We start from the raw sequence: 103,816 nt of genomic DNA, 5'->3' as shown, positions 1-103,816 counted from the left end.
AATGTGTGATCTCTCTGTCTGCTGGGTGGCTGTGTGTACACATGCATCAATGTGCAAAGAACACCAGACACACATCTCAGCATCAGCTGCAGCGAGGGTGACTCGACGTTCGGCTAAATTCAGGACAGTTAACACCGATTCTGGTGAAATATTATTATTATGTCCTAGACTGAAGACATGAATTATGGCTGCTATCGTTTTTTGTAGCGACGTTGTTGAATTAAAACATTTATGGAGAGAAATTGCCGACATGGAGCCTGGTGCGTTGTGTTTATTCAGTTGGTTGCAATCTGCAACTTCACCACTAGATGCCACTAAATCCTACACACTGCTCCTTTAAGCCAGAGATATAACTGCTTTTAACTAAGTGTTCGCATAATAGCTGCCTCACGTACCCTGCGTCCGTTTGAAAGCTTTTGTTGTGCATGTTGTCAGAATTTATCGCTACACATCCGCAAGATGCAATACGCACATAACTGGAAGGGGCAGTGTTGGTCCACTAAGGTGACGTGACAGGTTAGGGCTCGAATTAGAAGACTTATATACCGCTGACGCCTTTTGCGCCGTGATCTCAGAATAAGCAATATATCAACCTCGAGTGTTAATGGTTTTTCTACACAGTCTGAGTTCTCAGGTAAATTAACCTGCATTTTCAGAGCCATTTACACTGCATGCCATCATTCATACAAGGAGCCATCTGCCCATCCAGTTCTACCGATGGTACAGACTTCAGGAGTAATTTCAGAGTCTTGCCCAAGGACATGCAGACATGCAGACTTGTGGATCCAGGAATCGAAACATGAATCTTCCGATTCGACAACCCGGTGTACCCGCTGAGCCACAGTGCCCTCTCGGGGAACGCTCCAGTAAAACTCGAACATATGCCAAGTATGTGAACAATGACGCCCACGACGCAGCCGGTTGTCGACACAAATACGTGTTTAAAAAGAAGAAGAAAGACAAGAAAGCAAGAAAGCCTCACGACAGTCTTCAGGAAAGAATACTGTTTGTATTGTAACTGTTCGTTGACACTTGATTCAATGTACTGGAGGCCACGCCCACAATTAACTCATTCATTATTTTCATTATCGATTAATCTACAGTTTTAGCGTGTACCCAACACAACTCATCAGATCCAACGGTGACTTCTTCAAAAGTGTTGTTGTATTCAAACAAAAGCTCAAATCCTTAAGATAATGGAGGTCAATGGTGGTAAAGATCATGTTAAAATAGATTGCATGTCCCTACAAGTAAATATAAAGCTGCAACAAACATTTGAATTCATTATCGATTAATTTACAAACTGTTTTTCCAATTAATTGATTAAAGCTGGAGTGGACCAGCTCAACACAGCCTACATGATAACACGCCAAAAGACTGCATGTCCCTTCAGGTAAATATAGGGCAGCAACACATTATTGATTAATCATAAAGTCGATGAAATGTCAAAAAAATTGTGATACAATAAATCACAACTTCCCAGAGTTCAAGGGGAAATCTTCAAACGTCTTGTTTTGTTCAAACAGATAAAACGTGACAATAAAAAACAGCAATTCATATCATTTGAGAAGCTGAAACCAGAGAATTTGGAGCATTAGTTTTACTCCTCGTGTTGGTAAATGCCTAAAAGGATTAATGAGTATCAAAACAGTTGATATTTTTTATGTGAATAAAATAATGTTTTAATGGATTTATCATTTCAGATATTAGAAACCCGGAGGCATAATCTCTGCAGTCCAATTTAAGGCTCCAAATTGCTTTTTGATGCCATTTCCCCCAAAATAAAGAGAGTTTCCCATCAACACAAAACAATTAAAATGAAGAATGAAGGTTTAAAGCATCCACAGTGTATCATCCTCCACAAGACTGGAGAGCTGATGTCAGTATCATTGTTTACAGTCTGGGAGTCATAAAAACCACAAACTGCAGCACAAAGACATGAAGTGTGAACCAGCTCTGCAGACACAAAGCATGCATTACAATCAATGCAACGTGTAGCACACATGAAGCCATGGTATAGTGCAGGAGTGTGTGCACGTGAGCATGTTTGCAGATTAATAATGTGATCAATAAATGTACAAATCTCAAATATAGTGGCGTAGAGATGTGTAAACTGGGACACAATAGCTTGACAGCAGCTCCATTGTTCTGCTCAGCCTGTTTGCTCACATGGGGTCTGAGTTTGGTATTATAAAGAATTTAATAAATGATTTATAATTTAAAAAAACAGCAGTTTAGATGAATTAATTAACAAAGCCGGATTGTAAACACAACGTTAGTGCACAGCAATGCTCTGCAGCACAAATACATGCAACGTGACAACACAGAATCTGAGCTGTCAATGAATGAAACAGCACGTTTAAAGACACAAACGAGCGTTGAATTAGCAGTTAATTGCTTTAAACCGGTCGGGAAATGATCACGTCTGATCTTACCTTTAAAAATATGCTGCATGCAACCTGTCAATCCGTCCAGACACCTGACTGCTTTTAGGAAAAGAGGCAACAGAGTCCTTGAATTATTTCTTCTTCTTCACGGTGGAGCAGGGACCTCCGCCGCTGTCTGTCACAGTCTCTCCGCTGCTGGTTCACCCTCGAGCCTCTCCGTCTCTCTATTGTCTCCGCTCTCCTGCAGGCAGGTCCCGCCCACCGCCGCTAACGTCCAATCAGAGCGCAGAGCGACGGTGCGCTCCTCTGCGACGATGCTGCATTCAAGTAATGTAGGAATTTAATGTTTCATCTACATCCGACGAATACTGTGATGGTGTGTTTAACAGACTGGTAAGGTTTGTTTTAGGATTGAGATTGGAGCTGGAAACGGTGTGTAAAGGGTTTGTTAAGACAAGACAAGATAAAGACAAGATAAAGACAAGATAAGATAAGATAAAAATAATATAAAATTAAAAAAAGACTGTGTTTTTTTAACGTTTTTTATTTAGATGTCTGAAATAAGGTCTGTGGTTATCACACGCTGAACAGATTTTAATGTTCTGTTAATATAAAATAATATAATCCTTTATTAGTCCCACAGGAGGGAAATTTGCCAGATTACAGCAGCAAAGTGGAAAGTACAACATGAGACATCAGTAGAAAAAACAAACAAAAACAAACAAAACAAGTACAATAAATAATCAAACAGTATAAGAAATAAGTAAACTGTAAAAAAAAAAAAAAAAATCTAAAAATACCATATAATCAGATTGAGTGGGTTGAGTCAGTGAATACCCCCCTCTGGTGAATTTAGAAGCTTTTAAGTGTCTTAAAAAATGAGACGACTAAACGTCCTCACTTGAACACTCGTCCTTCTTTAGCTCAGTGGTGGAGACATGAAGTCATGTGACCGTGGTGGAGCTCCTTTACGTCTAACGTTAGCTTTTTACTTCTGCTGATTGTATTCATGGCTCTAAAATCATTAAAGTGGTGCTTATTTGTGAAGATTATCAAAATGTGAAAGTATCGTGAATGTTTGTTTGCCACAGAGAATATGTTCTGCAATAATCCAAAATCAAATTAAAGAATCCCGTTGGCTTTTTGTGGAGGGAAACCATGTGACGCTAACTTCCTGTTGACCTAAATAAAGATACATCATCCCTGCAGCTCTCTATTAGGTGTGATTCAGGACTCATCCTTTGTCTGCTGTGGTACCCAGTGCAAACTAGGCCAATATATAATTTTGACTTATAATCATTAAAAGCAATTAGATAAAGATGGATCAAATATAGCAAGAAACATATGTCAGGATTTAGGTTTCTATGAGAACATGTATTAGGAGGTATTATACAAAATATATGTTAAATGCAGTGATTTCTGTTCGCTGCAAATATTTCCTTTAAAATTTAGCTCAGAATTCCCACGTCCTTGAATGCAGCATGAAGACAGGCAGAAGGCAAAGCACAGCATGTTCTGGATGAAAAGTGAAGCTGTGGACACACTCACATTTGAATCAATAGTTTCCTGTGAGCGTCTGTTTGCAGCTGCAGCAGCCGGAGTGAATGAAAAGGTGAGAGTGAGATCAAACAGTGTGGTCATCTCCTGTGGTGAATAAAAAGTGGTGAAAGCTAATTCAAAGCGACTGAGTGGTGCTGTTTGGTGTATCGATTTGGGTCTGTGATGGGAAGCCTCATGATCATGAGGATTAGTTGACGGCTTCAGGCTCTGTTTGGACCGATGAGGAGGGTAAATGAGGACTTTGTTGTGATTATTGTTTAGTTTTATCCATTAAAAGCAACGGTAAATCTGAGGAACATCAATGTGATTAAAGAAATACATTTATCTTTATTTCTTTCTTACATTTGCATCATTTATGTTAAGAATTATTAAATAATTTGACCCCCGTGTGCCGATGTTCAAATCAAATATAATAATTGCTTATATGTAAGGGCAGATGAGCCAATAAAAAGGTCAGAAATACTAATTTACTGACTTACTGCTTTACATAAAAATGTCATAATCATGACACTACGTATTGTTGCTGTATCTGGATTTTAGCTTTGTTTTGTGTACAAAGAAAGTTCACACTTAAGATGCATTAAAAAATGCAGATTGACAGATTTTACCACAATGTAATGCAACAACACATTTTTAAATCACATGAGGTCTCCTGAGGCGGCTGTGGAGTGGGTCGTCCTTTAACCAGAAGGTTGGCAGTTCGATTCCCGAGCTCTTCACATCAGCTCTCTGCTCCTAGATGCTTAGGATGGGTTACAGGCAGAGCTCAAATGTCATGTATGTACCTGTATGTATACGACCTTTATAACTCCTGTGTGATTAGTGTTTTAGTGTGTAATACATGAACTCAACATCATCTTTCAGGATAGTACTGCTTTATTTATTTCAACATATCAAACTAAATAACAGCAAAACATCTTTTAGGTGTCTGTGTTCCCATTTCAGTTTTTCTTTGAACAATATCCTAAATGTTCCTTAAAGGAGCAGTGTGTAGATTGTAGTGGCACCTAGTGGTGAAGTTGCAGATTGCCGCTCAGTCCTCCTTTTCATTATACACCAATGAAACAACGTATCCAGGCTTTTTCGCGCATTTCCCGCTCCTTACATGCATACTGTCTTTTCAAAATAAAGTTCTTTCTTCACAGTAAACAACTCAGTTAGGTTTAGGCAACAAAACTATAGTTAGGTTAAGGAAAAGATCTTGGTTTGGGTTGAGATAACTACGGAAGTGCTGTTCCTGAGGTACGCAAGTTACGTGAGGAATAAATCAACGTTGACTTCTCGTAAAGTCTCCTGTTTGACTCATCCAGCTCTCCTCCCACCTGCCCTGTCCGACCTTTTTGCAGTCTTTATACTTCCTGGTTTATGATCACGTGGATTATATGATTTACTTTTGTGAGATATCTACGAATTACAGCGCCCTAATTTTCTTCGGTACAGCTACGAACGCTGTATGAGAACTGCCTTAAAATATAGTTACGTTTCTGGGTAAAGCAAGTTGAAAAGATACAAAAGTAACAAAAAAACAAGTCATCCTCTAAATTCAAACTATAAAGAGTTAATATCCCTTTAAAATACATATATATGAACAAAAGCTGAGGCGTGTTTTGGTTAAAGGTCAAAGGAAATGTTAAATACTTAATAACGAGTCCAGAATACCAGAATAAAGAACAGCAACATCGATCTGCTGTGATTTGGTTATTCAGCGAGAGTCCTCGCCTCACGGTGGCAGAAACATGATGTCAGAGGCTCGTTTTAATTCATGGCGTCCTGAGTCATCGGCTGCGTCATCGCAGCTGATTGTTATTCTGCAGGCGAAGGAATTAAATCTCAGGGGAGACGAAGAGAAACAAGCAGCAGTGAGGAGGGAACACATATTGATTTCTCTTCTTTTGTTTCTATAAAATCAATCCAGAGTTTTCACCGTCTAAATCTTTCTGAGAAGCATCTCTGAGCACCTTAAATTACAGCTCACATTTAAAATTCTAAAAGCAGACAAAGTGGCGTCTTCTCGCTGCCGGGGGTGAGAGCTTCTTTAAAAATGGACTATCTGACAGCACCTTAAATCAGACTGGAGGAGCCAAATCCCAGAAGAAGACGAAGAGCTGACTCTGTGTGTTTCCTCACTTTGTAACTATGTGTGTGAATGAGGACAGTGAGAGAGGATGCAGTCACAAAAAAGTAACATCTCGTTACATTTGTTGAATAAAAAACAAAATAAGTGTTAAAACCCAAATTCCCTTTTTGTATGTGTCCGGGACCAGCAGCTTCCTGGAGTCTCTCGCTGATGGGAGCAATGGCTCAACATGAAAATTGTCTGCAAATTCTTCTTTTAGTTTTTTTTTGCATGATTATGTTTTAATGTCAAAACATTTACTTTTTTTCTTGTTTTTATAGTTCCGATAAGTATAATTTAAAAAATCCCATATTTACCAGCTGCAACATCAAAAGTGAAGAACACATTAATGCATCAATAATTATATCCAATTATTTAACATATATGATTCTGAAATGGGCCATTCCACATAATTCATACTTTTACTTTTGATAAAAGTACATTTTATTAGGTTATATTTTATTTAATCAGTAACAGTTTGTAAGCTGGACTTTTACTTTATATTATATGTCATATTATATTCTTAAACTGTGTTATTTTTGCTTAAAGTTGTTGAGGGGGTTGTGAGGAACTTTTAACTGGTTCTGAAGCAGTCTCAGTTTAGTCCTGATCCTCTATCAGACCTCCATCAGTAAACGAGACCATCAGAGAGAAGATGGTCTATTTCTATAGAGTTATTCTTAATGCTCGTCATCGGGGCCACCGCGTTGGATTCTGGTGAAATCAGATGAAATCATGCAGGTTCACCAGAAACTCCTTCAGCTCAGACTCCAGCAGAGACCGGTCCACCGTGGACAGACCCAGATCCTCCAGCACAGACCGGTCCACCGTGGACAGACACAGATCCTCCAGCAGAGACCGGTCCACCGTGGACAGACACAGATCCTCCAGCAGAGACCGGTCCACCGTGGACAGACCCAGATCCTCCAGCAGAGACCGGTCCACGTGGACAGACCCAGATCCTCCAGCAGAGACTGGAGGATCTGGGCCAGATCGGTCCACCGTGGACAGACATAGATCCGGCTTCACTGCAGTCTTGGACCTGCAGTCGGAGCTCCGGAGGGAGGAGGAGAGCTCAGCTCCCGGCAGCAGCAGCGTCTCCTCCTCCTCCTCCTCCTCCTCCTCCAGGAGCAGAGCTTCTCCTCTCTGGGAGCCAACACCGATACCACGCTGCTGGAGACCCACGACATTTTGCTGGACCCGCTGGAGGCACGGGAGAACCAGAACCAGGACTGAGAGGGGCACACTGTCAGACCCTGCTGCAGACACACTGTTGTGGTAAACATTAACAGTGTGTCCTCCTCAGCTTGATGGTTGGTGATCAGAGTCTGTCCTCCTCTCAGTCTTTGAACTGGAGGCCAGAGAAGACAGATTTCCTATAGGAGGTCTGAGGGCTGTTCATGCTGCACATTATCTCAGCGGCGTGTTTGACTGAATTGTTTGATCAATTCTCCTCAGGAGTAGAAGTATAATGAGATCTCAGGGTTGAGAGAGAACACTGGGAGGAAGTTACCGTAGACCTAGACACACACACACACACACACACACACACACACACACACACACACACACACAAACATTAATCATCATCAGGTGAAACAAACCTGAAAGCACTCGATTATGTTTTTCATTTAAAAGTGCAGCATTAAAGTGCCTCACTTTTGTCCTCACTTGCACTTTGTTTTCCACCAGACAAAAAAACCCAACTGAACAGCTGGGAGTCCTTCAATCAAGGTTATGGCGGCAATCTCCCAGAATGCCACGCAGCGCCATGAAACCCGTCCCCTGGACTGACATCCAGTGTTTTTAATCACGCCAGCAGTCAGACGCAGGGAAGCCAGTTACTGCGCCGTCTGTTAGAGCTTCTCCTCAGATAACCAGACTCAATTTCCCAGCCCGATGGCAATCTCTGTGAGGCCATAACGGAGGGAAAAGATCAGGTGAAAGATTACTGGTGTCACTTTGAATGTTTGCGTTTGCATAGCGAGAGCAACGACTCGGCGGCCTCGAGCTGCAGCAGTGATCCGTCCTGAAAATGAAAGCGGCTGTCTCCAAAATAAATCTCAAAACGTTGTTCATTAAAAACGTCTGATATTGTCCTGCTGGTCTGCCTTATAGGGACCAGTTCTTTAGGTACTACCGTGATCATTTTAGTGTCATGTTAGCAGCATGACTCTGAATGTCAATATCTGTTTATTGTTCTGTCTCAGGCAGCAACCTCCGGTTCTGAAGAGTGAAGCCGATGCTGAAGTGTCTTAAAACTTTAAAAAAAGTGTCTCTAGTGTCCACCAGGGGGCGACTCCTCTGGTTGTATAGAAGTCTATGAGAAAATGACTCTACTTCTCTCTTGATTTATTACCTCAGTAAACATTGTAAACATGAGTTTATGGTCTCAATCTCTAGTTTCAAGTCTTCTTCAATATAGCATGATGTTCATTTCGTAAATTATGGTCCATTTAGCGTCAAACAGACCATAAAGCAAGGTATGCTTTAGGGCGGGGCTACACAGTGATTGACAGGTCACTGCCGCTGTTTGTGGCCACAGTTTATCTCAATTAACCAACTCCTTAAAAATCCCATAACGGTAGTGGATGGTGACAAGCATTGATTTGCATTTTCTTTTGCAGATTTTCTCAAAGTTCTGTGAAGAATGTGTGATACATTTTGATGTAAACTTGTCTCTTACATCTGTCAAAGCATTAACTCCTATATTCTCTAAAAACAACCATGTCTGCTGCAGCATGTTAGTAATGTCAGTAAATCTAGAGGGATTATTCAACAAAGCTGATGAGAACTGTCCAAACTGGTCTTTCCTCAGTCTCTCAGCATTCTGGGTCAAATAATCCGCTCTACAAAATCCTCCTGTCGTTAGTTGGTCCCCCCCCCCCCTGCTGCTGCTGCACATGTACAGAGGACAGAAACAAAATCAGGTGAAGGATGTTTGTCTGCCACGGTGAACATCTGTTATATATTTTTTTTTTTTTGACAACAGAGAAAAAGCTTCCACCCCCACACGAGGCCACAGAACTCCGGCAAACGAGAGCTCCACGTGTAGCAGATACAACACCGCGTGGGCACGTGCACACGAGCAAAATCAATTGCACCCTGACATCGCTCTCACTCGCTCGGTTCAGATATTTTCTCCCTGAGCACATCCTTGACAACAGTGCTGCAGAGAGAATGTTTATCTTCCATCCACCAAGCCTCAAACCATCTTAATTAATTGAAGCGAGTGGTTTATAATAATCATTAAATTCTCAAAGTACAATAGCATAAATATTTTGCTCATGTTACAGTTTCAAGATGAGAATGGTTAAAATGATTAAAGTCGTCTCTTGGCTGCGGTTTAAATCACATAACAACAGCTGGTTATCCAGTGTCCTCTGGCTGTAAACTGTAAACTAGAGCAGCTTGTAGCGATAAAGGGAAGTGATCGATTGAAGTAAATCTGCATCACATGACTTGTATCCAAGCTTGTGAGAGAATATACAAGTTTTTAAACCAAATGGTTACCAAACATTTTGAATCCACCTTTAAGGTGATTTTTAGCCATCAGTCGGTCCACATCTTTGGTCCAGACTGAAATATCTCCACAACTATTGGATGGATTGCCATGAACTTTTGTTCAGTTATTCATGTTTTCCTGAGGATGAATGCTACCAACTTTAGTAATGGTCTGACTTTTCCTCTAGCGCCACCATGAGGTGGAGCAGACGCAACTCTGGAGACAGATGGCTGGCTGGTTAGCTAGCTTGTCCTTCTCCAGAGCAATGGGGAGTGAGGCTGAGGGGCAGTTGGACTGTATCATGGCGGAACTAGCAGGCTAGCTAACTAGCCAGCTATCCACTAGCTAGCTTGCTCATTCCACAATACTTAAATGCTACACTGGTTTCAGAAAATAAGCCGAACAGAGTTGTCAGTCATCTATTGATCTGTGACAAGAATGTGTGGATGACGCATTAAGTTGTTAAAATGTACTTGTTTATTCTCTACGACTTGCTGAAAGTCGGTTTAGCTTATACGGAAATTAGCCTGCTACAACGGTCGCAATGGCAACGGTACACATGAAAATGGCTACCTTGATTTGAATAGGAATGTCCCTTCTACTAAATATGAATGCTGATAAATATTGAACTAAAATTAAGCATGCTAATTTCTTTCCTTCAGTTCAATAGTAAAAAAAAAAAAAAGAATGTACTCTCTTGGTTACTTGAAGTATTGAATACCTTTACTGGCTAATGAGGGTGTTTTGTGTCAAGATGTCTCCTGAACTTATTGGAATCATTTGACGGCTTTTCCTGCAGATGAGGCGTTCAGGTGTGCACTGCTAGACTGATACAATTAGTTTAACACCGTACGCTGATGGTTCTTATATGGTCGTCTAAGGCTGAGATTTGACAGCTTTTCTGTGACTAATGATGATTACTTTTGGGGTTTTGGTACATTTGACATTGTAATATGAACATGTAGTTAATGTCAACATCACCTTGTGTTTTGAGATGAAGCATATGGAGTAAAAACTGCACATGAGCTTAAAAAATACCACTGTAATAGCATCAGTTGTTTGGTTTGAGACTGTGATGCACATGTCTGATATACTGTGTTCCTCATGTCACAGATGAGTATAATTCACACTTGTCCAACATGCCATCTTCATGTTGCAGAGTATGTAATTAATCAAATGTGTGTGCTTGTGTGCTTTAAATCAGAATCTGTGATGTTTGGTAACGCATGCAGGATATTCAGGATGTTCACAGCAGCGATGTCAGCTCCCTCTGATCCGACAGCTCACCGCTGTGAATATTAACTGTGTCTCATATCAGCAGACTGCAGATGCACAGACCTCCACACTGAGCTAGAAGAAGACAACACACTATCACCATGCTAACAAACATTTCCCAATTCCACGTCAGCGGTCGTGAAGCTTGTATTTTGAATGTCAAACACCAACTGGAAATGTATGATGCATAATACCAAATCCTCACAAACTGCACGTGGGAGTTCTCTGCACAACTCAACACATCTATGGCCTTAACACACCGGGGGCGGGACAAATAAAGGGCATGGAAATGCTAAAAACTCGCCTGCAAATATGATATGTCTAGGGCCTATATTGTGAAAGGAAAGAAGGGAAGCAGTGGATCTAGTCTGCGCCGAGACTTAAAGCTGCATTCTCTCTACTGACCAACAGGGGGCGACTCCTCTGTTTGTATAGAAGTCTATGAGAAAATGACCCAACTTCTCCACCTACTACGCCATCATCAAATCAAAATATCTCACAATTCTTTGGTTTATGAACAAATATCTGCAATGACATTACCATCAGCTAATTTAATGATAATTAGCAAATGTTAGCATGCTAACATGGTAAACTATCTCGCACATCACACATCCACAGAAGTTGCTCGTTAAGAAGATTGTTTTAGGATTTTTAACGACATTAATTAAAACTCCTGCATAATAAATAATTTCTCTGTTGCCTATCTGCAGAATGAGTGACAGTGATATAACTATTCTCTAGATAATGAAATAGCAAAGGACGTGGATACGACTACTGCTTAACTACATTTTGGCAAAAATATTTTTGTTACTGTTTTGATTTTATCAGATTAGTTTGTTTGTCAGACCGTCAAGTAACAACTGCAATGAAATCACTTTTTCACGACATGAGTGTCTCAGTTATGATGGAAATTAATAAGCTTTTTCCCTAAATAAAGGCAAATAAATTAGTTATGACCTTCCAAATAGATTATATTCAAGTAAATTACTTCAATTAAATGTACTTCTCAAGGTGATTACTGTATTAATCATTATTTATGGAATAACTAGGAGATTGAGGAGATATATATTTATATATATATGACACAAACACAAAGTGTCTATTTTCCTCTGCTGAGAAGACACTTCACATGCTCATCACGTATAACAAACTCATCTCTGATCTCCAAGGACAGCCTCAAAGTTTCAGGTATAAAGCTGCTGCACACAAACACAGAAGCTGAGTTCAGGTGCAGATGATGGTCGCTGGTTTCTATTCAAACACAATGTGACTAGTCAAGAGGAGCTTCTCTGTGCTGCAGCCGGTGAGTCAGGATGAGTTAAAGGCCACTCGCATTATTTAACGGCTCTAAAACTAATCTGTACAGAGACGTGAGTCAGATCTTTACAAACGTTAGCGCTGACAAACACAGACGTCATGGATTCTGAAATAATTCTGTTAGTAATAGGACACTGTGTTCTGCTAAAACTCACTAAAGACATGTAGGTGAAAATAAGATTGTTCACCATTAAAACTCCCAAAACATGCAGGTTCACTGAGTTAGAGAGCATATAACTTATTGATGCTTTCATTTTTCTTTTCCATTTTACAATAAAGTACACACAGATGTTTAGTAGTTTCGAAAGATCAAGTGAGGAAAGATCAGAATCCACCTGATAATTGATGATTCTAATAAGTATGTACTTCCTGAACTCTGTATCAAGAATTATAAAAGATAATAATTGCTTGAATTAATCATTATTATGAATCATTGTGTAATCATTAGATTTATGTGAATCATACTGAGTACTTTCTTTATGAGTCGTTAACTACTTGTAACCAATACTATTTTTACTGGTAATTCACATTTCCTCAACAAGATTTAAGTCAATCTACAACCATGCTAGCAGCTCTCTACTTAGGCAAAGTGGTGGTTTGAGCTAAACGCTAAATGCTTATTAGCTTGCTAACGCTGTAGCATATTAGCATGCTAAGATTTGCTTGATTGTGAAGATTGTAAATGAGACAAATGGACAGATGGAATGAATGCAAAAAAATCTAAATAATTTGAGGACCTAAATTCTGAAATTACTTTTAGACAGAAAACATTTTCCTAATTTCTTTTTTATATTATAACCACCTCAGAAGTATAACGCTGAGTCATTGTAAGCCAGTTAGCCAGACATGCTAACATTTGCAGCTTACTTTAGGGCAGACAAACACACTTAAATGTGTTCTTTACACTCTTATACTCTTGTTGTACTTTGTTTAGACAAGTGACAATAACACTTATAATAACGCTTTATAAAACACTTCTGATTATTACTTCATTACTAGCGAGCTAGCTAACTGTTAATTCCCACGGGATAAAACATCTTCCCCTGCACATTCAGCCTGTTTGCACAAATTACACATTTTGGACAAAACAAGTCTACAAAGTGCAGTTTGCTGGAATCAAACTAGAGGATATTTGAGGCCGACAACATGCACAGTTGCTATTGCCACAGTTGCTATTGCCACAGTTGATAAATGCCAAGGATTTGACATTTCCCTCCAGTGAAGTAAAAAAAAAGAAAAAGTCAATGTATTTATTTTATCTACTTGATCACCACTCTGCAGGATGCCTCGGTAAACAAACAACTAATCCATCAGAGTAAGTGAATTTAGTTATATTGGATTTATAAGGGAAGAAAAACACTGTCATTAGTCTCACTGTCAGGAATAATTCAGCCTTGTGTCTTTGTCCTGCTGCTCTACAGCTGCAGGCAGTCATTTATGCAGAAACATAATGAAATACACCGGATGCTCCCCGAGCACCTGAACAGCACGGGGAGCAGATTTGCTTCAATTTATATTTACAGACCAAAGATATTCTGACAGGTGGCTTTATTTTCTGACTTGTTTTATCGTAGATTATTCTAGACACCCGACAGAGAATTAATTGATTTGGTATGCATCATCTGGATAAATGTGATTAAATGTGTCCCTTTTCTCTTTTTAACATAAACTATTTTAACCAAAATACTTAAATCACTTGAGCCACGTGACTAACGACACTAATGACTCACATGGCTAACGACACTAACAACACACGTGACTAGCGATTGACAAACGAGTCTCGCGACTAGCGACTCACTTGAGTCACAAGGCTAACGACACAAACAACTCACATGGTTAGTGGAGTAAAAAGTACAATACAGCCCTCTGATTTATAGTGGAGTAGAAGTATAAAGTAGCAGACAATTGAAGTAATATGGATATTGATTATATACATTATTTAAATTGTTAATAATTATTAAAATGATTGAAATTATCATTATTATTGTCATTATTGTTATTATTATTGTTTAGTGGTCAGAATAAATACTAATATTTGGGGAAGTTAAGATAAATATGGGGTGATTATTGGTTTACTGTTTGTGAATCAAAGCCTACATCCTGAAATCTCACTTCTTTGATTTGTAATTTTACATCTGGAGCAATAATACATTTTAGCAATATCTTTTATCTCCAGTGTCTTATTGAGATATGAACTCATCACATCCTCATCACATCCTCTTTGGTTCTTGTTGTCCTCCAGCAGAGGGCGCTGAAACCAAACTTTATGTTCACCACTTCAGCGCTGATCTGAGAAGAGTCTGACTTTTTCATTTTACTAAAGCTTGTTGGAGGAAATATTATTTATTTATATAAGTAAAAGCACAATTACCCCTGTGTAAAAATACTCTGTTACAAGTAAAAGTCCTGCATTGAAAATATGTGAGTATAATCAATAAAATGTACTTAGTATTAAAAGTATAAAATGTCCCCTGTGACTGTTATACTATTATATTTATCTTATCATTGGATTATTATTACTTCGTGCACTAATGTCAAAGGAGGATTTTAGTGTTGTAGGTGAGCCGGAGCTCCTTTGAACTATAAACTAATGATTTTATGGATAAATCTTCTGATTGTTTTATTCTTTAATCAATTGATTGGTTTATAAAAATGAAAAAAATGTTTGGTAGTTTGATTTATAACAAAATAATAATAATTTAGTTTATTAATAAATTAATAAACTCTTTTTTGTTCTTTAAGTTTTGTCAGAATATAAATACTTAAAAAAAAACTTGCCATTGTTTAAGATTTTGAGTACTTTTGCAACTTTAAGTACATTTCACTAATACTACTTTAACTTGAGTATAGTCACAGTGTGGTTTTGCTGCTTAAGTAAATACTAAATACTTCCTCCATCAGTCCTCATTGGAGCTTTGGTAAGTTTGTTTAAAACCTAAAATACATCAAGTCCTGCCTGAACTTCACGGTGCATGAGTCCCTGACCCCCCCCCCCCCCTCTGTTCTCCACATACCAGCAGCACACCTGTGGTTCTGCTTTTGGTTGCTAGAACCTGAAATGCTCTTTGAAGTGATCTGCCTGTTGTAGCAGCATAAATATGCATGAGAGGAATCTTATAAGAGCAAAGATGAAAGACACATTTTTTCTTTCTCAAAGGAAGCGTGTTGTGTTTTCTGTCAGAAACATGAAAAAAGATTAGTTTTTTATATATTTAAAGTTGACTGAGTTCATTCAGCTGTTTCAGAAGTTTCTATACTCGGTGTGATTTCAGCGTGTTACACCGACTGGAACATTTCAGGGCAAGTAATGTTATCAGTGTACAAACTGTACCACCATCTCAGTATTATTGCAAAACAGATACTTCCTTTTCTACGATGTGGGAAGTAGCAAAGTACATTTGGATACTTTATTTTAAATGTTCATGTTTGGCGGACTATTAATACAAATACTTTGAATACACCACATTTCTCTGGGGAAATATTCATTCACCCATGTAGATACTGCAGATAAACTCAAACAGTTTTAGTCTTGACAGATTTAAAACTTAGAAGTACACACGTATTGTACTTAAGTACAGTTTTGTGGTAATGTGCCTTACTGGACTCTATAGGAGTTACTTTGTACTTTTTCTCGACTACATCTACTTTGACAGCTACAGTTACTTTGCAGATTAGATTGTACATAAAAATAGGAACATTTTACTGTTTTGTTATAGATTATTCCACCTAACAAATATAAAGTATATATAAAACCAAAGAAATGTGCTTTCTGTTGAAAAGAGCAGGTGCTGACAGTTAAAATGTCTTTGTCAAATGTTAATATTTTTTTATGGGAGTTGCGGTTTAATTAGACACAATAAAAGCAGTTGAAGTCTCAGTTGAAATACAGGATAAGCAGCTAAAATGTCAGTTATCTAAGTCAAGAAACAATAAAAGCAGTTGAACTTTTAAATTAGAAGAGTATTTTCCATTGCGGTGGCATATATTACTTTCACAGAATGATGACTACATCTTTCACTGCTGTCGGTAAATCAAACTGTCTCAGACTCAGAGGAATCCTTACCTCTATACCTTCATCTCCAGATGGGATTTCCTGTCTGTGTCTGAGGGCGGGGCTTGATCTCAGGAACCCCCCCCCCCTCCCCCCCCCTGTCTCCCAGCACTGGTACTGGGACACAGACTGGGAATGTGACTGGTAGGAAGTGAGGGACAGCAGTGAGAACACTCCATCTTGACATGTTCAACTGGTCACCATGGCTTTGTTTCCTGCCTTCATTGTTCAAGATGAGCAGGAAGGATGAGCAATCGCTAAACTATCACGGCTATTCTTCCAGTGTGTTGTCGCTCTGTTCCTGTGATGTGGTGTCTGTTGGTGTCTGTTGGCGTTTAGCAGGATTGATCCCTAAAATACTGTAAAACAGTCTGCAGATCCTAAAGTTGTTTGTGGTTCATAGGTCAACAAATACATCCAATCTGCTTATTAACTAGAACGTCTGAAAAGTAATTAAAGCTGTCAGACAAATGTAGTAAAAAGAACAATATTTACATCTGAGATGTTGTGGAGGAGAAGTATAAAGTAGCATGAAAAGAAAAGACTCAAGTAAAGTACAAGTACCTGCATGTGAGCTAAGTAACGTTTAACTGGTTGAAAAAGGCGTTTGAGACGATGAAGAAGGGAACTGGTGGAGAAGAAGAGAAATGTTGCAGCTACAAAACCGTTTGGATGCATAAATAATAGCAGCAGTATGAACCTTGAATTAAAAGCCTGCAGCGTGAACATTAAGCTGAGCTCTTAAAAAAAGGATTCATGTCAGAAAGCTGCAGGGGAGCCGCACACTCAGCACTTTAATCACACCGTTAAGTGACGGTGTGCAGCATGTTTATACTTTTATTCCGATATAAAGCAGTGTTTGTAATCGGGGCCTCGGGGGGCCACAGAGGCTGAACTGTGCTGAGCTGGAGTCAGTGGAAAGTGCTTGGCTAGTGGAAACCACAGAGCAGCTATAAACAGCGGCTGGTGGCCGACCACTAAAGCGTGCCGAGGCCGACACACCCAGCAGCTTCCCCCTCCGCTCCGCCCGGCTGTTAGATTCCTGCTGCAGACGTCGTTCACTCCAAAAAACACCAACAAACACACACTTCATACGAGGGTTTGAAGGTTCAAACACAGAGACGGAGCAACCAGAAAGGTTTTCAAAGTCAAAATAATATTTATTCCATAGTTTTCAAAAATACTGCGCCATATAAATATTACAAAATACGATGAATAATACTGAGTCAATATACTTGAACTTAAAAACAAACAATTGGGATGAAAACACGGACAGACGTCCGATGAGCGTTGCAGCGGTTTGTTCTTCAGTGTTAAACATATTGAAACATGTCTGCTGATGATTCTCAAACAAACTGATCTCAAATCAGTAACTCTGAGATGTTTTGATTTTGTAAGGCTTTAAAGGAAAAGTTCACTGTTATTGACTTTGTTGCTGAACGTTAGCTGAGAGGATTGATACCACAGTCTAATGTCTGCACGTTTAATATGAAGCTATAGCCAGAGATGGGTTAGCTTAGCTTAGCATGAACATTGGAAACAAGGGGAGACAGACGAGAAAAACCGGGCTAGCTGTTTCCCGCTGTCTTTATGCTAAGCTAAGCTAATAGACAGACGTGAGAGTGTGGCGCCAATCTTCTCACCTAACTGTAAACAAGAAAGTGAATAAACATAATACCCAAAATGTTGAACTATTCCTTTATTGAAGAATCACTACTGCACATATTGTTGTGTGTGTAGATGTGAATGTCGCTCCACTAAAAGATCCCAAAACATACAAACAACTGACTGAAGCAGACAAAGTAACATTTTCTTTCTGTGCATTTTAAAATGTAAAATACTATTTATCTCCAAAACGACGTAGAAATAGTTGCTAATGAACTCATCTCACAGTTACAGAACAACGTTATCAGTATTTGTGTTTGTGTCGCCTGATGAATTTAAGTCCAATATTCTGTCTTTTCGCTCTGTTTTTGGTCTCCACCACCTCCTGAGTGAAATCTCTGTCACTTTCTCTGCTAAATGCTCCGCTATGTTCACCAGCGCGTCTCTAACTGGTATGTAGTGTAGTTTAACGACGCCATGCGAGTGTTGAGAGTGAATCAAAACAGTAACGTTGTAAGCTATTAAAGCTATAAGGTATAAAAATAAATAAAGTTGAGTTGAGGAGATAATTCTCTGTCGGTTCATCGCTGTGACTCTGATCCACTATGATACAAATAAAGTTTACAGCTGATATCAAGAGGAACATTTCATCCTCCAGTTTGTTTAAATGCTGAAACAATTGCAGAGAAAGATTCTTGTTACCCATTACCTGAGCTGTTGTTCCTATGATCTTCAGTGGAACGACGTGTGTTGAAAATGACCAACTGCTAAAATGCAAAGAAAGAAAAATGATATTGTCTGACTTGTTTTTCTATAAAATAAGAAAATAAAATCTCCCAGTAACTTGAGATAATTCTGCCTGATCCCAGTGTGGTCTTTCTTTGGTTTTGGGGATTTTTTGAAAAAGACAGAATATTAGCAAATATATTTGTCTGAATGCTTGATGCCCAGTGACAGATCAAAGGAATACGAGTTTATAAAACAGCCGTATTGTAAAAATGATTAATTGCAGTTGTTGCCAGACATGAATCTCGTCGGACTGAATAATGTGAACTCACGACATTCAAATAGATGTTTAACAACTACAAATTGCCACAAGCAGCCGCTCTCCTCTCTGCCAAACCCTCACTGGTTTACGAGTGTGGAGTCGAGCCCCGACGCAGAGTTTGTTTATAGGCCAGAAAGACGCTGAGGCAGCAAAACGAGCTTTTAAAAACTTGACCCTGCCCTCAAGTCTCGAGTCAGTCCGGCTGCTTTGGGTCGATTGTCTCAACGCACACAAACCAGCTCTATTTCACAACACAGTGTGAAATGAGAAGCAGGAAGTGTGTTCACACACTGACTTTGGATGCAGGAGGAAGGATGAAACAAACGTCCTGCAAGTATTCCCCAATTGCACATGATCGTCCACACACAGCTCGTCCTTCAGCATTTAGTCATAGCCGAGCTCGTGCTGCTCGTCTTTGAGTCGATTTTGGCCACCAGCAGTCTGAGAGAGTCTCCTGACGATCGGATCAGTTCTCTACCGCTGGAATTGAAACACAACGAGCTGTAAACACACACACACACACAGGGAGAAGAGGTCAGACTAATATCTGTGATGTGTACTTTAATACTTACATGTTATACTCCATTCCGACCACGCTGACGCCGTTAACGGCCAGGATGCGATCGCCCGTTCTCAGTTTGTGACACTGAGCGGCAGGAGAGTCGGGAACCACGGACTTCACAAAAATGCCGCTCATTCTCAGCTGAGTTTTCTACAAAAACATAAAACAGGAAAAGTCAAAGATTATTGACGGTTATGGACGTATTTAGAGACAAAGAGCAGCCAGAAATGTGCTGAAATATTCCTTTTTAGTCGGTCGGTCCTCCACTTAGGTCCAGACTGAAATACCAAACACAACTATCGGAGGGATTGACATGAGAGACAGATATTTATGGATCCTAATAACTTGACTTTTCATTTACTTCCATCATCAGGTCAAATTTTAAAGTTGTCCAATACTTTAGCTTTTGACCAAATATCTGCAGAAGTAATGAAATTCCAGAGCTGATCTTCCAAATACTGGCGAGGTAATGATTACTACAGACTCACGGAGTAATATGGAACCATTCAAAGTCATTTATTAAATGATGATTTAAATAAATATTTGAAAAAAAAGTTAAATTGACTTTCTTTAGTTTGTTTTGAGAGGCTAAGTGCCAACAAATATGAATTTTGTTCGATAAAAACATGTGAATTTTTGGAAATTCTGCCTGTTTCATACTGAATGAATAAGTCATGCACAACATCTGTTCTCAGACATCATGCATCAGTTTTTAATGACCAATGAGCTGTCAACAATATATCCCTGCACCATATCAGCTCCATGAGTCAGTCAGAACATTTTGAGAGAAATCCCTTCAGTTTACACTCTGATCGGATTAGTCTTCATCAGATCTGAGCAGTTGTTCTGTGTCCAGATTAAAGTGTGTAAAAAAGATAAAAACACACGTGGCTGCTGATCTGAAACAGTAACTGTAAACACTTGTTATTAAATCAATGTCACGAGAGAAGAAGAAGTATATGTATGCTGGATAAAGAATAATTCTTACCTTCCCGTCCACAAGAGCCAGGCCGAGGCCGCGAGGTCCTCTGTGAAGCTCCACCGGGAACACTTCCTCTCTGTCTTCTTCTTCTTCTTCTACACTCTCCGTCTTCCTGTCAGCACATCCACTGGCTGAACAAACAAACAGAGAACAAAGTGGTGGTATAAACACTCAGACTGGTCCTGAACTGAACTGCACTGACACAGTTGACTCGCTGCTTTGCAAAACCTCGTTAGCGACTATCAAAACTAGCTGTTACAGATATAAATATTAAGAAGTACAACCAGAGGAGTCGCCCCCTGCTGGTCAGTAGAGAGAATGAACGTTTTAAGACACTTCCGCTTTGGCTTCACTCTGCAGAACCGGAGGTTGCCGCCTGGTCACAACAGCAACGCACCAACAGGAGCAATCCCCCCCCCCCCCCCCCCCAAAAAACATGTTCCCACCCCTGCAGCTCCTGCTCGAAGCCCCCCCCCCCCCCCCCCCCCAAAAAAAACTCCCTCCGCCTTTTCCCAACATGCAGCCTGTCTGCCCCCCACGCAGGACCTGCCCCGAACAATGCCGCCACCGATTAAGATTCCACGCACCAACCCAACTGTAAATTCCCATGACGGATCGGCCACTGCTCTTTTCTCTCCTGACATCACCACCTCTCTGTAATTCTTGGGGCCAGATTAAAGGATTACCAAACTTTCAAAATAACATTAGCCGTTTGCCAAAACCACAGAGGTAGATACACTGGAGGCCAAGATATGGTGGGATGATACACATCAGTGTGAAAAACAACTTCACGCCATAGAAACATGGTTTTCATTACAGAGTAATCTAAATAAACTGATTCATTTGTTTTTTACACAATAGCAGAAAACTTTGACAAAACAACCTTATAAATGTCAAAATAACGCATTTGAGATATTCCCTTACTTCTCCTGAGAATTGATCAACTATATTATTTATAATATTAAGTAAAAATATTTATTTTACTCCAGAAAATCAATGACTAGTGGGACATCTTGGATATCAGCTTTAAAATAAGCTCTTATTTGCATTTTTAAAAAAAAAACTATTTCTAATATTTCTGACTGACTAACAAGTACCAACTAATTATTTTTATCTATTAACGTGCTGATTATTTTCCTGATTAATGGATTAATCGTTTAGTCTATAAAACAAATGAAAGGACATTGTAAGAAGCTGTGACTGTTATATGTTTGACATTTAGATAGTTTTACTTCTACATGATAGTATAAACTGTGCAGATTGAGAAGTATTTCACTACTGAATATACTGCTAATTAGATGTACATACAGAGATGGTGCCAGATGGTTTGTTTTAATGTAATCCTCAAACCCTTTAAGTAAATTACTTTTTAAAAGACACTAACAGAGAAAACACAACACAAGAAGTAACCAATGAGAGTAAAGACGTCTGATTAGGATCAACAGAATCCCTCAGCTTTAAACAGCGGGGGGTCTGTGAGGGAGCGCATTAACACAGGCTGAAGCTCTTAAATACAAACACAATCACATGTGACGAGAAGTGTTTCTGAAGGTCTGGTTCAGATCTGAAGAGAACTTTTGGACAAATCAGCCACGTTAGACCGAGTCTGCTTCCTGAATGCACAACCATTGAGATTATATAATCAAGAAATCAGCCTGTTTATGTTTGTTTTAACTCATTGGGTCAAAGTTTTGATTAAGAAACAGAAGAAATTTAAGTTTTACTTATTTTTCTGGAGTGATAAAGCAGATGTTTGTCCTATGAATTTACTGTTTCACTTATTCTGGCTAAATAAAACAAATCACAAGGAAGCTGTTAAAACGATTGCTTTTCTGTCTACATTTGATGTGCTTATGTAACGACGTCCTGCTGGATTATTGTTAATAACTTGTTTATCTGAATTAAACAAACACTATGACGTGTTTTGCCACTCGGGTTCCCTCAATCAAAACAATAACGATAATCTGAACAACATTTCATGGCAATCCATCCAATAATCGTAGAGATGATGCAGAGGTTTGTACTGACCGACGTGGTCATCGGATAATCAATAATAAGCTCTCTGGATAAAACATAAATCTATCACAGATAACCACAACGATGACGCTGCACAAAGAGGAGATGACGAATAAATGAAACGCACCATTACCTTGATTAAAATGATGGATTTCTAGTGTTTATAAATTGTGGGAAAACATTTGTGATAATTTAAGTACACAACTCAAAGAAATATAACAACGGTCTAGTCGTTTTAATGCAGATAATACCTTTAAATTCATCGCGTGAGAATCAGTGCTGACTGTCAGAGTTAAACTGATATTGATTCTTTTAGGTGTCTAAAATACGACCACAGCAGTACATCGCTTTTCTCTGGTGCTGGTCCTCTTGTCTGTTTCTCCAAACTCCATACAATGAGTATAGAGGAGCACCTAATACCACCACTCTAACTATCCCTTTAAGTAAAAGATCTGAGTACTTCTTCCCCACTGTTTCCACTGAGACATGTGAAATGCCTCAGTATCATTTGAGTTCATACTTCCTGACACAATAAGTGAAGTAGTGGACTCTCACTCTGACTCCTCTCCCTCCTACAGATGACCTCATGACGGAGGCGTCCAGGAACAATAGGGGTGGGAGAGGAAACTCTCTTTCCTTTGCAGGGCGAGCCCTCCCTGCTCAGCCTTCCACTTGATGTTCCTGACCTCCAGAGTCAGTCAAAAGATGAAGGGAGGACTTTTATGTCGGGGGTTACCTTTATGTGGACCTGGAACAAATACGCAGCGGGTCCTCGAGGTCAAGTCACTAAATACTTTCCTTAATAGATTCAGTCAGAGGAGGTGATCGAGGTTTTAAGAGGTGACCTCACTCCAGACTTAAAGGACGAGGTTTGAAGTGAAGCGGGGGCGCTCTCAGTGACAGAGCTGTGTGTCATCTGAATGAAAACCTGCTGTGTGACCGTGAAGCCATGAATGGGCCTTTGAGACGCGTGTGGTTTAATCTTTGTTTCTTTGTACGCACACTCTTAACTTCTAATTATCATCTTCTGTTGTCAGGTTTCAGGTAATGTTTTCCAGCTTTTTGTTGCTTTAAATGAACACTTTAAATGGAGTAACATGTTACTTTTAACCATTAAAATGTCTAAAAACGACTAGATCTATGTTATATATCGTGTTGAGTTGTGTACTTACGTTTTCCCATCAACATACATCATTTTGATCAACGTTTGCGTTTCATTTGGTCGCCTGTCAATGGCGTCACATCCTATTTGTGCAGCCAGAAGCTGTCATGAATTACATTTTTGTCCAGTTTAAAGCCACATTTTTACAATAAACTTTTTTTATATTTTGGTTGTTTTAAACCATATCTTTTAATCGGATGAAGGATTTTAGTTATCATTAGCGGCAGCTCCACTTGCAGCCCCTCCAGGACGTCCTGTGTCCGCTGAACAGACTCAGAAAAACACTCATATTTCACATGAAGCTGCTGTATTCTGTGTTTTTACCGGTTTTAATGACCAGGTCCGTTGGTGTTTGAGAGGAGGAGACCTCTTCGTTAAAAACCTCCTGAACGATGAACACTGAACGATTCCTAACAGGAGAAGCTGACTCCAGTGAAGTTTTTACATTTAGGAGTTAATACATGCTAATTGAAGTACTAATCTATTATTTCTACTTACTCTGTTTATTATTGTTTTTATATTGTTTACTCTTTGGATAATAATGTGATTTATTTATTACATTTGACTAAATATTGGTATATTAGATTTTGTCGCCCTCAGAGGATCATCAGACAGTGTTATCCAGCTCTGCTCTGATTGGTCCAATCTGACATCACAACCACCTGCGTGATGAATGTGTTTGCATATTGTTGGTTCTGTTCTGTGGTGTCGGTTGAAATGTTGCTCTGTTAAATTACATTTACTGGGAGCTTTCGGTAAAGTGTGCAGATCTTCTGTTTGTCTTTAGTTACCTTTCTTTTGCTGACGGGCGCCCTCCTGCAGATCGGCCTCCAGCTCATCCAGCTCCATACCCTGCGGGGTGTTGGGTGGCGTCAGCAGGCAGGACGGGTCCAGTGCCAGGCTCTTGTGGTAGCCCATGTCGGCATGTCCCGGGAGGGTGTTCTGCAGCTCCAGGCTCTTCAGCTTCTGGGTCAGGACCGCCTCACAGCTGCTCAGGTCACCATGAGATCCTCTGGCCTGAGGCGGCTCTGCAGGGGAGGTACGGTCCAGGTCTGCATTGGGGCAGGTAACCGGGTCGGGGACCACCTGATGGGCCGGATTCTGGAAGGCTCTGGTCGTGGACTGGCTGTCTGCGGTCGTCCCGTTGAGAGTCTGATGAACATAAAGTCAATCAATAACAGATGCAGAAACACCAAGGTGCCTCACTTCCTGCTCCGGGGTCAGAGAGCTTGTTACCTGTTCCTCCACATCGGGCTCGGCTTGGGTTTCACTGCGGGGGAGTCGGCGTATGAACTCCTGCAGATGAGTGAGCTGTTGGAACAGAGCGGGCTCCACGACGGGTTTACCCAGCTCCAGGTGAAAGGTGCTGTCGGGCAGGATGAGCGGCGGGTGACTGTCGAAGCTCTCCAGGATGTCGGCTGCAGGATAAAAGAAAAGTCATCCATCACAAACGACCCGAGGCTTTCTAATGAAATGCAGCCCTCCAACCTCCAAGTAAAGCTCCTGTATTTGGGTTAACACGGAATTAAAAGGCATAAATGAAGTACAGGACTGATGCAACTGTTGCAGGATCAGTCGTTGGTGTGTTCCACGCAGCAGGGTGCAGTCTGAGTGAAGTACGAGGTGAAACCAGGCGAGAGCGAGGCGGCGGCCGTCCAGCTGGGAAACGTGGATTTGAGAGGAAACTGTGCACTGAAGCTGATTGGTAGAGACAGACAGTCAGGACGGGATTACTCACGCAGACTGAGACGAAGGCTGCTGCTTATAAATGTATGTGAGTGTGTGTGTGTGTCACTGTAAAGGTGAACTTTTTATTAAAATTACAACATTCATTCTTTCTTCTCAGACCTAACAAATGCCCAGATTTTTTAAAAAGGAGTAAGTTGTGAATTAAAGTAAAAAGTTATTTTTTCTATTTTATTATATAAATCTTTATTTCAAAATGAACCCTTTTCAAATCTCTGCTTTTATTTTGTAATGGCTTATTTCCCGATTTTATTTCATGTCACATTTTATGAAATATAAAAGAGACATTGATAAAGATGCCAAAACAAACAAACTATATTAGAAATACTCAAACTAATTACTATTCCTTTATATATTTGCACAGTTTATCCATAGTAGTATTTATTGAATAATCTCTCTTTGAACACATCTCTTATAACAATGTTTCTAACAGAGAACATAAAAGAAGGAACGCTCATTCGACTGCACCAGAAAACTTAGAGTGTCACTAGTATACAGTAATATGTTGACATAAAGTGGGAGCACATGAGATTATAACTGATGTATCAGCAACAGTGTGCTTCCCTCTGAGAAGAGTTCAGCTGCGTTATTACACCAGCTGATCTCTCTGTTGTTTACGATGAAGTCTTGTGTAGTGAAGCATGTCTACTGTCAAGTTTGAACATGCAAGCTGCACACTAGCTTCCTGCTGAAAGAGGAGTCTGGTTACTTCAGTTTACAGTAAACATTCTTCATTGTTTATCTCCACCAGGTGATTATGTATTCGTCTGTGTGCATTGACTCAAGCTGCGATTAACAATTATATTTATTATTGATTTATCTGACAATCATTTTGCACTTAATTAATTAACTGCTGACGCCATGAAATGTAAAAAATACATTTAAAAAAATCAGAATTCCAGTGGACAGGAGAACAGGGTAACGTCTTTAAATTCCTTGTTTTGTCCGACCAAAAGTTAAAAACATAAAGGTATAAAATTCACAATATGTGACAAAGAAAAGCTGAAACTCCTCTCATCTGAGAAGCTACAACCAGTGAATATTTGCTGCTTATGTATTTTTGTCGATGGAGTGATTGATCTGAATCAACGGTCTACTCACCCGTCCTGACAGCGTCCTCTGCATCGTCCGGTGACGGGGTCCAGCCGGTGGGACTGGATTTACCAGAGCTGTACTCTCTCAGGATGTGGTGAAGCTGAGCACCGTTCAGGGCAGAGAACTCAGTCCTGAGAGAAGCCCAGGACGCCTGGACGGACATGAAACAAAGAAAAACATTGAGAGATTTATTTAAAAGGGACTTTTTTTTCTGCGAGAGAAGTACAATTTGAATACTTTCTTCAGATATCTTGAGGTTTGGGACTTTGTGAAAACATACATGCTGGACTACAACACTGCAAGTCCAGATGAACTCGATGCATTTTTGAATAGTCAGGCAGATACAGAGAAGTTGATATCCTACGTTTACAATGTTCTGTAAGACATTAACAATCCTTCATCCCAGGTTTACCAGCATGCATGGGAGGATTATCTGGGTCAATTAATCTCAAATGATATACGGTACGAAAGCTAACAATATCTTCTTACTTGCTCTATAGATGCCAGACATTTCCTGATACAGTTTGAAGTGCTGCACAGGTTAGACTATTCAAAATCTTAAAGTTTTCCCTCTTTGCAACAGAAGTGAGTTCCAGGAAGCCACTTAAACCATAGTTTTGTACTCTGCCCCGAATTAGACAGCCTTTGAAACCAAAATATTCAGCATCTTGTCCAATATAATTAAAATCCCACTGGAGCCAGATTCAAAACCGATTATAAGTTAAACACAAACTCAATTACAAGTCAAATGAGTTTTAAAGGGACTCTGGTGCTCGGAAACGCTACCACCTTTGACCACAGGGACCGCCAGAATCAACACAAAATTAAAGTTCGTCGTAGTAGCTTTAAAGAACGAGCCGCAAAAGCTCTTTGTAGTCATCGTGAGAACGACAGCGAGGGACAAACAAGTATTTTCCCATAACGCTTGTTTCCATATCAGGAGGCAAAGTCAATCGCTGCTCTCTCATTTGCATGCAGAGTATTTTAAACCAATTACACGATCTAGTAAAATGTTTTTGTCCTTGTGGTAACAAAGCCTCTTGGGAAAATGTTTCTCGCTTTATGAATAGAGAAGCACAAATCAATGCAGCTCCAGACCTGTGTTTATTCTGCACTCCTTTAGAAGGTGAGTGTGCTATAATCAACATGTCTTTCTTGTAAACTTTTCTTTATCTCTCCGCTCAGCGTCTCAGGTTCTCTTATCATGAAATATGACACATTCAAGAAAGATAATATTTGATCTTCAGATGACAACAGAAAGTAGCTGGAGGATCAGGAAACAGGTGAGTCATGTTTATGTGATTATTACAGACATGACGTAGTTCATTCAGTCTCAATTGGTGGAAGTAAGACTTTGCTTAGACAATAGAAACAGTAAGTAAAGTGTTGTTGTGTCCCTGCCCTTCTCCTAACACACAGACGTCACACTGAGCTCAACAGAAGCTCAAGTTTAAATGCTGCTTATAAACAGCAGTGGATGCAAAAATGTCTCTGTTTGTTATGTCTGAGATTAAATGTTCGGCTGCTATTTTCTCCTCTAAATATAACTCCTCAAGATGTTGTGTTCTCCATAACTGCTGGCAAAACTAGCCCCGCCACATCCCTCTGGTGTAATTTACAACTGTGCCAGCAGTGAGCCGCCGCTTCAGCTTCTTACAAAAAAACAGAACTCCAGATGGAAAACTCTGTCGAGGGTGTGTGCTCTGCTGCAGCAGCCACAAAGTGACCTCATGCCAGGGCACAGGAGACATAAAAGCACCAGCAGCCTCCTAGCAACCTTCAACCCCACCAACAGACGAGACGCAGCCTTCAACAGCTGGGTCATGGGGGGGGGAGGAAACAGGTGTGTAAAGCTAGGCCTCATACTTAACCCAGTTCCTCCAAATATTCTAGATATAGCAGAATAAAGGTAGATCTGAACAGACACAGAGCATATTAGACAAGGAGCAATATGAAAACTTGATATCACGATTATCCCGTCAGAAGTAATTGCGATTCACAATATTCTGATAATCATCTACATTTTTTGAAAACTCTTAAACACTTAACCATTCTGTAAATCCTGGGAATTGGGATCTACTTTTCGATACGAGGATGTTTGAAGATGTTGTGACCTCCGGCTGCACAAGAAATAAATCCTTACCAACGTACTCCTCCACCCACATGACATTCAGACATTAAACTGTCTTTCTGTCCATTTGGTTTACAGTTTACAATCATCCCTCACTAAGTTATGTCCCACATGAACCCAAGAAGAAGTAATGCTCTCAATGCACCTTTCTTTTGAAGAATTACAGGCAAGCTTTGATCTGAAAACTAACTTTTAAGATTATGTGTACATAAACACAATACACTTGGTATTTATACATATAAAGTAACACATGACCGCTTCACCACAGAAGAAACCTCATCATCTTTCCGGGTGCATCCAACCTGTGAATCAGACAAAGGTTTGTACTTTTGTATGACGTGTGTTCGTCATCAGTAAACCAAATTGTACGTGTCAGTTTCTCCGGTTTGATAAAAAGCTAAGTGAGAGCTCAGCTTCCTTCTGGGGTTCAAAGTGTAAACAAGATTTGAATGTGTAACTAAGAGAACGGTGAGCTGAAGGAGGGATTAAATGTTGAGTTGGCACACTGCCGCTGCGCAGCAAAGACTGAACACGAGTGAGAGCAGGTTTAAAGTTGTTGATCCAGTGATGTTTGAGTGACACAGTATGTTATTCCTGAGCACACACTGACACTTCAAAGGCTCTAATGTATTTCTGCATCTTTGACCATTAAAATGCCATTTGTGGCCTCGGCCACATGTTTCCACTTGTCTTGCGTCAGAATAAATAGGATTTAAGCTGATAATATGTTACATACATACTCAGACTAACAGGATATAGTCAGGTTCACATGATTGTAAGTGAGATAAGTGACGACTCTGGAGGCCGTTTTGTCATATCTGATCAATGACAGCTTAAGTGCATTAGCAATACTACAACTATGAACCAATAACATGCTTCCACAGACTTTATGGGATTATTAGTCACAGTTATCACAATGTTTGGCAATGATAAGAAGTAGTAGAAAGGAGTAGGAGTTAGATTTCTGCAGTGGGAGGGAAACATTTAGCAACTAATACATAAACGTACATAGCTAATATGGTCCTGAAACCTTTAAGACAATGAAAGCCTTCATGGTGATGCAAACGTGACTCGAGTCCCGTGGCAACACTCGCCCACAGAGAGACAAACAGGAAAAGCAGAAGCGGATGTCCTCTGACCTGCAGGAGGGTTTCTTTGGGTGTGGCCAGCAGATTGACAGCAGCAGAGAGCTTCTGGAGGTACTCGTTGGCCAGATCGCCCAGACTGATGCTCTGGATCCAGTCCATCAGCAGGTCCAGGTTGGCCCGGATCTGAACACCTCGGGACCACTGGTAGAACCCAGCGACAGAGCCTGAGGAGCAAATCAGTCAAAATGAGATATTATGAATAAGATATTGATGTGCAACCTAACGAATGCTCGACTGACGTAGTTTTTATATTCAGTAGCAGAAGCCTGTTGCCTGTAGCCTGTAGTAAGAGAAGTTCTAACGTCACCACGAGGACCACCAGAGTCCGTAGGATTCATCCTTTTAGAAAACATTACATGTCAATCCATCCACAGGTTGTTGAGCTATTTCACTCTGAAGCAAAGCGGTGGCTGAAGCAAGAGTTAAAACAGGTTTCTTAGTGCGGTAAAGTGAGCCGAGGTCTCACCTCTCTCCATGAGGGCGTTGAACAGCGATGCGTTGATGAAGAACAGCAGGTAGGCACAGAGCTGTAACGAGATGTCCGGATGGACCTGGAAGGCTGTGAGAAGCTTCAGCGCCTCCTTCAGAACTTCCAGGATGCCGCCGAGTTCGTCAGGCACTCGCAGCTGACCGCTCTCTGAGAACGGGTTCCCGTCCAGCAGACCGGGCAGAGCCGAGTACATACTCTGTGGACAGAGAGATGGTGACGGTTTACTTCTCTGATATTAACACTGCACACTGCACAAAGTACTGGATCACCACTGCTAGTGCATCATGGGAGACCAGTCATAAGGCGATTAAACATGTAGACACAACTTTCTGTCTTCTTCACGGGATTCATGATTATATAAAGAAGTTCAGTGCAATAAAGTTAATCGTGTTCTTTTCTTTTTTTGTCTTTTCTTGTTCAGTACAGAACATTATGAGTCAAAGAGAGGAAGGCATTCACGCAGCGTTCAGGAAACTTTGCAGATGAGCTTGTGTTTCATAACACAAAAGGCCAGAACTCATTGTCAGTTCTCACACAGATACGACTCTTATCTCTACTCCTTCTTCTGACACAGTTCTGCCATTGTGTTGCATGGTATGACATCACCTGTTAGGTACACACACACACACACACACACTCACTCACTCACACACTCACCATGACTAAGATAATGACCTCAGACGGACTGAAAGAGGCCATGAAGACTACAATAACCCTGCATGCCTGAGGTTCCAGGTCATAGTTTACGATGCTGAGCAAAGTTTTACAGACAGTTAATATTGTCTAAAACATATCTGGATGCTGAAACATTTTCTATACATCTGTATAGATAAAATATATAGATTCTCCCCCCATTTTCTTTTCTTTTTCTTCTACTCAGCACTCAACTTGTGTTGTAAATTACAGCTGAATTAATGCCCTCTTGGCCAAGTTTTATTCACATTATCTTTTTTTTTAAAGACTTAGCCAGCAGAAAAAGAAGAAGAAGTTCTGAAATGGTGTCTGTAAATTATGAACGTTGAGTCATATTTCACAGGAAGTCAACAGAAAAACTGTTTTCTCCACCCTTCTTTTCCTGTTGGGTGTTTCTCTGATGACAGTTCGTCTTCCTCTGCAGGAAACAGAACCTCCCTTTCTCTCCACCGTGAAAATGATTTCTCTACTGAGAAAGTGCAATGCATGTTACTGCTAAAAACAAAGCTGGTACTACTTGATTAACAAGCCTCCAAAGTGACAAATAAACGTGGTGGAAAAGTGAAGAAACTCCTCAGCTACATTTCCTTAAGCTTGAAGAGCAGAAGCTGTACAGTAGAATGACTGATAATTCAAAACAAAAGCACAGACTGTTCCTGCTTCCTTCCCTCCCTTCCTCCAACAGTCTCCGTGCAGAGTGGTTGTGTTTCTACAGACTCTGCTGCTGGGATGTTAACTGGATTCTGCATAAACCAGACAGCCTTTAATAAACATGGGAAAGCCACATAAATATAGTCTGGGAGTGTCACGTCGGGCTGTAAAACAGGAGAGTTGACTGCTGACTGTCACAAAGCAAATTCAGGCACACACTAAGATGCATGTCAACACTTTGAAAAGTATTTTTTTTGGGTGTGTGTCCAGATTTAAGTTTTTAAGGCATGGAGTGGTATAAATCATCCAAGTCCCCTGTGGTGTGCCCCAAGGCTCCATCTTAGGCCCCACTTTATTGTTCCCTTATATGTTTGTTTCTTTTTGTTGTTGAGAAAATTCAACATTGCTTATCATTGTTAAGATGACAATGGAGCTGTACGTCACATTATCTTTCTTTTAGTTGTTCGGAGGATGCAAAACACTGGATCGCCAACGATTTGCTTCAACTAAAGAGAGTAAGGATAGCGGTTGTTGTTATCGTTTCTCAAAATGTCTCATCTTCAAATCTCTGTACAAATGACTTAAGTCTAAGTGTCATTTTAAAATTTGACGAACAAATGATTTCTGTCTTTAGCATTAGCTTTTTCCACTTCAAGAAAAAAAAAAAGTATCTTTATTTTGAAAACCTGGAGACCATCTTACATGCTTTTATTACTTCATGTCTTATCTAGTTGGCCTGTAGCTGACTCAAAATGCAGCAGTGAAACTCCTCACTGGCACCAAGAAGAGCGACATCTCTGCCCTCTGTTTTGATCAAAATATAGAATTGATCTTCAGACACTTTGTCAAACGACATAATGTGATCTCTTCAGTCCATCTTGTGTTCAGTTACTCCTAAAGATTCCAAGATCCCGTTCAAAATCTGAAGTTGATTAAGCTTTCTCCACTGCTGCTCCCAGAATGTGGAACAGTTTACCTTCAATGTCAGATCTATTCAATCTATTGCTCCCTTTAAGTCCTGGCTAAAGCTCCACCTTCATGAAACAGTTTGTAACAATAAAGTAGTTTTAATATCGTCTGTTACAATTATCTAACCTTTTTATTTTTGTTTTTGTTACTTAAATTTCTCTCTAAAGCATTTTTGAATGTGCTACAAGACTACAAAAGGCCTTCAGACGTTCATACAGTGGTTCCCACCAAATCAGCCAGTCTGGGTTTTTATTTCAACAAGCCAGTGAAATCAGTGTAACCTTGGGAACAGGATTGTCTTTTTGTTTATATTCCAGTCAGTGGAAAAGAAACCCTGCTCACTATCTCACAGGCCTTTCCTGACTCAAGAGTGCCAGACAGAGTTGGTGTTTCCATTCTGTTATTGTGTTTTCTATCTGGGATATTCTCAATGAAAACAGAATATCGTGTTTACACAGTCCAACTTCCTGATTCACATGTGACCGACGCTCACATGGTAACAGGTCACAAGGATGTGAAACATGCTGAGGTAGATATTTCAGTGAGTGTTAAATAATGTAGGATATTACAACCTTTGTTAGATAGTAGACAGACTGCTGGAAGGTGAACATGATGACTTCTTCCAGGACTGTCATGGCTTCCTCACAAGCTGTACGAGTGGAGGACATCTCAGAGTCCAACAGACCTGACAACACACACACAAACACATATTTACACACACTCTAAAGGCTGTGTCGATGATGTTAAAAGTTAAAGGCCACGCTTGTGTTGTTGTGCACCTTTGTCCTCCTGGTCCTGCCTCCAGGGCAGCAGCTGAGGGACTTCATGCTGGACGAAGTGCAGCAGTTCAATGGAGTTGGCCATCCACAGGACCAGAGGCTGCAGACCTGGGATCAGCTCCTCCATGCTGAGTAGCTGAAGACGCTCGGGCTGCCCATCACTGGAACATACAGAGAAAAACACACAGAGATTAGTGCTGAACCAAGTCTTCAGAAGTAATAGCTTATAAACGTGATGCCCAATAAAAAGGCAGAAAATAACTGTGTCTCTGAATGGTGCTGTGCATTCGGCTGTGTGTGTGTGTGTGTGTGTGTGTGTGTGTGCTGGTAGTTCACTTAGCCGTTAGCCAAACACACCGTCCACAACAATAAAAGTAACTTTTTCCTGATCATATGATTTTGTTTCACCCTGTTCTGTTCCGTCTATAAAAACAATGCCATTAACCGCCTCCCAGTGCTATTTAACGACATAACTGCACCAACGTGCGCTCGAGCAACACTTTAACAATGACGCACCATAAATTCAGCTGGCCAACGATTGATTGGCCGTTTTATTGCTTTTGTCGTTCGTAGTGTGAACATAGCATAATGAGTGAGGAGTCAGCAGTCAATCAATGGAAGTAGGTGTTCTGAGGAAGTGTGAGTCACTGCAATCACGAGAAGTCCTTCAGCATGAAGCCATAAATGAGCTCTCAAAATATTTTGTAGTTTGGTGCAGCAGTATGCAAGATTAGCTGTGGACAGACACAGAGGTGCACACACACTCACAGACACTCACACGACTGGTCTCATTATCTATTTAGAATGGAATGAAGCTTCCAACTATTGGCATCAGTATAACCGTCCCTCCGTTTTACTTCCAACATGTTGTTTGTTGTGAAAACAGAATTCCGTAAGTCTAACTTCAGAGTGAGTCCCTAATATTTGTTGTTTAAGTGACATAATCTAAACCTGCGATTTTAAAATAATGACACAGTGAAGATAGTAAGAAGAACATTTTATTGTTTCATTCAAAACAACAAACTAATATTTGTTGTTTAAGTGACATAATCTAAACCTGCGATTTTAAAATAATGACACAGTGAAGATAGTAAGAAGAACATTTTATTGTTTCATTCAAAACATCCACTAAAGTGGACTCTTGTTTATCCTTCAGACTAGTTTGAACTTCCTCATATATTTCTGCAAATCAGCAAAAAAAGAAATACTGCAAAACTGTCAAACAGAGTTGCAGCAACTTTCCAATCCACTGATGAAGTCATTGTTAATGTTACAGCTCAGTCAAAAGGAATCTCCTGTTCGCTGAAATGATTAATCAGAGTTGATGAATCAATAAGTTAATCAACAACAATTTTTTTATGATCAATTATTGTTGAGCTCATATATCCGGATTGTAAATGTGAGGATTTGCTGCGTTTCTCAGTTCCATATGCTTGTAAACTGACCACTTCTACACTGTTTTATGGACAAAACTGAGCTTCGATTTACATTTTCATCAATAACAATAATTAATAGTTTATATTATTAGTAGTTGCAGCTGTTAAACATCTTACACTTGTATCTTTCTAAAGGTACGTTCACATTATCCTTCTGTCTCCCATTCGCGTCTATTGAGTTTAACTTTGATTACTTTGCTCCTGGGACAAAGAGTCTTAATGATAAAGCAAGAAGTCGCTGTGCTCATGAGAAAACCTCTTTCTTAGAGAAGAGACTGTGGGAAAATCCCTCTTTGCACAACCTGCATTTAAAAGAAAACCCTCATTGTTTTCTGGAGGAGCAAACAGTTGTAAAATCAGACTTTAACTCCTCTTTTATTCAGACGGTAAGACTCGAGGTGTCGTATATCATCGCGGGCAGCAGCTGCAGCTCATTGTCGTGTATTTCTGGAGACACTTTGTTTACTCACGTTTCTGGCTGAAGCGCTGCAAGTTCCTTTGTCTTCTCCTAAGAAGAACACATACAGAAAATATCCATCGTGCATTAACACAACCCCGATGGCACATTTGATTATATTACATTCTTCTTCACACTCAGGTTATTATGATGCTGAATACACACTTAGGTATCTTTTTCCACCACCGTCCCCAATTACAATTTAAATTGTCCCTAGTTAAAGAATATATTATTTTGATAATGACTCCATAGTAACTGGTACACTGCTTTCAGATGTCACTTTTGCGGTTCATCTTCTCTCTGAGTGTGTTCAACATGGACAACTTAGACTGATGTTATGGTTTAATTGTATTTTTTTAGGCTATCTCTAACTTGAGTCTTGCAATCATCCCAAAACTAATGCATTTCCGTCCCCAGGAAGGCGGGACCCCCTTCAGTTAGAGTCCTGCACACTTTTGAGAAAAATGATCTGAAGTTTCATCCTTACCCACATAACGAGCTGGATCTGTACGGCTATCCGGAGCAGCAGCTGTCTGAAGTGCGTCAGCTCGAACGTGGCGGCCGAGTGCTGGATGCAGAGGCTCAGCAGGAATGCCGGCGTCAGCTTTGGTTCTTCCCCGCTGGGGTCCAACATATCCAAAACCTCCTGCAGGACTCGCTCCTCCTGCTCCAGCTCATAGCTCACCAAAGCCTCCGTGCCTTCCAGGTCCCTCCAACGAGGCGGTGAAGGCTTCCTCCGGAGCCTTTTCATGGCGATGGAGGAGCCACATGATAAACAAGAGGAGGATGTCTTTGCATCAGAGTTCGGGCAGAGCGTGTTCATCCACAGAGGAGTCTGCAGGGACCCTGATGTGCTGGTAGGATCCTTAAACATGAACAAGTAGTGTTTCCCCAAGCTAACCAGGTCACCCGGGTTCAGTTCCACTTCCTCTTTCAGGAGGAAACCATTTCTGGTCACAGGGGCCCCATGGAGAGGCTTCAGCATCGTCAAAGTCTTTCTGTGCTCCCCTGTGGAGGTCAGGGTGTTCGAGTCCAGGCGTCTGACACAGCAGTGCTGAGGCAACACGTCGGGAGCAAAGAGGAGGATGTCCACCTTTAACCTCTCCTCATCTTCTCCATTACAGTGCTCCCTGCAGCAGCCAAAGATGGTGGTGGTTCCACTCATCAGGTAGATGACAAAATCCTGCAAAAATAAGTGTTTTGTTCAATTCAGGGCTGCAAATCAACTTGATTTTTGATATCATTTGATCTTCCATTTGATTTGCAAATTAATCCATTTATTAAATGTAAGAAATTAGTGAAGAAGACGGTCACAATGTCCTATTTTCTCTTTTAATGTCTTGTTTTGTCAAATCACCCAAATATATTCAGTTTACAGTCAAATCCTCACAACTAGGAAGCTGGAACTACTGCAGGTAATGTTTGGTGCTTGTGCTTGAAAAATGCTTTAAAGCAATAGTTCAGATGTTTTGAAGTGTGGTTGTATGAGGTACTGATCCATAGTCAGTGTATTACCTACTGTAGATGGCGGTCAAGTGTATGCTGTATATACAATATTTTCATCCGACAGCCATTTCTGCCGGTGAAGCCGTTATCTTTACTCTCTTTACAGTCATCTGACCTCGCAGCACACAGGAGTTGCTGGTCTACTGCTGCCTCAAGCAGTTACTTTGTTTGTGGTTTGGTGTGGATTTACCAAAGTCACGTAATAAACGAACCTGTCCAGGCAATAGAACAAACAATAGACCAACAACTCATGTGTTCTGAGAGGTAAAATTACTGTTTTTGTCAAAGGAGTCTTGTGGCTTTGCAGAGAGCATAAATAACAGCTTCAGTTCCACGTCGGAAACGTCTGTCTGACTACGAATAAGTACCTTAGACAACCACACCTCAAAAAATCCTTTGGTCTATAAAGAATAATTGCCTTCTTAGTCCAACCAACAGTCCAAAAGCCGGAGCTATTTATTCTACTCTAATAAAAGACACATTTTCACATTGGAGAAGCTAAAACCATCTAAGTTTCTTGAGAAACGACTTAAACGATGAATCGATTATGAAAACAGAAGCTGGTTTATTTATCTGTTTACACATCAGCTCTAGTTTGATCCCATACTCTTGATGTGAGACCTGTTTCCCAGTGACGGTCAACGTGCAGGACGAGATCTGATTTGCTTGTGTAACATTTTGGAAATGAACCAGCAGTGTGCGTGTGAACAGCAGAGTGATCGGCCTGCACCAGCAGCGGAAAAGAAGGGATTAAGAGCGAGGCGTCGGTGATGTCCGTGACCTCGGGGGTCACCAGTAAGCCTGTTAGTGATGATACGGTATCATCGGTGCTGGTAACAGTCAACGTGGAGGTAGAGCTGCTACGTCATGTGTTACCTCCTACACTAAATCTGACAACAGATATTTAATCCAGATTACACACTTGATTAGGTACACCTGCACAACCTCATGACATCCAATACAATTGTCGGTGTTTATGACGCCTATAATGTTCATAATTATATGTTTTAGCATTGAAGCCATAGTAACGTGCAGAATAATCCCTGCCTCCTTCATGTCTGTTAAAGGGAGGCCAACATTTTGTTTAGAAACACCTCTCCAGCACAACACTATTAACTACAACCTCAATAATGAAAAGATATAATTGAATCTGACAAGAAAAACTGATTATAAACTTTGTAAAGGTAGAAATGATGGCATATCTGTTGTATGGATTGCAATAAATTATACATATAAAGTGGACATTCGGTCAATGTGTATAATGCCTTTTTTATTGCTGTGACTGTTACACTCCAAGAAATAGATCTTGTTCCTTTGCTTTGGGTTCAGCTCTTGTTGCAGAGTTACATTAGTCCTGCTGCGGTGCTACCAGAACCAGCATCCTGCACAGTCAGCATATCTCCACCAGTGGGGATGAACTACACTGTGAGAAAGAACTTCATGTTCCTGGGAATGAAACAACCAACCACAGCCTGGTTTATTGTGAAAAAAGAGCTAAACTAAGTGATTCATACTGACATGAACAGGGACGTGCACTGGAGGCAGAGTTTAAGATCCTGGTCATGAATACTGGTGTGTAGATGTACTGTAAGAAAAGCTTCTGTGTAGTTTATCCTGCTCTACAGAGTGTCTTCAGAGTTATCTCCTGGTTTTAAACGTCCTGACCAGGTTTCCTTCAGACTGTCTGGTGAACACTTTCTTCTTCATTGGGACACGATGACTCGTCACTTCTGAGCCTACAACACACCTCATGAGCCAAAACCACAGTGTTTCCATCCTCTCTGGCCTCCACACAACTCTCTGACTCTGAGGTTCTTAGCGTAAGAAGTTTAATCCGACACTCTCATGTACAAGTTTACACCCTGTTGTCTCTTTAAGCTTGTGGTTGGCCTCCGCCTGCCAACACAAGCACCTTGTGAGGCCTTCAGGGACCTTATTACAACAGTTAAATCTAAAGAAAGATCATGACATCATGGTATCTTTATTATTACATTAATTTAAAGAGCTGTCTTCGGTTGACAGTGACGGTACTTTTTCAACTCATATCCCTCAAAACCTTTCTCCGGTATATTTGACCTTCTGCAGAAGGATTTGTTAAATACTTAAACCTACAGTGATGCTTTTTAGGGACTGGAGGATATTTGTAAATATTGTCTGTTTCCACTTTAATGTGGACGTACTCTAAGAAAATGAGACAGTTGGTGCAAAAGAGGCCCAAACAAAGATACCTTTAGTAAATACACAAAAGAGAAAGCAAATAATCTTTGGCTAGCAAGCAAAAGGGTTTATGGGAAATGAAGTCTTAATTCTGAGAAACATCACTGGTATAACACGTGCCGCTCGTCATAATGACCAAAGTCTTATCTGTATCAATTTTGATAATTGTTGATTAATTTAAGTCATTTCTTTAGGCAAACATGCCAAAAAATGATACAGTTTCAGCTTCTCAAAGGTGAGTATTTGTTTTTATCTTCTATTGTAATAAAGCTAATATTTTTGAGACTGTTGGTCAAACAAAACAAGGAATCTGAAGACGTCACCTTGGGTTTCCTAAAGTTGTGACATTTTTCACTGTTTTCTGACAATCAATCAAAAAAAATGATAATCACAGAAGATTTTAATAAATGTAATCATTATTTGCAGCCCTACTTACTTGTTCTACCCAAGTTTACCAGTTAATTTGACCATTACACACCAGTGTTTAAACGTTGCATTACCACATTAGCTGATAAATGATTGTCTCTCACCTGTCGGTGGCTGTAGCCCTGCAGCAGGAGGAAGTACGGGAAGTCGAATGGTGGGTGAATGGAGTACTGGGTGGTGTTGTCGTCGCTGCTCTCCGTCTCCTCCTTCTCCATGCCGAGACGCAGCACCTCCTTGTCGGCCTCGGCCTCTGGATCCTCTCTGAGCGCGCTCTGTTGGGCCCGGCTGGCCTCCTTCCCCATCGTGGACAGATCCATCTCGCTCAGACTCCTCCAGATCCCGAGTCCGTCCACGTCCTCGCCACTGCCGTCCACGAACAGCGAGGTCACTCTGGAGCGGCTCTTCTGCAGCTTACGAGCCTGAGCGTTGATGCCTGGATCGACAAGAGGACAGCGTGTTGAACGTAAACTGTACATGTTCGATCTACAATGTGAAAAACACACTGTTGTATGTTCATCATGAAACAGTGTGCAAGAGCTGATGTCTGGAAAGCACAGGAAAGACCACTTATAGTCAGAGATTTAGACATAATGTACAATAGATCCCCTTTTTTTTACCATTATTGTCAATAGGTCACATCTCATCCTTCACATGTAACATGACACAAAATCAAAGATTAAACAACATAAAACATGTAGAAGAGATTCAACTTAAAACTTAAACTTTCCAGATATAAAAGCAAAGGGTCGCAAAAAATGTACTTTTAGTAAAGAGCAAATTTTTCTCATGATAAAAATTGTGATAATTGATCGAGGAATAACTTAAAGGTCTGAAAAGTAATTAATCATAATTACTCACTTGTATTTTCTGTTAAGATCGAGCATGTTGTTTGGAAGATACAAAATAATAGAATAGCTTTCCTAAACCAACTTGATTTTTTACATCATTAAAAACGATGCACAAATATTCCTTCTTTGCTTTTGCATCTAGTTTGGAGATTTATCTTCTCAGATCTCACTGGAGTAAGATGAAAAATTAAGATTAAATACAAGAGAAGCATTTATCGATCCCAGAGGGCAAATTGAGTCGTTGCTGCACAAGGACAGAAATAAATACAGATAAATAAACTCATAAATGAATAATAACAGAGGTACTGTATATGGACCGTGTACCTTTACTTATAGCTACTATCAGTCATAAAATCATGTTTTCAAGTAAAACCTATTTCGCTTAACACTGAACAATGTCGAAAAATCACGCTGCTCAATCAAACAGACTCCAACTCAACGTTTCACTGCCCTGGCACCAACTCAAATGAAACACCAGCAGAGAGGAAAGAGAGGAAATGTGCGGGGAAAGTGAGATGTGACCACCGACTCTATCTGACTCCAGCAGCCGTTCCGTCGGCCTGACGTAACACAAACACTATTCAGCTCGTTTGGAGCCATTAAGCGCCGAGGAATGTCCAGCGAGCTCCGGCTCCACAGCCGGCAGCTCTGTCGCTCTTATCAGCTGTGGAAGTGGGTGTTTCTCCACATTGTCCAGCAGCAGGGTGACAGACACTCGTAATGTAGAGGAGCGGGTCAGTAAGAGAACGAGGGTTTGACTGATATTCACCAAGTTCTTTTTATTACATAGACTATAAGTTTCAAGTCAATGTTTGATCTTGAGTTTTGTTGTTCTGATGTTTTTAAACCCGTTCAAACATCATTAAGACCGTTATAGGAAACTAAAAATCATTAATCAAAACCCAGACTCATTTATTTAAAGGATCAATTCAACATTTTGGGGAATTTCTTTGTTTTATTTCCAAGATTTATATGATTAATAGCACTCCTGGTAAATATGAAGTCTGCAGCTGCTTAGCTTAGCTTAGCATAAAGATTGGAAACAGGAGGAAACAGCTAGCCTGGCTCTGTCCAAAAGGTGGGAAATTCCACCTGCCAGCACCTCTAAAGCTCAATAATTAACACGTTGCATCAGCGTTATGTTCCAGACTATTTCCTGGCGAGGTACAGTCACCTCCACTGGTTGGAAAATAAATAGTCCTGCACATGTAACTCCTCCAAAACTTCTGTTTGTGGACGAATGAAACACACAAGATCACGTGTTGATTAAAGAGCTTTAGAGGTGCTGGTAGATGGAGTTTGTTACATTTTGGACAAAACCAGGCTAGCTGTTTCCATTCCTTATGCTAAGCTAGGCTAACTAGCTGCTGGCTAGCTTCATATTTACTACACAGATATGAGAGTGGTATCAATCTTCTCATCACACACTCAGCAAGAAAGCAAATAAACATATTTACCAGATTGTTAAACTATTCCCTTAAACTCAACATCTAAACCCAGACTAATAAAATCAATTTAAGTTGTTAAATTGAGCCATACTGTACCACATATTTTTAAAAAGCAGGGTACAGTAGGTGTTTATGCACTGTATAATGTCTTCTTCTTCTTCTTCTACATTTATTCAAGTTACCTTTAATTCAAAACATTTTAAATGTCAGCAAACTCTGCATCAACTGTGCTTAAACTAACATCCGTTTGAATAAATAGCTCAAACAAATAATCAGTTAAATGCAGAGTTAACACACAAAAAGTGTGATTTAACAAAGCAAAAATAGTGCCAAGAATATTACTGATTACAAAGCCAGACTATTGGTCTAACACAGAGAGAAGTCAACAGGGAGCAGGAAGTGAGAGCTCTGATAGGAAGAACAACACAGAAGTGAGCGGCCACTTTCTGGAGGGAAGAGCTGAGCGGAGCCTCGATGTTTCACGGGGCCCTGAAGGGGCCTTGCAATAAAACAAAGATAAGAGTGGGGCCGACCTCCTCTATCCTTTACCACAGCTTTTGTTTCCTCCTGACCTCTCTCACATGCCGGCCCATCTCCGCCGTTCTAGCTGCTGATAAGCCGGACAATGAAGGCTGTTAGCCGGCAATAAGAGACAAGGATAAAGGCTCCCCATGCCACCAACACAGAGACTGAGTGAATGGTTACCCAGGCGTGAGGACGTCAGGGTCACTGAGTTGTACTGAAAATGGTTAGATGTGTGCTGTTTAACTCCTCTGAACCCCAAAACCCACCGACCGGATTGAAAAGCATGTTTTCTTTAAACAATTGCTAAAACTTTCATCACAGCCAGAAGCTTTAAAAACCGCCATTATCGTCAGATTTTCGTCTTTTCGACGGTCCTTGAACACATCACGTGTGACGAATGCTTCTTAATTTATGATATTTCATCTAAAATATGTTTCATTTAAAATATCGCCCAAAATAAACCTATTGCTTTAACCAGATACTGTGAAAAAACATTCAATTCTGAGCTCCTCAGAGCAACTATGAAGCCATGATTGACTCGTCTGAGACCAACAGTCACGTGACAAAAACTCTGTGAAACTTCGACTGAACTGCTTCTGAACACAGAGCAGAGAGGAGAGGCTGTAAGTAGAGGTTGTAAAAATGTAAATAGTTCAATACATAGAGCACATGGAGCCTCTATTTTTTCCAACATTGGTAACACTTGTGGATACTTGGAGAAATGTTGGATATATATAATTCCAGAAATTATGAAAGAAATTCAACTTTTTTTAATTTCTTCTAGCCATGATTTAGCTGTTTCCATAGCTATGCAGGATTTATATATTGCAGTTGAAATCAAGGCCACAGAGAGTAAAATGTGACCGGAGCAACAAACTGCTTTGGGGTTGAGATTGTTAAGCGTAGGCCCGACCTCTGCTCTCTGAAAAAGACGTCGGCTAAAGCTACCACGGTGTTGGTCGACGTGCATACCTGCTGTGACGGTGTCTCTGTCCTTTAAACTCTGCTCTTCAACGCTCGCTCTCAGCTGGATTTCGAAGCGCCTGGAGAAGCCTTCCTTGGGTTTCCAAAGTGACTGCAGCATGAGGGGCTTCTCGTTGTCTCCCACCACCCGGAAACACTCCCTCTTCCACTGGTTGTCTGCGCCCGTCTGGCCGATCACATCGCAGAGTACGTAGTTGTTGGCGTCTTCTTTTTCCAGGCAGTACCTGAACAACGGAGGTGGACAGAAGAACCACGGGGGGGGGGTTAATGATTGATATAGCAACCTGAAGATCACAATTTACTTTTTTAGCCTTCATAGCGGCGCTGCTTTAGGGATGGAGATGACGCTCCACCACTTTGGTCTAGACTGAAATATCTCAAAAAACATTAAACTGATTGGTATAACATTTGGTACAAACATTCATGTGCTCCTCAGGATGAATTGCCCTAAATTTGAGGATTCTCTGACTTTCTCCTCTAGCATTCCCATCAGCCTCAACTGTACCTTGTGCTAATTAGTAAATGTTTGCACGCTAATGTGCTGATGCATGGTAAATTATCTCTGCTTAACGTTAGCATTTAGCTCAAAGTACGGCTTCACAGAGAGAATGTCTGTAGACTCTTAGTTTTGTTTTTGATTAAACTGATTAATCATTTAGATCATTACATTTTAGGAAATAGTATAAATGGTTTTAACGATTCCCATATTAATATTGCTCAAATTCTCTCTAAAATCCAGTTCAGATTACATTTGAGGTAAGAAAGAGGTCGTGCAGTAGCAGAAGCCTCATTTTATTTCTAAAACACTGGTTTGAAAAGTTGTTTACATGGTTCAGGGGATTTGAGAGGTGGTGAGTCGTATCTCATGTTTCACAGCTGGTGTTTCTCTGATTGATTCGGTACATCACTTGTTCAATTGATCCTCAGTGGAGTTTTTCCAGACTTAAATCAAATGTTCAAGTCATCTCAAAACGTCTCACCTCTCCAAGGCCTCCTTCACCAGCTCCTTTGCACTGGACTGTGTGGTGGCCAGAACGCTCTTGTAGTTGGTCCCCTGACAGATGTCGCAGCCAAAGATCTTCAGGATGCCGGGCACAGACATTTGACTGGACAGCTCCGACGGGTCGTCTGCAGCCTGCAGGTCACCGGCCGTGGTTCCGCTGCCCGGCGCCTGGCCGCGGCGCCCACTGTTGGGGCTGTGGTTGAAAACAGTTGAAAGCCTGTTGTTGTGGCGGCGTATTTTGCTCTTGGCCGGCTGCCGGACGCCAACGCTCTCCGTGGAGCGGACGGTGATGTCCGAGTTATTGGACCTGAGAAGATGACACACACTGTTAGGTGACCAGCCTCAAATATACACAATATTTATATCCAGACAGATCTTTTATACAGATGTTGAATACACTTATTGTAAGTCGCTTTGGATGAAAGCGTCTGCTAAATGACTGTAATGTAATATAATGTAATATCTTTTATAGTGTGTGACTGTACAGAGTGACTTATCACAAACACAGACAGTTACAGAAATGAGTTACTTTTTTCCGGTACTTTTACATTTATATCTAACAATCTTTCCACGTAACACTGTAATATATCTCACGTGGGTTTTATACTACTTGAGATATTAATTTGGGCACTAAATATGTATGTCAAAGGTGAACAATTGTCTTGGCGAGTAAAATGGGTTTATATATCAAACATGTGATTTAAGGCAAAAGGGAAGAAGTTAATGAACTTTATAAAAGCTGGCAGGACTGTAATGAAATAGTGATAAAAAAACAGTAATTCAGACTTCCTGCACAGATCCATTGCTGGGGTTCTTTAGGTATTTGTTCATGTTTATAGTGTTAACGTTAACCTGAATTCAGACTTACTGCACAGATCCATTGCTGGGTTTCCTCCCCAGCTTGGCCAGACTCTTCTTCGGAGAGCGGATCAGTAAACCCACTGGGAAGTTTAGGGCTTGTTTATTTACGTGGCTGCTTCTCTCCTCCGAAATCATTATGGTTTTATATTCACGTAAACACGACAGAACTACTGATAGAGTCAAAATGACCAGAATATAAATAAAGCATTCTTCTAATAGTCCACCTCCAAAAAAAAAGACCCTCAAAAATCACAAACAGGTGTGTAAATACTCCAACAGTGTGTCTGTATCCATTAAACTGAAGTTATGACAGTTATTTATTCCCACACACGTTCGAAGAAATCAAAAGAGCGTCAGTTGGTCCAAACTTCCGAAAAAACAAAACGGTTTTCTTGAGGATAAAATCCAAACTGAGATGATCATTCAGCAGCAGAAGAAGAAGCAGAGACGTTTCCACTCACTGTTCGTTCGCTTCAGCTGGAAAACGAGCCGACAAACAGCCCGGGTCCATAATAGTAATAACCGTGAGGTCCGTTAACTGTCCGCCGGTGAGTCTGGACCGGACTGAATGAAGCGAGGAGCCACTGGAGACACGAGCTACTGCGTGTAACGTCACCGCGGCGTCACGAGCACTGGGAGGCGGGACTAATCGCACACACACATGCACACACATGCACACAAACGCACACATGGGGGACCCACGAGTGACCGACGTCTTTGTGGAGTCCTACTCTGTTTCCTCATTAAAATATTAAACTGGATGAAATATGAACATAGTATGAAGTACATAAATAGGTGGACTAAGTACTACTAAGTAACTAAGCACATTTACCCAAGTACAATTATACTTTGATTTATTTTTTTTAATACTAAAGATGCTTTATTGTCATTGCATGTTACACACAATGAAATTTGGTTTGGCAGCAATTCACTCCACATAGCAGAATACAAATAGATTAAAAAAATTGATTTAATATATAAACTGAATAATAATAATTATATACAGTATATACATGGCGTATAACATTATAAAACATAAAATACCATACATGCTTAAGTAACATACTGTAAACAGTTTTATTATCAAGTAGATTTGCACACAAGGAATTTGTCTTGGGTTATTGTTGCATAACAGTAAATACTTTGCAAAAGTCAAGAGACATAATTTAAAATAGAAAAAATCTCAATAGATACTATGAAAAAATACAAGAAATACATTGTTTTTCTGTTGGGCAGTTTAATCTGTAAAAGTGTATCACATTTTGCAAGGTTATCATATGTTTTATGTATAGTCTGAATATGTAAAGTAACTAAATAAAGCTGTCAAATAAATGTAAAATTAAGCTTTAAAGTTATTTCTGTTTAATTCAAGATCTCGATTAAACCGAGTCTAAAAAAAACATAAAACATTGGCAAAAGTATGAGAAAATGTTGCATGAGGGATATTATTTATTTCTTTGTAGTTTATTTCTTTAGTATTGTTAATTTATTATCAGCCTTTTATCAAAAATTAAGTAAGTTGCAGGCACAGTGGCTCATACGATGCAAAATGAAGGGAAAACTGTAACAAATGATATTGCTTGTATATTATTGTACTACATTGTGGTTTATATGTTGATACACAATACCGTTTGATATTATATATTGTCTAAGTATAAACAACCTTATAAAACTGTGTACAATCCTGTACTAGACAATTAACCCAACGCTTCAGTCCTCCAGCTGAGGCTCATTTGCTCATTAAGAGCTCCATCTAGTGGCAGTAAAGTTGAACTGTCCCACAGCTTTTTTTGTAATTCTCTAACACACTTCTTTGAAAACACTACACACTGTTTCTTACATTAGACACAGATACAAGTATGAAATATCTTGCAATCATCAGGAAAAGTGAAAAGTACAATATTTCCCGTTCAAAATGTGATGGAATAATACAAATTAATATTTAAGTAAAGTACAAGTACCAACAAAATGTACTTAAGTACTTGAATAAATGTGCATTCCACCTCTGGGGTAGCTGTGCAGGTTGACTGGAAAGCAAAGGAGTAATCTGTCCCGGATACTGCATGGCTGATGAGGGAAAGTGGAAACAGGTGAGCAGGTGAATGAGAGAGATTCAGGTTACTGGGAACGGTGGGAAAGTCTGAAGGTAACTGGTGGTACGAACATATCACCCCAGGTGTATCCTCTGTACATTGGCTTCCAGTACGTTTTAGAATAGATTTCAATGTTCTTTTATTTACGTGAAAGTTACTAAATGGTCTGACTCTTTGAAATATCTCAGCTCTTTTATCCCCGTACACAGCTCAAGCTTTGAGAGGCTTCTCTCTATTCCTGTCTCTCGGCTGAAGACTAGGACAGACCTTTGAGATCATTTGTGTGTTGCCCTTTTAGCACATTTTTATGAATACATTTAATTATTATTATGTATATACTGACACTTGTGATTGACCCTGCATAAGTTACTGACATTCAGGTGTGTCGTATGAGTTGTGTGTTTCCCTACATGTCCTTGAATGTACCAGAGAAACCCGGTAAGCAGCCACATCTGAGTGCTCCCACGAAGTTAAAGCTCCTAAAACTACCTGCGTCTCTCTGGTTCTCTCTTCGTCACTTGGACTCATCCCAGCTGACATCTGCACATTTTTGTCTTTGTTTGACTTTTGTTTTGCTTTCACTTTCCAACACTTTCCTCTCCCTTATGCTCACATCTACATCACTGATACAGACACATGCGACAACTGTTTCTAGTTGTTTGCTTTAATGCAATAAATATGTTCAATTTACTGTCAACCATGTGTGCATGTCAGTATATGTCATGGCCTAAGAGCCGGGTTATGACAAATTACATGTCAACACATTAGTAATTCAACATTTTACTGATGTTATTAGTTTTTAATCCAAATTGTAATGCCCAACCATTTGGCCACCAAGGTGCTCCATATTTGAGAATTTCCTGACACCACTTTAGCACAAATGTCCTTTATGATATGCCACCACTAACACCTGCAGTACTTAACAAATATATTCTTTTTCACACTGCCACACACACTCAGCCAGTGAAGTTTTGTGGTATTGAGTAACAGGCTGAGAGGCGGATGTGACTGAGCTCCACCTGCAGCTGCTGTGCACAGCAAAGAGACGGCAAAGATTCAGGTCAGACTTGCATCTTTACACTTTTCTGCAAACGACATCTTTCTGCAGTCAGACTGAGTGCACTATCAATCCAGTCAGTCAGTTACTCTATTTAACTGCGCTGAACGTCTATCAGACATGTTAGAAGCTGTTTTCCAGGATGCTACCGGAATGAATGGATCTTACTTATTGAAGAAAAATAGAGAAAAACATAAATCAGGAAGGGAGGGACATGCATGCAATGACAAGACACTGCATGGTGTCATTTTGATTACCAAGTTTAACAGCAGCACAAAAACCGACCATATATTATTCATCACGGTGTGTTTATGGGATAAAAAGAATAGGCCAAAGATATTGGACATACTTCAACACAGTTTAGATATATTATTAGGTCTGGCAGCACCATATTCCTATTCATTGATTAAGTTATTTAAATTAATGCAGAGAAGAAATTCAAATTAAGTAGCTTTGACAATAATATATAACCCAAATGAGCTTGTTTACGATATTAACAAAGGACATTTTGTCATTAAACATTTTCTTTCTCTGGACAGGTTGATAATAGCAGAATAAAGCAATATTAATTGATATTAAATAACATTTCCAGGAAGCAATCCAGCACTCGAGGTAATCAGATTCTCCGTCAAGATAATGTTCATTGATTGGTGCTAAAATGTCAACGCTGACATGTTTTATGATAACACTGCTGCAATCTAACTGTGTTAGTTACAATACAGAAGTTTGTTTTACACGTGCAATAAATGCACAACATTAAACTGTTTACTTTCCAGTGTGATGAAGGGCTCCTTTACAGAAACGGTAACTAATGCAATTGAACTTTACCGATTCAGTATGTTGCATACGATGTTTAACAGTTCAACTTTTTTTGTGTGTTCTTGTGTATACGTTCGACTAAACCACAGTTGCAGAAGTACTGAGTAGTATTTGTGACCGTCCACTGATATAAAGCGTTCACTGATGAGAAAGGTTAGTGTTGAAAATATGAGGAAAGGAAGAGGAAGCTCAAGTTAACCAGAAAGAGACAGTGAACTTTTAGGTTTTTCTGCTAAATAAAAGGAGAATGGAGGAGTCAACTACAAAAACAGAATTTAACATTATTAGGTTTTCGGCACATTTCACCCTTCGTGTTGATAAATAAAATGCTTTGTGCACCACAAACAAAATTGCATTCACCTCAATTGCATAAATAAAAGATGCATAACTATATTGTAGCCTACATGCAGACACAAAGAGAGAAAACAAGTTTAAATTGAAACATGTTTTAAATCTTAATGATTCATCCTAGACTTGTTTAAGACAATTAAAAATACACTGCTTGTAATAATAATTTGTGTTTGATTCGTTTTTTACCATCAAAAAGTTTGATAACCTTTATTATTTGTTTTTAAATTATCTTAGGCTATATTCTGCCCTCATTTAAAATCCACAATATATGAATATGCAAGTGTAGTTGATTTTAAAAAGTCCAGTGCTCACTCATTACCACATTATGTCTGTTTTATTTAATCAACAATCAGCAAATTGAGGTTTTTACATTTCTGTTTACTACAAATTGAACAAACGTCATTTAGTGGTGCTTTCATGACGTAGGACAGAGCCAGGCTAGTTCTCCCCCGTTTCCAGTCATTATGCTAAGCTAAGCTAAATCGTATCATCCGCTCACTGTATTGTCATATTTAAACAAAATAACTTTTATAGGAGTTGAAATGCAGTATTCTTACCTGTAGTGTAGTAGCCTACATTGTTGAATTGGTACTTTTACTAAAATATTTGAATAGTTGTGTGACATGTGAGCTGTTGGAGTATGTTTTAAAATGGGATTCATGCTCTTTCTGCATTGTGTTGCATTCACATTTGATCAGCTTTGACCAGCTGTGTGCTGTTGTAACTGTTATAACTACCTGTCGTAGCCTGGTGGTGTACACTGGTTTCATCTGTATACTTCTACTTTACTACATCTTGCAGGATTTGTTTTTAACTGTTACTCCTTTACATTTCGCCTATTTGTCAGCATTAGTTAATTAGTTAGTCACAAGTGGAGTTTTATTTTGAAAATGATGGCGGAAGTGACTGTAACGCGCTCCGTGGCTGGTACTTCTTCTATCGGAGGCGCTTTCTTGTCACGCAGAGCGAGCAGAGACACACGGAGCTCACAAATCATCCGTCTTTACTGGACTCCATCCAGCCAACAGAGCAAAGAACACACCCGTCACCCAAAGCAGGACTTGTATTTGTTTATGGAAACATATATTTTTTGAGCCTTCAAATATGCTGCTGTGTTCACACTGCGGAAGGAGACGAGGCCAGCCTTAGAATAAACTCATCTAGTTGAACTCCGGAGGAGGAAAGGTAAGATGCGCGATATTGATTAACTATCAGACAACTTTAAATTGAAATGATGAACCATACTTCCTTGTAAAAAAGTATTGGCTTTAGAGAGAGCTCAGTTATGTTCCTCTTTCTCTCTCTCTCTCTCTCTCTTTCTCACTTCTCTATCGCTTACAACGTTAACTATGTCAACATTTAGACAGTATTATGTTACAATATATGTCCTTTTTTTTCTTTACTGAATGAAACACTTGCAGAAATCTCTGCTGTATCTGCAACAGTCAACGCTGTAATAAACATAGAATCTGGCTTAAATTAAAATCTATTATATGGGCACCCACAGCGGGCTGAATTCTTCTTCTAACATATTTATGTGTTACATGTTTATTTATGATCAAAGGCCTTTGTTCATGTTCTGGATCCTACTGTTTGATTTGGAGTGTTTGCTCTTCAGCTGCATGTTTTCACTCCCCTCTCTTTGGGGAAGTGGTTTTGGTGTAACATGGAGGGGTAGAGGAGATCATCATAACTGATAGTCAATCACAATCTCATTAGTTCAGAATAATACGTTTCATTTTTGGTGTATTTTCTCCGTTCGGTCTTTAATATGTCAGAAAATAGTTTGAAAAGTGGCTGTTAAACTTTGCCACAGACATGTCTTTCGACCTTACAAAAAGTTAATTCTTTCACATTAGTTTGACATTTCATAGACTAAATGATAATATAACATCATCAGCACATTAACAGATAATTAAAAGAATCATTGCAGCTCTACAAAAATCAGTGTTAATCGTTTTTCAGATATATTCAGATTTGACGTTAAAATCCCACAATGATCTTACAGAACATGATGCAATAACATTTATATAACGTTAAAACTAGCCACCGTGGCCAACTATTACACTAAAATACAGTAAAATACAGCTTACACATTGAATAATAATCACATGATATAATATGTAACAGCGTAACATCCACAGGTTTAATTTTCTTCTTTTAATATATTGCAGTATTGTTAATGTTACTTAAAGACTGGATTCTGAGAACGAGAGTGTCGTTGTTCTAGAAAAAGCTGCTTCTCTGATCACAGGCCGAGAAAGAAACCCTCTGAAGTCGAGATAGTGAGACCTAAAATGCAAAATGCAACATTGCAGGCAATACTTTTTGCAACTGAAACTATTAAATGCAGGCTCCATGGTGTGGTGATATGAACCACAAAGTATCTTCAAAATCAACTTCCTCTCATCCTCAGTCTACACACATTAATCAGCAACAATTTATAATCAATTCATTGTTATTTTTAAACAGAAATGCTAAAAAGTCACTGGTTTCAGCTTCACACGTGAATATTTGCTGGTTTTCTTTGTCGTCTATGATCGTGTACTGAATATGTTTTGAGTTTTTGAGTTGACTTTTGGATCAAATGTGACGGTAGAAGACGATTTTCTGCAAAAACAATTAATTGAGAAAATAAATTGCTGGTTAATTGATAATGAAAGTAACCCCAAATTAAAGTTGCAGCCCTAAACAAAAATTCTTCTTATCAATTAATTGTTTAAATCTTTGTTGTTTTTAAGTAGAACTGTCATAAATGCACTGGTTCGACATTTTGGACAGTTGGTCAGACAAAATAAGACATTTCATACATTGTATATATTGGCGCATCCATCATTAATGAAGATTATAGTTATCTGCAGTCCCTGTCTGCAGTCTATTGTCAGTATGATGCATGTTGTATTTGGCTGTAAAGTAAATCAATTATAATTCAAATAAAAGTCTTTAAAGTAGATTACAAATGCAGGAAAACCAGTTGTCATGTGCTTTGGTGGTTGTATTCTCCTGGCACAAATGTCAATACGGGCCACTAGGAGTTCCAACTTAAACAAAGAACATTTTGCTTATTGACAATCTCTGCAGATTCTGCAGCCACATGTAGAATCTGTAGGACAAGACTTTGCTTATTGGAAGCTTTCTAGTTTCCATTTGTACTCCGAGTTGTACTGACCAATCACGTTAGAGCCGGCTTTGGTTTAATGCAGGTAAACGGTCCGTGTGGAGAGCAAAAGAGGCGGAATCAAACGGTGGAATTGCAATTTCCAGATCCGTCATGTGATGCTATGGGGCCCAAAAACACTTGTTCCCAACGGATTATGTTGGGAAAGAACTCGAGGTAAATCAACTTCCCAGTACGAACACTTGAATAGCCCTTATTTAAATCAATAGGTCCTCAAAGTAAAATGCACTATTAGTTGAATGCAAAGTTATTTTCTGATACCTGGAGAACCCTAGAAATATTGCCTGTTGCTCCCAGAGGCTTTTTGACATCAGACCGATAGACGCTGGGTTCTAATATTTCATTTGAATCTACTGAGCATGGACTCATACATTGTAATCTGTCCCACTGTTTTCTTTCAAATCTTTCAAAGCCGCAAAATATTTCTGGAGGCTGTAATCACGCCCACTGTAATAACTGGAAACGCACATTTCTATATTTATGGTATTTAAGATCCGTCCCTTAATAAACATAAAGAAGGGGTCAAAGGGATTACTGAGCCAAAACAAACTTTGACCCATAATAATTTTATTAATATTCACACTTCTGTACTTCCACCACACAAACAGCTAAAAACTAACTTTTGAAAAAGCGTTAATGGGGTCGACTCATGATTGATGGCGTCCTCTCCAGCTTCTCTTGTTGCTGTTGTTTGTAACATCAATCATTAAATGCTGACTGAAGCAGAAGAGGCCTGAATTAGATATCAAAAATGAAATATAGAAAAAGTCCCTGAGGTCATGCAGGAACAGCTTGCTGTACTAAAACTGTATTTGATTTCCCCTTTATTTATTTCTGCATTCAAACACACAGTCAGGAGTTGAGACTGGACGAGGCTGTTTCATGTAGTTATGAATCAAAGTGCATTCATTTAAAACCACTTTAAATGTTTCATATCAAGATTAAGGTGAAATGTGTAATAAGGGGAAAAATATTTGAAAAAAAAATATTTGATGCTTAATGGACCAAAAAAGGTTTCTTTAAATGACGTGTACTCACTTTATAATTTACAATGTTTGAACACCATCAGGTACAAAATTAAAGTTTGGTCGTGTCAGTTAGTTTACGATCCACTTTGTAGTAGTTGCTACTTCCCTAATTAACCTAAAGTGATCCAGAAATGTGGCTATAAGATTCTTAGGTTTAATTCAGTGCTTCCTAACTTATTAGTCTGATTATACGTCGACAGTCCTGTCAGGCAAATTCAAGTACCACTTCATTGACACCACATTACATTACAGTCATTTAGCAGACGCTTTTATCCAAAGCGACTTACAATTCAGATTCTATCACAATTCTACACCGTAGGCACAGCTACGGGAGCAATTTTGGGGTTAAGTGTCTTGCTCAAGGACACATCAACATGTTTAACATGTTCATTTGAATTAATTTATTGATTAAACTGGATGATATTCAACACTATCAATTTTTATTATTGATTTATTATTTTAAGTTAACTACAGTGGTTAAAGTTGCAGCGTGTCGGATCTGAAGACATCTAATGGTGAGTTTACACATTGCAACCAACTGAAACTTCCCATGCGCCGAGTGTGTAGGAGAACATCGGTGGCCGACATAAAAACGCAATTGGTCCTATTTAGAGCCAGTGTTTGGTTTGTCCATTCAGGGCTACTGTAGAAACCTGGCGGACTCTGTGAGGAGGACCCGCTCCGTATGTAGAAAACATGACGATTCTTATTTTCAGGTGATTATACATGAAAGAAAACATACATTCTGCCAGTATAAATGCTACACAGTGTACCTTTAAGTAGTTTAGTTTTGCAGTTAGTTTAATAAACATTTAATTTATAAAAAACTTGATTCTGTGATTTGATTTAGGCCAATAACTCTAAAAGCTGCCTGTGATTTATGAGACCCAATTAATAAATTGGAGGAGGAATTCTGTTATTTAAAATAAAACTAATTGTCTCTGAAAGTTGAGTCCCATCACTGTCCTTCACCTTTTGCACCTATTCACATGTTTTATTGTTGTTACATATTTTGGTATTATCAATTATTAATCTATGCAACAAGCTCACGCTACACTTGCTAAATAGCATTCTAAAATGTTTATTCATTCTTTTTATCCAGGGCGGCACCATCTTAGTCGACTAATTGGTTGTTTTGGTCTCAGTCGACTAGGATTTCTTTACATATCTCAGGTGAACACAAGATTTAAAGTGGTTGCAGGATTCTTTGTGGGGAAACTTAGAAACTTATTGATTAATCGACAAAATTGTATGAATGCGAGCTGACAATATTTTTAGATAGCTAGACTTTTTTCTTCTTCTTCTTCTTTTAATCCTTATTCATATTTTGTTAAATTATCTGAGCTACACCACCCTGGCGACAGCAAAAGTACCATCTGGTTTGGAATAACTGGTTACATTTAAAGTACATTTTTGGTATGTTAAGAAGTTTGTCTTCTACCCTCAAACAGATAAAAGTGCATTCAGAAAAGTGACTTTATTTTAAGTCTGTTTAAGTCTGTCTGTTTATTGAGAGATGTTTATTCGCCCCGTGGGGAAAGGGAACACAGTGGGTATGTTATAGCATTATAAAGTCGTACGTTTGCAAAGCGCTCTACAGCTGCACGAGTGAAACAAAGGTAGATTCAGTTCACTTCATGATACCACATCCTTCTCACCGTAACCACAAACAGAGTGAATAATTTATTAACATCTGTGGGAAAATATCCAAAAGTAACACTCGACATACAGTCACTGCTGTCATGCGATTCAAATCCTGAGGTTTTGTTTTAATTGGACTTTTTGGTCCTCACTCCATTAGTTTAACTCTTTCAATTGGATTTCCACTAATGATGTGTTGACGTCTGCATTCCCGTCCTGTTTGTGTATCTGTAAGTAAACAGTTAGCAAACAAGGAAGTGGCTTTTGTGACTCTTCCTAATTTAAGAACAGATTACAAATCTTTTTTTTTTCCAGTTCCTGTAACCTCAGCATGTCATTTCCATGTCTTTCATTCATGTCGACAGATTTTCAACCCGTCGCACATGACCACACGCTGTGTTATTACCAGGAACTGAAGTATTAAATGTCTGAGTGGAATCACGGACACTGCTGCTGTTTGTGCTCAGTGTTTATATTCAGTCAACATCCTGTTCCCTTCCATCACATCCCCTAAAAACAAACAGAAGTCGGATAAATTAGGACTTTATGTAAGAAGTGTTTAAAATCTGCTCTGCATCTACCTCGACATTGAGTTCTGTGCAAATGCATTTTGTTAAATGAGCTTCTGTATATCTATTTTATGATTAGAATGCATTTTATTTAACTTTTATCATTCTATTTTATTTACCCTAATGTTATGTTTTGGATCGTTAAACCTTCCAGATCCCCAATAAGATTATTAAGATATCTGTGATGGGAGTTTTTTAAGAGATCAAGCAGGGAATTGACCCCAAACATTAGTGTCGTCATTTATAGAATAACATAGTTCATTTTATTTGTATGTTTTGTATATCCCATGGAACATAAAACTTTCAATATTTCCTAATTTGGTGTACTGAGGGTTACAACTTCAATATTTTTTTACATACAGGGTGTCAGAAGACAATAAAAACTCAATTTAAAGGAAGAAATTATTGTTATAATTGTTTGAACTTCTTTCTCCCTGTATAGAAACCCTTGTGGTGGACTCCCTCATCGTCTCTTTGCTGCTCTTCTTCGCTTGCTGAACGCTTGCTGAACACTTCCTGCCCGTCCCGATGGAAGCCAGAGGAAAGTATGATTTCCCTGCAACAGGAGAAGACGAGCTCAGCTTCAGAAAGGACGATATACTAAAGGTCAGCGGATGACGATTCTCTTCTTAATGTGCCTTCAAAATATCTTTTGTGTGACGTCTCGTTTCTTTACTTCCTCTGATCAGATTTTAAGCCGACAAGACAACTGGTATAAAGCAGAGATGAACGGACTGCAAGGATTCATACCTCAGAACTACATCGAGGAGCAGACTCCGAGGTTAGAGACATGGACGTGGACCTGGAAGGGAATTAGTTCTCTTATTTGGGATGACATCCAGTTTATATACATCGTTTGAAAGATCAAATCCACCTGTGCAAACCATTTTAAAATCTATTTATCAGTGAAAACAGTTTAATGCTAATTTTGCAACAGTACTACAGATACAACACAGCAATAACAAAAGAAAAACACATGTTTGTGCTCTTTTTAGAATTTGATTAAATATGACAGACTAATTCCCACTTTTTGATAATAGACTTCAAAATGTTCACATTCAGAAGAGACCAGAATCAATTGAAAAGTTTTTATTCTAGGTTTGTCATTTTTGGGCTTGTGGACAAACAAAGCTGTACTTGTTTAACGAGAAGTGTGTGTGTGTGTGTGTGTGTGTGTGTGTGTGTGTGTGTGTGTGTGTGTGTGTGTGTGTGTGTGTGTGTGTGTGTGTGTGTGTGTGTGTGTGTGTGTGTGTGTGTGTGTGTGTGTGTGTGTGTGTGTGTGTGTGTGTGTGTGTGTGTGTTGTCAAAATCAGATAAGCGGCAGCATTAAATCCTCTCTGTGCTCAGGTGGTTTCAGGAGAACGCCAGTCGCAATGCTGCAGAGGAAATCCTCCGGTGCAAAGACGTGGGAGACTTTGTGATCCGAGGATGCCAGAGCTCCCCGGGAGACTTCTCCATCTCTGTCAAGTGAGTGAAGATCTGTCTTAAAAACCTGAGACACATCAGAACAAAGAGCAATTGTTTTTGCTGTAAATCCATATCCATCAGTTCAGTTCCAGATGAAAGTGGATTTGTTTGTTACGTTATCTTCGTGTCCAAAAGGAGGTTTCTGTGACAGAACAAACGTCTTTGTCTTTGACCCGACTTCTTATCAGTTCTCATCAGTTAATGTGTAACTAGCTGGTATGCTAGCTGCTGTTAGCATTGTGTTAATCAGATGTGGTCACAGATGTGAATTTGCGACAGTTGCAGCACTTTTTCAATGAAAGGTTCAAATAGATTCCTGCAGGCATAGGATCAACTACCAGAATCCTGTTCAATCATCTGAGGTTTAATGTTTTAATCGTTCTCCTTTTTGCTTTGTTTACTACTACGACCCACAAACAGTGAAGTAAGGTTTTATATGACTGGTGTGGGTAACTAATCACTCAAAGTCTCATTTGATTGGATGATTTTTTGTAAACTTTCCTGAGTGCAGGATGAGTCATTAAACATTTGAAACCATTTTACAGAAGAGAAAAGACAGGGATTTGATGTAAAAATACTGATACTGATTTTTGAAATATATGTTATTACCACAGGTACGCAGGTTTAAAATTGGGAAAATGTATTCTTCATTCTTCATCACTGGGTCTTTAAACTCCTGACGGACAACCACATATTCAAATAATATGTATTTTATTACTTATCTAGTTGTAGATTTGGTGTTTTTTAACACACAAAGGTGTGATTGACATCTGGTAAAAGATGAGTTACACTTCGTGGCCTGATTTAACCGTCAAAACAGTAAACTAATGTTTTTCCTCTTCGCCCATCAATATATATCTAAAAGACGTCAACTCTGACTCATCATCTCACCCTCGTAGCTTCTCTGATGTTCTGCAAACTCTGCAAGACTTCTTATATTTAGAACCAGGAGGCAGCTGCAGCTGCAGCTGCAGTGATGCAGTAAACAAGTCAGAGGCGGAGTTCAGTTAGTTTACTTCAGAGTGTCTGCAGTCCTTCAGACCACCAGTGAAAACATTCAGCTCTCTTTTACTCTGTTCTCTACTCGCCTCCATCACGGCCACCAGGATCTGACTTATTCCTCTTTAGTTTACCGTGATGTTGTAGTTTTGTACAATGACCAGCAGAGGACAATCCAGCCGAGGAAATCCATCAGGAATGATAGAGCATGAGGAGTGAATCAATCAATCCATCCATCCATCAATCTATCAATAAATCAAACATTATTTGTGGTTATGTTCAAAGTGCTCACAGGTGATTGACAGGCAAAAAGTGTGGACCATGAAAACAACAAAAAACATAATTCTTAATCAAAGAACTGGCTGAAGAGCTTTTAAGTTTACGTTTAAAATGTTTCAACACTCAGATCGGTTGCTCAGTTAGTTGTTCAGGTCCAGCTAACATTAACATTTTAACAGCACATGCTTTTATCTTCCCTCAGGCACGAGAGTGACGTTCAGCACTTCAAAGTGATGAAAGACAACAAAGGCCATTACTTCCTGTGGTCGGAGAAGTTCACCTCCCTAAACAAGCTGGTGGAGTTCTACAAGTCCACCTCCATCTCCAAAACCAGGGAGATCTACCTCAACGACGGCAGCTCGGACAGTCGGAGCTCCTCCGTCGTACAGTCGGTACGTTGTTCAAATGTAAAAGAAGAAACTCTAACCAGGAAATGTTTATGAATAACCTAAATCAATAATCCGTTTTGTCAGTCTAATAATACATTAATACATTAATTAAATCATTGATTTCCACGTCTTGTACAACAGTTTTCTCAGTTACACTTTTTTTTTAGGAAGTTAAAGAAATACTTGCATGTTGGTAAATATATGTTTACGTGAATGTTTTGAATTTGTTTTTGTCTTTGTTCACATCAGATGAGAAACATTTGATTAATGAAGATGTAAATGGAAACGGCCGCTGTAGTTTCCTGATGTGACAGTCATCTTCTCCCTGTTTGTTTCCTCCCTTTAGGTGAAGAGGGGAAGTTTGCCTGAACAGCGTAACACGCCTGCAGCCATCGTTGCTTCAGGGCGCAGATCTTCAGACCAGCCTCACAACCAGCTGGTACACTTTCTCTTTATTAGTCTGATTTTAATTATATTAATTATATAAGAGCAGATCTTGTTATAATATTTTTATGCTGTGTCAATTTTTACGTCAAGTTTGTAAAGCCACTTGAACATTTCAACAAGTTATCTACTATATTAGTTAATTTATACATTGCTTTTTGGTTAAATATGTCAACTGTTGGCAACGGCTCGGCTTCCTTGCTAACTAGATTTTTTTCACACAATATGTGGATGCATGTTTATTTATAGGAGCAGTGCGTAGGATGTAGAGCTATTTATCAGCAAAAATGAAATATGATAGATATAATAAATTGAGTGTTTTTGTCAGCTTAGAAAGAGCCCTTCATATCTTCATAGGTGACAGGTCCTCTTCACTGAGTCTACGGAGTTGCACCGCAACAAAACGGTTCTTATGATATCTCACGTGAAGTTACTCCTCATTTATTCGTGCATTTTAGGAAAAAGATCATGATATACTTAGTTAGGTTTAGGAAAAGATCGTGAACAGCGAACAGTGGTCTCCTGGCTGAAAGATCACTGTTTGATGAGGATAAATGGTTACAGATAACAGATAGATGGATGAATTCTATTTTGATAAATAAGTTGAAATACTCCACAGTATTTCCCCCAGTAACCCGCTGTGGCTCTCCACCATATTATGACTCACACAATATTTGTCTGTTTTAATTTACAGTCAGCTAAAGCAGGAAAGCATTTTCTCGTCTTTTACAGGCTAAGAAAGTCGGTCTGGAGGAGCGAGCTCACACCATCGGCCACACAGGAAGAAGTAGCCCCGTCCCAGCCGCTTATCCTCCCCGTCGCACGTCTGAGACCATGCCTCCCCCTCAGGTCAGCCGTCCTCTCTCCTCACGACACACATGATCAAAAACAGGGCGACGGATCACGATTTTATTATTTTATGTGATACATCAAATTACTTTCAGACTAAAATGTAATTTATAATAATATAAAATAAAACAACAAATACTCTCATTTGAAACTGGAACTGGATTTTTTAAATTGATGACATGACTTTAACAAGTCATCGATTATTAAACTTGATAACTTCATTAAATTAACTTGGTTAACTTGTTTCATCATTTCTTTTAATTAGTAATTAACGCCCTCAAATTCCAAAGTATTCCCTCAAATTAGTTTGGGCACTCAAAATAACAATTGTGTGTGTATTTACACTACTTAATTAGTTATATTAAATTACTAGCATTGTCATCTTTACATTTGTCCTTGACATCCCTTAATAAAGTCCATATAATAGTCATTATAGAGCGGAACACGAACACAAAACAAAGAGCAGATTTTTATGTTTTAGTTTAAATTGAATAAGTTAAGAACACAAAGTATTGAGTAATTGTACACACCTTTCTATGTACAAAAATGTTTTTTCATATTATCATAAAGAAAACTTTAAAGAAAACAATGAACTCGTCTTTACCACTGAAGACTATTGAGTCGTCCGTGAGGTATTGATCGTCGTGCTTCCTCCGTCCCACAGAGGGCGTCCACGCAGCAGGTGAAGGCGGTCTACGACTTCCACGCGGAGGAAGACGACGAACTCGGGTTCGGCGTCGGCGACATCATCGAGCTGTTGGATTGCTCGGACACGTCGTGGTGGAAAGGGAGGCTGCGGGGGAAAAGCGGGCTGTTTCCTGCCAACTACACAATGCAGCTGTGAGATCAATTTGTGAGATCAATTTGCAAAAATGCTGGTTGGCCCCGAGTGGAGAATCGACTGTTAAACTGTTTCTGCTCATGTTGTTAGTGTAGTCATGTTTTATACCACAAAAAGTTTTGTATGAAAAATTCAGTAGATCTCTCAAGAAGCCTGAACGCTTGACATAGACGTGTAACTTCCTCAAAATAAAATCATTGATGATGAAGAGAGCCTTCTGAGGTAATTCATAAGAAAAGCCATGTAAGGACAAACTGTGAAGGTGTATCCTCCTTTGTGGCATTTTTGTTTCCTAGATCTTTTGTTGTTTTTATTACTTATATGGAACCCTGAAATTGATTTATGAAGGTATTTCTGCACTTGTCTAGACAGGTCTCTACCAGAGCCATATACGGCGTCTCTACGTCACTCCTACAAAGTCAAAATATGGTCACTTCCATTCAGTGGTTGCAAAAAGCCAAGATGGCGACGGATAAAACGCCAAACTCAAGGCTTCAAAACCTCAGTCCACAAACAGATGGGTGACGTCACAACAACTATTCACTTTTTATATGGTTAAAATGAATGAACTGGATCCTTTCTGTAATAAGTGCTCTTATCTTCCCACCACCATAAAACCAAAAGGTACATTCCTCATCAAAAAATGTGTTAATACATATTATCTGTGCAAATAACTGAGTCAACAAGGAAATATGCATCAGTAGCAGTTATTGTAGGAATCTCTAATGAATTGTTTAGGTAATTTAAAAAGTCTACACAGTTTGAAATCTCAGCATATTTCCGCCTCATACTGTAATCACTGTGACGCAAATCACTGAGGTTTTAGAAGATTATAGGACAAGAATTCTGTCAAAGATTTTTAGGTTATTATCAAATTGTGACCTTAAGTTCCCTGAGACTTCCGTCTATAGTACCATTCATCTGTAAAACCTGTCATTGCAACATATCCTGATGCAATGACATATTGCTGATATATAATGGCCATTATGGTGCTTTTACAGTAAAGTGCTTAACAAAGTGCCTGTCATTTACTCACACACACATGAATGGCAGCAGAGTAAACGAGTAATAAGGCTTCAGTGTCGCCTCGCTCAAGGACAATTCAACATGACAGCAGTAGCCGCAGATCAAACCCACAATTAATATTTCCTGGTCCACAGCCATCTCCTACATATGATGTAGTTTTCATCTTTACAAGTTCATGAGAAGCACATAAACGCACCATCAAACTGGCTCTGCATTTAAGAGAGCAGAGGTTGAGAGTTAATGTTCACACTACCAGTAAAAGTCTATGTATTCAAACCCCTTCCTATAAGTATTAGCAACTAGTATCAAAAGTACAAGTACTCATTCTGCAGTAAAATGTCTCCTGTGACTGATATATTAATATATGATATTAGGTTGTTATCAATGTTGTAGGTAGAGCTAGTTTTAATATTCAGTTAATTTAGTCCAGTGGTTCTCAACCTTGGGGTCGGGCCCCTCCAAAGGGTCACCGGATAAATCAGAGGGGTTGTGAGGTGATTAATGTGAGAGAGAAGAAACAAAGTTCTGATTCTTATTCTAATCTTTGCTTTTTTTGTGAAACATGGGATCATTTTAACCGTTTGGGACTCAAACAGTTACTTAAATGAAACCATGTGAGGAGTTTATGTCTCTTTGGTGGAACAGAAAACAACTTGTGAGACATGTGAAACACGTCAAGGAGACACAACGACAACAAGGAGACACAACGACACAATGTTTTTCTTGTAAAGAGTCATAAGTCAAAAAGGTTGGTAGCCACTATTTATTTAATCTTAAACTGTATTGTATTTTGCGAGCTTCTAATGTAAAATCTTGATCTGAAAAATATACGTTTTAGATAAATGTATTAAGTAGCATAATATGGAATAGTACAAGTGCAAGTAGTCTACCTTGAAAAGTACAGTTGGGTACTTGGGTTAAGTTACTGTAAACTTGCAGTTTGTTCATACAGTACAGTGTTTTCCAACATGTCAACATGAGTGACTAGTTGAAACAATAGTGTTTTGTTAAAGAATATTATCTCACCAACATAAAGATGGTGTATATTTTTAATGTTAGTGAGTTCAACCAGGTGAGACTCACAAAACATGTATTTCTTTCTTTCTTTCAATCATTTATTTTCATGTAGTTACACCTAAATGTTACCCTTATTCTGAAAGTTTTACAACAGGAAGTTTGCGGTGGCGCGTTGACTTCCAAACAGTTAGTTGGTCCCGCCTCCTGTTTCTTACCTGAGTACCTGCCGTACCTGTCCGCACAGCGTTGGAGAGCAGCCGACCAGCAGCGACCGTCGGCCGGCGGAACTAGAAGCTGCCATGGCGAGGTCTCAGGTGATGTGCATGGACGAGGAGCACGTGAACGAGAAGATCCCGGAGACCAAAGCGGAGTTCTACTACAGCGAGGAGCAGCGCGCGGCTCTGGAGCAGCTCCTGAAGAACGGGGACGGAGCCTTCAAGATGCGCCTCAAGGAGGACAACGCCAAGGACTTCCTCTCGGCCAGGGAGATCGGATTCATCCGGAAAACGTTTCAGGAGTACGACACGGACAGTGAGTCCGAGTCCGGAGAGCACGAGAAGTCCAAGGAGACCTCCAGCGCGGACTCAGGGGTCCACTCCACCTACTGGCCCCAGATGTCCGACACCGAGGTCCCGCCACTGGACATCGGCTGGCCCGGCAGCAGCGGCGTCTACAAGGGGGTGACCCGGGTGGCCGTGTTCTCCCATCCACCCAAAGAGCCCGGGCCGCACATCAAGGAGGTGGTGAGGAGGCTCATACAGGAGGCCCACAAGGTAACTTATAGTATTATTCTTAATAACCTTTATAATAGCTATATATAAATAGCTTATACTGTAATCAATACCTTTTTAAAAAACATGACGTAAAATGAGCATAACTAAGTCAAACCGTCATAAAAAACAACATACAACTTATATATTCTAATTGATCTGTTATTGTCGTGATGAATCAATCTATGTATAAAATATCTTTCCAGTTTTCCGAAGTCAAAGGTGACGTCTTAAAATATCTTATTTTGTCTCTTATTTTGTCTCAAACTCAAAGAATTTCAATTCACAAAGTTAAAAACGCAGATTAAAGCAACAAATATCACATTTGAAAAGCTATGATTTAGGATTTTGTGAAACATGACTTGCATAAGGAATCAAAGACCAAAACAGTTGACTATTAAAGTCTTACAGCACAATGTAGGTTTAAACCTTTTTGCTTCAGCCAGAAAAGGTGTGTGTCCGCAAAGAATGACTGAGGCAGAGTTGGAACAGTTGGGTCCAATGAATCCCAAAGCCAGTGTTTATGTGTCACAAAGAACACAATGTTGAACCTGAAGTCCCCATGTTACCCTAGGCCTAGTAAAAAGAAAAAGTAAAACACATTTTATGATCACATGAAAATAACCGACCATGCAGTAAAGCGTAGCAGTGTGTACTTCATGTCCCTGGCAGCAGAACAATGCTTCTGAAATATTCAAAATTATTGGCTACAGGTGATCATGTGACTTAAAGGTGAAACTGACAAAAACAGGATGAGATTAATTGCTGTCACTCCACGTGTTCCCTGTCTTTGTGAGTACAGGAGACGGCCTGTAATAGATGACGGTGAGAGGTTTAAAGCATGCTTAATGTGCATTTAATCATACTAAACCATTGACTGTTATTATTGAGTAAAATATAGATAATTAAAGGACTATTCGTCATTTTTGTTGAGTCAAGAATTAATGTGTTTGTTTAATGTATTATTAATAGTTTTTTATCATTAAAAGGAAGACAAAGCGTCTTTAAACTGTCTTTATGCTAAGCTAAACTAAGCTAACGGCTGCTGCCTGTAGTCTTATATTTAACGGACAGACATGGGAGTGATATCGATCCTCTCATCTCTTTGTTTCTCCAAAAATGTTGAACTATTGCTTTAACATTTGTGAAGCATTTTGCTGTACTTCACAACAGTTGAACACAGTTCTGCATACATTTGCCAGCTAGTGATATATGGATACAGAGACAGATATTCTTTGTTTTTATGTATATTATTGATTTAAACCCAGATACCTGTCTGCAGGGACTTTACTACGCAGCTTCCAATTGTGTCTGACAAGCTTCAGACAGGTTTCAACATGTTCAGTCAAACCCATTTATGACAGTTAGGAGTTATTACCCAAAATCTCAGACTATTTTACCGTGGACACACGTGGATTCTGTCGGCTGAAATGTCAACTGTTGCTGGTGAATTAAAAAGAGTCGGTTGAAAACAAACTTACTTTTTTGACTTTTAAAGCTGACTCTCAGACAGCCGTAAACTTTGTTGGCTTAAGTTACAGCTAGCAGATTTGATCAGTTGTAGCTAACTAGTGTCACTTTATGCTAACACTAAAACTTTATGAGTTGTTGGAAAAACTCTGTCTCCAGCGGACTTTGAATCGTTCTGTTAATTTTAGGGTTAATATAAGAAAAACGGTAGTAAACGCATGAAACGTCATCACTGCACCTGATTCCAAAACCATATTGAGATTCTGATGTGTCTCTTTAACTGCTAAGCACATCTACTCTACAGTAAAATGCTGTACATAGGTAGACAGTGCAGAAATATCCCCAGATACTTTCCCTCCAAAACCTAAAATATGTAGCATTATTACACAACTAATTTCAGCTGCAGTAATTACATAGCCAATACAGAACACCTATAAAACATGATGACACACAAAATCAAATTTTACAGGCTCAGCATTGTCCAGTAAGACACAAAGACAGGTAAAGGTTAACCGCACGCCCACAGCATCAATAACAACATGTACATCAATGGGAGAGTCATATGCAAGTTTAAACAAGCTGAGTCATAAGTGATGCAGATGGAGAAAAGGCCAAGCAGCTCTAAATGTCAGCTTCACATCAGGACTTGCAGCAGAAAGATACAGTTGGTTCAGTACTTCTTTATTTCTCCCTCACCCACTCAGAGATTCCCACAGCTCCCTCTGATTGAGGATGAACTTATCCAGACAAGACAGTTCGACGGGTTAAGGGATCGGTTAGTTGGAGCTGTTATTAGTGAATAATCTGACTTACTTTGACATGAATTAATCTCCATTATTCAGTTTACTGTAGCCTGCTCAGGGCCATGAAAGCTCAATGACGACATGCTACGATTGCTCCCCTTGAGGTGACGTAAATCATCTACTCCTGAGAGCCTGCCAAATACTACACAGAGTACTTATGCATTTCAGTATCCTGCTTCTTTAGACATACAGAAAGACACACTCACACTCACACACTCACTTGTAGAAGCAGCAAAAGGCTACTGCATATTTTTGTTGAATCTCAAATCAATAAATGAAGCACAGCTGTGTAATTTATGTCACAATAAGCTGTGGGTTGCAAACAGAAATGGTTAGTCCAGGTGTATAAACATGAAAGGTGTATCATTATGATGCTTCTTGTTCAACTATATTCTAGAGTATTTAATGTCTATTTTGACAAGTCATTTATATCTGCATTAAGTATTAAGGCCTCAACACAGCAGGGGAGTTTTCTCGTGTGATTAATTCACACGTCAAGAATCTTTTGGAACTGTTGTCTTTGTCATATTTTCTCTGAAGGTCGAGCTTTCGCACTGGGAATGAAGGCATCAATCAATCAAGTTGTGCGGAAAGGATTGAATTGCAGTTGTATTTATGAAACACAGAGGAACTTTTCTTTACTCCTTTCAATCTTAACAAAGGCAGCACCTACCACATCCACTCCTCCTGTTCTGACCTTTTAACAATACAAACAGAGACATTTAGTATTTTCTGGCAAGTATTTCACATTGTTTGTGTTGTTAATGTGTCACACCCAGGTGTCTAAAGGCCTTTACCGTCTTATATTTGAAAAACAAATGAAACGTTTTGCCAGTCGGTTGCAATAATCTTGTTTTTAATGTAGTCTTTATTTCTCCGAAACCATGTGGAATAAGGCACTGAGCGTTGTACTTCAGTACAACTTGGACGTACCTGTTTGTGCAACTTTATATTTCTATTCCACTTCATCTCAGAGAGTGTTGATTTTGAATGTTTGAGATAAACTGAGGATGAAGTGTCCCTTTATGTCTTGAGAAAATCTCCTACTTCTTAAGCAAAATAAACTATTTAAAAAGCCTCTTTGATCAGCTGGAAAATGCTTCGTCACAAAGCTGAAAGGAGAGCTGTTTTCTCAACTCAATAAAAGTTGACTTTTTAGCCCCTTAACGCTGGCCAAGAAAGTGACGATTGTTGTTCCCAAAATGCTTAACTATTTCCTTCACCAAAGGTTAACCTGAGGGGAACATAAACACAGTATATGTACCAAAGTTCATGATCATATCACTCAAAACCACAAAAATCAATCTCATGGTGGCGCTAGAGGAAAAGTCAGAGTATCACCAAACCCATTGGGGTTCATCCTCTGGGGATCATGTTTGTCTGTACAAAACTTAATGGAGATCCATCAAATTGTTGTTGAGATATTTCAGTCTAGGCCAGGGGGGGGGGGGGGGGCAATCATTTTTCCCAAGGGGCCACATAAGAAACAGGGACTGTTGTGGAGGGCCGGACCAATACACTGAACTCAATCCTGCTCAATATTATTCCACCTCTTTATAAAAAGCAGTACATTGTATGGTTTTAATAAGCTGTGAGTGGTAAGAGTAAATATTATGATCAGTGGTGGAATATAACTAAGTGTATTTGCTTAAGTACTCTACTTATGTACAAATTCAAGGTACTTTACTTGATTGTTTCCATTTTTTTCAACTTTGTACTTCCACTCCACTACATCTCAGAGGGAAATATTGTACTTTGGCGGTCTGCGACAGCCAAAGGTCAGGTATGGCCTGAGGGCCGTACAATGCTCAGGTCTGGTCTAGACTAAAGTGGTGGACCCACAGCTAAAAACAACAGTTCTAATCCTGATAGGTCTTAAAACAAATGGATTTACACTGAAATACGTAACTGTCTTCTTCCATGGACTAACGTTTTTTCTAAATTCACAACCTAATAACCAGTTAAGATGAGTATTTGTTGACAAGTGCTTAACTTAGACTCACGCATGGTTTGCGTTTCATAATTGATGCTTGATAATTTGACAATTGATAATTGAAAACTTGTTTGGAGGCTGTTGAATCAAGTCCAATTATGTAGACGTAATAAGGACATCACATGATTAACTTTAAATTGCCCTCAAGGACATGAAAACACAAACTTAAACAGTATAAATCATTAGCTAAAATTAATGGATAAAAGGTTGAAACCGTTAGCATAAAAAAAAGTTAGCAAGAAGAAATGGATAAACGGTTAGCTAAAAGTGAAACCATTGAAGTTCTTCGCAAAAATAAGTGGTTAAAAATGAAACAGTTGATGTTGTTAGCTGAAAGTCAAACAGTTAAAATTGTTGAAAAGTTGACTTTTTAGAGATACTGTCCCCTTAACTTAATGTTTAACTATTCCCTTCACCAAAGTGATTAAGATTTAACCTGAGGGGAACATCAATGTATGTACCAAAGTTCATGGCAATCTAATAGTTGTAGGGACATGTCCCTCAAAACCACAAATTGCAATCTGCTGCCACCATGAGATTGCAAATCTGACTGAGCTGCTGTCTCATGTGAAGCTGTCTGCCAGTACAACTTGTTTGGAGGCTGTTGGATCAGGTCCAAACATGTAGACGAGAGCCATAATAAGGAAATAGAAAAAGCCTCATATGATTAACTTTAAATTGCAATCAAGGACATAAAAACACAGTTTGGCTGTAAAAGGCTTCACTGCAATAGTCGTGATGTTTGTTTATTAAAGTATACAGTATTAAAGATGCACTGAAATACGAAAACGGAAAGTGCATTTGTTGTGAGTACAGTAGACTGGTTGTGGTCTTGAGCCCAGACACTACTGTTGTAATGATTAGCAGTGCATTGTTGCTGCGCTGTGTCTAATCCGTCTTGAGTAACCTTTTAATTACCTGGAAAAACAAGTTCCAACAAAAGCATCAACTGTTACTTCCTCAGTAAATTGTACTTAAAGTTTGTATCACAACACAAATTATAAAGAAGTGTCTTTGTGCGCTTGGGTTTATCGACAGTGGGGGTGGTGAAAGATGTTCATGGTTCCTAATGCTGCAGCAGGCGGGTTATTGCTTTAAAAGGTAGGGAGATGTAAATGATCAAATACCCAGAAATCATCAGATAACATCAGTGATGCACGCACGCACGCACGCACGCACGCACACACACACAGACACACACACACACACACACACACACACACACACACACACACACACACACACACATATATATTTACCAAACCGTCCAGTTGGGGATGTTTCACAGTTAAACTATATGGATAAGAGGAAATAGACTCTGAGAATCATGTGCTAGCTAGCGGGACAAATACTTGGATCATTTACTTAAAGTAAAAGTAGCAATCCTGAAATATAAAATAACTCCACGGTTAAGTTGAAGTAGGTTTTATTGGCAATATGCCATCAAAGAAAAGGTTTACAAAGAAAAATGTCCCGTGAGTGTAGCTAAAGGTTATGGAAGAACAGTATAGTTTGATGAAAGTAGTGGATAGTTGAACTAGTAAGCTAATGGAAATAGTTGAAACCCTTAGCTAAAATAAATATTTTGCATAAAGTAACGAATAACCAGTTGAAACCACGAGCTAATAGAAATATTTAACATAAAGTAATGGCTAAACAGTTGAAACGTTAGCTAAAAGAAATACCAAAAAGTAATGGATAAACAGTTAGCTGAAAGTGAAACAGTTAAAATCGTTAGCTAAAAGGATAATGTTGAGAAATGTGGCTGAATGCTGGTTAATAGTTGTCATTAATAGCCAAGAGTTTAAATGGTTGACATGATGGTTGACATTGTGAAAGTTACTTCATCTGATGGGGCTGTGGTGGTATGTCTGACAAAAAGGTCTGTGAACCACTAGTTTAATTTTAATTTATTTTACTAGCTCATCATCAATACCTCCCTCTGAATCCTAGTGAGGAGAAGTATAAAGAAGCATGCAATGTAAATACTCATGTAAAGTTCAAGTATATAAAATATGTAAATGTGCTTAGTCATATTGCACCACTGCTGCTGTCCCTCTGCTTGGCTGCACTTGAACCCCCCTCTTCTGTGTCCCCCAGGTAGTGGCCATAGTCATGGACCTCCTGACAGACCTGCAGATCCTCCAGGACCTGCTGGATGCCACGTCACGGCGCGGGGTGGCTGTCTATACTTTGCTGGAGGCCAGGGGCGTGCCCCACTTCCTGGATATGTGCACTCGGCTGCAGATTAATGCAGTGCATCTGCGGGTGAGCTCAGCAAACACTGGAGACTGTTACAGAGCGTAACAGAGTGGGGAAGGCTCGCTAATACAAATACACACGCAAATGAACATGGAAAGTTTGAACGAAAACACCTCAGTGGGTCACTGATCTACCTCCTTTGCAATAATTATCATTATAAGCATCAGGTATTATATGTCACGCTCTTTAGGAAATTCCTAACAAGTAATAAACAATTTTGACGTATAGTAGCCGCTGTATTCTGGTCTTTTTAAGGGTCAGTGCATTCAAACCACAAAAAAAAGACTTTTCCCACCTATCCCTCGTTGTATCATGCGGATAGTTTCAGGTTCATTCACCCGGGCTTTGGTACTTCTACCTCTGCCTTCACTGCAACACTATGGAAGGGAAAGGCATTGGTGCTTAAAGCATTTGAACAACATTTGAGAAATTTAAAGCCATCTCTTTTTTTTATTGCTTGATGTTGCTTGGGATGACTGGGAAACATATATATATATATATATATATATATATATATATATAAAAAAAGTATAAGAGATGAATAAAACGTTTAAATGGTGGGTAGCAGACATAAGAGTTTTGAGGAATACCTGGAATATGAACAGATATGTTGATGCTTTCGCCCCACTTCTGTATATACGGGTTAAAAATAGACTAATCATCTTACTTTTATAAATTAATATTTAATGTGTTGCAGAACCTGATAAATGAGAGTAAGAGCTGATCAGGATTCAGAGCGAACAGCAGTTCACTGAGCCACGCTGTCACCCTACCTCCACAGGGACACGATACCCGGCCTTATCTGAGTTGTGTAGCTCCAGTCTGGTTTGACTGGAGCACTGGGGTGCCTGGTTATGGTGGTGTCAGCTGATAAGGCAGTGAAAGGCCTTTTCAGAGCGCTGGGCTCTGTTACTCTTACTTCTTACAAATGAACATTCATAGACTCTGAGAACAAATCCAACGGCTGTAACTCGATGCTGGCGGAGGAAAAGCCTCCTCCCAATGTGTCCACTCGGTCTTTACGGCTCCTTTTCTTTCCGTTTCTTTTCTCTTCCCTTTAAGTAAACATATGTAGCTAGAGGATTTGAGTTTTGCCCTCTTATTGCTTTAGAAAGTTGTCTTTATGTTCTAAGGTGTGACGGCACAGTTTGACTTGGCACGTCCTCGGATCAGTCATGCACGATGCAACAGGGGACGTTTGATAGCTGTGGCTGAGTGAGTTTACTCAGGCTCACCCGTGTGATGCTAAGCTACCTGACGTGTGTAATCAAGCGGGTGTTTCTTTACAGAATCTTCGTGTGCGGATGGTGAGAGGTTCGGGGCTGGCCCTGTCGTTTGGAAAGCTGCCCGGGTCCCTGTGCTCCAAGTACATGCTGGTGGACGGAGAGAAAGTCATGTTTGGGTCTTACAGGTGAGCTTGAATATCCAGCAATGTTCTGCTGCCGTTCACAGCTGAGACTCTGCAGTCGGGATTTAACACCAGAACTGAACATATTACACCGTTTATCCAGATCTTGTGAAGGATGTATTGTGTTTCTTTACTTCTGGTAACTCTTTTGTGAGGAGTCGGTAAAAGTTTAGTAGTCAAAAGGGACGAGAAACACATCTTTCTATTTAATACATTGTAAATATATATATATGAAAGCTTATAAAGAACTTTTACAGAGCTAATGAGATGGTTAAACTAAGTATAATATAGTAGAATATATACAGTATTTCAGAACAATAAAACAAATCACAGGATCTTAGTTGGCCCAGCTGATATTGAACTGTAGGTGTTTAAATCAAAAAAAAAAAAAAATCTTTTTTATAAGATTTTATTTAGATATCTCAAATACATACAATCTACATCATATACACTTCCTGCATCAGCAATCAGAGACCCACAATCCTCACGACAAAACATTCCCGCATAAACTAACAAGCTCAAACTCGGTATCTTTAAATCTGGTCAAATAAATATGAAAAATATAAATAAGCGTAGAAACATGAGCACTTTTAAACAGATTTGTTCTTAAATTGCATGTACGGACGATTCTAGAGAACGTTTCTGAATAAACCAGACCTGTCGAACGGGTGATGTCAGCATGGTTCATCAGGTTCATCAACGTTTTGTTCTTTCTCTTTAGATTGTCGAATAGATAAGTAGTAGTTTGGAAATTTCTCAGAGTCGCTGTCCAAGTTCACAGAGCTTATTTTCTGCAATAATCCAAATGAAATGGAAGAATCCCTGCAGCACTCTATGGTTCAAAACATTGTGCATTGCTCCATTTTATTACATTTATTTCCACTTTGCACGTTCAATTTATTACTTGTTCCTTTGTTTATGTGATTCTAAAACCGATGATGACTGTTTTCCACTCTCAGATCCAAATGTTTGGAGGCTTTAATATAAAAACAACTGTCTCTAAAAGCTGCAACACAATAGAAAAACCCCTCCGAGCAGCACACGAATGACTCCTTAAAGACTTTCTGAAGCATATTAACTTGTGGAATCACTGGAATACTTTTAGCAGCACGCTTCTTATCTACAGTTGTCCTGCGGGTTAATCTATTGTTGTGGATCAACTCGTTGTCTGTTGTGATTAATGACTGAGGCCGACGTGTAAAACCTGTGTGAGGTTATTATGAAACAGAATACATTTTCGTGGTTGCCTAATATTTACTGTAATGCAGCCTTAAAATCAGCATTTAATGCTCAGAATGCCCAAAACAGACTAGTTTGTTGGAGGTGTTGTGCTACACATTGTTTATAGCTGGTCCGGACGGCTACATTCGGAGGTGAGGTGAATAGAGAACAGTGAGACACAATAAACCGTGAGATATGGCGATAATGAGGAAAACTTTTGGACACTCTTTTCTCTGAAAGGCATTCATGTACTTTGTTGAGAACATGAAGTGACAGAAACACTGGCCGAGTACTACGAGAAATGATTGTTTGACTGTCAGATACGGAGAGTTACATCTCATATTGTGATATTGGTATTGTTCGTGTTCTGGACTTTGACAGTTTCATAAAGAAGCTTTGATGATGTCGATAGAGATTACTTGATCATAATGATCAATAAAGATCAAACCCTGATTGTGAGTGTTGTGATTGTAGAGCAACACAAGTGTAGTCTATTTTCAGATCATCTTTTAAGCTTACACACATATATGATATTTAAAATTGAAATAGAGAGCTAATAACAGAATAGTTTGTAGAATATATAAAGAATATATAAAGAACCTTTATGATGCTGAGCTGCTATTCAATAACAAAATCTCTGAAAAGCTCTTCCTCACTTGACTCTGACGAACACCTAACCCAGACTCCATGCAAAAGTCAGCTGATTAAAATGTTATGGTCCAACATGAAGAGTTAAGCTCTTGTGTACAGAAGCCTGTGTTTGAGTACAGATGACACATCTTTCCACTCGTCATGAGTCTTATCTGAGCCAGCTCTAGTCAACACATCAGTGATGAAGCAGTTTTTTAGTGAACTTTATGAAGACATTAATTCATTCAAATCAAAACTGGAACAACTGATTTCTGAGTGAAATGAGCATGTCATGACAATTAATTCATTCACGTGATACCTCATTATGACTCGACGTTTACGTTAAGAAATTTGGTTCTCTGACTTTTAGGTCAAAATGTGAAAGCTTTTACAAACGGGAACAAACTCATGAGTTTGTTCCCGTTTGGGGTTTATTTTGCTCACTGGATTAAATATAGCAGTTTAAAATAGTTTGTAAAATAATTCTGGTGCATTTACCAGTTCTGCATTTGAAAGATAAAACTGTTATAAACACATTTATCCTTCATTTGACTCGCTTATTCACTTTCTTTCTGAGAGTTGGATGAGAATATTGATACCATTTAGCTTAGAAACAGCTTGCCTGGCTCTGTGTAAAGGTAACCACACCCACCTGCCTGCACCTCCAAAGCTCACTAATAATTACACATCTTGTTTGTTTAATCTGAGAACCGAAGAATAAATATAACAATTCAAGTTTTTAATAAAGGTTGAGTTTCTGCTTGTTGCCTGGTCAAGAAACAGTCCGGCACAAATTGACATTTTTGTCATTTTTACACTTTGCTTCTTGTCCAGGTGAAACTAACGAGATATAACATGATGATTAGTGAGCTTTGGAGGTGCTGGTAGGTGGAGTTGTTACCTTTGGACAAAGCCGGGCTAACGGTTTCCCCCTGTTTCCAGTCTTTATGCTAAGCTAAGCTAACTGGCTGGGAGTTGCCTCATATTTGAGATGTGTCAATCCTCTCATCTAATTTAGAAAGAAAGTGAATAAGCATATTTCCCAAAAATGTCGAACTCTTTCTCTAACTTTTACACCATCTCTTCTCCAGCTTCACCTGGAGCTCCTCTCGGATGGACAGGAACACGATCACCGTGATGTCGGGACAGATCGTGGACTCCTTCGACAATGACTTCAGGGAGTTGTACGCTGTGTCCGATGAGGTGGACCTCTACAGCGAGTTCAACATCACCAAGCTGCCAATCGCTACGCCCATCAGGCAGCCGAAGGTGGAGAAAATCCAGCCTCTGCCCGTCACCACGTCTCGCTTTCAGGTATCTGTCGGGGACTCCAGACAGGTGGACCTGAAGGTACCTGCACATAAATACCACAATCCTAAGTACTCTTTAGTTTTCGGGAACAGTATGGGCCTCACAGGTTCCCTGCAAGACCTGTCGACCCCGAGCGACTCGTTGGTCGGCGGGCTGAACGCGAGGAACGGACTGCAGAACAACATCCTTCATGCCAGCAGGAACAGCAGGGACAAGGTGGACCAGGTCCCCCCACAGAGTCCTGGTCCGCCTGCAGAGGATGAGGATGTTGATGGAAAGGGGGGCTCTAAGAAGAACCCGCTCTTCGGAGCGAAGAAACAACGCAGTTCTTTTAGGCACTTCTTGAAATCTAGAGGAGCCACAGAGACTTTAGTAGAAGGCGTGGTCACTCCTCAGAGCCCCTCCCCCACCTGTAAGGTGTCGGAGACCAATGGCGTTGCAGGAAATGAGGCGGAGGACTCGTTTGAGATCATTGAGGTACCAAGTCTAGCGAAATCCAAAACCAAGAAGCCCTCAAAGCTCCTCCAGAGAAGTATGTCTCTGCAGACCATCAACACCGGAGCCGAAGACGGTACGTCCTCACATAGTCTATTGTTTTACTTAGTTTTATGGTCCGAATAACAGCTAATAATCACTTTTATTAGCAATTAATCTTCAGATTATTTCCTTGATTCATTATTTGGTCTATAAAATGTCAGGGAAAAATGGATGTTACAAAGTCTTCAAAATCCCAAAATATGTAGTGTAAAGTGTTATAAAACAGAGAAATATTTACATTTGAGCAGCTAAAACGTGTCAAAAAATATTTTCCCATAATGAAAATATTAAGCACTTAATTCAAATAATAAGTCAAATAATAAGTCACTCAAATAATCTACTTGAGTTAATTACACTTTCTGATACCGAGTACCAATCCGATACCAGTGTTTAATCAATACGTTGTGGGCCTCACTGTGTGGAAGAGACGTTATTTTATGTGGAAGGCAACATTAGGCTTGACTAAAACATTGTTTGTTTTAACTTTAATTAAAAGGAATAAGGAATTTTTAGGAATAAAATCATGGATATAAATGGACTGAATTGTTATTTTTAAAATAATAGTATCCGATAACAGATCGGCTCCATCGTCTAAGATGCCAACACCAAAAACAAGTGACTGATGACTCTTTTGATATCTTTTAAAAGCCATTTCCTTATTGATCCGTCCTTTGTTTTTGTTCCTAACAGGATCTAAAGGCCGCCAGCGGCATCAAAAGAAGAACTGCATCCAGTCATGAGATCAGAAACTAGAGGACAGTCTGTCGTAAAGATCTCACGAGTCCCACAATCCATCACTGAAACCAGGTGACTTCACTGTCCTGCTACACTTCAGGTGGAAGTCCTGATGGGAGTGACCACCGAGGAGATGTGGTAGTTTAACTAGTCATGTGAGGACAAAAACTCCAGAGAATCGCAACACTGAAGCCAAAGTGCTGATGGAGGGAAATTCCATCTAAGTTGTTTTTTTTGTATTAAATTAATACAGTTCAGTGTTTTTATATTTCATGCTGGACCCTGAACACCACACAGCAGCCCAAGGCTGCGTCACCCAGGTAGCGTGGGTGAACTACGTCACACCTGGTTGCTATAGAGACAGGAGAAGTGACGAGTCGTGCTGTTTGTCCCCGAGTGTCGCCTTACAGACGACCCTCGGTAACAGAATAAGTGTTGTACAGGCTGTGAATAATGTAGGCTGGGCTGTGTGGATGACACAGTCCTGCCGTGTGAGGACTTTGTGTGTTTACACTTTGGCTTTATTCAGGAGAAAACAGACCGAGGTTAAAATGTGAATCCTTCAGAGCCACTTGAGATGCAAAGAATCCTACTTTTGAAGCAGAAATTGCATAAAAGACATGAAAATAAACTGTAAAAACTGGTTTGTGTGATTGAATGTCAAGCAAAAGTCTGAGATAACGAATGTGTGGAATTTGAGGCAAGCCAAAATATCTTCTCAAAAAATGTCAGTGATTTTGTACAATGTGAAACAGAATTTAGTCAAAAACCAAAGTTACATTCTGGTACATTATTATCAGCTCTGTACTTTCTATGCATGAAAGTACTTTATGACTGAAGACGAAGTTCCATTCGTGTTTTATTGTTAATTTCAGGATGAATGATTATTCAACATTGTTTTATTACTTGACCTAATTTAACAACAACTCCTTGAGAATGATTTACAGAACATGATGTATTAAGTCTTTTTAAAGTCAGTCAAATGTGTATTTTCATCTGCTCTATATGTGTGATCGGGGTTGACGGGTGTTGATGAGGAACTACCATCTATATCTAGATATATATAGATATCTATGTATGTATATCTAGATGAATAGATAATGCCTCATTTGCATATTTAAATATAACATTTCAGAAAACTTACAAATAACGTATTCTTAAAGTGAGTAATCAACTGGTGAAGTTTCATGGTGATATCTATGAGTTCATGTTCTGACCCTATTCACCTGTAGTCTTCTAAATGTCTGTAATGTAACTAAACATCTCTTTAAAGGACGTTTTCTCTCAGACTCTGATGATAAATCTCCACTTCAGCAGCTCTTACATACACCAAACTTTACGCTTTCATTCCGCTCTGTGCTGAAGGTTCACACAGAGGGGATTGTTCACACATCATTCAGAGACCCATTTATACAACTTTATCTTCCTAAAAACATGGTGAAATAGATTTTTGACAGTATTTTCAGATTAATGGAGTGATGCAGAGATATCCAACTTTCCCTCTGTAAAAATGTATGCAAATTAGCACATAGTTCATAAGAGAATGCCTCATTTGCATATTTAAACAACTGCAGACTTGTAATGCATTAAAATAATTGTAATGTAAATCAACGATCAAACCCTTCCATGTTTGACGAGCACATGGTGAGGAAAAGTGTTTAGCAAAAAGAAAAATGAAGATGTTTTTTTGTTTGTTTTGTTGAAACCACAGCTCTCTATCAGAGACACACACGACAGGAAGTGCACAGGAAAAGACTTGCTCATCAGCTAACCACAGGATCTCTGAGCTGCTTCACTTCTTCATTCTTATCGTCAGGTGCAGTAATAACAAGATAAAGATAGTCAGGGTGTCAAAGTAAAAGTTAATGTTTGAACGTGAGCAGAAGTGATGATGTACCTCCATCTGCTGGAGAAACAGACACACAATCGGGCAATATACAAGTTTAATGTACAAGTAGTACATTAATATACAGTTACTAAATTATACATAGTCAGTAAAATATGATCACGCTAAAAAAATATACTGTACAGTTTCAAAGTAACATGTATTCATAAGTTAATTTTAATACTTGACAGGCTTTTTTTTACTGTATTTACAACAATGTGTTAGTATTAAAGGTAAGATCTGATATCCATAAAGAGGAAAACGACACATTTAAATGATGTGATGACTGAGGGAAATTAGAAAAGTGTAAAAGTAGACAGCTGCTGGTTAACCCACCCCGGAACCATCAGGGGCATATGAGAAAAATGATTCAAAACATGTGTAGAGGCTCAAATTTAAAGCCCTGATTAATTAAACGTTCATTATTGTTTATTCAGTGTAATGAATGAATGCATAATAAACTAATTTAAATATTGTAATATAAAATAAAACGTTACTGTTTGTGGCTCCAAATATCCTACAGCAATGGACAGATTAGGAGACAGTGGACCCCTGGACTCATAAAAGACCCTCAACCCTCCTCCCCGAGAGTAAAACCCCCGAACTGAAAGAATCACAACAGATGACGGGGCCACTCTTCCTTTGTAGCAGTTTGGTGTTTGTTCTTTAGTCGTTTTTTGTCTCCTTGTGTTTGTTTTGGGTCACTCTGTGGTCCTTTTGAGTTTCTTTTGTGGATGTGTTCTGTCTTTGAGGTCATTTTGAGTCTCTATGGATGTTTTGAGTCTTGTTTTAGTCATTTTAAGCCTCTGTTGTCGTTTTGTAACTCTTTGTGGTCGTTTTGAGTTTCATTTTATTCATTCTGCGTCTCTTTGTGGTCATTTTGTATCTTTTTGTGGGTTTTTTTTGCGGTTGTTTTGCACTTCTTTCCTACAGCAAAGGTTGACAGCCACTTGATACAGAAGTTTGATTTAAGTTGGCCTGTTCAGTAATTCATCCATGACGCTAACAAGCCAACTTCCTATCACCGTGTGACTCTGGTAGGGGGGCATCAGAAGTAGCCAATCAGATTCGACATGCAGCAGATGTTTGTCAGTTGGACTGTCGGTCTCTGAAGGCGGTGCAGTGGTGCCTGCAGTTTGCAGAAGTAATATGAAGACTTTACAGTGCCACATGAAGTTCCCTTTTCTTTTTTTACACTTCAACAAGTGTTGGTTCCCAATTTGTTAATTTCTGTGAAAATGCTGTTGCGATTCAGTTTGGGTTTCATTTTTCCTGAACAGTCTCTTGTCATAAAATCACAGGATGATCGATCCATAAAAGCACGGCGTCCAGGATCCAAACACTACGAGGAAGTGTTGCTGATGACTTTCCTCTTTCGTAGAGACACCAGGTCATAAAACGGGTCTCTGGTGATACTCGCCCTGAAAGAGAAGATTAACATTTAAAATGAGATCAGCAGAAGTAGTACCAGTAGTTCTTCATGTTTGACCTAGTGAGTAATTTGATTATTGATCAATCTGTTGATTATTTTTTAAGTTAATGGCTGAGTCTATAAATTGTCAGATGATAGTCAAAAATGTCGCAGTTTCCCAGAATCCAAGATAAGATTTAAGATGACAAATATGAAGAGGTTCGGAGGTCAGATGGTTTCATCACGATAGTCTTTATTGCTTTTTTTTGTGATCGTGTGTTTTAATATCTTTAACCTTAAAGCCCAACACGACTCACAGAAGACACGCGTGTTCTCCACAGCATCGCGGCTCTCACCTGATCGCTTCGATCCATGCGTCCCGCTCTTCTGCGCTGGCTGCACTGAGCTTATAGGACTGGTGTTTACCCTGCACCACTCTGCCTTTGTTCTCCGTCTTGCAGGCCTTGATCTTTTGTCCTTTGGCGTTATATAACTCCAGACAATACTGTTCAAACACAGGAGCAGACACACATGTGGCACTGTTACTGTGTGCATATGCTTTCTGTTTATATTATTGGTCTCCTGATAGCCTCCTGACTCATTGTTTGAGCACTTGGGTTGGAAATTCATGTAGCAGCTGCCGTGTGATTCATTTAGTGTGTGGCAGCAGATAATGTGTGTGAGGGAGCTCAACACTCCTTCATACGCTGTGATACCAAAAGTAAAAGATACTCTACCGGTTTGCTTGTGTCTTGCAGCTTCCTGACACACAGGTTCTCCAGAGGAATAATCCCAATCGGGTCTTTATCCTGCAGGAGGAGGAGGAGGATATTAAAGACAGGACGTTTAACATTCACATAATGACGTAAAGCAGAAAGACAGATTCTTACTGTGGTGTATTCAAAGTAGTACAAGCAGCTATCTGTCAAAATGAACCACCTCCTCTTCCAGGTTTTAACTCGACCACCTTCAACAGAGACAAACACTGTGTTGTAATCTCCTCTCAAAGCCTCCAAACAACTCAGATTAGTTTCCATATGGAATGAACATCATCAGCATCTCACCCATTTTAAGGAGCCAGCCTTCTCTGTCTGGATTAAAGAACGTCAGCGTGAGGTCGTTCCCATCGTCCACTGGGATTTTGAACGGCTCGCTGCGGATGCTCGCGTACAGTTTCTAGAAGACAATGTCAGTATCAACATCAAGTGTAGAATAATTGAGTTTTTTTAAGTCTGATTTTCTTTAAGATGTATTAAGACAGGAGTGGAAGAAGGATTCAAGTCAGTTTACCCAGAAAAAGAGAGCAGAAGGGAAATTCCCCAATATTTCAGTTGAGCAATCAGCTCTTTCTCTTTTTTAGATAATATCTTAAACTCATTGTGCAACCAGACCTCCTTAAAAGTTATATTTTTTGCTGAAAACAGTGACATATTTCAGGGAGGAGTTAATGTTTAGTGTTGGGTGTTTGTAAATAGAGTTAGACGTATAATATTCTTCTATGAAACTACGAAGCCTCAAGTGAAGCAAATCTAAATAACTGAGAAAAAAACCCGAGGCTATATGATTTATGAATGTCATGATTCAGATGATCTCTTCACTAAATTCTCCCTTTAAATAATGATGACAATTCATTGTTGTCACAAAACTACATTTGTTTTATAAATTTTAAATAATCGATTTTTTAAATATTTCACCACTTTGGTCCAGACTGAAATATCTCAACAACTATCTGATGGATTTCCATGATATTTTGTTCAAACATTCGTGGTCCCCAGAGGATGAATCCTACTGACTTTGGTGATCCCTTTACTTTTCCTCTAGCGCCACCGTGAGGTTCACAATTGTGGTTTTGAGTTTAATGTTACAACAACTGTTGGAATGCCATGAAATTTGGTTCACACATTCATGTTCAACTCAGGGTAAACTGTAACAACTTTGGTGATCTAACTTTTCCTCTAGCTCCATCAAATACTTTGGTTTATGACCAAATACCTGCAAATCTAATGACCTTCCCAGTAGCCTCAGCTTTACTTTGTGTTTTGTGATAATTAGCAAATGTGAGCAGTATTTTAGTGATTGATGTAGTTAAGTGATAAACATGAGTTAATTAGGATATTATTATAGGACATGATGAAGACACTGGTATTGGTAGCAGACCGTGAGCAGCTCGGTGGGCAGATCCTCCCCATTGTTGATTCCTCTGTTCATGGAAACAAATCGCAGCAGACTGGGTTTATCTTTGACGTTGGGGTTGTGGAGACTCGTGTTGAGCATGATGATGGCAAAAGACAGGATGTAGCATGTGTCTGTTACGCACACAAACACACACATACAGAATGTAGGAAACACTGTCAGTATTCTTCAGCTGTGCCTTGTTATCACTGAATATTTGAATACGGCAGCATATGAATTAAATAAAACAATTCTAAAAAGAAACTCAGAAATTGTACAAAACCATGGTAACGCCAGCTGCCGTCTGAATTTGCACTTTGCAAAATTGTTCTTGTTGTAAGCGACGGCGTCTGAGCGAAGCAAAGGTCCTGAAAGATACATTTACGTTTTTTCTTTCATGTGCTTTCTGTGTCATCTTATGAGCATAATGCTGACGTCGGTATGCATTGTACTTTATCCTCATTTATTTGGGTTATCAGACACATTCTACAGATTGCAGTTTCTGATCCGGTTCCCTCTGACGTGTACCGTCTAAACCATAGACTGTATTTAAGAAGTGGATATAGTAGTAGTGACGTCGCCTATTGGTTTGCGGAATGCCATTTTGAAGTCTTGAATTCAGCGTTTTGGCCGTCGCCATCTTGTTTTTTTTGCAACCAGTGAACGTAAGTGACCATTGGACTGAGGAGGAGTGACGTAGAGATGCCGTATACAGCGCTGGTAGAGACCTGTCAATCACAGTAGCCCCGCCCAAAAGCATCCCCTGCTTTATGGTCTGTTTGACTCTAAATGGACCATAGTTTACTAAATGAACATCATGCTGTATTGAAGAAGACTTGAAACTAGAGATTGAGACCATAAACTCATGTTTACAATGTTTACTGAGGTAATAAATCAATTTGTTTTTTGTGACTTTAATCTTTGAGAATTTTCGTTTTTTGCCTCTCCCACAGCTCCATAATGTATTTTCTTTTTACCTACAATGGCCCTAAAACACGTTGTACTACCTCAGCTGTATAAATTGCACCTATTAAAAAGAATCGTCCGTGAATGTGTCCAGAGCAGGAACACCTATACTGAACAAACTACTCTGATCAGTGAGCGAGAGATGAGATGTTATTGTGACTTCACTCATTTTAAGAGGAGAGAAGAAAAATATTCATCTGAACAGCAGATCACTTGTCTATCTATGAAATTAATGAAACTGTAACAAAACTTTTTAATTGGCTTGTCGGAGACAGTGAATCAGGCGAGACCCCACGTCTTTGTTGTTTGTACCTGTGGATTGGAAGACCCCCGGGTTACAGTCGCAGTAGCGAGTTGCAAACGCCTCCATCATCCTGTCAATCTTCTGCGCTTCTCCCGGGAGACGAAAGCTCCACAGAAACTGCCTGCAAGACAGCAGAGGTGTCAAACACACACACACACACAATGTAAAACATATGCTGGGTAGAAGGAGGAGGATTTCTACATCATCAGAGAAACAAGACTAAAGATAAAAAATACTGCTGCAACGTCTCACGCTGACTTTCAAAGCAACACAAACCTCAGCGCTTGCACCAGATTCAGGTCTGAGAATTCATGCAGGCCCACAAACGCTTTCAGTGTCTGCAGATGCATTTCCTCCCTGAGAGAAAGAAAATAATAAAAACAATCAACCAAAAACCTAGAAATCCGAGGTCACTTTCTACAGTAAGTGACCAGGTGTGCACAGGTGTGAAAAGTGGGCAAAATTTCAAGTCGTCACATTTCCGTGTCTGTTCTACGATGAAGACGGTTTGCTTTCAGAGACTGAAATCTGGATTGAGGTTTGAGTTCAGCTGGATCAGATGACGTTTCTGGACGATGGACTTAAACACAAACCTGGAGATGAAACTACAACATGTGCTGCCTGTAAATGTGAATTATCTGGAGTCCAGTGGTGGAATGTAACTGAGTACATTTACTCAAGTAATCTACTTACAATTTTGAGATGCCCTCAGACTTTCCCTCCTTTCCCCATCACCTGACTACACACCTGTTCCCACTTCTCTCATCATCAGCCACTCTCTACATTTACCGGCACAGCTGCCATGTGCCTTTTCTTTCCAGCGTCTGTATTCTGTCTGTCTGATTGTTTCATCTAAATGACTGTGTGAGACACAAAGGGGATCAAATCATCTGGTATCAAAAAAACACGGATTGTTGTAATAGACCTTTTTTTTCCCTTTTCTCCCCTCGAACATGATCTCATAGTGAAATGACTCATGAAATGACTTTTTAATGTTAGGTTTGTAGAACAAAACAAACGTCAGGTTGGGCAACAAAAAGAACGGAAGGTTTACAAGAAAACCATTTAGTAAGGTTTAGGAGAACGTAACGTCACAAAACCTGAACAAAACTTTGGGCTATGAACACCGATTTTGATCTCTGGTCTCATGGCTGAAAGTCCTGTGTTTGTTTTGACCCCCCCCTCCCGTAAGTGTTTATTCTACCTCACTAGCTCTGATCATTGCATATTCACGTGGATGTCTTTAATTTGTGTTTCCACAACCTAAAAGGATCCTTATTGACTTTCCATTGGCATTTTTTTTCAGGTTGTTTCTCTCCCATTAATCATCTCGAGACCCTTTGAAGGGGTGCGACCACTATGTTGGGAACCACTGGACTAACTGTATATAAAGTAGTTAAAACTAGCTTCCCCTTGAGCTGCAACAGTAAAATACTGCTCTGATGCATCAGTATTAACAATCTCATAATGTCACATATAATGATGTATCAGTCACAGGAGACATGTTACTGAAGAACGAGTACTTTTACTTCAGATACATTTGGCTTGTGGTACTTTTGTACACATACATAATAGGATTTTGAATGCAGGACTTTTATTTGTAATTGAGTATTTCTACATCATTGCACTGGTACTTTGGCTCAAAGTAAAGGATCTGAGTTGTTCTTCCACCACTGTTTTGTCTGTTTAGTGATCTAAATGAATGCTTCTGATTGGTCCCGTCTCTCTATGATGACATCATCCCATCTCTTTAACCATGGTAGAAGTGTTGGCATCAGAGAATATTTCCATGGTATCACTTGTGTGCGTATACTGTACCTTTCTCCCAAGAAGTTGCCGATGGCGGTCTTGTTTAGTCCGTCCTCTTTGTAAAGAAACTCGGCCACCGACTCTGCTCGCCATTCCAGCAGGTCATTTTCAACCAGGTAATGGACACCCTGAATAAAAGCAAAGGGTGGGAAGGTTTGTATGAAAAGTATTTTACATGCTTCCTGTCTACAAACCTCATACAAAGGTTTGTATATTTGTTTATTTGTTTATTAACTGGATCCATTGGCTGATGCCTTAGCGGCTGCTAATCTTCCTGAGGTCCACAGAACCCATATACGTGGGTGACTAGGACTATCTTTCTTGTGTTTTCCTGCAAAAGTCAAGAAACACGTGTCAATTTCCGCTCGTTACATGCATATGTCTTTTCAAAATACACTTCCATCTTCACAGGAATCAACATAGTTAGGTTTAGGCAACAAAACTACTTTGTTAGGTTTAATTTTATAAAATGTTGAAAAATAAATCAACGTTGATTCCTTGTTTCACAGCTGTTTCCTGGTTGACAGACTGGTTTACGTTTGAGCCCACATCTTCTCCCATACGCCCAGTGTGATGTTTGGCAAAATTATACTTCCTGTTTCATGATTAAATAGGAATATATTTCGGGGGACAATCTAAGAATTACAGCACATTACATTTTTTAGGTAAAGTTACAAACGCTGTATGAGAACAGCCTGATCATGTTCGTGTTTTTCGATTAAGGAAATAAGTACCACTGCATTGCAAGCTTTCATGTTAAACGTTAGCCAAAGCTTGAGTTTTGATTCTTATCGGCGCTGATAACTTTGTAGGTTGATAAGCAAAGAAGGTTTTCTTCTCCATTTGAGTCAATCTTAAATCACCAGAGAAAAAAGATGACCAGAGGTTGAATAACTATTGCCTGCTGTTATCTCTTAATCCCAAAGGCTGTTCAAAGCCATATCTTCAAAATATGACCCTCTCAACTGAGTGTGCACTCCTGCTGAGCACTCCTGCTGAGCAGTTGCTGAGCAATCAATTACACTTAAAAGACCCTTATAACCCCAAGAAGTCTAAAACCTCTCATCCTCCCACTCGTACAGGTCCTCAGGCCTGAGCTCAGAGCAGTCACAGGCCGAGGGACTCAGCTTTTAACCGAGGACCCAGAGAGGAAGCAACGAGAAAGACGTAGGTCGATGTGGTGAAGTGGCGCTTCTGCACCACTTCAGGGAACAGGATGTGGTTTTTCTCGCTATTCAGTCATCGTCTGCATCTGTGCACAGTTTGCCTTCCTGCACATCACACGCACATCACACACACACACACACGCACGCACACACGCACGCACACACACACGCACGCACACACACGTCACTTAAATCCACATCCGCTCTGTGTGGACTTATATTCGCTGTCATCTATCTGTTGACCTTCAGTATCAGAGGAGCTGAAGAAGTGAAAGTAGGATTTCACCTACTGTGACTTTACTGTACCTTTACTGGACCTTTACTGGACCTTTACTGTACCTTTACTGGACCTTTACTGTACCTTTACTGATTCAACTTAAAGTGGTGAATAAAGTTATGATGATGATGTTACACTCTTAGAGATATCTCTAGGAAACTACTGTGTACTCTGTGTACAGGTATACAAGTGACCAGGTGTTGTGTGTTGGTCGGCTGTACACACTGTACAAAACAGGTTATACTGAATTGCAGTACTGGAATGTAATAAGTACATTTACTCAAGTACTGTATGCTTGAGTAGAATTTCCAGGTACTTGCACTATTATTTCCATTTTATGCTGTTTTATACTTCTAGTCGACTACATTTTGGAGGCAAATATAGTAGTTTTTACTCAATATTTATTTGATGGCTTTAGTTACTTGTTACTTTGCAGATGTTAATACAAATATAAATTAACTAATGACCAATGGTACTCAGCAGATATAAAGTATAAAGTAATCAAAGCACTTTTGAGTTCTTCTTCCACCACTGCTGATTTCTGTTAAATATCTACCTTCAGAGCAAGAAATAAACTGGATCTATAACCAATAGTTCCTCTTTTTATACCAAAATACAAACTCACCTTTTTGGGGTCCATGTTGAATTTCTTTTTCCCACGTAAGAATCTTCTGTTCTTCACATCATTTTTACTGCAACAAAAGACCAAAATATAGATTTTTATAACAACATTTCTTTCAACAGCAAATTAAATGACAAATAAATGTTCAAATAATGCTAAAAATAAGCTTGTTTCATTGTTTTTATCAAAAAGACGGAGACAAAGGCAAATTGGACTATTTAATTGTATGTAAATCATATTTTCTGTTTATTTAGCTTTGTCTGGTGTATAATTGGTATTCTTCACATATGTTTTGACTTTTTAAATTATATTTCTAAATGTGCACACTTTTTTCTGAATCAAGATAATTCTGCATTAATGTGATGCACAAGTCAGAGCAGGGAAATTTGCACAATTAACTTACTACAGGTTGGGTATATTTATATGCATGACATGTAATAATAAAGAAAAGTGAAACAAAAAACCTTCACAAGTTACTGAGGCTCAAAATGACGTCATCAGAGAAATTATCTTCCCTGGCCAACAGTTCAAAACACGATTTATTCAATCGGCAATGCTATGAAATAACGAAAAACAACAAATTCCCATATTTCAGAGGTTTGAACCAGGTAGGCTCTAATTGGTATTTTAATGAAGATCAAAGATCAAAACATAAAGATGCTCATCAATTCATTTTCTGTCCTTCAATAAATTACAAAAAAAATAAACCATTCAGAGCATTTTCTCCATGTTTCGTGAGCATGTATTTTATTAAGTAGTATTAAGTTGAGGCTTTTAGGGTGGAGGCAGCAGTTCTCTGAAACTGTGGTTAGTATGCCAGTAACACAGTTATAGTGAAATGCAGTGTGATACCGCCGACATATCATGATCATTAGCACCTTCTGAAAGCAGCGACAATAGCAACAGGAAGTCGAAATATGTAGTTAGACAGCCCCATGCACACATTCTCAAAATGTCAAGACTTCCTCTCCAATTTATGTCGTGGTGCAAGTAACTGTGTTTTGTTACACTCAGAGCTGCCACCACACTTTGACCACAAATCTATCAGCAATGAACACCCAGGGGTTAATTGTACCCAAGGGGTTACTTCTGCAGTCGCTTGGGGATGCAAAAGTAATGGATAAATGGTTGGATTGGCAGCTTGGTCTTAAATTAATCTGGACGATGGGTACATAAAAGATTGTGAGCCACAGCTGAATGTGAAGCATTTTCATGAAAAAAAAGGTTTAAAAACATCAGGGTGAAAGGTTTGAGTAGCAGGTTTAAAGATTGAACTGCAGATAGACGGTGATACACTAGAAACGATTTGACTTCTGACTCAAATAAAAACCAAGCAAAACTGTTTTTATGACTTTGTCAAACTGAGCATTACGTGCGGAGGTCTGCTGCGGTCACTGACTCATAGAGGAGCTGCTTTAACAAATTAATCATACTCACTTCTGCTCCTTTATTTCCGGACTGTGGATTTCTGGCATGATGTGATCGATCTCCAACCTCAGCTTCTGAGAGAGGGAGTTGAGAAAGATGTTAGCTTGGTACCAAGGTTTGTCGTTACGTCACAGACACCTGTAGACCCAATGTTACACTACTCAGAGACAATTGGTCCGCCAACAGATAATAACCTTCATACCTCAATTAACAGATGGTGAATGAAACACCTTTGTGTGCCGTGAAAAGCTCTGTTGAGGCAACCGGGAGTGGGTGTGAAGAATAATGAGGGATTTTTAATGTGAGACCTTGGAGGGATATATATATATATATATATATCCAGTATATTCACTAAAGTACCTGAATGTCATCCAGCAGGTCAAACTTGTGAATCTTGATGGTGTCCCCCTGTCTCTTCTCTCCTGGGGGGAGTTTCGGTGGAACTGTGGGGTGACAACAGGCTTCAGCACTTAGACAAGAACACTTCATGGTGATGGCATATAATTGGTGAAGCAGTCAGTCGACTTGTAGCACTGCAGACTGTCTTGACATCCTCCCTCACACCTACGCCCACAGACCAGCAGGCATCACAACTTCATCCTCCACCAGTTAGAGAAGTGGTCAATGAATGAGAGAAGGAAGAGGGGCTGAAAATAGCTGCTTCTCTTCCCTTTTTTTCATTGAGTCAGGTTGATTTTGAGTGTTGCCATTAATGTGCAATTCATCTTAATTCATGGATGAGTTTGTACAGGAGGAGGATTTGCAGCATTATAATAGCATGTTAAGTTTCAATTATTGTGCATCACAGGTCTAAAATGATACAAAAGTTGAATAACAAAACCGTCAAATATGTGTAGTTTTTGAAAAAAAACATTTCCACATAAAAGCAAAACCCACAAAATGTAAATTAGCAGCCTTTTTAGTCATTCCTAATGACTACACCACACAAATAATTTGACTAATACTTTAAATAATCTCACAACAACCCTGCTATTTGTTTTTGAGAAGCAGCTTTCCATATTAATATAAATTATTGATTAAAAGAGAATAAAAGAATAACAATAGCGTACCTTTCCCCCAGAGGAAGCTGTCTTTTCTGCGTATAGCCATGTTGTTGATGGTGGAGAGCGACTGAAAGCTGTACAGGAAACAAACTGAATGTCAGAGTGAAAAAAAGGGCCGGCGCTGCCATTCTGTGACACCGAAGAGACTCCGAGTTCACTCAACATTCTCTTACTACATATCTGGTGACGTGCACCACAAAATGTTGACATTGAGTATTTTTGTGTGTTTCATTGAGAAACACAGATGTCATTCATTCTCTACAACTATGCAACACCGATACAACCATTATTACACATCTATTACATATATTATTACAAATAGCTCTACAAAACAAATAGCTAATACTGTACTACTATCAGTACACACATCTTTAAGTGCCTTACAAAAGAATAGGACAAAATATAACAAATACACACGAATGGGAGGCACATAGGAGCCAAATGTTTATTTTTTAACTGAAATTGGGTTTGCAATATATTCTCCATAAACGCTGTTTTAACACAGTGTCTGGTAATATGGTGACTTGATGACACAGTACATCTGCACTGATAAAATGTACCTTGTTCTGTAAGGTATAGAGGCCAAATAACCATGTCATTTGTTTTTTAAGACGTGGTGTCATCAAACATGCCTACTTCAGCAGGAAGGAAACAACTTGAGCAAAGCCTCTTTCATTTCTAAATATCAGGCCCCATCTAGTGGGGCTTCACACCTCTTAACAACTCATAGACAGTTGGTACAAATCATGCTGTATTATTACATTTTTTTACCGTATTTGTGTGAAAAACAAGCACTGAAGGCCTTGAGGTTCGTTCTCTAAGATGCCATTCAGCATGTAGCTTTATACCTTTAAGAAAAAGGCTGGTCGAGCTGTGTTTTGTTGCTTTGTGTTGCTGCTTGCATGGCAACATGCACCAAGAAGTGTATATTGTTGGTGTTTTATTGTGATCATGCTTTGCTATTATCCTGTTGCTCTGCATGGCTTGAGAATGCTCATTGTGTTGTTGCTGCTGTCTTCATGGCATCTTGTTCTCCTCTGATTGAAAATATGAATCTTAAACCATTACCTGATTGGTTTCAACACATCTCGCCGAAGGTTTTAAACATTAGCCAGCTCGCTAACTCTGGCACATTCACAGAAATATTGATTCATGTGCGTTGTCCATAAATTAAATTAAATGTTCAGTTATTGTCAACAAATCCCATGAGCAGACCAAAACAATGTGTATGTCGGTTGTCATACATTCTGACTTCCCAGCCTGTCTCAGGCTAATGCAACTATCTACGAAACAGCTAATTTACTGTATTTTAGTATTTTAGTCTTGTGGACTATATTTATGTTTATTTGATCAATAACTGTGATACAACCTTTGTTAACTTAATGTTAACATTAGTAATATAAAGTGTGTTTACTCACTGCATAGCTGTGCACGAGTGGGGCAGAAAGATAAATACAAACTGTAACTAGATACTGAAAAAAGAGACAAAAACAAGAGAAAAACAACCTCACTTCACTTTCATTTTTCATCGGTTAGAAAAGACAAAAACTTCTACATATATTTTAGACTACGCAAGTCATCAAACATGTGTCTATGTGTGTTTGTGTGGGTTAGTTCTGTGCAATAAGTCAGCTACTATTTTAAACTTCATGAGTCAAGATCAGTGTGTATCCTCAGCCGGATGTGAGTGTGTTGTGTGACGAATCATCGACTGTATCATGCTGACTTCAACAGTTGAAACAATGGTCACTCACTGAACAGTGAATAAATGCTTGATAGAATAGTGAACTGTGTTCATTTCACAACATCATATATCAAAAAATAAAGCAATTCTTTTATGAATGTGCCATGAAAATATATGAAACTTTTTAGATGTATTACACCCTAAAATGAATAATCAACACCTCACTAAAGCATCATTTTTTCTTACTCAGAAATGAGACACAGTGCTATACAAACACAAGTATACTGAATTATATACATTTTCATGCAGGTCTTTTATTCAGCAGTTGAGGATAATACTGTGAGGAGAAAAAAAAGTAAAATCATACATTGTGTCATCTCAAACTTGCTTGTGTGTTGCTGACTGTGAAAAATGTCACAAAATGTTACTGAAAAGCTATTTCAGTACTGACATGAACATGCCCTTTGGAACAAATACGCTTGACAATGAGTTCGCAGCTGGATTGTTCTGAGTTGACCCTTTTTAATTAGGCCCAAATCCCCTTCTGTCAATCATCAGGAGCCTTTGTTATAGGACCAGGTAATCTACCAACTGTCTCCTGTTCAGTCTGCGACGCTTCCATCGTCCCGTAATTGGGCTTCAATTGTTGTAATATTTTGTTCATAATGAGGAATGGATTGTTGCCAGAATGTCATATTTAGGAGGAGAGTTTGTGATGGGACAGGCTGATTAGAACATCGACCATGAATGGGTTAATGAACAGGTATTATGGGATGAAGCCCAGGGGTCCAGGGGTCCAGGGGATCAGGGGGCTGGGAAAGAGACAAAGAGACAACAATGCAGCAAAGAGATGGTCACAAAGAGACACAAATCCACAGCAGCTGTAGGAGAAGTGTGTGGCACGTCAGATTGTCTGCATTGGAAGGGCTGTTGTCTCCATGACATCAACATCCACATAAAGCAAATGTAGCAGTTCTAAATGTGATGGAAGTGTTCGGAGCATTTGAAAGGGAAGTCAAATTGGTTGCTCTATAAGCCTCATATCAGTCAAAGCGAACGTAATTGCTTCCAAAGTGGGCTTCAGTTGAGCAGCTGGTGTGTTGACGGTCAAACGCATCAGCGGCAAGTCACAAGAAATAAGCATTAACTCTGGACCCGCTGCATAAATCGCAGGTGCACAAAGTGAGATGGAGGAGAGGGAAAATTGTCCTTGATATTGGTGATTATTGAGCTGCCATCCGTCCCAATTTGTGGTGTTTAGTGTCTCTCCGCTTCCACAAACAAGTCTACTAAGTGTTTTGATTTGTCAGCAACTCGCCTTAACCCCGTTTTCTGCCACGCATGCCGACACCTGATGAATTTCTGAAACTTTATCACACTCCTCTTTAGCCTGTCATTCAAGGCCCCGGTGTTTCACTCAGTTGCCGTAGTAACCTGATAATGCGAATGCTACCGTGTCAGATAAGAGACCTTCGGGTCTATTTACAGCATTTACAGTCAGTCATGGCGAGCTGTCATGCTCCACAGATCAATAAAAATGATCTGATCAACAAGATAAAGAGCGCTCCTGATTCTGTCTTCATTGAAACAAAGATGTCTTGCAAAAAGTTAGTGCCTAAACTCAAGAAGTGAAAGAGATGAAGGAATGAACGGACAAACAATTTCTGTGCCTACTATTTATATTATTTCTTATCTACAGAACAGTTCTTCCTTCTCCTTCTAAATGTTGTCAGTATGGTAACGGTGGTCATTCAGCGCTCAAGGCTGGATGATAAGGGTCAAACTAAACAATCAATGTACCTTGAATGAAAGAACGGTCATAAACCCATTCATCTCCACATTCATTGTCCGCCTGCCTTTCATTCGTCAGCCCTAAACCCTGAAGTTAATGTTGTTCAGCAGACAGATTATTTCAGTGAAGGTTTCGCTGCATTTAGAAATAAACTCCATGTTTGTGCTCTGGTTCTCAAGGTCTCCTCACAATCACTGTTCAGCTTCTGCTCAGTCAGAGGCTAATACTGATTTCCAGAGGGGACTGTTGAATGCTGCAAAACAGCCCGTCAATTACGTACGAATCACTGAGTGTTATTCGTGCAGCGTTAGCAAACAATGTCAAGATCATCGGGAATGATTCAAAACCAAAGCATGATTCTTTTTACGCTTGTTGAAAGCTTCTGAGGAGTCGTTGTGGGTGGCAGAGCACCACTGCTGCTGTTGCTGTTGCTGAGTCATAAATGTGAATTTAAGCTCAGTTATACCACAATACATCTTCTATGTGGTTAGCTCCACCAATGAGGTTATGTTTTCTGTTTGTTTGTTTGTTTGTTTGTTTGTCAGGATGACGGAAAAACTTCTGACCTGGAAACTTGGTGGTAAGGTGGAGCATCCACCGAAGGAGAACCCATTAGATGTTGAAGCGGATTGGCATTGGCGGACGTCTGCGCTCTCCGAGTGCCCTTGTAGTTTTTAAATGCATTAAATTGAGTTTCATTTTTAAGTTAAATGCAACCGATAGACTGCATATGAGAAATGGGCATTAGCATCCCCTGCTTTACGGTCTGTTTGACTCTGAATGGACCACAATTTACTAAATGAACATCATGCTGTATTGAAGAAGACTTGAAACTAGAGATTGAGACCATAAACTCATGTTTACAATGTTTACTGAGGGAATAAATCAAGAGAGAAGTAGAGTCATTTTCTCATAGACTTATATACAACCGGAGGAGTCGCCCCCTGGTGGACATTAGAGAGAATGCAGGTTTGAGGCCCTTCGGCATTGACTGGAGGTTACCGCCTGGTGCAACTCTTTCATCCAATAAAATGTCCTTCTTTGATCTTAGAACAGTGACAACATTTTACGATGCATGTCCGTCACCTTTTGACAGTTTGACAAACAATAAATCAGAAAAGCACAGAAGATATTTTACCTAAACTTAAAGGGTTACTCCACAGATTTTACACATGAAAGTCAGTTTACTAGTCTGAGTCTGTTCTACTCAGCCTGTTAAAACAGTTGTTTAAAGTCTTCTGAGGCTCTGGAGGAGCTTCTAAAGTAACATAAAATAACCCATTAAAAAAATGCTTAAAGATACAACCCCATTTTTTTGAAAACATACATAGTGAGATGGAAGTGGATGCAATTTGGTAACACTTTCGGACTCTCTCTTAACACACTGTGGTGTCACAGGATGTCAAGTTGTCTAAAACTAATATTAAATTATATTTTTTACCATGAATAATTATTACCCTTGTGTGATGCCTTTAAGTTAAATTATCATCAATGACTTGAAGATGGTTATGTCTCCAAATCATGAGGAACAGTTTGATCCTCCCTTCACAATACATATATATATTATATACATATATATATAATATATATATGTGTATTTTTTGTGTCATTTTCTTTCGACTTTTTTCTTATTTTCACCATTCATATCTTCGAGAGACATTTATATTTATTTTAACTTTGAGTGTGGATGTGACTGAGTTCAAATTGATCTGTGGTGTTTCAGTTATAAAATAAGTACTTTGTCCTAGTAACACAACTGACGCTGAATGAAAGTTTGGAAGCCAGCAATCGAAGTTCAGCAGGTTCATGCACTTTAGGCACACACACACACACACACACACACACACACACAGGTTCTTTGTCTTTCATACACACTTCAAAGGCCGTACCACATTATTAGATTCATGTATTCATTTTCGGTTTGCCTCTGAAAGGCCATGGTACTTTTCCTGAAGATAAGAAAAAGGACAAGGACCCTTGAGTGTACCACCATCAAAGTGCTGCAGCTCAGTCTGGAAGCAGGACTCTGAGTAAAAACCTTTCTATGTTGAGAAAATACAGTACCTGCTACAGGGAAGATTGTATATTTATATATTTTCCCTTATTTATTAAAAAGAAAAAAAAGAAATATCTCATTTGGCTTAAATGACCACAAAATTGAACCAAAACAAAACAAAACAAAAGTACTTGGTTATGTTTAAGCAACACAGTACTTCATTCACATGGGACATGAACAGCAACCTCCTGGGTAACAGTCCAGTGTTTTGTGACCCATCAACAAAGTGGACATGCCTACTTGTAGGTCGGGGAAGGCTAATTATTCCCCTCTTGACACTTTTCTCAATGAGACTTATGATTAGGTCGAGGAGAAGATGATGCAATCATCTCATGGGGCTTCACGAACGAGAGAGAAAGACACAAATATTCATCTCTGCAGCAAAGGAGTAGCTCATCTTGGTCATAACTGGACATAATTAATGCACAGAACCGGCTGTAAACACACTCCAACATTGAACAAAAAAGGGTCGGGGGTCCGCCGAGAGTTTCTCGCTGCTTCACTGCTGGCAGCAAATGAGAAAGCGTTGCCGTATCCGAGCAAAGCATGAAGGGAAATGTTGCATTGCTCATTTATAAAGCAAATGTTTTAAGTGTGCAAGAAGGCACATTGCTGATGCAAAAACATGTTGCAAAACATGTTGCAAGAGGGTGTTAATAGTTGAATAATTCCAACAGTGATCATCTTTTAACGTCATAAATAATGACAGGGGTTCATGGGAGTCTATGGAGACATGTTTAGAAGGGACTGTAAACCGTAAACATATAAAACATGCAGTGGTTTCATGCTTTAAATCAACAGATAAGACCAGTGGTGGAATGTAATTAAGTACTTTCTGCAACATTCTACTTCTCCTCAACAACATCTCAGAGTTAAATATTGTACTTTTTACTACCCTTGTCTGACAGCGTTAGTTACTTAGTGACCGTTTTTCATCCCCTTCCTGTCTGTAACGTTGATGATACATACTTTTACTAAAGTAAAGTTTTGATCGCAGGAGTTTTATTATTTTTACGGTGTGGTATTAGTACTTTGACCTAAGTAAATGATCTGAATACATCTTCCACCACTGCAAAAGACACCTACATGAACATATACGTGCCAAGATTCAATTAACAGATACCGAATTACATCCATCTACTTAATCTTGCTTTTGTCTGTTGATTTCCTTTTGTGTTTTTAACATTTCGAACCTGCCAAAAAAGTGTAAAGGGTCCATCTGGAATTAGATCAAACAAAGAAGTGTTTCTGTGAAGGTGACAGCCTGAAAAGAGAGCACTTATCTAATCGGAGTAGCAGCTGGTTCCCGTCAAAGTGGATAAAAGGAGTATGGGAAACTGCTTTACTTTTTAATTTAGAGGAGCAAGTGATAAGCACACAACCTAAGCCACTGCCGCTACACCTGAATACACAAACACACAAGCTTTGATTTTATTTTCATATGTGAGAGTACAGGAGGAGCCGTGGTTTGTTATATTACTGACGGACTAGTTATGTAAGAAATATTTTGATGTTGGATATATTCTACACTGTATGAGTGAGTCATATAGCATCTTTTTTGACTGATTGATTATTTTCCCTGTAGGTTGGGTAGTTACAGCTTGAGGGTGGAGCCATCTGTTTTCATAATAATGAATCCCTAAGCTAGATGGTTGTATAATCAATCTAAATGGCAAAGTCAATCTGGAAGAAAGATGAGTTTCTAATCCCTACTGAGACGCTTTAGATGGAGCGGTTTGCCCAAATGAAACGTTGGTGTGATGTCTGGTTGTTTTTTGAACAACAGACAGAGACAAATTAAAATACAAACAGTCTTCTGAGCAACAGGAGCAAACTGTGAAAAATTTAGTATTTATTTGGTCAAAATAGTTATGGAAAGAGGCTGTCTCAGTCTTGTGCGCTACATTAATGTTCTCCAGGAGGCATGAAATTCAATTATCTTAATTTGGAGTTAAGTATGGAGCTCTGAAAATACAGGGCTACATGTTGATGCTTATTGCCGTCAGCACATCTCGACCCACAAAAGAGAGACAGCTAATGTTAGCTTGACACCCTCTTTTCTCTCCGGTGGGACAAACACAGGACTCCATTGAATTGATAGCGGCCATTGGCAGCACCATGAATTCTGCATCACTCGCTACCATCAACCCGTCTGACAGTCTGAGTCACTAAAGATATTACGCTAATGACATTTCAGTGCAAAGACTCCCATAAAGTTCTGCAGCTGAGTGCGTTAGATTGCAGTTATCTATGTGGCAAAGTATAAATGTTGCTTTTACACCAAGAACAGGGTAGAACAATTCCTCTTAGATGCTGAGTAGAAGCATAAAGCAGCATAAAAAGTATACCTTAAAATTGAACTTACACAACTTGAGTGAATGTACAACTGTTCAACATTTAACATGTCCGTTTGTTTAAAAGACGAAGAATTAGCTGCTGGATTGCTGAGGCCTTGAGGCCCATTAGAGAACTAAAAGGCAGAAAGCAGAGATCTCATTAAGAAGATCCACTCTTTGTTTTGCCTCGGCGTTCGCCCACACCTCATCACTCACGTCTGACTCATCAAAGTTTGTGCGGAACGATAAATGTCCAAAAAGCATAAGTCAAAGAGCCTCTCCCACTCTGAGACGTGATGTTTTATATCTCGTGGGGATGATTTCTCTACCCGCTGGCATTCAATTTAATAATCTCTCACGTACACGCGGAGTGCCAATCCCCTTTCTTTTTGAAGGCTGCCAATTTAATTACAGAAACATTACATCCGGGGATGAACACAAGGTGGAAACAAAGACATCCCAATCAGCAGGCTGATTCAGAGGATTTTTTTTATTTACTTTTTTTTTCAAAAGGGAACCAGTTTTCCTTTTACAGCAATGTTATTCGTAATGATGACGGCAGGCAGGGAGGGCGTGGGCACTGTTCATGACCTTTACGGCGCTGTAGGAGTCCGTTCCCCGAGGCGCTGCGCCGTTCGCAGTCCACACATGGGTGGTACATTACATGATAAAGAGAGTGTAAAAGAAAAGCTATATTCATGTTATCTTCTGCTGGATACAGACTGGATAATGAGATGGATAACCTTGGTTTTACCATTTGATCACTGAGATCTCTTGAGTTATGTGATTGATAACAGACCTGTGGACCTGTGGTCTGTTATTAACAAGTTATAACATCAACTCTTTTTTAAATTTACTGACAGTGTTTTTGTTTTATCACTACAGTTATATTTGTAAGATCATACCTGCAAACTGCAATTAAAATTGAAAATAAAAAGGTTTTTCTGTAAAAAAAAAAAGCGCCATACCACCGTGTTTTTAAGTTGTACCTTCTTAACTTCAAGTTTTGTTCTCATTCTTGTTGATCATTTTCACATACACTATATGCTATCATGTTTTGGATTTTGGTGTATGTTTTTCCTACTGGTCATGCCATACAGAATAAAAGTCATTCCTGAGTCGTTTAGTTTGTTTAGCTTCAAGTCTGCATTCATTTTAGTCACTTTATTGTTGTGTGGGGATACCTGTGAAATGGTTCTTTATGTGGAGAATTTAGAGTTATAATGCTTAAGATGTTTTTACAATCAAACCCCGAGAATTTTTCCAGTGAAAGTCACTAAATGTATTTCCATGTAATAACCTCTCAATACAGTATTTTCTATTGTTAGTGGCGGAGTCTGCCATTACCGCGATGGATTCAAGTTGCAAACAAGCATGAAATATTTTATCTCATTGAAATCAGCCTCACTGTTTATTCTTCACTCTCTCAACGCCGTATCAGAGTTGTAATTTACATTTCCTGCTGCTGCTCCTTCACATAATAGTTAAACTAGTAGAGTGGCTTTTCGTTATCTTTTATTGTATTGTGAAGCAGTCACAAGAAACTTAATGTATTTGCCACAGCTGTTAGCACTGAACAAAAATGCGTCTGCAACAAAAGACATGATCATTTTCTCTATTTTTTTGAGAGCCGGAAAACTGGATTCTCCAGGCTTTTAAAACAGCATGAGTTTGTTTGGCTGCACTGTGAACTGATCCACCAGCACACGAACACACTCTGAGGCAGAACAAAACGCATTGTCTTTTATTGATTTTTCTACATTTAATCAATCCTCACACAAATTAATAGAGATCTCAAGATGTGTCAGTTATGATTATGATGTTTTCATATTGTACCTCCTTAACTGTAATTCATGTTTACTTTTCATATTTGTTTCATTTCCAAATGTATTTTCCAACTTGGATATTTTTTCTTAATGATGTGTGTCATTTGTGCTGTGTTGTTTTGTTGCATAGTGGTGCAGTTTGAGGTCCATAGCACTGACTTAAATACACTGAATGTGAACAATATGAGACACTCAAGTGAATCCAGTTAAAGAAAAACACACAGACATGTTGTGATCTTTAAGATATGTTTGGTAAATTGAAATGCACAAAGCCAGTTTGTTGAGAAGTTTTATATTAGAAAAGAAGGACAGCCTTTCTCTTTATGTGCTAAGAGACGTCCGCCCACCTTCTCATGAAGGATACACTTTCTGTAACTGCACTCTTCTTATGTAATGTGAGATGGATGTGAAATGTGGAATGAATCTGAAGGACCACACACACACACAGACACACACAGTCACATGCAGCAACAGATGGGCTGGTCCTCCCTGTTTTCATGGTCGTTTTAACAACAGTGACGGCCTCCTGTGCAGCATTTAAAGGAGAGAAATCCTAAAGCTGATAACGCTTTATGAAGGCATGATGATAGTGTGTCAGGGTGAGGGCAGCTTGGACACTTAACAGTCTATTGATCTGTTGCAGAACATTTGTTCAATCCACACATCTGAAAGGAAGAGGTTGATCTGCTTTACGAGACCCCTGGCACTAATCGGAAAGATTTGTAGCAACTAGGCAGAAGCAATAAAAGTCTGCAGCCTGTGAAATATTCTCACATAGAAAATGTTAAAGTCTGCTTTTAGTTATCAATCAATCACATGAACATTCTCATTTGCTTATTATAGCTTTATTGCTTTTTTATTGCTTTTCCAAATAGTATAAAATCAGCAATCTGCAACCTCGCAGCTTGATGCTGAAATATCCAAAAACATTAGACCTTTAAGTGAGATGTAAAAAACAACTTAAACTACAAATATCTGGAGGGATTTTTGTCAGAAGAGTGTTAAAATGAAAAATGTTAACAAAATAAAAACAGATTTTTTCAGTTGAGCCTGAACACAAACCTCAGTATGTATGCATAATCAATATAATATAATCAAGAATAATGTGTGAAAAACATAACTATCTAAATATCTGGTTGCGGTTATGGTCACGATTAAAAGAAACCAACAGTAGTGAAAGAAGTTCTCATATCTTTTACTTAAGTAAAAGACGCAATATCGCTCTATAAAAGTACTCTGTTACAATAAAACATTCAAGTATTAATAGCAAAATTAACTTAAAGTATTCAAGTAAAAGTACTTGTTGGGCAAAGATATACTGTATATTATTATATGTATTATATTATTGTAATAGTATTACTGATGGTTTAACTTCTTTATACTATGTTTGATAGTTTAATCTATAGCACAATATCTTATTTTATATACTGATCATGTGCTTTGTTGTTTGTAAAATCTGTATCTGTAATGTAACTAAAGCTGTCAGATAAATGTAGTGGATTAAAAAGCAGAAGGATGATAAACAGTGATTTTAATAAACAAACATCACAAACAAACGTACAAAGCAGGGGAGTCAAAAAATGAGTAACTTAAAATCCAACAGGCAAAATGACACGACACAGGACCGGGTAAACCGGACAGGTGCACAAGGGAGATTGACAGGAACATAGCAGACGAACCAACACAGAGACAGGGGAACACTGGGTTTAATACACCGGGGAGCTGTAGGTGATGAGACACAGGAGGATTCAATCAGGGGGGGACCAGACAATTACAGTGGTGGGAAAACATACAAAGGCAGGAAGTGAAGTAAACACGTGACACAAGAGGCAGGGAACTTCAAAATAAAACAGGAAACATACTTAACCAAAACAAAGATCGTGACACCAGTAACACTTGATAATATGCTGCCTCATCACCTGTGAATCCCTCGTTTGTATGAAGGCAATTTGAATCCAGCACAAGAGTGGCGGACTCCGCCATTTTCTCCTTTTTAGTCATTTGTTTTGTGTCTCTTTACAGTCATTTTGTGTCTTTGTGGTCTATATGTGTGTCTATGTAGTCATTTTGTGTCTTTGTGGTTATTTGTGTATCTTTGTGGTTTTTCGTGTCTCTTTGTAGTTGTTTTGTGTATCTTTGTGGTTGTTGCAATTACTGCAGACCATAAGTCGTTTTTAAAAAACAGGGTTTTAATACAACTTTACCACACATTTTACTGTACAATTTTGCACTTGTTCATACTATTTGTAGTTTATACTTGTATATACTTGTATATTCTACATCACTACATTTCAGAGGGAAATATTGTATTTCACTGCATGTATCTGATACATTTAGGTAGTCTACTAGGACTTTATAGTTTAAGAGTTTACCTACCTTTTACCTTTTTCTTAAAACAAAATATTAAAAACACATTAGATGTAAACGTGTTGCTGCTTTTCTTAAAAACAAAGATTTCTAACTTTCTTAACGGGAATATTGTAGTTGAACGGTTCTTCAGGCTTGTCCCAAGAGATCACATCTCCTGACACACACACGCACACACACACACGCACACGCACACACACACACACACACACACACATACAGGATTTCAACACCTCCTCCTTGACTCCGTGCAGCCAGCAGGCAGAGCTGTTACCTAGTTACGAGCAAGAGACGGAGCGACTGTTATAATGTTGCTGCGGTGACTTTCAGCCATCAGTCGGTCCGGGAACAGACGGAGGAAAAAACCCACCGGAGGAGCGGACAGTTTCACGGCTGAGGATGAAGGTTAAACACGTCCTGACAGAGAATAAACCAACTGCAGCTGCTCGTCTCGCGTTGTTTCATCATTAAATCCTAAAATCACCACACGAGACCGGGTTTTGGAAGATCACGGTTTGAAAAGTCTCGTCATAAAGGTGAGTCAAAGAGTAGATGTAGTGATAATTATGGACGTTTTTTTCTTCTTTTTGTTTTTTTACCGTAAATGACCGTGAGACAGCAGTGAGTGTCTGTTGAAACCTCGTGTCTCTGTCCTCACTTCTGCATTGAGAGTGTGAAGATCGTTTGACAACATTTAAACCCTAAACACACTAAAACCCTTTAAACGTTGATAATTAATCCCAAAGGCGGATTAAGAATTTGTTTAATGGGCACAGATTAATACAATTTGTAGGCTATAAGATTTGCAAAATGAGTAAAACATGTTCAGACGTGGTTCTCTGCAATAATAAACTGTACTTTATTTTACTTATTCAGAGTAATAAACGCTAAATTTACAACGTTAAATATTGTTATATGAAATAAGGCCATATGCAGCTATTTCTGCATATAGCCCACAGCCATGGACAGATTATGAGACTATGGGCCCCTGGATTTATAAAAGGCCCCCAAGCAGCAAGACCCACAGTCTGAACGAGACACAAAACGAGAAGACCAGTTTGTCTTTTGCATCTCTTAGTGGTCGTTTTGAGTCTCTTATGTTTCTTTGTAGTCATTTTGTGTCTCCTTGTAGTCGTTTTGTGTCTCCTTGTAGTCGTTTTGAGTCTCCTTGTAGTCATTGTATGTCTCTCTTTAGTCATTTAGCATCTTTTTATCACTATGTTGCGTTATTCTAGATCATTTTGCATCTCTTTGTAGTTGATTTGTGGTTCCTTTTAGTCATTGTCATCTCTTCGTGGTTTTGTGTCTCTTTGTAGACATTTGCATCTCTTTGCTGTACGTTTCTGCTTTGTAAAGTCATTTTGTGTCTCTTTGTGGGTTGTTGTCTGTCCTTGAGCACCAAAGCCCATTAGCCTCAGGAATCTGAAATAAGGTGGTTTTAATTGAAAGTGTTTGTTCTCCTGATTGTTTTCACAAAGGAAGCAGTAAAAAACTGAGTGATGTCAAAAGCTAATGTAAACTTGTATTTACCTGAATAAGTATGTTTAGCTGTTTTGGCATCATACTGTCAGTAGCTTGTCTCAGTGCAGTACATATCTAAAATCACAAGCGTTACATTAACAGACACATTTCTGTAAAAGTCTCATCTCTGTCAAGCATAATTAAGAAACTGACACAGTAACCTAACACTTTACAACCAAAACAAAAATATACCGGCTGAACTGAAAAAATATAATATTTTGGGACATCAGATCCGTCTCTCTCCCACTAGAGGTAAATCATGTGGACAAAATCTGTATTTTTATACCATTTTTTCTCAATAAGTATTATTGTTTTGGTTTTGCTTGGTTAAAATGTATTTGTCATCGTTCATTAACACGGGAGGACTGAACTGATGAATCTTCTTTCTGAGAATTGTATCATGATTTTTTTTTTTTACAGTCAGTTCAGCTCGTGGGACAAAATACATATTTTTCCTGGAAAAAAGATGGATTCATTACAGTGTGAGCGTGATTACCATCCGACATGATATATTCTGTAAATCATGATATGGAAGCAAAGGATTCAATTAGTATTCAACGTGTGATCCTGGAAATTTAAATTATGATGCATTCACACTGTAATTGCAAAATTATGAAATCATTCAGACACACACACACTCACACACACACATCACAGGTGCGTTAATCAGTACAACCCACTGCAATTTCAGACAAAATTGCATTTTAAGAGGTCAGAAAGTGGAAACAATCTGTGGAAAAAAACATATCTAACAGGTGGAGGTGTTCTCTCCTCTTTAGCCCTTTTCAGACTTTAAATACATAAAAATACAATGGTTTCATCAAGCTGTTGATGCTTTTTTAATGTAAATGCTCCTCATTCAGTCATGACGGGACATTTACTGTCGCAGCTGGAAAACAGCTGAGGATTGAAAGGTTTAATGACATGAGGGACGGAGAGTGTTT

At 39.3% G+C, this 103,816-nt stretch overlaps 4 protein-coding genes and 1 long non-coding RNA gene across 5 annotated transcripts; 3 read left to right on the top strand and 2 right to left on the bottom strand.

Annotated features, from left to right (window-relative positions):
• Positions 1–17,346: 17,346 nt before the first annotated feature.
• On the bottom strand, positions 17,347–45,552 carry LOC142945166 (ras-associating and dilute domain-containing protein-like). The gene is made up of 16 exons (XM_076086578.1): positions 45,007–45,552; positions 44,116–44,445; positions 43,124–43,359; positions 39,435–39,763; positions 35,669–36,364; positions 35,195–35,232; positions 33,289–33,449; positions 33,082–33,194; positions 30,173–30,392; positions 29,698–29,870; positions 26,434–26,578; positions 24,823–25,004; positions 24,378–24,738; positions 20,415–20,539; positions 19,437–19,576; positions 17,347–19,344 (listed from the first exon to the last, which is right to left on the bottom strand). Exons 1-16 carry the CDS (start codon positions 45,132–45,134, stop codon positions 19,242–19,244), a joined length of 3,480 nt encoding a protein of 1,159 aa, XP_075942693.1. The 5' UTR covers positions 45,135–45,552; the 3' UTR covers positions 17,347–19,241.
• Positions 36,159–40,259, top strand: LOC142945167 (uncharacterized). The gene is made up of 2 exons (XR_012952925.1): positions 36,159–36,349; positions 39,451–40,259. It is a non-coding gene; the product is annotated as an uncharacterized LOC142945167 (long non-coding RNA).
• Positions 45,553–50,264: 4,712 nt separating the features above from the next.
• On the top strand, positions 50,265–61,211 carry grap2a (GRB2 related adaptor protein 2a). Its single transcript, XM_076086577.1, has 8 exons — positions 50,265–50,504; positions 56,178–56,341; positions 56,425–56,516; positions 57,083–57,202; positions 58,683–58,872; positions 59,216–59,308; positions 60,046–60,162; positions 60,827–61,211. Exons 2-8 carry the CDS (start codon positions 56,264–56,266, stop codon positions 61,004–61,006), a joined length of 870 nt encoding a protein of 289 aa, XP_075942692.1. The 5' UTR covers positions 50,265–50,504; positions 56,178–56,263; the 3' UTR covers positions 61,007–61,211.
• A 139-nt stretch (positions 61,212–61,350) lies between these two features.
• On the top strand, positions 61,351–77,475 carry fam83fa (family with sequence similarity 83 member Fa). The gene is made up of 6 exons (XM_076086575.1): positions 61,351–62,777; positions 63,291–63,819; positions 70,183–70,350; positions 71,634–71,755; positions 74,695–75,485; positions 76,142–77,475. The coding sequence occupies exons 2-6, from the start codon at positions 63,346–63,348 to the stop codon at positions 76,189–76,191; spliced, it is 1,605 nt and encodes a 534-aa protein (XP_075942690.1). The 5' UTR covers positions 61,351–62,777; positions 63,291–63,345; the 3' UTR covers positions 76,192–77,475.
• Positions 77,476–78,115: 640 nt separating this feature from the next.
• Positions 78,116–89,415, bottom strand: LOC142945163 (cytohesin-4-like). Its single transcript, XM_076086576.1, has 13 exons — positions 89,297–89,415; positions 88,587–88,669; positions 88,236–88,300; positions 86,802–86,868; positions 84,743–84,861; positions 83,201–83,281; positions 82,933–83,045; positions 81,640–81,788; positions 80,547–80,658; positions 80,373–80,449; positions 80,220–80,291; positions 79,839–79,987; positions 78,116–79,492 (listed from the first exon to the last, which is right to left on the bottom strand). The coding sequence occupies exons 1-13, from the start codon at positions 89,334–89,336 to the stop codon at positions 79,414–79,416; spliced, it is 1,206 nt and encodes a 401-aa protein (XP_075942691.1). The 5' UTR covers positions 89,337–89,415; the 3' UTR covers positions 78,116–79,413.
• Positions 89,416–103,816: the final 14,401 nt, after the last annotated feature.

This window comes from Anarhichas minor, unplaced genomic scaffold (assembly GCF_050575085.1).
Source record: "Anarhichas minor isolate MPS153535 unplaced genomic scaffold, ASM5057508v1 ptg000007l, whole genome shotgun sequence".
Lineage (NCBI taxonomy): Eukaryota > Metazoa > Chordata > Actinopteri > Perciformes > Anarhichadidae > Anarhichas > Anarhichas minor.
Note: the sequence above shows the minus strand (reverse complement) of the source record. Positions and strands in the feature narration are given on the sequence as shown.

Coding starts and splice junctions, on each gene's coding strand:
- LOC142945166 (XM_076086578.1), bottom strand. CDS start 45,134: ATGATTTCGGAGGAGAGAAGCAGCCACGTAAATAAACAAGCCCTAAAC. Junction 24,739..24,822: donor AGCCCGATGTGGAGGAACAG/GTAACAAGCTCT, acceptor TATGTTCATCAG/ACTCTCAACGGGACGACCGC. Junction 19,577..20,414: donor TGGCTCTTGTGGACGGGAAG/GTAAGAATTATT, acceptor ATGTTTTTGTAG/AAAACTCAGCTGAGAATGAG.
- grap2a (XM_076086577.1), top strand. CDS start 56,264: ATGGAAGCCAGAGGAAAGTATGATTTCCCTGCAACAGGAGAAGACGAG. Junction 56,517..57,082: donor ATCGAGGAGCAGACTCCGAG/GTTAGAGACATG, acceptor CTCTGTGCTCAG/GTGGTTTCAGGAGAACGCCA. Junction 58,873..59,215: donor GCTCCTCCGTCGTACAGTCG/GTACGTTGTTCA, acceptor TCCTCCCTTTAG/GTGAAGAGGGGAAGTTTGCC.
- fam83fa (XM_076086575.1), top strand. CDS start 63,346: ATGGCGAGGTCTCAGGTGATGTGCATGGACGAGGAGCACGTGAACGAG. Junction 70,351..71,633: donor TTAATGCAGTGCATCTGCGG/GTGAGCTCAGCA, acceptor GTTTCTTTACAG/AATCTTCGTGTGCGGATGGT. Junction 75,486..76,141: donor CAACACCGGAGCCGAAGACG/GTACGTCCTCAC, acceptor TGTTCCTAACAG/GATCTAAAGGCCGCCAGCGG.
- LOC142945163 (XM_076086576.1), bottom strand. CDS start 89,336: ATGGCTATACGCAGAAAAGACAGCTTCCTCTGGGGGAAAG. Junction 88,670..89,296: donor CAGCTTCCTCTGGGGGAAAG/GTACGCTATTGT, acceptor GTCACCCCACAG/TTCCACCGAAACTCCCCCCA. Junction 83,282..84,742: donor GGCAACTTCTTGGGAGAAAG/GTACAGTATACG, acceptor TCTTTCTCTCAG/GGAGGAAATGCATCTGCAGA.